Source organism: Mixophyes fleayi, chromosome 1, assembly GCF_038048845.1.
Source record: "Mixophyes fleayi isolate aMixFle1 chromosome 1, aMixFle1.hap1, whole genome shotgun sequence".
NCBI lineage: Eukaryota > Metazoa > Chordata > Amphibia > Anura > Limnodynastidae > Mixophyes > Mixophyes fleayi.
The window spans coordinates 47,873,959-48,018,137 of NC_134402.1; the positions used below are offsets into that span (position 1 = coordinate 47,873,959).

Consider the following 144,179-nt stretch of genomic DNA (forward strand, 5'->3'; position numbering starts at 1 on the left):
GGTTCGAAAAAGTGCAGATGTTGCCTATAGCAACCAATAAGATTCTAGTTGTCAATTTGTAGAATGTACTAAATAAATGATAACTGGAATCTGATTGGTTGCTATAGGCAACATCTACACTTTTTCAAACCCACAGTTTGATAAATTTACCCCTTTATATGATATTATTAGCAATGAAAATTTCAATAAAGAAAAAAGATTTTCTGCACCAAAGATTTTCAATTGTTGTGTTACCTCTTACTGTGGATGACTTGCTGAATCATATCAATCCTGTCAGCAAGATACGTCAGAAAATATTCATCTTGCTATGACAGCCATAAACAATTTAAGAATATTTGTCTTGAAATACCGTACTCATCACAGCTACAAGTCCTTAATTCAAACCTCCAAACAACTTTGTGAAGATCTTGATGTAGAGCCTGAATTCAAATCAATAACTAGAATTTGTAGAAGGAAAAAGTCATCACAGTTCCTGTATGAGCACAAAGATGAATCCCCTAAAACAACTGAAGATACATTTAGGGCAAATTTTTTCTACACTATTTTGGACAACAAGTTATCTCTTGATGAACATTTTGAGCTGTTACAATAACATAACAGTAAAATTGCATTTGTGTATGATATCATCATCATTTATTTACATAGCACCACTAATTCAGCAGCATTGTGCAGATAACTCACTCACATCAGTCCCTGCCCCAATAGAGCTTACAGTCTAAATTCCCTAATATACACACAGACTAAGATCAATGTAACAGCAGCCAATTGACCTACCAGTATGTTTTTGGAGATTGGGAAGGAATCTGCGCAAACACGGGGAGAACATACAAACGCCACACAGATAAGGCCATGGTCGGGAATTGAACTCAAGACCCTAGTGCTGTGAGGCAGAAACGTGAACCACTGAGCCACCATGCTGCCCATATCAATAAATTTGATGAGTCAGACCAGTGGAACTTGATACAGCAATGCAATAATTTGCAAGTCCATTTATCTGACAGTGATTACAGAGACATAAAGGGGTCAGAATTATATGATGAACTATGTTCTTTCAGAGATCTGGTTCGATCAGAATTTTCAAAATTAAGTAATCCCTATGAAATGCTGAAATTTATTCAAAACAAAGATTAGTCATTCCCAAATATTAGCATTGTCCTAAGACTGTTACTGACACTTCCGTGTGTTTAGTAAGTGGCGGAAGATTTTTTTCGAGTTTAAAATTGATAAAAATGTATTTACGATTCAGCATCTCCCAAGTAAGGATTGTAGACCTAGTGATGGCTGCTATTGAGAGCATTGTATGTGCCCAGTTGAAGATTTGATTTCTAGTTTCGCAAGTATGAAGGCACACAAGGTAAATGGTTGTAACAAATAAAGTTTTTCAATAAAAAGAAAAAAAAAATATTTATTTTTTAAATGTCACTCATTCCAGCAGCATGATCTGCAGATGCAAATCTCCCTCATCAGAATGATTCAATGACTGATGTGTTAGAGTGGAAGATTCAACTCACTGCTGTGCACAGAGAGTTATTTGCTGATTGCATGTTAGTATTGTTCTCATATTTTTCTCTTCTATACTTCTTACCAAACTAATTTGTCAAAAATGTAACATTTTATTACAAAGAATACATATTCTTCATTTATATTTTTCATATATGAATTAATGTTTGGAGTGTTAATGTATTTATTTGTATTACTCTCTTAATTAAAACTTATATGATCTGTATTAAAAGAATCACAGCATTATTGATTGAACAAAGCATTTAGCACCAGTCCTGTATGTACCACTGATGATGAAACTGCTTTTTGTCTGTTAGGAAAGGACTGCTAATTGCTAAATCAGCCAGGAGTAGCGATATTCTGGATTGCTTGCATGGAGCATTTCTCCAGCAATTAGGGAACCAACACATAAGAACAACAATCAAAGATTTAGGGGTATATTTACTAAACTGTGGATCTGAAAAAGTGGAGATGTTGCCTGTCGGCAACCAATCACATTCTAGCTGTCATTTTGTAGAATGTACTAAATAAATGACTACTAGAATCTGATTGGTTGCTATAGGCAACGTCTCCACTTTTTCAAACCCACAGCTTAGTATATATACCCCTTAGTTTTCACAAGTGGAAATAGAACGTCAAATGTCACTGTGGGAGGGAACTTTGGCGTTTATTGACCATCGGTTAGTATGGTTTAATTAAGGATGAGCGGGCTCGGATTTCGGCCCACCCGAACAGTGCGGATCCGACGGGATCCGAGCACTGTTCGGGTACTTCCGGCCGCCAAAGGAATCCAAAATGAGGCTATGACATCCAAGTCTCGCGTCGGATCACGCGAGACTCGGATGTCATAAATGCCCCGCTCGCGGCCGCCATCTTCATTCTCCCTGTGGTTACAGAAGAGGGAGGTTGTTGAGATCCTGTGCTCTGTCCTGCTGATTAGTTTAGTAGTCAAGTGGTGCTTTGTCCTGCTGAGTCCAGTAGTACTTTGTCCAGTGCTCTGTCCTGCTGATTCCAGTGGTGCTTTGGCCAGTGTCTGTCCTGCTGAGTCCAGTGGTGCTTTGGCCAGTGTCTGTCCTGCTGAGTCCAGTGGTGCTTTTGTCCTGTATTTTTTTCTGCTAAGTCCATAGTAATTTGATAATTATCCATAAATCTTAAAAAACTAAAAAAAAATAATAAAAAAAAATACCCAAAAAATAATTTAAAAAGTATTAAAAAAATTATAGAGCAATATATTCTTGCAGTCCCAAAAAATAGGAACTGCAATCAATATTACTACGTTCACTGTTTCTGCAGTCCAAAAAATAGGAACTGCAATCTATATTACTACCTTCACTGTTTCTGCAGTCCCAAAAAATAGGAACTGCAATTTATATTACTACCTTCACTGTTTCTGCAGTCCCAAAAAATAGGAACTGCAATCTATATTACTACGTTCACTGTTCCTGCAGTGCATAAATATTAGTATCAGATATTAAACTACGTTCACTGTTCCTGCTACATCAAAAAAGCATGAACCTGCCCTGCCATCAACTAAAACAAGAGGTAGTGACGCGCTTGAACTCCACCCTCTATATGCTGCAGAGGATGGAGGAGCAGCAAAAAAGCCATTCAAGCCTACACAGCCACCTACGATGGGCCACGTGTTTGTGCCGCCCACTTGTGTCGCTTTGCTTAGACATCCAGCTACCTCGGTGCAACCTTTTGGACTAAAAACAATATTGTGAGGTGTGAGGTGTTCACAATAGACTGGAAATTAGTGGAAATGAATGTTATTGAGGTTAATAATAGTGTAGGAGTGGAAAAAAAAACCGAAATATGGATTTTAGCACTTTTTATGCTTTTTGAAAAAAAAATCAGAACCCAAAACCCAAAATCAGAACCAAAACCTTTCGTGGGGTGTTTTGGCAAAACAAATCAGAACCCAAAACCTCAAGCTAATCAGAACCCAAAACACCAAAAGTGGCTGGCGCATACCCTTAGGTTTAATATATAGGCAGCAGTCAAGTAGAACTGCACCAAAACAAAGATGTTATATTATATAAAGTCTGACTGTGCCAGGAATTTTAGTAAAAGCAAGGGAAAAACAATATCGTTCTTCAAGGAAGGGGCAGTTCTTATAAGTGCAAAGAAAACGGCATATAAGAAATATAGACAGTAGCCATCAGTCCCCCTCCCACACCCACACATAAGGGGCAGACTAGATGGACTTACAGGTTCTTTGCAGCTATTGACTTTTATGTTTCTAGGGTCAAGAACTGGTGTAAGAGATAGAGACAGGAGAGCAGGCTGTTGTAGAGCATTTGATCTGCATGCAATGGTCAGTATTTCTTTGTATTCTGTATGTAAATAAAACCTCACTGTTCTATCTCGTTCTGCAGATAGTTCTCAGTATTTGTTTCTGTAAAGAGAACTGCACAGGAGCACTTCTCTTTTCCTGCATAACAAGTATAAAATCTGTTCTTATTCTGTGTGCCTGCACAATAGCACAGTTCTGTGTAATTTATTCTGTGATCGGAATGCAATCTCAGGGTTTGTTTCTATACCCTAAGTATGAACAAATGAGTGTTACATTCTTGTTCTTTTTGTTGAGTGTAATCCTCAATATATTTATTATTTTGATATGGGTTCTTAACTTTTTGTCTTGGACACGGATTAAGTGTGGAAGTCAGCTTTAGAAACCAGGAATCATTTCAATTAATAAGGTATCTTCTTTTAATTAATTTACTGTTGGCAACAAGTTCAATATGTTTATTAATGAACTTGGATATTGACTACGCTTATTAATCAACTTGGCTTATTAATGAACTTGAGGATTTCATACGCTTATTGATCAATTTGGACCTTCATTATGCTTATTGATGATTGTATGTATACTCAATATATTAAAGGATGTAATATTATGGTAGATAAAATAAGAAGAAGTAACTATAGTGTTGGTCTCTCTAATTTGCATCTTTGCCTCTGTAGATACAGAGAACCCATCAATGTAATAAAGCATCCCTGAGCTCCATCCTTTGTAAGACCACTGGTCTATGAGGCCACAACCACTTCTTAATCTGGGCGCTAATCTCTTTCTTAGCAGGTTGCATTCGCTTCTTGTAGGAAATATACTGTATACATACAGAATCAATCTCAGGCTACAAACCTGAGCAAGGGTTGATCCTCTGATCTAAACAGAGACCACATCAAGGATACAGACTGTATATGTGTGGAATTACATATGGGAAATTGTAGTTATATAATTGAAAACAGCTTTGTATAGTAGCTTTACAAAGAGCCTACTATACGTACTCACTCCAATTCTTGTGTTAACATTTTTCCTACAAGTTTGTGAAATCCCTTGATCTTTCTTGAATGTTGATTCATGTGTACACACTAAACTCATTTTACCGTCAGATCTGTGCTCTTCATCTGTCATAACCATCGGCTGAAAAGATTGTGACTCTGCACACTCCATAGAGATCTATGGGCACTGCTGGTCGTCAGTACATACACACTGCAGAATTGGAACAGCATCGTTCCATTGTTGAACGAGATTTTTAGTTCAGTTTAAAAATCAAATGAAACGATACAATGTGCTTTGGAACAAAATCGTTCATTGTTGGAGCGTACACTGTAATGCGATATTGAGTCGAACAGTCGTTTATCGTGTGATTGGCCCGATAATTGGCCGAAAATCCTGTAGTGTGTACCCAGCCTTTACCTGACGCATATTGACATTGAGCACCGATGTTAAACATTGTATAAACAAATACAGCTACTCATCTTTAATCCATTGCAGTCATTTTTGTGCCCAGAATCCCAGTAGTTGAGTGGACAGGTAAAAGTGTATTTATACTATGTGATTGCTTTTAAAAAAATCCTTTTTCTGGAACTCTCAATTAGTGTCTTCAATAACACTCATTAATGTTTTTCCCACTATCAAGTTTAAAAGAGAATTATATTAATTGTATATGGACTATATCATGTTGTTGTTTATTGTATTTTTTAAAATTGTTATTTACTTTTATCTATTACCTAGTCCTCTTTTCAAGGTCATGCTTCATACATTATCTTGCATTATTCAATTTATTGCTCAAGTGTTATATGAATCCTCTGTCCCTCTGTCTTTTTGCTGATACAAATGACAATGTTTATGTTACTATACCCTTCATTGGTTTAATGTGTTAGCTATTTGTGCAGACTTTTAATTCCCCTTGGAAATGGAGCATGGGTTATGTTGACTGCAAGAAACACAATAACAGCATTAAATACATGAAGTAGGCGCCTTTCTACATTAGCCATTTACCCAACAATTTCAGTAAAGCGTTTTACCAATCGTCCCTTTCCAGGAAACTTGCAGGGGTAGTTCATTTTCTGCACCTTAGGATTGATGTTTTCGGAATACATCACAGGCAGTCAGTGAATATTTGTTTTAATCATACTGTGTTCTCTCCTTGATTTAATTGCTTGTACTGGTAACTCCAATGCTTCTTCCTTGATTTATATAACACAGTCCATCCTGTCAGCACATAGTAATGAACAATTATTATGATAGACCTCATCAGCAAATGGCAAGGCACAATTTAAATGTCTTTAAAACAAACTTGTATACTCACAATTGTTTGATACTTGAAGTAACTAAATATTAAACTTTTTCATTCACTATTTTCACATCCTGCTATGCTAGCCCGACTCTTAAATTGTTTCATATTTTTTCTAAAGAACAGTTTTAAATTGTCACAAATGACTAAAAAAGTTTCTGTTACATTGTCTACATGATTTAAGTCAGGCCTCATGCATATAAGTCAGGCCTCATGAATATAAGTCAGGCCTCATGAATATTTGCCAGGCAGTGGCAAAGTGATGTCACTGGTTCCTATAAAATTGATAGGCTATGGGACAGCTAAGCAGAGGAGGTGAACAGATCATCATCCTCATCATCATCATCATCATTTATTTATTTATATAGCGCCACTGATTCTGCAGCGCTGCACAGAGAACTCACTCACATCAGTCCCTGCCCCATTGGAGCATACAGTCTAAATTCCCTAATATACCCTAATATACACACACAGACAGACAGAGAGAGAAGGAGAGAGAGAGAGAGACGGGTCAATTTTGAACAGATGTGATGTTTCTGAGCTCCTTGGTTCCCTTATACTTAAAGTGCACTGCTTCCCAAGGTAAAATCAGCATCAAAAAGGGAGAAAAGCAAGCAGAGAGCAACTCAGATGCTGTAAAAACAAGATGGTCCCCGGCCAAATGGAGACACCCATTGCCTCTCATACACAATGGAACAATACTCTGAGTTATTGGAGGACATGATGATTGCCTATTGGCTGATATCACTGGCTATGAAGTGCTTCTTACCACTAATATTTATAAGGTCTGTATAAATATGTCATGGGTAATTCAGGATTTACTGAAACAGAAGGAGATTGCAACAGTGGTGGAAAATAGTGCTATTAATTAGAAAATTCATCCCACTGCAGGCAGAGGTTTGGAGGTTAAGACAGTCACTTCTGTCACAGTACAAGAAACTTGACGAGCTCGAGACTCACTTTGCAGGAGTAGCGTGTATTATTAATGACTAACATTTATTAATATAGTGCTGAAGCTCTTTACAATGCCTGGAACCGCAAATGACATAAATTTGAGGCACCTGTTCTTGAAATTGTCAATATCAAATGATAACTATGGCACCAGGGCAGTGGGTTCCCTTTATATATGCAAGACCTTTGATTCTATATGTAATCTCCTCAATAGCGTAAGAGAGTGTGGTGATTTATGTGGAAAGAGTTTGACAGTTCTGCATTCAATGGGAATATGTGAAGTGGGGAGTCTGTGTTCCTAATTCCATAAGAAAGTTAAATTTAGTGTTATGTGTAGAGATCAACAGAACGGATCAGTGAAAGAGAGACAGGAATGATGTTCCCAAGTCTCAGATACAGATCCAGAGAGAGATAAAACCGAGCAGGAAGGCGGAGCAAGTGACAAATACGGGATGAGGATAGCGCAGTGTACCACTGAGAGCTTGAGGAGAACTTAAAGATTTAGAGACCGTAACTACCTGTCCGATAATTTCAGTGCAGTAACCCAAAAGCGTGGAAGTACGGTAATGTGAGTATTATGTGCCAGCAAGTAAAGAATCCATGATGTCTGAACCAACAGGATCAACCAGGAACCTAGTTAAAACCATAGCAAAAATTATTTGCCTTAAATATTTCACAAATAACAAGTGAATGGAAAAAATGGTGAGAGCTTAACCTTTCGGGGTCCACTTTATTCCCCTGCTATTGTTTAAAATATACAGTACATACATCAGATTACAGTATAAGTGTAATAATGCAGCATTGTCCAGTTATCAATCAATAGACCTAATAAATCTGTACGTGTCCAAACTCTGAGGCATTCTCATTCTTTCCTACTCATGAAAAACATGATTTATTTTCTTGATTTGGAACGTGTCCCAGTAATATTAAAGTTCATTAACTTGTCATCAAACTGATTATATTGCATGTGCTCTCAAGGTCCCATTTTCTTACAGAGCAGAGGTTGTACGATATATATTTAACTTAATGTCTTTTTTCACACTGCCAACATTGTAAAAGACAATAAAAATATGTATGTGCTCCAGGTTACGCTTAAGGTCTATGGATCTGTGTTTCAATTCATTAATATGTGACCTATAGTTATGTCCTATGTTAATAAACTATTTAAATTAATTTATATGGTTTTACAAATTTCCAACATCAGCCTACGGTCATGTACTTTCTGCATTGAGGCGGATCCAATGTTTCATATCAAACTTGAGATAACATAGTTATGGTCACTTCTACTGGTTAAGGGCTCACGCAACCAGGTGTGTTCCAGAGCATGGTAAACGCAGCATCACTGCACCTCAGAAAAAGGAGGACTGATCCCTAAGAATGCCCCCCAGAGTACACACAAATATTCGTGTGATGGCTGGATGGACCGTGTGCAGGATGGGCATTCTTCTTACATCCTTGGGCCATTCAGTCTTCACATGTATTTTATGCGGGTGCATTGTACATAGGGAGCAAGCAATGATCACCCACTGTGGGTCAGTAAAAAGCCTTAGGGGTATATTTACTAATCTGCAGCTTTGACAAAGTGGAGATGTTGCCTATAGTAACCAATCAGATTCCAGCTATCATGTATACTGCCTATATATTAAATTATACTGACCAATGGTCAATAGACGCAGAGTTCTCTCCCACAGTCACATTTGATGTTATATTTCCATTTGTGAAAACTAAGGGGTGTATATACTAAGCTGTGGGTTTGAAAAAGTGGAGATGTTGCCTATAGCAACCAATCAGATTCTAGTTATCATTTATTTAGTACATTCTACAAATTGACAACTAGAATCTGATTGGTTGCTATAGGCAACATCTACACTCTTTCAAACCTGCAGTTTAGTAAATATACCCTGCCTAATCTGCTCCTTTTGCCTGATAGGCAAACAACTGCAGTGAGCAATTTGGCTATACACCTTCCAGGGTCAAGTTGCTGAAATCTTGTAGTTGTGATGATGGCCTTTGGTTATCCTGTGCATCTGTCCACATGTGGCCAACTTCAGTCCACTTGTCTGTATAAGGTTGTCTCTCTTGGAATATCAAATATATTCTTCTGCATCTAGATAGCCGTACAGATGGCCTGAAATAAACAATCTCTGTCAAATAGGTGAATGAATATATTCATAGAATATCAGAATATTGGTGTGAAACTGTTGCCCATAACCTGTATAATATGAATATTAGTCAGAAGTTTTGTTATGATGAAACTAAATTAAAAGGTGTTTGAATCCCAGGTGAATTAAATGATTACAATTACACAGCTAAGGGCAGAGCCGGATTTATACCTCATGGTGCCCTAGGCAAGATATTGGTTTGGGGGGGGGGGGGGGGGCCCAGCCCCCCCCCCCCCCCCCAGCCCTCCACGCCCGCCCCCCCAGCCCCCCCACCTCCCTGAAACAATCCATAGCATTATATTTTTATCACATCTCACTAGACTAAGAGCTCCACAGCTCATGCAATGCAATGAGAGACAACGGAACAGCAAATCAGAATACAGCTGTCACATTCTGATTTACTGCCAGACTGCCTGTCTTTGAATGCATTCTGCTGGCATGGGCAAACAAAAGATTCCTAGAGAAGGGTTTCAAAATACTGGATTCTGGGGCAAAGCCGCAATAGGCCAGAAACGGACACTACTTTGAAGTAAAAATATTTTACTGTAAATTACAAGTACAGTAGAGTCAAAAAGTGGTGCTTATTCACATAGCGTAAGATGTAATAAAAAAATTGAAATTAACAGTATATTTTATTTTTAAAGAACAATTTACATTATGGTGCTTTACACATTCAAACACATACTAACCTCAAGGCTGTTGGTTGCTCGTCTTCCAGCGCTGCGCTTGGTCTGCATCTCTGCTTCCATCCTAATAATCTCTCCACCAGCACACCTGATCTGTCACCTCTAATGGAAGCACTTTTCTCCATCAATGGTCTCTACTCCAGCCCCCCTCCCCCAACCAAACACCAATTACTGTCCTCATTTTTCTCCCCAGCTCTATCCATTGTCCCTTGTGCTCTTACATTCATCATTTAGATCTCTCTCTCTCTCTCTCTCTCTCTCTCTCTCTCTCTCTGTGTAGTTCCCCTTCTCCAGCTCTTTATTCTCTCCCAGCTCTCCCTCTTTTCCCCCTATTGTATCTTTCTCTTCTTCCCCCAGCTAATTCTCCCCTTTCTTCTTTGATCCCTAAGAAAGTGACAAGGGCGACACAGGCCAATCAGAGCAGCTCCAGGACAGGAAGCCAATCATTATTTCCTGCACATATGCACCGGTCAATAAGATCGAGTTCACAATGTAGACTGATCTCATTGGCCGCTACAAATCTGCAAGCTCCAAACGATTGGTCCCATCGCCGTGTCAGAGTCTTACTGTGGCTGCTGTAGTGTGTGAACGCTTGACTGCGGCCACCTCCGATGAGTCCAGGCTGCGCTGCCCAGCAACCCTGTTCCCCCTGTCCCCCTGTCGCGGGGGGGGGGGGATGCCGCGAATCGGGGGAGGGGCCGATTTTTTTTCTTATTTTTTTTCCTCCCTTGTCCCCCCCACCTGGGCCCCCAGAGAGCCGCTAGGCCCTAGGCAGGTGCCTAGGTTGCCTAGCGGTAAATCCGGCCCTGGCTAAGGGTATAACATTAGACTTTCATGACATTTACCATTCTTGTGCGTACAATCAGAAAGCTGAAAGGAGGAAAAAGAAACTATTGGTGTATTTCAACAACTTTGGGAGAAGCATAAAAAATGAGGATAACAAAGGAACGCCTATAGTCTGTTGTGCTGGTATTCAATAAAGATTGCATAAAAAAACCACGATCACAATGCAGATTAATAATGTGCTGCTGTTGCAACATCCTTTAGGCCAGAGCTGGATTAAGGCTTTGGGGGGCCCGAGGCACTTAAGACAGGGGGGCCCCTAAAATCTAAAATTAAGGGCATAGTGACACATCCTGCATTACATCACCTACAGCCCACAGTATGACACTTACAGCTCTCCCAGAGGGCTCGCCTAGGTTGTCTGCATAAGAAAAATCATTGATTCCACAAACTAAAATACTGTACATTAAAACAATCATCAAGACACCACATTAAAATGGGTGTTGACACCACACATTAAAACTAGCAATGATACCACACCTTAAAACTATCATTGATACCGCACATTAAACATACGATTGATAACGTACACTAAAACTAACAATGATACCGCACGCTAAAACTAGCAATGATACCGCACGCTAAAACTAGCAATGATACCGCACGCTAAAACTAGCAATGATACCGCACATTAAAAATACCATTGATAATGCACATTAAAACTAGCAATGATACCGCACATTAAAACTAACATAAAAAATAGACATTGATAACATAATTTTGACAATATATGTCATATATATATATATATATATATATATATATATATATATACTACAATTTTATTACATTTTTATTCAAAATTGCTAATGGGTGTGTTGATGCAATTGGGGGTGTGTCTATGCATCATTGGGTGTGGCCAGGCCACCCTCCTACAGACAAAACAAACCTGCATTGTTGTGTACACCATTGAATGGTCACCAAAAATTAGGATTGTTCCACTAGAATCACAACATTTCACAGACTCTGCTGCTCTCTTCTACCTGTTCTTCTCACTTTCACCACCTGTGCTGCAGGTTTCTTTAGTTGCGGCTTGTCTGGATCCTGGAATGTTGGGGGCCCTATTTGCAAAAAAATATGGGTACATTTAGAAAATTACAGCCACCCCCAGCGTTAAATCAGTACCACCCACGATTAATAATTAGGCCTTCCTATAGCCCCAACATTAAAATAATAGTATTCACATTTAATAAATAAACCTATTTCCCTCCCTACAAACAGCCCCAGCAATAAATTAATAGTATTTACATTTCAGAAACATACCTATTCCCTGAACCCGTCACTGCCATTAAATAATGCATAGGCACATTTAATAAAGAGACCTCATTCTCCCCAAACTCACCCCCACATTCAGTAGCGGCCAAACCACCTCATCTTAAACTAATAGTCCCCACTATTGTGCCTCTCTCCCCCCCTTTTTCCCTTATACTGTGCCTCTCTCCCCCCATTTTCCTCAATCGGTGCCTCTCTCCCCCCTTTTTTATCATGCTGTGCCTCTCTCCCCCCTTTTTTCTCATACTGTGCATCTCTCCCCCCCTTTTTCCTTACTGTGCCTCTCTCCTTCCCTTTTTCCTACTGTGCCTCTCTCCTTCCCTTTTTCCTTACTGTGCCTCTATCCCCCCTTTTCCCTTACTGTGCCTCTCTCCTCCCCTTTTCCTTTTCTGTGCCTCTCTCCTACCCTTTTCCCTTACTGTGCCTCTCTCCTTCCCATTTTCCTTACTGTGCCTCTCTCCTTCCCATTTTCCTTACTGTGCCTCTCTCCTCCCCTTTTTCCTTACTGTGCCTCTCTTCTTTCCTTTTTCTTCATAGTGTGCTTTTCTGCTTTATTCCCTTTTTTTACTTACCTTTCTATTAGTTTCTTTCTTTTCTTCTCTTCTGTCTTCTTGCTTCCTCTCTGCGCTGCTCATCACTGAATGACAGGCGTGACTTGATGACGTCACGCCTGTCATTCAGTGTTAACAGAGCAGAGAGGAAGGACGCCGGCGCCGCGAACAGGTGAGTAATTCTCTATTATTTTTTTTTTGCTACCCTGCTCCCCCCACCAACGAACAGGAGCATCCCCGACACTGCCCGCACCCCCCCCCCTCCCCCCACAAAAAAATAAAAATCACGGGCAGTGCTGCGACGGGGGGGTCCGCGGAGTAAGGGGGGCCCGGAGCGGATGCTGTCAGTTGCTGTCAGACAGCAACTGACAGCTGGCGAGCTAATGCAAGTGGCGGGGGGCCCTCGGAGAGAGGGGGGCCCGGGGCACGTGCCCCCTGTGCCCCCGCCCTTAATCCGGCTATGCTTTAGGCCACAACCTTCAATCATTTATTGCTGTAAATGGAGCAAAGGTGCCAGTGGCAGCGACTTTGGTAGGGTCCTAAGCAGAACAGCAAGAAAGGAAAGGATATTGGAAGTTACCCCAGAGATCTATGACATGTATATACAGCTAGTTCCCGAAATATTTGAACAGCGACATAATTTTCATAATTCTTGCTCTGTACACCACTCCGATGGATTTGAAATTAAACAATGGTGATGCTTTTGAAGTGCAGACTTTCAGATTTAATTCAAGGGGTCCAACAAAAATATTGTATGAAATGTTTAGGAACTGCAGCCATTTTTATACACAGTCCCCTATTTTCAGTGGCTCAAATGTATTTGGACAAATTAACATAATCATAAATAAAATGTTAATTTTGAATAACTTGGCGAATCCTTTACATGCACTGACTGCCTGAAGTCTGGAACCCATGGACATCACCCAATGCTGGGCTTCCTCCTTTGTTATGCTTTGCCGGGCCTTTACTGCAACTATATTCAGTTGTTTGTTCATGGATCTTTCTGCCTTTAGTTTTGTCTTCAGCAAGTGAGATCCATACTCAGGTTGAGATCAGGCGATTGACTATTCCTCTTCTTTGCCTTAAAAAACTCCTTGGTTGCTTTCACAGTATGTTTTGGATCATTGTCCATCTGAACTGTGAAGCGCCGTCCAATCAACGTTGCTGAATCTAAGCAGACAGTATATCCCTACACACTTCAGCTGCTTCTGTCTTCTGTCACATCATCAATAAATACTAGGGACCCAGAGCCATTGGAAGCCATGCATGCCTATGCCATGACACTACCTCTACTGTGTTTTACAGATGATGTGATATGCAAAGAATCATGAGCCATACTTTTTCTTCCCATCATTCTGGTACAGGTTGATCTTAGTTTCATCTGTACAAAGATTGCTGTTCCAGAACTGGGCTGGGTTTTATAGATTTTTTTTGGTAACATCTAACTTGGCCTTTCTATTCTTGGTGCTTATGAATGGTTTGCACCTTGTGGTGAACCCTCTGTATTTGCTCTCGTGTAGTGTTCTCTTTACTCTTTATGGTAGACTTAAGCTGGGTACACACTACACAGTTTTCATCCAATAATCGGCTCAATCAGCCGACATACGACCGCTCGTTCAAAAGTCGGGTCAGTGTGTACAGTGACACGATGATCGAAAGTCTGCCCAAATGGACGATTGTCGCCTCATTTGGTTGGTCGTACCGTTTAATATTTTCGTTCCAATCTCGTTTCCGCTGTGTAGTGTGTATAAACTTCCGACCGATCCACAACAGTGAGTACGAAATTACAGTCATTGCTCACAACAACATGGCTGTAAAAAGTCGCTAAAGGGACGTCCGCTCTTCCCTTTATCGTCCTAAACAAGGCTAGTGTGTATGCAGTCCATGGACCGAGCGATCGGACCATCGATCGCATGTAAAAATTGCACGACATAAAAAGTTGGTCGAAATTTCTGTAGTGTGTACCCAGCTTTAGATAATGATATGTCTACCTCCTGGAGAGTGTTCTTTATTTGGCTGGTTGCTGTGAATAGGTTTATCTTTGTCATTGAAAGGACTCTGCGATATTCCAAAACTGTTTTCTTCTGGGGACGTCCAGGCCTTTTTGTGTTGCCGAGCTCACCAGTGTCTTCTCCTTTTCTAAGAATGTACCAAACTGTTGATTTGGCCACTCCTAAGGTTCCCGCTATCTCTCTGATGGATTTTGCTTTTGCAACTTAACGATGGCCTGTTTGACTAGCATTGAGAGCTCTTTTGACTGCATGTTATGGGTACACAGTAAATGTCACACTTGGATTCAACTCCATTTGCCTGCTTAATTGATAAAGAAATAACGAAGGAATAGCTCACACCTGTCCATGAAACTGCTTTTGAATCGATTGCCCAGTTACTTTTGTACCCTCCAAAAAAGAGGGGGCTACATATTAAACAGCTGTAAATCCTAAACCCTTCCTCCAATTTTAATGTGAATACCCTCAAATTAAAGCTCATAGTCTGCACCTTAGGTCCATATTCATTATATAACTGTAACTTGAATATGTTTTGGTAAACAGCTAAAATAACAAAAATTGTGTCAGAATCAAAATATATATGGACCTAACTATATAAATGATCAATATTTATTTGTTCAGCACCAGCAAACTTACGTAGCACTTTGCATTTGGGGAAAAAAGAACATTAATAAAACAATACTGGTGTCACTCACCGGACGGTTAGTGCCTCTGGTCTGGTACGTGGCTCTCTCTCATTCCTACAGGCTACCTCTACTCCGCTGCATGCCTACACCTGGACAAGCCTTATCTGCTCTTCTGTGGTAAATGTACCCGCTATAGACTGCTTGCCATTCCGCTGCATACCTGCACCTGGACAAGCCTGCTCTGCTCATCAGTGGTAACGTACCCACCACAGACTATTCGCTATTCAGCTGCTTGCCTGCATTTGGACAAGTCTTCCTTGCTCATCAGTGGTATACTTGCCGCTACAGACTACCCGCTATTCTGCCACCTACCTGCACCTGGACAAGTCTTCCCATTACCGCAGTGGTACAACTTGCTATCCGCAGCCGACTGACGCTCCCGCTACCTACCTGCACCTGGACAAGTCTTCCCATCACCGCAGTGGTACAACTTGCTATCCGCAGACCACTGACGCTCCCGCTAACTACCTGCACCTGGACAAGTCTTCCCATACCGCAGTGGTACAACTTGCTATCCGCAGACCACTGACGCTCCCGCTCCTATCTGCACCTGGACAACTCTTCCCATCACAGCAGTGGTACAACTTGCTATCCGCAGACCACTGACTCTCCCCGCTACCCTCCTGTACTGACACGAGTCTTCACTGTACATCAGTTGCTATACCTACCTCCGCATTATAGTTGCTAGTCGCTGACTCTCCTGCTGCATAGCTGCAAGTCGCTGACTCTCCTGCTGCATAGCTGCAAGTCGCTGACTCTCCTGCTGCATAGCTGCAAGTCGCTGACTCTCCATTGACATTTCTTATCCTAAGTTGTTGTACTGTTCCAACCATTCACCATACTGCCCAGAGGATCGCTGTGATAAACTCCGCCCCTCTGGTAAGCATTATCACACCTGGTGAATCCTGGGTAGAAACTCCTAGTGCCCGTGACAACTGGGTAATACAGACAGACAGAGAGTTAAGAAGATCCTGCTTAAAAGCAGACAATCTGAGACAATAGGAGCTTGATATATGAGTTTAAGTGCTACATATTGCATATTGGTCCAGTCAGATTGCAAAAGTAAAAAGTGCTTAGTGGGCTGTTTGATCCAGTCTTACAGCAATGTTGGTTAAAGGGTTGTTGTCTTGTGTTAGTTGTGTAAAGGGTGGTAACATAGGGAGATTAAGAGGGTGGTTGAGGAATTTTATAAGCTTCCTTGAAGAGGTGGGTTTCAGAGAATACTTGAAGGTTTGAAAAAAAGAGGAGTCATATTGTGCAAGGGAGGGAAGTTGGTGTAGCCCGAAAATAGCCCTATGTCCGGAAGTGAGAGCAGGTAATGAGTGTGGATGAGAGATGCAGATCTTGTGCAGAACAGAGGTGTCGAGTTGGGATATATTTTGAGACAAGTGAGGAGATGTATGTTGGTGAGGTTTTGTTGATGGTCTTTGATGTTAGTAGAAGTATTTTACATTGGATTCAGTAATAAGCAGGCAACCAATGTAGAGACTGACAAAGTGGATCAGCAGTGGACAAATGATCTGCAAGGAAAATCAATCTAGCCGCTGCATGCAAACTAGTTTGTAGGGACAAGAGTCTGATTCGGGGGAAGACCAGTAAGAAGGGAAACGCAATTCTCAATGCGGGAGATGTTGAGTACATGAATTTAAGTTTTTGCAGTCTCTTGTGTGAGATATGTACATATTCGGGAAATGTTTTTTATTTGTATGTTACATGGTTTAGAAATAGGGTTGATTTTGGAAACAAAGGATTGTTCTGAGTCAAGGATTACACCTAGGCAGCGACCTTACGATAGGGGATTCATAGTCATGTTGTCAACAGAAATGGAAATGTTAGGTAGGTACCTTCAGTTGACAGGTGGGAATATTATTAACTTGGATTTTGAAAGTTTGAGTTGGTGAGAGGACATCCAAGATGAAATGGCAGAAAGACATTTGGGCCAAGACAGATGGTGAGAGATCAGGAGAGGATAGATAAATGTAGGTATCATCCACATAGAGATGATACTGAAGTACAAAATTAGCTTATTAGTTTTCCAAGAGAAGCGGTATAGATAGAGAATAGCAGAGGACCTAGTACTGAGTCTTGTGGTACTCCAACTGATAAAGGGAGCGGAGCAGAGGTGGATCCAGAGAAACTGAAAGAGCGATTAGATAGGTAGGATGAGAACCAGGATAAGACCGTGTCATGACCACTCTTCTCATACAAACACTACAATCCCTAGGTGTTCAACAGTATCAAATGCAGCAGAGAGATTCAGTAGAATAAGAAGAGAGTAAAGGCCTTTAGATTTAGTAGAGATGAAACCATTTGACAACTTTAGTAGTCAGTCTCTGTGCAGTGTTGAGACCAAAACCCTGACTGAAGAGGATTCAAAAGGTTGTGTGAGGAGTGCAGGCAAATCTCTCGAGAAGCTTGGAGGGGCATGGGAGCTGGGGCAGTAATTTGAGAGCGCTTGGGTCAGAAATTTGTTTTACCAGAGTAGGAGTAATTATAGAAATATAGAATCTGACAGCAGATTAGAACCGCTTGGCCCATCTAGTCTGCCTATTTTTAACCTATGGCAACCTCAAAACCTATTCGTTCCTTAATTCTTTGTAAGGATATCCTTATGTCTATCCCAAGCATGTTTAAATTACTCTACTGTATTAGCGTCTGCCACCTCTAATGAGAGGCTATTCCACTTATCCACTACTCTTTCTGTGAAGTAATTATTCCTCAAACCTCCTCTGAACCTACTTCCCTCCAGTGTCAGTGCATGTCCTCGTGGTCTAATACTTCTCTTCCTTTGAAGAATGTTTCCCTCCTGTACCTTGTTAAAACCCTTAATATATTTGAACGTTTCTATCATGTCCCCCCTTTCCCTTCTCTGCTCCAAACTATACATATTAAGTTTCTTTAGTCTTTCCGGGTAGGTTTTGTGTTGTAGGCCATGCATCATTTTAGCTGCCCTTCTTTGTACAGTCTCTAATGTATTTATATCCTTCTGGAGATATGGCCTCCAGAATTGAACACAGTATTCTAGATTAGGCCGTAGCAATGACCTATACAGTGGAATTATTACTTCCTAGTTTCTGCTACATATTCCTCTCCCTATACAACCAAGCATCTGACTTGCCTTCCTCATTGCTTTGTTACATTTCTTACCTTTAAGGCACCTGAAATAGTGACTCCTCCTCCTCCTCCTCAGTAGTTTCCATTATAGTGCTGTTAATACTATATTTAGCCTTTGGGTTTTTGAGATCCAAGCGCATGAATTTGCATTTTTTGGCATTAAACTGTAGTTGTCACACTCTTGACCATTCCTCTAGTCTATCTAGACCATCAATCATTTGTTTTAGCCGTCCTGGTGTGTCTACCCTGTTGCATATCTTTGTGTCATCTGCAAAAAGGCATACTTTCTCTTCAATACCATTTGCAATGTCACCTATAAAAATATTAAAAGCAGTGGTCCAAGTACAGATCCTTGGGGTACACCGCTGGTAACCACTCTCCTGTGATTGCACTCCATTTACTACAACTCTCTGATTTCTATTCTGTAACCAAGATCTTATCCATTCAACATATTTGAATCCAATCCCAAGCTTTCAAGTTTATTTAACAGTCTGCGTTGTGGGACAGTGTAAAAAATCTTACTTTAGTCACCCAGTCAAAAAAGTCAATCGGTTTTGTCTTCATTATTCTGAATCTGCTTTTATTTCCTAAAGGCAGTCTTTTTGTTTGAATAATGACAGAAAGATATCAGTAGACGGAGAGAGATTACAGATTTTAATTAGGGGTAGGATGAGCATAGGAGACAGGGATCTACTAATTTGTGAGGGTATAGACTGAAGAGGACAGGTGGTAGAGTAGGAAGTGAAGAGAGTTGAAACTTCCTCTTCATTTGTGGGATCAAATGAAAAGAGGGTGTCAGAGAATGCTGAGAAGGAATTAAGCTGATTTCTAGTCGAGGAAGATTATACCATTTCAAGTCGTATCTCAGATCTTGGGCACTGATAGTTGTAGGAGGTTTTGGGGTGGGAGGATTGAAAAGAGGCTTAAATGTGTTTAAAAGGCATTTGAGGTTAGAAGCCTGAGCATAGACAAGAGATTGGAAGTATGATTAGCAATGTACAGAGCATTTAGTTAGGAGTTCTAGATAGCAGTACGTTCTGCTTTACGAGAAAGTTTTTGAATATGTCGTATTACTTTAGTGTGCCACGGCTGACATCGAAGTTGACAAGGATTATGAATTGACCCTGGAGTCACCTGATCAAAGGCTGTTGTCAGGGATTCAAACATTATTTTAATATAAGGTATGGGTCAAACTTAATATTTTTTCGAGTGCTGAAAAATTACCAATATGCTCATTGACATTGAGAATTTTTCCTCTCTGACCCATCGAACCCAAATGGGGTTTCAATTTGGAGGCCAGTCTTGTGCCTATTTAAAACGGCGATCAGTTTTTTTCATCGCTCCTCCTATTTCTGTAGCAGGTGCTGCCCTACAGCCTTGGTCTGTGTGACTGAGCTGAGCAATAGGAAGACGCAAGCATAGAGCTCGTAGCTATGTCCCTCCCCCCAGCCTACATCTGTTTTCAAAGTACATTTTCTGGGTATTATACTACAAAAATGGAGAAGCCTTGGGGAGAATGCAGCATGCAGTTGCCAGGGATTCATTCAAAGGAAAATGTCAGTGACAAAGTAACCAGTAACTGGGATTGTGGGTTTCAGTCCAATTTGGTGGACCAAACACAATAGTGGCTAATCTAAAGCTCAGATCATTTACCACCGACTGGTAAGAATACTAAAAAGTTGGATGCATGGACTTTAGCTGAGCCAAGACATGTGTATAGAGATGTGCGACATCACATGAAACCTGGCCCTCACTAATATAATTAGGATGAATGCCTTTGTTTTATATACAAGCAGATTACGTAGAAGTTACTTTTAACTCTACATAAGGACGGGCATGTATATTGTATGTGACTACTCCTGAACAATCACCTACGGCACACAACACACCCACAAAGCTGGAAGCCAAATACAGACAATGGCTAGAGTCCGAGTGGGAGGAGTTAACCCCTACAAAGGAACAGAGTGCGAGAGATGGGGCGATGGAGGACACACAGAAACACAACTGGAAATCTGTAGGTATATTCTTTAAAATAGATAATAAAACTAAAGGATTCAAATGTATCAAAATGCGACTGTGAAAAACGCCATTTATTACATGTTTAAATACAAATCCTTTAGTAAACAAGGCATTCAGTATATGTCAAAAAAATACATAAAAAGTTTTTTTGTTTTGGTTTTCTTAAAAAAATAGTTAAAAAATAATAAAAATCACGCGTAATTAAAACATTGTCTTTTTCAAATAAAGTCACTAGAAGTTAGATCAGGTTTCCTCCTTCATAGTTAATGCTTTCCCAAAAAAAGTACAGGTAATAAAAAAAAGTCTGTAAACAATTGTAACCGACAAGTCTTTGCAGGAATGCGTTCATCCCGTACATGTGAAACCAGCATGGACGTACTACACAGTAGTTTCATGTTTCCATAGGCCGGTCCTAACATTTCCATTGTTATCTGCATTTACAGGTGGGTCCTCATCCACTTCATCTTTAGCTGGTTCGTTTTCTACAGCCAAATTTAGACCATATGATTTTTGCTGACTTTCAAGTTCCACAGCAATGGGTTCTTTCAAAATGTCCTTTTTGTGGTTACTGGAGGCTGCCTTCTCTATATTTCTGCTATACCTGGGCAGAGTGCTTCCAGCATCGCTACTGTCCTGGTGGCACTGGTTAAAGTGGCGTTCTCGGTATGCCAGATAAGCTCTCCGACTGCGAGAATGACCTTCAGAATAACTTTGCCGACTTTTTGGCAATGGGTTTGGGGCGCTCCCATCAACACTTGTGGGAACATCGTAGGCATATTCCCTAAGGACCGTGAGTCTACTTGAACGATGGCCTTTACTCCTGTTTTTGTGATGCCTGGACGGATGACCATTAGGACGATACTGAACCTCCACTGGGGCGACATGCATTTTTATGTCATTGTCCAAAGAATGTTCTGTCAAGCTATTGTCGAGCTGGGGCGCTGTGTTGATTGGCAAAGGGTTTGTGTTGCATTGTGCGGCGGCTGCTTGCAAATTAGTCAGCTTGCAGCCCTGTGAAGAATTCTTGACACTGGGTGCACTTTTATTCGTGCATGAAGACTCGGCACTGCTATTTGTACACTTGGCGGCATCACCGTTTGTTCCAGTAGAGTTGGACGGTGGAACATTGACTTGCACAGAATATGTACTTCTACCTGGGCAGAAAGTATTTATTAAAGCCCGTCTCATATCTTCCCTGTTCATACAGTGGTGTACAACTAAAAAGGCACCAAGGCTTAGACATGTCACCCCAAAAAAACAGCTGAAGACCAGGTCCATTGGATAATACAAAGAAACTGCCAATGCACCAAATATCCAAAGGGAAACATATAGGAATAAAGTAAGGCTGGCACCGAGGAGCTGCGCTTGGAACGTCTGCTCGTTCTCCAAAGCCGATGTAGATACCAAGGACACTGAAAGCGAATCTTGCTGGTTCCCCTCCCCGCTCTCGCTGGCCGCTAGTCGCTGCTGTTCCTCGGTTTGCTCTTTCAGTTCAAACACTCGGTCAGGATGACGCTTCAGTTGAATGAATATACTGAGGAAGTACATACAATTTATAAAGACGATGAAACTCGCTGGTCCATAGAAGGCTCCGAGGCTTGGTTCCCAAGCCATCCAACAACTGAAAAGAATAAAGTACCAGCGTTAGAATTGTGCAGAACGAGCACTGAAAGAAACACCTTTCGTCCGGTTATTTCACACTTACTATGGTGCATTCGGCTGGCTTCCGTAGTTTTTAATGTTTGCAGCTGCTGTTATTCCACATACAATGACAGGAATGCCACCTCCAATAAGGTAAAATCTTGAGAGAAGACAAGAATTTAGTGATAATTAACACAATAAATATTAAACTAAATGTAGTGTATCTTAAAACTCTATTTACAGAACAGTTTCCTCAATGGTTTCCTATTTCTGTTGAATTGCTGACTTATTTGGCTTCATTGAAACTTCCTTTACGCAAACATGACCATTTCATTCATCACATTCACACACATACAATGAGCAAAGTATTTTTACTGGATAGCGGCCAAGTGTCAAACTTTCAAGTAAAATGTAAAGAGAGTATTATACGGTCTGCTGCCCCCTTGTGGACAAGTGAGATTTCTCTCAGTCACCACTAGCTTATTAAAGTCACTTGGAAAAAGACAAAAGGCAAAACAAAAAGACGCAGAGATAAACTCAGTAGAGTGTGGGATCTTTGGGTTAAATCTTCCCTACTCTTGGCCAGGGGAGGGCTGGCATACTTTAGCCCGGGGGGGGGGGGGGGGGGGCAGAACTCGACTCAGCAGCCTATTTTAAATGACAAAAAAATGCTATGCTGGTGGCCCAGTGATCCACCCCAAGCTAGCCCACTATGGGACTGGCAGATGCCCCCTTGGCTCCCAGCCCAGCCTGCCCCTGCTCTTGGCGGTGATTGCTTCGTCCAAAGTGTGTTTAGATTAGTCACGCTGTGGTGGGCTGGGATTACGCTATTATTGCTAATGCAAATATACACATTGATAGTGTATTGGGTATTATATGATTATGTGTGGACACATTCTATGCATTTATCTCTTTATGTTTGTTTTTATATTAAAAGCCATAGTAATAAAAAATACATAACTGGTTTATATGAGTTTGTAGCACAAACCTTAGCATTGGTCTCGGTGGGGGAGGCAGCTCATCTGGATCCTGGCATCGTTTGCCCTTTTTAGTTATTTGCTTGTATATGTTGCGAGCTGTGACTCCCACCCAGAGCACTGTCGCCAATGTGGAGTAATGGAGAAGAATCCCAATCTGCAAAATAAAGTTTGATATTAAAACGGATCCACTTTGTATGTGACCAGAAACACCAACATATTCAGCCAGCCTGGATTCCTGAACTCCTCACAGTGTTACTGGAAGTCATAATACCCACATGTCTTAAACTGCAAATACCGCAATGTAACAATGTAATGGATATGCCTCCCAGAGAACGTATTGTATTGCAGGAGTAAAAAAAAAATATATAAGAGCAGAACCACACCTGGGAGAAAATGTATCAAAGTCCGATTGCCTTTACAAGCCATCACCCCTTTAAATTTTAGCTGCAAAGACGCCGATCTCCCGCGAGGTGAAAAAACCGGACTTTGATACATTTACCCCCTGGTGTGATTAACCCTTGCATAGGTAAGTTTACTAACTTTTAGGGGAACATGCCACCTGGGCCATCTCATTGTGTTAGGATGACTAGGCTGTAGCCTGGGGCAGTAATTGACCACATAGATAGAGGACTGGGTCTTGCATGCAGAATACAGCTGTACTCTTGTTGTAGATTTTGATAAATTAATGTTCCCACGTATTAGGAATAATAAACAAGTGGAATGTGTTCACAGCCATTAGACGTGCAAATTGTAAATGGCCAGGTTTCTTTCCTCTGTGAAGGAAGGGTTTAACATTAGATATACGGGAGAAAATAACTGGCATTTACAAGACGCTATTAAAACTATATGCACACAAGAATTTTTATAACCTCTCTCTCCTCTGTTATTGTCAGACAGATGTTCATATAGGGTGTTAAACTCTATGGAGAGAAATTTGTACTGTGCACATGACCAACTGACCAAATCGGATAATAGAACAGGAATAGGGACAGACTCTACTTTCTCCCCTTCCGTGTTCCATCATCCACATTGGTAAGTTGTCTGTGTGATGTGTTTCAATTACCTATATAAAATAATTTCTATCTCCCCATTTCACCTGTTGTTTTATTGTTTATTTTATTATTATCCTATTTAATCCTGTGTGCGTGCGAGTAGTGTTTTATTCTTAGGTATCAATGATCCTGAATGAGCCAGAGTCACCCCCTCATCTTTCCTTTAGGAAAAACAGAAGACAGCGCTTAATTATTAGCCGCTCACATGCTCAAAATGTCATACTCACAGCCTGACAAACACTGGCATTCCTTGTCTGAGTTATGCCTGCAACATACACCGCACAAGTCAAGAAGAGGTGAAGGGTGAGATTAACCAACATGTGCCAGCTTTTAAGGCTAACCCGTATCACGCTGAAAGAGAAAAGACAAAGTATTTTCGGAGGTTTAGATTTACAAAGCTAACAAAACATTAGACACAGGGCAAGCAACGCATCAACTCCAACAATAACCAACAGACCTTACAAAAAAATTATAGCTATAGGTCACAACACATTTTATTCTATGAGATAATGAACAAAAACATACTAAAATTTAAGAGTGACTAAAACATAGTAAAACATATTGGGCATATGGCCTCTTATACGGAAACCTGTTTTCTAGCGAGTTGAGAAACCAGGAAGGAAAATAATTGTTCCTGTTTAGTGAAAGTCTCACACATACAGAATCGATCATGAAGTGCCTTCACCTACAGGAACTATCTGTATCAAGCAACTTAATGATTAGAAAAGCATCGGCTGCTTGGGCTGCCCTCTAAATGTAACATAGTATGTTTTCGGCATTGTGCTCCCGGATTACAGAAAACCCCATAAATTAGCCACACATGGACCAATATACAGAGTGGTCATATATGTAGACGACCAAACTGAACAAGGTCCAGCAAGGCTGAAGGCTTCCTGGGGCCTGCCACGGAGGTCAAAAGATGACCGCACACACAACCGGTGTATAGTCTGGGCATTTAGTAATTAATTTCAAAACAATGTAAGATGTCACTAGTTTAAATTGCACTTTCCAAAACTTAAAATGAGCCCATTATGAAGAGGGAAACTGACCTGTGATAGTACAAATAACCCACAATGAGCATCAGTAAGCACAGGAGTAACATCACAGCAGAAGCGTAGACAACTGGATGCAAGAGAGTCACAGGATGGGTGTACAACTCCGTTCCAGTCAGGTCCTTCAAAGCAACAAGAACATGATTAAGTACCGATAGAAAACACTCTCTGCAAAATAATGAGGCTGATCAGCAGAATAACCACTGCCTGTGTATTTCACCCGGCAATATAGGAAAGTAAAATATTTATCCCCTTCAAGGCTGATTTCACCCAAGATTTTTTTTTAAAAAAAAATACATTACAATAATTGGCCAGCACAGAATTCTGAGAATACTAAAAAACACACTGTGTGCGCGGACTATAGGATTTTCTAGCAAAGCCTGACTTGTAAGCAAGTTGTCCATTTATGGACACCACCCCCTTCTCCTTCTGACCTGCACCCCAAGTAACAAGTTCTCTGTTGAACAAAACCGGATGAACTTTAGAGTCCTCATATGCAGTTTGTTACAGTACAATATGGCTTGCGGCTTCAGATAATGGGTGAAGAATTAGGCACCCCTGTTTTTTTATGGAAGTTAGGGTGAGAGAAGGGAGTAGAAAGACTAGATAAAAAATTGCTACAAAATGTACAATTCGCTTTTTAATTCCATGATTGTCCCCCATTAAGAATTGACTATTACAAATTTGTAAAAGTGTACGGCAGTGTGAATTGGCCACTATGACTCTATACAAACCCTGCATCATACCATTAATAAGGCGTAGTTGCTGAGAGTGTAGCACTGAATGGTAGTTATGTTTTCATCTGACGCGATAATAGTGCAGCCTTCTGATTTCCATCCCCCTTGTCCGTTAAGAAGGTCAAAATCCCACTGGGCTGCCACAGGGTCCTTCCCATGAGCGATGCGACGGAGCGTGATATTAATAGGGACGTGGGGAATGTTTTTATTTGGACCATCTAAAATAATACAGACAGATTAACAAATGGTTATTTGTATGCTAAAAAAAAAACACAGCAATAACATATATACACAATATGAGCTCAAATTAGACAGATAAAGCCGAATGGTGCTTGCGGCTAAAGGCTGGATCCCCTTGGGTTGGACAATGGCAGCACACACGGTGAGAGAGAAGAGTCCTTGTCCAAGTGCATTTTCTCCCTTTTCCAATCGGCCTAGGAACATTCCTGATGATGATTGGAATCAGTAGTTGTTGTTTCTCCACACATACTGATATTTGTGGCCAATTAAACCTAACGTCACCTGCCCTCTTTCTATCTCTGCTCCCTGCACAGCAGTCTCCTTTTCTCTACCCACCCCTTGGATAGACACAGTGGGCCTGATTCATTAAGGTAAGTAAAGCAAAAAAAATAAGTAACTTTGAACCTGTTGCAACCGGGCACAGAGACACCCCAGACACTAAATAAGTAGATTTCAAAATCGCTTCACACTTTTAGTCAGTACTGTCTTTAAGCGACGCTGTATTTGGCAACGGAAAAACGGTAGACTTTGCCAAGTGTGCAATAGGAACATCAACACTGGGATAAGTCTCCCATGATCCTACCTCCGAATCTGGAGGTAAAAAAGTTTGTATTGTCTGGGAATCTGAAATTTATTATCAGGCTTAAGTCTGGCCTCGTCCCAAATTTCGAACTGTTGAGTAGAAGGAGGCCCTTATAAACATGGAAGTCTGTGATAAAGGTTGTTCCCCATCAGATATGTTAAGGACCTGTCACACTGCCAGGATAAGGTCCTCAATGCCCTGTCTATTGGACATATCCTCCTCACCTGTGGGCAAGACAAGTTTTTTAGTGCTATTACTCCCACCGCGTCCTCTATACCCCAAGGTGAGCAGTGTCCCCCAATTAGCGTGAAAGAGAAATACTGGCTGTTTTCTCATGTAGGACGCAAATACTTGACAGCTTTATTTTTACGCTGACATTAAAAGTTGATCTAGGAAATGCCCTAACCTAACTATAAATCGGTCTTCACATTTTAAATTTACCTCCCCCTCCAAAACAACATGGTTTTGCCAAGGTTTGAAGTTACTCATTTTTTTTGCTTTCCTTTCCTTAATGAATCAAGCCCAGTATTCCTTTGTAAAACTTCCCCTCTTTCTCTCCACCTCTCTATACAGTCTAATTGCTATTCTCTTTCTTTGTGTTTATGATAGATATATGCACTGTAACAGGAGTTTCCATTAATACATAGACGCTAGTTCCGAAGATTTGTTTTCAATAACTAGTATTAACAAGTTCACCAGTAAATAGAAGCCTTATTCTAGTGTTCAGCTGTAAATAAAATAATCAATATCCAATTTATCTGTGATAAGTACAGCACAGATGCCTTTGAATGTTTATATTAACTCAATGTGCTATAAGACCGCTCTGTACAAACCTAGTTTGGCAACGATGACCGGTGTTACCACCGAGAGTCTCTTCCCATCTCCAAGATTTGTGGAGTTTCCGGTGGCTGGAAAAAGCTTCCCATTCCTAAATGCAATGAGCTGAAGCTTGTACACAGACTCATCGACTGCTCGCCTCTCGCGTTTTTCTTTGGGCACAAACAGTGTAGATGGCAGCTGGATTGAAGCCTCCACAACGGTGTTCTGACAATACACAGGGAAAAAAAAGCATATTCTAGTAAACGAGAAACATTGTATATAGGACATAAATGTCACACAATTCAGTCAAGTCAAACAAAACAGAGCGAGACAAATTACATGTAACATTACCTGCAAAATGTTTAAAAGAACAAAGTAAAGTATTAAAAAAAGAACAAAAAAAAAAAACACACACACAAACAGTAAACAATATCTATATAATCTGAATGTGTGCATTTGTTTACAACACACTGATTATTTGCAGGATGGAAAACTTGTCTGATAGTATACACTAATCTGACATAACATTTTTAGGACAGATTAAGAATAGCATGACAGGGTGTAAACGTTACCTTTAATGCCATCATGCTTAAGGTACTAGACACATTGCACTTAAAGCTTAGTTGTTTATCCAGGTTCCCATCCGGGTCTCTTCTCCCAAAGTCGGCTAATACCACGCGATCGGATGCAGCCAGTTTCTGAAACACCGTACAGATCATTCCAGTGAAGACAGTGGCTTTTATCACATAGGCTTCCAGAGCAATGTTTGGGGAAAACTAGAAAAACAAAACATATTACATTTACATTAAGAACTGAACCAAAAAATGATTTGTAATTCTACACAAGACATATTACTGAACTACAGTACTTGTAGTATGACCACTGGAGAGCTCTTCAACATTACTATACCAGAACTACTCGTCATTAAACACAATTATCACTTTGTTGTGATTACTGTTGCTACCTGCAAGTGAGTTGTGCTTAGGAGATTAAGATAAGTAAAGCGCTACGGAATCTACTGGCGCTATATAAATAAAGGACGATAATGATGTTGATGACAAGTATCCTTTCCATTATCAATGGTAATTTTCCATCAATGGTGGTTTTTAATGTTACACAATTGGATGATCTGATTTGGCGACTCTACACTCTATAGTAGAGGGGACATGTGTTGTGGTACCACCGCTGTGAGTACACTGTATAGTAGAGGGGACATATGTTGTGGTACCACCCCTGTGAGTACACTCTATAGTAGAGGGGACATGTGTTGTGGTACCACCCCTGTGAGTACAGTGTATAGTAGAGGGGACATGTGTTGTGGTACCACCCCTGTGAGTACAGTGTATAGTAGAGGGGACATGTGTTGTGGTACCACCCCTGTGAGTACACTGTATAGTAGAGGGGACATGTGTTGTGGTACCACCCCTGTGAGTACACTGTATAGTAGAGGGGACATGTGCTGTGGTACCACCCCTGTGAGTACACTGTATAGTAGAGGGGACATGTGTTGTGGTACCACCGCTGTGAGTACACTGTATAGTAGAGGGGACATGTGTTGTGGTACCACCCCTGTGAGTACACTGTATAGTAGAGGGGACATGTGTTGTGGTACCACCCCTGTGAGTACACTGTATAGTAGAGGGGACATGTGTTGTGGTACCACCGCTGTGAGTACACTGTATAGTAGAGGGGACATGTGTTGTGGTACCACCCCTGTGAGTACACTGTATAGTAGAGGGGACATGTGTTGTGGTACCACCCCTGTGAGTACACTGTATAGTAGAGGGGACATGTGTTGTGGTACCACCCCTGTGAGTACACTGTATAGTAGAGGGGACATGTGTTGTGGTACCACCGCTGTGAGTACACTGTATAGTAGAGGGGACATGTGTTGTGGTACCACCCCTGTGAGTACACTGTATAGTAGAGGGGACATGTGTTGTGGTACCACCCCTGTGAGTACACTGTATAGTAGAGGGGACATGTGTTGTGGTACCACCCCTGTGAGTACACTGTATAGTAGAGGGGACATGTGTTGTGGTACCACCGCTGTGAGTACACTGTATAGTAGAGGGGACATGTGTTGTGGTACCACCCCTGTGAGTACACTGTATAGTAGAGGGGACATGTGTTGTGGTACCACCCCTGTGAGTACACTGTATAGTAGAGGGGACATGTGTTGTGGTACCACCCCTGTGAGTACACTGTATAGTAGAGGGGACATGTGTTGTGGTACCACCCCTGTGAGTACAGTGTATAGTAGAGGAGACATGTGTTGTGGTACCACCCCTGTGAGTAGACTGTATAGTAGAGGGGACATGTGTTGAGGTACCACCCCTGTGAGTACAGTGTATAGTAGAGGAGACATGTGTTGTGGTACCACCCCTGTGAGTACAGTGTATAGTAGAGGGGACATGTGTTGTGGTACCACCTCTGTGAGTACAGTGTATAGTGGAGGGGACATGTGTTGTGGTACCACCCCTGTGAGTAGACTGTATAGTAGAGGGGACATGTGTTGTGGTACCACCCCTGTGAGTACAGTGTATAGTAGAGGGGACATGTGTTGTGGTACCACCCCTGTGGCGGGCACGCTGACTGTAGACTGAACATGTGGGCAGAAGATAAAACATCTCACATGTAATGTAATGTAAACCTTTTAAAGTCACTAGTCTGTATGTCTCAGCCATTCTATTAAATTATGTTTTCTTTTTATGAAATCCAGTATCAGCGTGTTTACACCAGTACCTCAGTGTTACAGACACATTATAAATAACCATGGAAAGCTAATTTAATGCATTGAAATTCTATGATTACTTTACACTTTACAGGTGTTTTTGCAGCGGTCTTACTGTGGAGTATACTTGTGCTCCGTTGGCCAGTCGATAGGTAGCAATACGTTGTAAACATTGCACTATACGTGTGCAAGCCTTAGACTCTTTTTGTGCCATCCACAAGACACGCTCATCAGCCAGCATGATGTTACTGGCTATGTCAACCATGACGTCACCAAGCTGCAATACAGTAAAAGATATAACGAGAATATATACAAACACACTATGCTGCGCCGTTGCCCAGCTACAGAACGCTATGCTGCGCCGTTGCCCAGCTACAGAACACTACGCTGCGCCATTGCCCAGCTACAGAACGCTACGCTGCGCCGTTGCTCAGCTACAGAACGCTACGCTGCGCCGTTGCCCAGCTACAGAACGCTACGCCGTTTCTCAACTACAGAACGCTACGCTGCGCCGTTGCCCAGCTACAGAACGCTACTATGCGCCATTGCTCAGCTACAGAACGCTACGCTGCGCCGTTGCCCAGCTACAGAACGCTACGCCGTTGCTCAGCTACAGAACAGCACGCTGCGCCGTTGCCCAGCTACAGAACGCTACGCCGTTTCTCAACTACAGAACGCTACGCTGCGCCGTTGCTCAGCTACAGAACGCTACGCTGCGCCGTTGCCCAGCTACAGAATGCTACGCCGTTTCTCAACTACAGAACGCTACGCTGCGCCGTTGCCCAACTACAGAACGCTACGATGCGCCATTGCTCAGCTACAGAACGCTACGATGCGCCATTGCTCAGCTACAGAACGCTACGCTGCGCCGTTGCCCAGCTACAGAACGCTACGCCGTTTCTCAACTACAGAACGCTACGCTGCGCCGTTGCTCAGCTACAGAACGCTATGCTGCGCCGTTGCCCAGCTACAGAACGCTACGCTGCGCCGTTGCCCAGCTACAGAATATGAAATGTATAATTACTGTAGTTACCTCTTTGTATTTTTCAGTAAAACGCCCAAATTTTTCAATCATCTCAGCGACAAAGATGACATCCATCTTGTCAGAGAAATTTGCAGCTTCCACCGTGTAGGCCAGCAGCTGCTTCGCTGTTGCCACTGCATTTGTGAGGTTAAGGGGCATCTAAGAAAATGACAAAGAAGATTAAAAGTTACAAACACATGATGCAACATTCAATGTACTACTGCTGCCCGGTGACACAGCTATAGTACTTGTTAGTAACTGTAAGGGCAACTGCTAGTCTATGGCTTCCTGTGGCAGCTAGGGAAAAACCTTGGCTGACATTGCCAGATACCTTGCCCTTTATTATCAACCAGCAGAATCTATGGGATTGCAGTACAACCGTGATTGTGCTTTAATGGCTACACTGCATAGGGTTATATTATTTTTCCATGCCAATGGAAAAAAAACAGTAATGTTCACTATTCAAAATAAAAAAACCAAAAACATTAAAAATACTATAAAATATATAACTCTAAGATGTTGATAAAGTAACATTTTATATCTTATTTCAACATCTTTTAACTGCAAGCTGCAAACACGGGAGTTAGATTAAATACACATCATGGTGGGCAAAACACAAAAAAGACATTTTGATATTTTTCAGTTTTGAATTCTAGGTTGATGAACAGCACCAGCTCAATTACATTTAAAGTTGGCACAAATAGTTTGAGCATCTCTAGAGGTTACCAACATATGTACATGATTACAATCTATATACAGTCCGAGGATGGGAAGGAAAGGATTATGCAATCGGTAATGCTAAAAGACAATAACATAACAAACATGAAGCTGGATCCTCTGGTGAGAATACCGATATGTTGAGCACCATGTGTAAGATTACAGAGCTAGAAGTGTACCTTCTCTACTCATGGGTACTGCTTTTATACCATACAATGGAATACCTGATTAAACATGTATAGGACTCGTGTAACATCATTAGCATACTGGCAACGAGAATAGTCTTCCTCTGCCCAGAAGCCCCCTCGGTCACACCGTCGCCAAGCCCTTATGTCATCTTGTTGGGTGCCAGGATAGATGCCACCTCCAGCAGAATAACGTGTACACAGCAGATACGCGGTGATTCCTGCCAATGTTCTCGGCCACCTATAGGGTTTTATAATTACATCTCGCTATTAGAACGCCACACAACCCACATTGCACAATCATCTGACCAAGGATCTTAATATTAATGTAAACAAAAAACAACAGTTATAGAAAACATTATATAATGTAACTCTATAGATTGTAACATGTAATAAGTGGGGAGTTACAGCCAGTTAGGAGACAGCTCAGGGCCAGGTAAGAAACGTTGCATATTGCACACCACAGGGAAGAACACACAGACTGCTATTCAAAAGGACAAAATCGGTTCTATATAAATGATTTAGCAACAAAGCCTAGAAAGAAGATTCTCTCACGTTACTCCTTCACTCTTCTAATATACCAGGTGGAAAGCTGCATTAACCCACAAGAACATCATCTGCTCAAGAGAATGTGCAAGTTTATCCTCTATATCTCCTGAGATTTTATATGGCAGCCCAAGTTCTTATCTAGCCCACCCAGGTCACTTCCTCAGCAGAGAGGACAACAGGCAATGGAATCAAGAGTAAAACAATTTTATTAATGCGCTCCTACACCACCTATGGCTCTTTTATGAAAGGCTCGCTAGCCCCATAATACCTATGTGTAACCCGTAGCGAGAGTACTCATTAGACAAAGGTGGTGTACACAGTACTGGCAGTGAGAGCTGAGGTGGTTATAATGTGCGGAAATTGTTTTTACTTAAAATGCTCAGATGATCAAGTTAGGAATTTAAAGTTTATATACCCCTTATGGTACAATTGTCATCATCACATACTACAGTATGATCGCTGGGGAGTAAGGTCTGTATCATGTTTCCCGATAACGTGAATGAGTGTCTCAGTCATGTCAGACATATATATATATATCTATCAAAGGAGATAAAGGCCAATAGCCCAACCAATCTGTCCAGTTACTTCGCCTGTCTTAGAGGGACAACAGACAGTTACAAGTGGCTGTCTGCATTATGCTATAGTGTTACTTACAGAACGTCTCTACATACTTGCGTTTATCTCAGATATCTTGAGTTCTAATAAACTCCTCAAGCTTTTACGTGCATAACTGTGAATGTTTGAGTGGCCCCTTTATAAATATCAATCTTTATTTTAGATTTAGAGGCCCTTTGAAAGGATCACTTACAAGATGACTTTCCATTTTGTTGACATTCCCAAATATATATGTAAACTTACAGTTATGAAGTTTGAAATAAACACTTCTTGCCTACCTTATAGTAACTGGCGTTATCAACAAGCACGGGATAAAAGCATACCCTCTTATCAAACCGTTATAGTACATGTGAATGTCCGTAGTAGCTCCCCTATATCCTACATTAGTAGGTGTGACAGTACTTAGTAACACTGGTATATCTTGCATTAGTAGGTGTGACTGTACTTAGTAACACTGGTAGATCTTACATTGGTATGTGCGACTGTTCTTAGCAGCTCTTCCATATTAAGGAACTTGCATTCAGGCTTGGCAGAGACTTAAGAACGTCCTATAGAAAAAATATTTTCCATATTTCCGAGGCTCTGATCACACGGACATAGTTCTTGTAAAATGATACACTGCTGGGTATTTTGACAGCGCTCGCTCAATTAGATTGTGAAACTATGTCTTGGCAGCTCTTCACAGCATTAGTAACTAATCGTGCTCTCGCCCTGACCTTCTAATACACATTTATAGGAATATGAACAGCAAACACTGTGATGCGTAAAATTCCACGCTGTGGAAATATAGTTTGATGTACTGTTAAACTGTTATAAAACACTATGGAAATATCTGCAACCTTAATAGTGGACAGCAACTGATTAAAAACATATTTTTGCTTTATCCACAAGCATACCGTATATAGTAAGACTATAATCATTAGTACACGGACATTTATGAAACACTGTAATAGGCCAGAAAAGTAATCCTTCAGTAATAGTATTCTCCAAGGATATTGCACATTAATTCAAAAGAACTTGTAATATGACTTTCTGCAAGATTCCTATTTTTACCTGGATACCAAATTACATGTTACCAAGTCAATTATTTGAGGCACAAAGGACAATTTTGTCCATTATGTTCCAGTAAATGCAGGTTCCATATGCTCACTGGTAAAGTACTGCAGCAGTTAACATAAAAACCATATTATTAAATATATTAGAGAGTAAGTTAAGCCTTTATTTGACATTAAAATAAGTCAAAGGCTGTGTTACCGAGCTGACAAAAATACATGAAATAACCACTTATATTTAAAGCAGCATTGCCAGTTACCCTGTCACTGACCCACTGCTTCTCTTAGTGAGGTACCGGGAACTACATGTTGAAACAGTTTTTCCGGTCTTCTCTGTGTCTGTAATATAGGACCTCACAAGCTAACCAATGTTACATGACTGTGGTCTCCATGACAGCTGCATATTCTTGGTCCGCGAGGCCCCACCATTCCACGCTGCTTCACACAGCCCTCGCCTTTCAGCACGGCTGACAGTCGAATGATAGAGCACCAAAAACATGGAGGCTGTGATAAGGGTGCTGCTAGGTAGGGCAATTTATTTTTTTCACCCTACATGGAAGTGCAGCTTTAAATAAACAAGTCCACCAGGCTCTGTTTCACTTCTCTACAGCAGGCTGCCATGATAGGAAGGAGGGGCTAACACAGCAGACACAGCTTGACTGACATCCAGGTAGACTTGCTTTGCAAAAATGAACTGTGTGGATTTTTGGATTCATGCACGGGGGGGGGGGGGGGTGATGTGTCACAGTAACTCAAATGACTGCATTATACACTTCTGACCTGTGTTTATAGACACTGCCCTAAAGAAGTGGAGGAGCTTCAGTTGTCCATAACAAGTGCATGGGGTGAGGGGGCATACTTTACTAATAGAGCTGCAGTGGAAAATAGGGATTAGGGTTTAGTGGTCCTTTGTAACTTTACGAAAAATTGCTGTATTATTTTTAAAGATCAGCATGAAGGAATCATGATCAGCTTAGGGACAATTTTGATCAGAATTCACCGGCATCTTCTGGATTGGTTTACATGACTTGATCAAATGATAATAAGAATCTCACATTATCCACACATAAGCAGTTTATAGTGTGTACTTTATACAGCCAGACTCTGCAGTGTACAAACACATATGAGAAACTGGGTTGGACAGATGTTTGTTTTGCCCATTAACAGCTAAAGCAGAAAGGCGAATAAGCAGAAAAGAGGAAAGGCCATCTAACCCCATCTCCCTTTATATTTGTCCAACGTAAATAGTAAAGGGATGAATGTATAAATATATAGGATTTGTCCTAATTTATATGATTGTGGCAAAGCTCACCATCCAGCAGAGATGCCATTGTTTCCCTTCAATTCCTCCCAATTCCTACATGCCCTATCTGAACTCTCCTGTCAACCTTATTTAGATGCGAGAGACCTTTCACAAAACAAAAGCTTGGAGACATGGCCTAGTGAAAAAGGATGGGCATCATCATAGAGGATATGGTATGACCAGAAAGGATCGAAAATATGACACAGATCACACAAAAGGTGAATAAAAAAAAACCCAAAACAAACAAAAAAAAATTGTTCCTAACCCACACAGAGGTAAAGCATAAAATGACATCTGACATACATATTACCCTGAAACTGGCACAGTTACGCAAATAAGTTTAAGGTTACACTGTATTTAATCTATTGATTGCCCTACCCATTTCTATATATTTAATAATTAATATGGGTTAAAAAAAGATCTTAGCTATAAACAGTCCACCTACCTGAAGTCCCCTTTGTTGTTTATAACCCTGTCCATAGGGCAGTACTGAGCCGAGCTCTCTAGTACCACAATATCCACGGTCCTGGTGTTATTACCGCGCCTGCTCTGAACCTGGCAGCCCCAGTTCCCCGTCGATCCAGCCTGTATATTGGAAATGGTCAGAGCACTAAGGAAAAGATCGAATAAGATGTCAAAGCCCAGTGCAGAGATTATTGTAACATTAAATATAAAACAACAGCAGCCGTTCAGTAGAGTCATATTAAACGAGGGTCTGAGTGTATCTGCCAGGATGGAAGCATATGATAATGTGACTAGATTGGCTACATTGCAACACTGAACAATTGACTGACTGAGGCTTCTGTGTCAAGTAATTCTAAGCAATAGAGACCCTGTATAGTTTATCCAAAATTTCTATTTATTTAGATTGAATCTCCGGCAACTCTCTGTGAACCTTCTAATGCTAACGGAGTACGTTACAAGTAGAGGAGGCTGGGTCCATCTGAGCCGGCCAGCACGAGTGACAGAGATGTCAGAGTACTATTATCTACATTTATCTTACCCATTACAATAAGGCGGGGGGTACTTTACAATTCAAATGAGAGATCATGTATCTGGCTGGATTTCTACTTGGAACTCTGTCATCCTACTGTAAATAATTAATAACATGATCAGAAATGAAGGCAGCCGGAATTATCCCGTTTCTTATTTTGTTACCAGTTATTTCACCCCAGGGGTTTTAATCCAAGTCTGTCCGGTTCCTAAAGTAGTGAACTATTCAAGAAAAGATTTATCGACATCCCTGATCCTAATATAACAACATCTGGGAAAGTAACAGTACCTAGCAATCAATGAGCAGTTGTGGATCATGTTCTTCTCGACAAAGATGCCCTGCGACTCATCCGTTTCCACAATCTTCCCATCTTGATACCATAACACCTGCATGTCCTGGTCAATGTAGGAAGCCATGCACTGGAAAGGGAGACTGTCCCCTTCAAACACCACTTGGCGGTGTGAGGGCGTCATGTAAAATGATGGCAGCTCGAGAGGCGATTCTGGTGAAACATGAACAACAATAAATAAAAACAAATCTAAAAGAAAGAGGGAAGGAAACTGTTAGACAATGCTGAAAAGCTATTTATAAAAACACGGTAAAGGTCAACTCCGGCCAAACAAACTTTAAATTCCCAGGACTGTGCAGATGCCTGGGGCACATCACATTACCACTGTTTAACATTAGCTTATAAAAGGGTCATTCACTGTAAGGTTGACCAAGCTGTGGTCCACACTTACCACTTATTTGCATATAAGAATGTACTTGCAATATTCTTCAGAGAGCATACTAGTCCGTAACTTTGAAAATTTAAACCAGATAACTTGTGCCCTATATGTTATGCTGCTACTTGGATGTTTAACCTAATGTGGAGCTGCCTTTAAATTGCAAGGGTTCTGTCAACAGATCTTAAAAGTCCTAAATTTTAACTCCTATACCATACAACCCTAGAGTTGTTTGCTCTGCATGACTGCTAATCTGAACTGTGCCAGCCACACGCAAACATTTTTAAAAATCTAATTCAATGGGGGGGGGGGGGGGGGATTAAATTTGCGCGGCATTAAAACTATTACCCTTATTACGGTAGTTTTATTCTGCTCACAGGCCAGTAATAATGAGCAGGCTGCGTTACTCTTACCCATAATGAGGCCAATTGAATTCCCCCAAATGTCCATTAACCCGTGACAGTAGGTGGATATATCCTTGAGCCCTGACTGTGAGTGAGTGGGTGGCCTCACTGAACTCCTCCTTCTCCAATGACAAAAATGGATATACCTATGTGACTGGACCGGGCCATACCACCAAGATAACATCTCCCACCAGCCCGTCAATTCGCAGGGTTACATGGACTGTCATCCCAGGACTAGTTTTTAAATTTCGTCCGGCACATATGGGGTGGGGGGCTTATTGCGGACACATGGGGAGAGTAAGAAGGAAAGGACAGAAAGTGAGGGATAGCTAGAAGCCTTGACACGTACCAAAAGTGGGGAAGAGGTTAATTTCAGGAGGGACTGGGTGCTAACAAAGATCTTGAGGTGGGGAAAGCCATGGATTGCCCTTTGTCTTCCACAGGACTGGTCCAGTCATCGTGGCAGGGACACAGCAGGGGAGCCACTGTGCAAGGGCGACTCCTCTCCACTCCAACTCCCTGGCCTAGCACCCACCAATTAAACATTGGAGAGACCAAGGGGTTTGGCCAGGGGGAGGGAAAAACAATAAGGTAATTTGACCATGGTTATATGGAGCCACTCAAGGGGAGGTGTGTGTGTGTATTTTCTGAGGACTGATTTCCTGGAAGGTGCAGGGCTGACTGGTGTCCTGTGCTCTAGCAGCAGACCTGGTGATCATCGCTCTCCTGTATCTTGTGAAAGAGGCTATTGCTCCATCTGGGGACATTTCATCACCACACTCCATCGGGAGATACTCGCCAGGTTCTGGGTAAATTGGTGTGCCCATAGTAGTGGGGAGGCAGATACCTGGAGCCCTGCCACACTGGTGGAGAGCTGCCCAAGCGGCTGGGAAAAGCAAGACTCCCTGTACATCCTGTTGACAGACTCTTGCCTTAGTCATGACTAGGGTGGACATAATTCATTTCTCCCTACATGAAAGCTAGCCCTAGTACAATGCCTTCCTTGCTATGTTATAATGACTGCTTCCATGTTCTTTCGTAACAAGACACAGCCCCCTTATCCACAAGCGCTGCATCCAAACATGCTCTTTTGATACATACAGTATGTTTTACAGTACAATATGCAATTTTTGGCAATAAACAATTCTAATTGAATAAAAATTACGGTTTTCTTAAATGAAAGGAAATAGTATATATACTTATTTATAATTAGTAAAGGATTTGATTGACCTCTTGAGCCAGAAAGGAATTATTTTTCCCACTTGAAGTTAAATATTCTACTACCACACTTAGTGGTTTTGTCTGGACGTTGAACATTATGGACTCAATTTACTATAAAACAATTTCTTTTTTAAATACACCCCCTTTCCCCACCTAGGAAAGACACATATCCAGAATCCCTTTGGTTGGGGACATACTCATCCAAGCTGATCCTTGCATGCAACACTAAGGGAGAGATTCAATTTATCTTGGCATGTCTCCGAAACAGTCCAATAGGCACCTCCATAGAGGTGCGAGGAAAAATGAGCAGAGATTCCTTACTGTAATGGCTGGCAACGTGTGCATCCGGACATCGCGGTGATAATAAACATTTTTCAAATTAAGACCTAAATTAACAATCTTATTTTTTCACACATGGATCCTTCATTCATTTTTGTTGAATGAATAATGACAAAGTAATATCAGTTATGGGTTATCACATGAGAGTCGGTTTATCTTGGCAAAGACCAGATGACAGTTAATTAGGTCTTAATATGTATAAATACCGATTGAAAGACAATGGACTTTATTTATCACAATACTGTATCCATAGTTTCTCCTAAATATGGAAATCCTTTTAAAGAGTGACAATACTTAACTAGCAATAATAAAATATATCAGTCATCAAAGACAACACAATTTGATGTCTTGTCTCAACACATAACAGAAAAAGATATGTAGGATCTCACTACAGAGATTAACCTGAGAAATAAGAATATACACGTTCTGCAATTATTCAATGCCCAGTGAAAAACACACAGCAATTGTAAAGAAAACTATTTACTTTCATCCAAGTATAAAACAAAGACATGAATCGAAAATTTAACACAGTAAAGGTTGAACTGCAAGTAAATATCAAAAACTGTGATGGATTAGAGGAAAGGGAAATCATTTGAAAAATGTAAAGGTTTAGGTAACCAAGGTGAGAAAGAGTTTCTTTTCAATAAAGCCAGGAATAGTCATTTGTCAAAAAAAGTGTATGTAAGTTGGAGCTCAACAGGGCAGTTGAATAGCATTTATTAACAATCCTGAGCTTCAGATTTGTAATTATATACAAGGAGTAACTGTGAAAGAAAATACGACAACAGCTGGAAACCACCGAGGTTGGTGTTTACACTAGAGATGAGCGGGTTCAGATTCCGCTAATCCGAGCCCACCCGAACAGTGCGGATCCGAACGGGATCCGAGCACTGTTCGGATATTTCCGGGGGGCAAAAAATTGAAAACGAGGCTCTGTCGTCCAAGTCTCGCGTCGAATCTCGCGAGGGGTGGGAGGGAGGGCCCAGAACAATTCCATCTTGTACCTCTTTTTATGGCATTATGTGCTCAAGCTACCTCGGTGCAACCTTTTGGCCCAAAAACAATATTGTGAGGGTGTTCAGAATAGACTGGAAATTAGTGGAAATGATTGTTATTGAATGTTATTGAGGTTAATAATAGCGTAGAAGTGGAAAAAAAACCACAAAACTGTTTTTTAGCACTTTTTATGTTTTTTTCAAAATAAATCCGAATCCAAAACCTTAAATCCGAACCAAAACCTTTCGTCAGGTGTTTTGCGAAACAAATCCGAACCCAAAACCTCAAGCAGATTGCAAATTCGAATCCAAAACACGAGACACCAAAAGTGGCCGGTGCACATGCCTAGTTTACACAAGGTGATCTCAATCAATTTTCATAGAATTATGACTGGGGTAGATTTATCAACCTTCTAAAATGGAAGAGTGGAGGTGTTTCCCATAGCAGCCAATCAGATTCTAGCTATCATTTATCTAGCACATGCTAGAAAATGATAGATATAATCTAATTGGTTGTTGCTATGGGCAACACCTCCACTGTTCCATTTTAGAAGTTGATAAATCTACCCCTTGGAGCTTACACAGCAGATTATAAAAACCAAATCTACAACAAAGATACAAGCTTTTACGAAAGACCAGTTTAGAACATTCACCAATACCTTTATAGATGTCTCTGTAGATAGCATGGATGGGAATTTTTAGGTGCTTTTTTTAAAATCTTTTTTTTTAGATTTTAAATAGAAATGAAAGTGGTTTACCTCTATGACCAGACATATGTTCATCAATTTATCAGGGGTTACTTTTTAATGTTTTAATTAATCAGACCAAATTTATCTATTTTCAAGACATAGCGATTTCGTTATTAGGTAACATACTAAAATCAGTATTTTTATTTATTTATAAATAATTTTCCAGAATTTTTCCCATGTTTTTATTTTTGTAACTTATTTCTCTTATTTTTTTGTTGGGGGGGGTGTCAATAGAGACTAAAATAGATGTTGTGTAAACTGGGTGCATAACTACAATAGAATAAGCTATCCAGCCCATGTCAGCATAGATCTAATAGTAATGCCTTGCACTGGAAAAAATCCCTAGAGATGTGACATGTGACGATGCTGGCACCTCCTGTGGCAGAAACGCGCCAGTACAGTCTAATTGCACAGTTATTGCTTTGTGTCAGGGAACAGGAACCAGGAGCTCAATCCTCTCATCTCAACTGCGTTGTTTTAAAACCTCAATTTACAACAATGGCACCACCGGAAAAGTCATTTCTAAACATTATTAATGTGAAGAAGATAAAGAAAGATTCAGCTCAAAATATTTTTATCGTCATCCTCTGTGGCCAACCAGCAGAATGGCGATGTCCGGGACCTGTGCCATTTGGAAAGATACCCAATTAAGGGCTGGATTACTGAATCTGGATAATGATGATGGTAGATTGTTGTACAGATATGAAGGGCACAAGTCATGTGTATGGGAGACTTTGAATTAGTTATAGATAGGTTGTTCTACAACACAAAAGAAATCAGAAGCAACATTTAGAAACTAGCCGGAGAGCCCTATCTTAAATTACCTGTACCATTACAGAATACCGTTCCTATCTTAATTGCTGGAATTATAGTGGCAATCTGAAGTCACAAGAATGACACTAAAACAGACATTATAATAACAAAAAATGTATCTCACCACATGTCAGCTGTTCCACCTTTACTGCCGTTATTGGCTGGCCCTGGAGAGCCTTGGGGTAGGAGCATTTAGTCTCACGGACCGTTATGTTTTTTGCTTTTATCCACCGCACCATCCACAGAAGGTTACAATCGCAAAGAAGATATTCCGTCTGAAACTCTCTGTACATGCCAAAGAAAGATGGAACGTAAAACTACAGGAACTTTTACTTGGGGGCTGAAGCTTTCCCCCTTAAACCTTAAATATACAACTTACTCATATTTACGTTTGTTTTACAAAACAAAAATGGACTCTAAGCAACTAAGAAGGCATTTCCAAGCACAAGGGAAATAGCTTATTTATCAGAGTGACATTACAGAATAGGAAAGCCGCCCTTCTGTCTCCTTACACATGTGTAACACAGAACACAGTCTTCATTTTGTAAGAGGCCAGACTCGCCCCTAGCAGTTACAGAATACTTACAATGACTTTAAGGCAACCAGATTAGCAAATGTTCCTTGTGCCAATGAAGAAAATAAATTCCCAGACAGATTTCTAGAAGAAAAAGTGAAAACGATTTTCATGAGATAAATGCCAAATTCTCAATCCCATTAGAGTTTAATAATTTACTAAAGTGCAGGTGACGGCCAGTAACAAATGCTCTATTAAACTGTAGTTTAAGGACAGTTTACGGGTGAATGATTGCTTGATCATTATTACACTTGGCAGAGAATTACTGAACCGAATTACCAGGCTGTAGTTGTACATAACACGGCTCCACTGAGTTTTAGCGATTGATAGATATATAGATAGATAGATAGATAGATACATACATACAGATGAAAAATGTCCAATATATCCCAAAAACATGGAAAAGCTAGAACTCAATATAAATTATGGCCTAAATCAGTGGATTCCAAACTTATTTCAGCTGATGACAGCCTCCCGGTACTTATTCAGCGGGTCTGAAAAAAACATTAATGAACCCAATTCTTAGGGTTCATATGAAGCTGCTCAATAATTGAAAAGGAACACAGTCCTGTCTAATTGAAAATAAAAGATATTCGAGAATAACATTCGCTCCATGTACATATCTCGGTAGACCTGTGATCTGTATAATTTAGGCAAACAGGTAATAGCAGAAGCACTATTGCAATAACTTTTTGCTATCAAAATTTGCATACTTTAATCAGGATGTAAGTGCAATGCCTTAGGGGTGATCACAGAGGGAATCATTCACTGCTGATGAAGAGGGTGTCTGTTTCCTTACCTCATATAAATATGTGGTCTCGTTAAGTTCTGTTACAAGTCTGCACTATGATCAGTGTTTGTTGTTGCTCCATGTCACATATCGAAGGACAGAGATTCTCCCCTTTTTGATTAAGAAGAATATCACAGAGACCCCATACTCCTATTGTTTTAACGGAAGCATACAGAACTTGGATGTCTTTTCGTGGAAGAGGTTTTATTTCCTCCTATTGATTTTCACATGGATTATTTTTGAGATACGTTGTACTATTCAAAGACTAATCAATTGGATCATTAGCGCCAAACCTATGTTTACTATTTGTATTTTTGTAGAAAGACGATCTAATCACTATACAAATTACTTCACTGAATACATTTTTGGAAACCGCATAGTTTGTCTATTCTTTCACGATTTTACCACATTTGGTAAACATTTGTTCTACTCTATTTTAAACCATTCTATCCAAAAAAAATGATCTCACATTGTAAAAATCACAAATAAATTTTTTAGAGTGGCTTGGGGGAACAAACTGGCACTGTGTCTTTTACAAAGCAAAGTCAAATCCTGCTCAGCTCTTTACTGTAACAGAAGTCATAGTTATTGAAAACAACGCTAAACAAATTCAGTAAACCAGTAAAGTTTAAAGTAGTAGCGACATCTAAGCCACTGTATTGCGGCAGCAATTGCACCCATAGAAAAACAATTATTAGTTAACCGCTAAAAAGAGACTGATTCGCAATTTGCATCAGCATCAAGATACAAAGGTTTGTCATTGTATTAAACCTTTTGGTTTAATACAGTCATGAATCAGGTGATGATTTGCATATTTTACTTATAAACCTATATTCTAATGAGACTCTTTCCTTTTGAGTATATAGTAACTATCTTATTATAGAACTTTACGGTTTTTCTATGATGTTGTTGGCTTGTACAGCTCACTTTTCAGTACAGCTGACACTCACAGACTACAGTCTGCCTCTCGGCAGGGAAAAACTTTATCTTCCTTACATCAATGCTTCTTTCTCAGCCACCCATAGCACAACTACTGGCAAATACAATTACATTACGTATAACTCCAAACTAAGGGAGCCTTAGAGCCTCAAACAGCATAATAGAGTTTACACTACACAGACGCTGTGTAGGGGACAAAGTCAGCGACAAAAGCTAATTATAGTGAGCAACATTCCAATATATTACTCCCTCCTGTGAAATAAAGTGTTGGTTCTGCTTATTATTCTGCTGTGTGTGCTACATTTAGTGGTCTACAAACGGTTCCCATTGTCTGGGTTTCCTCCATACTTTGCAGACTTCTGATGAGGGGCAGTGCAGCTTGTGGAAAATACTTGGGATGAAATGAAAATGTCCTTGGTGTTGTCCTCTTTGACACGGTCCTAGTTCTGATTGGATGTGCTTGAGTAAAGAGTACTGTTCTCTTGGGGTAATGCATGTTTGCCTTCATGTGTTTCCTTGGTGTACTCGCTGTGTCGCTCAGTCCGACACAGTAATACAGCAGCGTTTCCGCTTTGTGCTAGCCAATAATGCTCACAATGCTCTGCAAAATACTTCTTACCCCGGGTGAAATGCTGACAATGGTCCGGCAGTTTTACAGAAATCTTTTCTCAATGTCTGTCTCTATGTATATATTTAAGATGGACTCATCCCATTTCTTTCCACCCTGGAGAATGTTCATGGCCATGCTGAAATATCATTCAACCAGAGGTTTGACTGTGGGAATTATGGTTGTGTGCTGGATATGAAGTCATAGAAGTCTCTATATTCAGGGTCACTGTCTGTAACCTCTCCCACGACAATAGCTTGGGAATATGGCCTGGCGACAAGGGATGTGTGTGGCATCATTGGATTAATGGACTGTATAACGCATTGTGTACTGTATGTTAAAAATAGGGGGGGAGGGATTAATATGAAAAATAAAGTTAACAAAAAATGTACTTACAATCTAACCAGGTTGGCGAGGCCCTTAAATATATCTGCATTGAGGCATCCAATTTTGTTGTTGGCAAGGTCTCTAAAAAACACAAAACTCTCACATTATAAAATAAGGATGTATATTAAACATAAATAAAAATAATTAAAAAAATCCACTGAGCGGAAAAACCTCCAAACATAACAACATGCCCCCATTGCACACTATAGTCCAGCCCCGCCTGTCAGACTACAAGAAATGTATTACATGATATCCGTACTCTACCTTACAGCACTTTATCTATGGACGTACTTAGTCCAAACCCAACTATCTTATGTACTGAGAAGTCATGTTTTTTTTTTTTTAAAGAAAGAGTTGTCCATAAGTATACAACCCTTTCAAAATTAAATACTGGATGGAGTTCATTATCTGAACATTAGATCATCTGTCTTATTTAACTCTGAAGCACAGATCGCCTAATTCGCCAGACTACTGAAGCCTCCAATGTCCTGCACTAATCTCCTGTATATTAGTACAGACCCCTGATATAAGGAGATAGTGATGCTCTCAACAGTACCAGATCTCTGAATCAGGTGAGGGCAACTATACAAGGTACTAGAGTGGGACTGTTGGAGATTTCAGGTACCTAGTGAATAAGACAACACAGTGTCAGAGGAAGGTAAGAGACAGGATTTCAGGATAACAATTTTTTTTTTAATCCAAGAGCGAGTGGAGAATTGTTTAAATTAACTCTCAGAACTGAAAGTGTTATTCACAAATGGTAAAATTCTCGATTAGCTTTAATTTCCTATGTGCAATCCTACACCCATAGAATACCATGTACATGATTTCTGAATGATTAAGTGTGCAAGTAGTATCAGTCTTTTTTATATACAGGGAGCTCACTATCTAAGAACATTAAGTCCTAGTGAACTTATTGGGACGGTTTCCCTTCATAATGGCGGAGAACAGATTCACTGTTTACTCTATCCTTTTAATTTCTATTATTTTTTATGTTTATTTTTCTCTTTTATTGACTATGCATATTTTATAAGTCATTTAACTACCTTTCCTCTGACCTTCCCTCCATCATACTTGGCAACTTTAACATCCCTATTGACAACTGCTCTGACCCTGCCACCATCAAACTTCTTGCCCTTTCCACCTCCATAGGCCTCACTCAGTGGACCTCATCCCCCACCCACTGTCTTGGTCACTCCCTTGACCTTGTCTTCGCTGCGATCTCTCCGACTTCTCCTACTCTCCCTTCCCACTCTCTGACCACAATCTCCTCCCCTTCACTCTGTCCTCCTCCCCTGCTTCCACCTCGCCTAAAGCTACCCTTACTAGGCGCAACCTTGATGCTATTGACCCTACCTCTTTCTCCTTCTCTCTTGAAACTGTATCACCTCTGCCATCCCTTGCCTGCCCAGACCAGGCGTCCTCTCTCTACAACCACTCCCTCACTACTGCCCTGGATGCTGTCGCTCCGGCTTCTTCTATCCGCCGGCACGCCTCATTCCCCAACCCCGGCACTCCAAACACACCCGCTTTCCACCAAAAGTGCTCTTGCACTGCTGAACGCCTCTGGAGGAAATCTCGTTCCCTGGCCGACTTCCTTCACTTTAAATTTATCCTCTCCTCATTCTGCTCTCCCCTCTCCCTTGCTAAACAATCCTTCTTTATGTCCCTTATTTCTTCATCACCACCTTTTTCTCCTACAAAATTGAGGCCATCAGACTGAACATCTCCTCCTCCCATCACCCTCATCTCTTCACCTCCCTCCAACAAACAACTCTGGTGCTCCTTCTGCCCCAAATCGGATGAAGAAGTTCGCTTCCTTATTCTTCCTCTCCACCCTCCACCCTCTACCTGTCTTCTCGATCCCATCCCCTCTCACCTCCTTCGCTCTCTCTCTCCCACTGCCTGCTCTTACCTTGCACACCATTTCAACCCATCACTCTCCTCTGGCGTAGCCCCCTCCTATTTTAAACACGCTCTTATCTCTCCTATCCTCAAAAAAAACAATCTTGACCCCACCTCTCTTGCTAATTATCGCCCTCTCTCACTTCTCCCCTATGCCTCCAAATTACTTGAGCGGATTCTCCGCAGCCGCCTCACCAGACACCTCTCGGACAATTCCCTCCTCGACCCTCTCCAATCTGGTTTCTGCCCTTTCTACTCGACCGAAACTGCCCAGGCCAAATTTACTAATGATATCCTATAAGCCAAATCCAGGGGTCACGTCTCCCTACTCATCCTCCTCAACCTCTCCGCGGCCTTCGACCCCGTGGACCACCCCCTCCTGCTGCAAACTCTTCTCTCTCTGCCTCTCTGGATCTGTCCAAGCCTGATACGCCTCATACCTTGCTAACCGCTCCTTCTCTGTGTCCACGTCTGGTTCTTTCTCCACCCCCTCCCCTCTCCCTGTAGGAGTCCCTCAGGGCTCTGTTCTCGGCCCTCTACTCTTTTCGCTCTATACTTCCTCCCTTGGTGCTCAGTGCTCTCATCTCCTCCTTTGGTCTTCAGTATCACCTTTATGCTGACGACATTCAACTCTACATCTCTTCTCCTGATATTTTCTCCACCCTCCTTTGCCGTGTAACTGACTGCCTCTCGGCCATCTCCTCCTGGATGTCCTCACGCATTCTCAAATTTAACATCTCTAAAACTGAACTCCTTGTCTTTCTTCCCCCTAGACTCCCCTCCCACCATGACCTCTCTATCATTGCTAACAACAACACCATCTTCTCTGTCACCAAACTCTGCTGCCTGGATTGTCACCCTCCACTCCTCTCTCTCTTCTGCCCCCCACATTCAATCGCTTGCCAAAGTCTGTCGCTTCCAACTACGCAACATTGCCTGTATCCGGTCCTTCCTCTCTCAGGATGCCACCAAAGCTATCATCCATGCACTCATAATCTCCTGCCTCGATTATTGCAACCTTCCCCACTCCCATCTCATCCCCCTCCGCTCTATATTCAATGTGGTTGCTAGACTCATCTTCCTTTCACGCTGCTCCTCCCCTGCCTCCCCTCTCTGCCTTGCCCTACACTGGCTCCCCTTCCCCTACAGAATCCTTTTCAAACTCCTTACCATCACTTACAAGGCTCTCTTCCAGTCCACTGCCCCCTATATCTCTAACCTCCTCTCCATTCACACTCCTGTCCGCTCCCTGCGCTTGGCCAATGACCGTCGCCTCTCCACCACTCTGATCACTTCTTCCCACTCCAAAATCCAAGACTTCTCCCGTGCGGCCCCCCCTCACTGGAACGACCTCCCTCGCTCCATCCGTCTCTCTCCTAATTTGTGCTCCTTCAAACGGGCACTTAAAACTCACCTGTTCCTCAAAGCCTACCAACCATCCACTTAATCCCCTCATCTCCTCCGCTGGTTCTCCCCTCTCAGCCCCCCTTTTCTCTCCCCCATGCTTCAACTGGCTCCCCTTTGTGCCTGATTTTTCTTTACCCTCGCTTAGGATGTAAGCTCGTATGAGCAGGGCCCTCTTCCCTCTTGTTTCCATATCTGTTCTTCTGCTCCGCCTTTACTGCATTAGCCTGTCTGGAGTTTGTGAAGTATTGCTATTATTTGTTTAATGTTCAGTACTGTTTCACCCTTTATAGTCTACTGTTTGTACCGTGTACGGCGCTGCGTAAATCTTGTGGCGCCTAACAAATAAAGGGTAATAATAATAATAATTTAAGAGTGTTTTACTCCATGTTTAACTTATAATCAAAATAAATGTATTAGTTTTTAGAATGATTTTATTTTAATTAATTTGGCTTCACATTGTGAGTTTGTTATGGTGTGCACTATTGGTTCATATTTATAGCAATAAAAATCATTGTACCAAATGAGAAAGTGCATATTTGCATTTTTACGAGTTATTTACATGCCTGGTGTGCAGCAGAGTGCATTGGTTAAATGCTTCTCGTTTCCTTACAGTACATAGGAATAGCATCAAGGCAGTTGCAAACTTACATTAATCTCAATGTGAGGACATTGTAAACGCAATTAGATGCGGTTAAGAAGCATTAACACAGGTTCAGAAACATTTGGCTTGAAAAAAATTAACATCCTATTTTGTCACAGATTGAACAGATTCAGAAATACATCCAAGCACAGAAAAAAGTATTTTCAACACTTATATGAAAGAAAACCAGAATATATATTTTGTCCCTTTCAATAAAATAACGTACGTAGCCTAAAGTTACTAGCTTTGTAGATTATTTACACTGGCGTTTGCAATCCGCATTTTATTGTATGTAAAAACACATATAAACCACATTGCATTTATGTATGCATTTAGGATGAGTTTACAAATACGTTCAGCCTTTATTTCTAAACATGTCTGGAAGCAGCCAAAACACACATGTGGAAAATGTTTTCAAAATGCTTTGAAATTTGAACATAATTATGAAAAATAAAGCTTATTTTTAAAACAACATTCCTTAGAACAATGCAATTACTTACAGTCTTTTAAGAGACACAAGTCCAGCAAAGGCACCAGGTTCAATTGTACTGATCAAGTTATTTCGAAGATCCCTACAAATAAAAGGGTATTAAGGATGTCATTTCAACCAAACCATTGTATCCTCATCACCAAGCAGAAAATGTACAAAAAGAGACAACTGGTACAATGTATTAAGAACAAACAAAACCTTATTTTGCCTAGTGGGATTACATGACACATCACCAGTGGCATCACCTTATACCTACAGGGCATGGATCATGCATATTCACCATGGATCTTTAGCCCACCTGGTAAAGGTGTTATGGACTACAAAGAAACACACTGTATGAGTGCATTTAAAATCAAGTGTTGCCATTTAAGCATCTCTTTCAAAGTTCTCACAGCAAAAATGTTAATTGACCCGGGCTTTGTATTTTGCACTAAATGCTCACACTAGGGGGTTACAGCTAACAGGCTGAATGGAAATAGGCTGGGATAACCCACAGACCAGAAGGTCCCAGTCTCTTCCTGAGTCACCTGGCTGTTTGGGGACCAAAGAGATGTGTTTATGAAATGGCAAATCTGCAGACACAACAAGTAATGTAATTACCTGCTTTCAATACACCACTTTAAAGTTATGTTTTTGTGGAGTAAAACAGGATCTCTGTCAAAATACCTGTAGGGCAATGCCAAGCATACATTGTATGATAATCAGGCTACTAGATGTACTGCTCCACTAAGGGTTTATAGATGTAAGAGGGCCATTGTGCTGCAGCTCAGAGTACAAAGTAGACATTTGATCGCAATGAGTAATTCCTACTACAATGACCAAAGTGATTGTTGCCGTGGGATGCTGCACAGTTGTACTTTGCTTAAATAGCTACCTATGGGTAATATTTAATTTGGTCTTGGCTGAACATTTACAGAAAAACTTTGTGGATTTTATGTTTTGTAGGGGTCATAGATCAAAAGATCGGTTAGATGCACTCTTTAGTAAAGTTGTGGCCAAGAGTTTTGAGCATGACACAAGTATTGGTTTTGACAAAGTTTGCTGCTTCAGTGTTTTTAGATCTTTTTGTCAGATGTTGCTATGGTATACTGAAGTAAAATTACAAGCATTTCATAAGTGTCAAAGGCTTTTATTGACAATTACATTAAGTTTATGCAAAGAGTCAATATTTGCAGTGTTGACCCTTCTTTTTGAAGACCTCTGCAACTCGCCCTGGCATGCTGTCAATCAACTTCTAGGCCACATGCTGACTGATGGCCGCCCATTCTTGCCTAATCAATGCTGGGAGTTTGTCAGAATTTGTGGGTTTTTGTTTGTCCACCCGTCTCTTAAGGATTGACCACAAGTTCTCAATGGTATTAAGGTCTGGGGGGTTTCCTGGCCATGGACCCAAAATTTCAATGTTCTGATCCCTGATCTACTTAGTTATCATTTTTGCCTTATGGCAAAGTGCGCCATCATGTGGAAAAGCATTGTTCGTCACCAAACTGTTCTTGGATGGTTGGCAGAAATTGCTCTTGGAGGATGTTTTGTTACCATTCTTTATTCATGACTGTTCTTAGGCAAAATTGTGAATGAGCCCACTCTTTTGGCTGAGAAGCAACCTCACACATGAACGGTCTCAGGATGCTTTACTGTTGGCATGACACAGGACTGATGGTAGCGCTCAACTTTCCTTTTCCAGACAAGCGTTTTCCCAGATGCCCCAAACAATCTGAAAGGGGATTCAGAGAAAATAACTTTACCCCAGTCCTCAGCGGTCCAATCACTGTACCTTTTGCAGAATCAGTCTGTCCCTAATGTTTTTCCTGGAGAAAAGTGGCTTCTTTGCTGGCCTTCTTGACACCAGACCATCCCCTCCAAAAGTTTTGCCTCATTGTGCATGCAGATGCACTCATACCCGCCTGCTGCCTTTCCTGAGCAAGCTCTGCACTGGTGGCGCCCCGATCCCGCAGCTTAATCAACTTTAGGAGGCGATCCTGGCGCTTGCTGGATGTTCTTTGGAGCCCTGAAGCCTTCTTCACAACTATTGAACCTCTCTCATGAAATTCTTGATGATCTGATAAATGGTTGATATAGATGTAATCTTACTAGTAGCAATATCCTTGCCTGTGAAGCTCTTTTTATGCAAAGCAATGATGATTGCACGTGTTTCCTTGCAGATAACCATGGTTAACAGAGGAAGAACAATGATTTCAAGCACCACCCTCCTTTTAAAGCTTCCAGTATGTTATTCTAACTCAATCAGCATGACAGAGTGATCTCCAGCCTTGTCTTAGTCAGCACTCTCACCTGTGTTAACGAGAGGAATCACTGACCTGATGTCAGCTGGTCCTTTTGCGGCAGGGCTGAAATGCAGTGTAAATGTTGTTTTTGTTCATTGTCATGGCAAAGAGTGACTTTGAAATTAATTGCAATTCATCTGATCACTCTTCATGACATTCTGGAGTATATGCAAATTAACATCATAAAAACTGAGACAGCAGACTTTGTGAAAAATAATATTTGTGTCATTCTCAAAACTTTTGGCCATGACTGTAGAGTGTATCACAGACTTCAGCAGTTTGAACGGAGTAGCCTGAAAACCTATTTGTGCTACTCTGTTTGTAATCCAGGAGTAGGGGCCCAGTACAGACGCCCTGCACCTTTGACAATGAAAAGATTCAGGAAAAGTTACATCCTGGATACAATCTACTAAAGAGTGTATCTAACCAGCAGTTAGCGCTAGAAGTAAAATTTGCACAATATTAATATTAAACACAATTAGCATAACTGACTACAAAATAAAATTTAAAAAAAATCACTTAAGTATTAACAACTTGTAGTTTTCAGCATAATTTTTAGTTTACACATTAACAATGAAAAAGTTATGCAAGTTAAAAAAAAAATTAAAGAGATTTGGCTTTTCATATAAAAACAGAAATGACGCATGCATTTCAAATAAAGGGAAGACCACATAACTATAGATAAAATATCTAAAGATGAAAATAATACATTTAAATATTGCAAATAGAAAAAAGTAATATACAGATGCAACACACAGTTGAGTCAAAATGAATTTAATGTGAGCATTTACTCTATAACTAGGCTACAAAGGCAAAGCAATCACTGCAGTGCAAGTGTTTTCCCTTGCAAAACCCTGATAGCTCATTAATACAGCTCTATCAGCCTGTTATAGTACAAAGCAATTTCAAACATCCATCAATAAAAAAGCTTTTTACATGCCCATGTGTTTGTCAGTCAATTTTGTAAATGCCGAATGTAAATTGCAGAAACTAGTTACAATATTCATTACAGGATAATAGCAGCAAATCATCAGCAGAAATAAATAGAAGCCGTCTCCCTCTGAAGTGTTCTCATCATTCCTGAGTCCTGACAGCTAGAAATAGCAACTGCTGTATTGGGATGCTAGCTAAATATAGCCACTACATTATTCGGATGCCGGTAAGGTCTTTCAATGAATGCTTTGGAGACAGTGGGTCGCGGCAGCACATGCATGGGATTCTAATGAGAGGAATGTGCAAAACACTCACACAAACATTCATTGCTCAATGAATAGATTAATACCAGTTAAATTGCTATTTTGGCTGCTCCATTTATGAAATACAACGGCTTGTTCACACACATGTGCTGGCACAATAAATAAAAATACATCAAAACTAATGCGCGCTTTAGACGTGATTTAATTATGAGTTTTGCAGATACTTTTACCAAACAATCCTTGGTACTAATAGCACACAGTAATGCATGGGAAATGGGGGCGTGATGTGATCTAAAGTTTTATACACAGGGCTAATGGGAACGGCACCAAAGACTAATTTGTTCTTTCGTTATAAAGGAGATTTGCATGCTTTTATTACCATGTGAAAAGTGTTTTAAAATCCTACTTCCCTACTCTCCTGAAATGTCCAGGATACCCCCGAATTTCGGGGAGTTCCCAGATCCCACTTCCCCTTCTGCAGTGGAAAGGGCCTTGAGGATGCTATTCAATGTAACGGTCAAATTGTGTATCTGCGCATTGGGGGGGTGATGATCCAAATTGCGTTGTCACGCTGATCCCTTGTAACTCACCCTCCGGGAGAGTAGGCAAGTGTGATTAGCGGGGGAACAGTGTGAACGAGGCCCAAATGTCAGTCACCTGTGTGCTGTTAGCTGATCTTGTGACTTAGAGAATAAAAGAAAGTATGTACGAAGGACTAGTGCTGGCCAGATGAGGCCTGAGCCTGCCTAGGAGGACAGCACAGTGGCCAAGTGGTTCAATTCCCGAGCATGGCCTTATCTGTGTGGAGTTTGTATGCTCTCCCCGTGTTTGCGTGGGTTTCCTCCCACACTCCAAAAACATACCAGTGGGTTAATTGGCTGCCATCAAATTGACCCTAGTCTCTCTTTCTCTCTCTGTGTATGTTAGGGAATTTAGACTGTAAGCACTATTGGGGCAGGGACTGATGTGAGAGTTCTCTGTACAGCGCTGCGGAATTAGTGACGCCATATACATAAATGATGATGATACTGGTAGGTTAATTGACTGCTATCAAAATTGACCCTAGTGTCTGTGTGTGGTTGTGTGTGTGTGTGTGTGTGTGTGTGTGTGTGTGTGTGTGTGTGTGTGTGTGTGTGTGTGTGTGTGTGTGTGTGTGTGTGTGTGTGTATGTTAGGGAATTTAGACTGTAAGCTCCAATGGGGCAGGGACTGATGTGAATGAGTTCTCTGTACAGCGCTGCGGAATTCGTGGCGCTATATAAATATAAATGATGATGATGATGAGGACCCTATCAGGAAGCATTCAAGCTGCTCTAAAAAGCAGGGCTTCGCAACGCTGCGGAGGGAGGATGCAGGGGACGAGCCATTGGAAAGTGACAATCTAAACAGATTTGTTGATTCTGTAAGTAATGCTCTGTGCAACCGTTGAAGGAGAATAAAACGTATTGAGTAGGTCACAGCATAACTTTACATTTTGGTCCAGTGCAAGATCACCCCGAACTTGAAAAGAAAACATTTTTAAGCTACTTTATAGTGTAAAACTCAGGATAGATGTGAGTGTTTTGAAATGGCGTCCAAAAGCCAATTCACCATTTTACAGCTGTGAGCCAGGACTAACACTTATGTGTATCTATTAAAATACTAACACAACAAATCCAGAAGTCAAACAAGCACAAAAGACTCCGGGTGCTACAATGGCATCCAGTTCATTGAAGTGCTTTGTGAATGCAGGAAGTCTTGTAAAATGTATTGAGAGTGTACTTGGGCTTGTCCCCTAGAGAGTCAATTTCCTGTACAGCACACAAAGCAAACACATCAAAAACCACAACCCCCTTCGTGATTCAGGGATCTACTGAAGCTAACACACCAGTAACGCCAGTACTATTCCCAAGCAGACCTAATATAAAACACATTCTAAAACAAAGACAAAGAGGAAAGAAAAAGAATATCTAGCGTGTCCATGTGTCCGCGTTGGTTGTTATGTTTACATGGCGTAATTGCTGCCTAGTAGATTGTCAACTACGTATAAAACTCCCGTTATTGTGTATTAGGTGACATGACAGGGATTCGTAATGAATCAATAATAATAATATACATTTAATGAATGGAATTCTCTTGAATATCCTTTAAACCTGCCTCTTAAATATTACAATTGTAGCCAGAAAACAGGCATGTTAAAAGATAACTCCAGTTACATACTGATAAACACTACAGTGACCGCAGAAACACGAAAACAAAAAACGTACTAAGAAACAGCAAAGGCTCATGGAAGAAAATAAGAGTAATAAGAGAGTTTCACAAAATATTAAATAAAATGAGATTCACAACAAAAAGGGCACACTAAATATTTGGGATGATTGGCACATGGCAGTTATTCAAGTGCAAACCAATTTATGGAATTTTCAGAGTATCAAAAACAATGTAATGTAACTATATATTTAAAATATCTTGCCAATTTGGGTCATGTTAGCTTTTAAAAAGAAGAGATCAATGACAGAGTAAAAGCATTTTTAAGGCTCACTCTGCTCTATTTTTCTTTGTTTTGACTGCTGTAAATACTTTAGTTTCCATTAAAACATTTTTAAAGGGTTCCTGCAGTTATTTATGTTCCCTCACTGCCATCTCAGCCACTTCCTTTACTAAAACCCTGTCCATATTTAACTTCTAAGCTACAGCCCAGCAAGGACAACAGACAGTTCTGCTCAGTTCCAGGGTTCCTGGATGCAAGATATTATACATACAGCATTTCCCAGAATTGGCAGATTCAGGATTCCTCAATCTCTTATGCCAGTTATAATATATTATATCATAATAGTGTAATACTACAGTGAGCTATTGGAGCAGAACACTAAATAGATTGCGCTTTAGGCTATTTAAAACATTATTGCAGAAAGAATGTTGGTGTTAATCAGCACTGGATTTGCCTATACATATTTTTCACCAGTCCGTCCTACATTTTTACACTGCTAAACAAGAGATTATAATAAAATACTTACAGCCTCTCTAGGAAACTTAGTCCCTCGAAGGAAGCATTATTCAGTTCCGTGATCTTATTGCTATTCAGAATTCTAGAAGAACAAATAAAAAGAAAGTTTTAAAGGAGATACAATTGAAATGCAGATATTAAGCAGAATCTCAAAACGATTATATTAGGCATGGGATAAACACACAAAATGGGATCAACTCAAATAAGCTAAGACACATCCACTTCAATAGGCAACTATGTTTCAGACTAAAGATGGCTAAAATTAATGCGTGTGTGGGTACAAGAGCAATACATTTTTACCATACCGATTGTAAATGACAAAATAATATAACATATGAAAAATCTTCAAGAAGAGCATTAATGTATCTATAGTGTTTTCTCCTTTTCATCCTACATATATAATCACTGTTCGAAAGAGCACATAGCTTAAAAGGGGTGGGGGAGAGTAGTTTGGTTTATTGTGTGTGGATATAATTTTTGACCACACACATTGTACAATATATATATATATATATATATATATATATATATATATATATACACATATATATACACACACACACACACACACACAAGTAAACCCGTGCATGATACTCATGCATTCTAGTCAAATCAAGCTACTTAAGGTGTTAAAAAGGTTCTTGTCATGCATTTGGGCCATAGCCCAGGCCTCCTCAGGGGAAGAGCGTTACTTCCCGACGTAAGCGCCCTTTTTGTAACGTGGTTTTGTCCACATGTCACCACCTCATCATTCTTCTCCATCACCTCATCCTTCATTTTCATCGCCACATCTATCCAGATGTCTATCCAGACACAGGGATCTCTGTCAGCGGTCCTGAGTATCACACTCCTCTCACTCTGTCACCCCCGGCAACCACCAACCACTCCCCACTGTCACCCCCGGCAACCACCAACCACTCCCAACTGTCACTTCTCCTTCAAGAAATAGATATATATTTTTTTAAAATCTTTATAAACACTTTTAACAATTAACAAATTAAATTAACAAATTAAAAACATCTTAGTATACCAAATTTCAGCCCTTTCTGATATATTTTTTCCACACACACTAAGAATTTAGTAGGTCAATGTATAACTCCGCCCAGCAGGTGGCGCTGCAGCTTGGTTTTATTTTTTCCCACACACACACACACAGTCTAACACACGCCACTAAGCATTTTTTATTTTATATAGATAGATATATATATATATATATATATATATATACATACATACACACATACACACTACGCAAACAATCATTATAGTTCACAGTTTGTTTTTATGGTTATAAATATTGCAAAGATGAGCAAGTTATTCTCTATCAACAAGCAGCAACAGTGTATTTTTGAGTTACTAACAGTTAATTTCGGGCACAAATCTCAAGTATCAGGATTTATTACAATAAGCTTTAATACCCAGCAAAATCACATTCATTAGGCAAAATCATTTTTGAGTGTGGTTACAATTTAAATGGGGAATTCTATTCTATTTTTAAGTGCGGTATAATGACGTATAGACTGCACTGCTCAGGCCAAACTTAAAAATTCAACCTTATATTGAAACAGATCGGTGCTCTCACTGGTGACATTATCATGAACATTTGTAGATACCCCATTAAGTACTGCAAACACATCATTTTTGAAGATTTCCAAAATCCAATATGAAATAATCTCTTTCACATGGTTAGTAACTAGAGGTTAAAAATTAAAAGAAAAAAACAAAAACTTAGATTTGTGTGGAATTATGAGATGAATGGGAAAGCTCATGATGAAGGGTCCTTGACAACAGAGGTTGACATTGACAAAAAGCAGATATAGTGATACCAGCAGTAGGTTGGGGAAGCACAAATGACAATTTCTTTTATTTATGGCATGTAACTGGAGTTATCTTTAACATGCCTGTTTGCTTAACTTCATACAATATGAACAGAGAACCTCTCCACAAAGCCTGACATGTTATCTAGAGACCATGGGGTATATTTACTAAACTGCGGGTTTGAAAAAGGTGGAGATGTTGCCTATGGCAACCAATCAGATTCCAGCTGTCATTTTGTAGAATGCACTAAATAAATGACAGCTAGAATCTGATTGGTTGCTATAGGCAACATCTCCACTTTTTCAAACCCGCAGTTTAGTAAATCTAGCCCCTAGCATTGCTGGAGTAGAACAGCTACATTTCTTTCCTCTGAGAACATTTTGTTTTAATCAATATAAATCACTGAGGCAGGCTAAAAGAAGTTGTTGGTATTTACCATTTTGCATTGTTTTATTTTTCTTCAGGCTGCCATTAATGATTTATCATTCTGGGCAACCATAGCAACCACAGTGACATGACTGTAATAGTGTTAGTTTGCAGTAGTAGGTGCTTTGGTTTGAGTTATATACTTATCAGTGGTAGAAGTGGGGTGTATAAGACTGTAAGCCATACCACTACTTCTCCTACTGCCTCTATTGTACAACTATCAAATTCCATTCACTTACATTCTCATTACATCTTCCATACCGCCACTTCTAAATTTCCACTGGTCTTTAAGATTCTCCCTCACCCCTTCTGCCGTCACATGACATGCTGAGATCTGTGTCTGTGTAGCAGACTGACTGTGTCTGGCAGCCATTTTTGTTTGCCAACCAGAGAGCTTTTGAAAAGACGATCATGCTTAGAAAAGTACTCAACTTGCCATTTAAAGAGAAAGAAATCAAATAAACCTATGCAGGATTGCGGCTTTAACTTTTTGCAATTACAAGAGTATGCAAATTATGTACAAAAGGGTAAAACAAACCTGAGATAGTGTTTTTCACTCAGAAGGTATCAAAGGCACCTGTGGATGACTTTCTACCAAATGGTGTCATGGAGGGTGACTACTGCCCAGACCCAAAAACCAGGCACTGGTATGTTGAGAGCGGCTGCTAACTTCCATGAAAATACTTGAGTGGGCAGAAGGGCAGCTCCAGTGAGAGATAAGCACAGTCTGATCTACTAGCCAGAGAACTGAGCAGTTACGACATGGGAGCTCAAACATAGGTACAGTACAGTGGTGCTCGAAAGTTTGTAAACCCTTTAGAATGTTGTGAACTTCTGCCTATATGTGACCTTAATTGTGTTCAGATCTTCATCTAAGTCACACAAATAGATGCAGGGAAACTAGTAAATCAAAATCACTGACAAAATGATATGTTTTCATTCATGTATTGATCAAAATGATCCAACATTAAATTTCTTTGTCAGAACAAGTATGTGAACCACTAGGATTAACAGTTAAGGCGATAATTAAGAGTCAGGAGTGTCACTCAATTGGATGATAATCTAATGTGTGTCGGAGTAGCCGTGCCACATTTTAACATAAACCTTATTTAAAGAGAAGGCCTAAGGTTTGTTAACACACACCATGACTCGAACAAAGCAGATTTTCTGAGGAACACAGCAAAATGCTACATTTCTTCTGCTTCAACAGTTTTCCTAGCACCACTGTACATGTATTTTAGAACTATGGTGTATTTATCACCACAGAACCACTGCACTGGTCTGCTAGTGGCAATTCTCAGCGTTTGCTCTGACTGTATGGGGAATTTCACAATACCACTCTTGTTCTGTGTGCAAGATGTAATTATCATTGTAACAAACAAAAGAGAATATTCCACAAGGATGTCTGATTGATCCTAAATAAGCTTCTGAATTATTATTATAGATTTGCGTTTACTGGAATAAAATGGCAACACATGTTATTTAAAAACCATCTCTAAATTAGTATATGTCGCTAATAAACCAACTTGGCATTTAGTACCCTGTACTGGTTGTTATCTACCAACAATAAAGGCCAACAGTGCAAATGTACAGTAACCTTTAGCAGTCAATAAAACAATGATCTTTGAATAATCTAGTGCAAACTAGAAAATGAAAGCAAATGTATGATTGGTTGCTGCAGTTTTTGCACATTCGTCAATAAAGGGTGAAGCACTAGCTGGTCTATGTAAAGCAATAATATTTAAATGTCGCATTTCACTGAAAGAAGTACTGTGTTTGTATTATTTAGCAAAACACTCTACACACATACATGGCTGCACTGTACTGCCCCTTTATATCCACAAGAAACATTACGCCACCAGCCTGATGCTAAAGAAACACAGGCTGGAGAATGGATAGGAATGAGTGGACCTGTATTGCAACAAAGAAATGTAAATATCATAATACAAACATGTGGAACAAAAGTAGCCATAAAAAAAAGTTATGCGTTAACTATTTGGACTCTTAAAGCCGACTAGCTGTTCATTTGGCAATGTAAAGGCTGTTAATGGACTTTTAAACAGCATTTACAGTGTTTAAATTTAATTAGCGTATTCTCTGTGAAACTTAAAGCCTTAATAACAGTTTAAAAAAATAACCTCAAGCACAAACACACGTATGCACAAACTGAACTGACACCTGGCGGGATAGAAAGACAGTAGCAATTACTATCTAGCTTACAAAAGCACAATATATAACTGTGTTGGCTAACATGTGACACTCCAGGTGTTGTGAAACTACAAGTCCCAGCATGCTTTGCCAATATATAGCAGCTTATTGCTGGAAGGGTATGATGGGACTTGTAGTTTCACAACACCTGGAGTGTCACAGGTTAGCCAACACTGATATATAACAATCCCACCCAACAGTAACCGACATGTTCAGCATAAGGCAATTAAGAAATATTGTCTGGTAACTACTAATCATGTCTAATTACAGAAAGAACTTACATTTCTGGTCAAGCATAGAAACAGTTTGAGTACACTTGTGAATAATCCTAAATCTTATAAAGTAGCATACAGACAGTGGAGGCCTAAACATGAATATTCAGTTATGTCTATAAAAACAACACTCATGAAATGATTCAGTGATGTCATTAGCTGCAAGCGACTGGACAAGCTGAGCCTTCATGAAGTCTGGTTGGGCCCATTAAAATGGCTGCCTCCAAGGTGTAGGGGAAAGGTAATTTTTACATTATTTTTTGGAGAAAGATATGGCTTTCTTTTGGTTGTATAATGGAATAAATAGCCGTTTATATGTAATATCATTTCTACCCATAACAATGGTTTCTTTAGACATATGCACCAAAACATATTGCCAAAGATATTACTAAGTTACATGAATAAGGAGGTGTATTTTTGTTTTTTTGCATAATAAGATTTCATCACATGAGACTGAAATGGAGAAGACTGTACCGGAACAGCAGAAATGAGCCTAAAAGCGCAACACAAACAAATATCCATGACTGGGTAGTTTGAATGTATGAAAGAAAAATGAGCCAATCAGAGGAGTGCAAGAACCTCAAACATTTGAACACCAATAGACTGCCACAATAATCATAAAATGTCAAATCTTTAATAGATAGAAAATATATTATAAGGCAACACACATCAAAACTGGACCTGCTGGTGAAGATGATCAGTTTGCCTTATTGCCTAAAAGAATGAGCAATTCAACATAAGACTATATCATCACCACCAACATTTATTTATATAGCGCCACTAATTCCGCAGCGCTGTACAGAGAACTCACTCACATCAGTCCAAGCCCTATTGGGGGTTGTAGACTATATTCCCTATTAATCTTAAATAGCGACGTTAAGTTCTTAGGGACAGCCCCTAAAGAAAATAAATTCAGAGCCACACAGGTTCCTCTTATGGGGTCTACTGTCCCAAACAAGTCCTTAAGAATGAATCACAGGCTGGGGGTATCCCTCCTTGTGGGTTAACTATCTTTACAAATTACACTTCAGCTTCACAAGAGTAGCAATCCGTGGCTTCCATAGAAGTCCAGGACCAGCAGGAGATCCACATTAGTAGTCAGCTAACGCATTTCTCTGCCTGATTATGTGGCAGTGTCTTCAGAGGAAGTTCAAACCTATCGATCTCGTTCTATTTACACCTATATTGTCATTATCATCCGCTTATTATAAAAAATTAACTTAACTAAATCAATACATATAAATTTCATAAAGAGGACATTTTTTTTACCAATTTCCCCTCATGATCAGCTTATTCGAATAGCAGAATGAGAAAAAATGCAATCCCACCTCCTATCAAAAACCATTCATCTAATCAATTGACATAAATTAAAAGATATTATGGCAAAAAGTAATAAAGAAATACAAAATATCCTTATGTAAAAAATATACCAACGTCAAAATATATGTTGAATGAATGGGGTACCCTTCTAGGCTGCAACAACACATAATAATCTGGCTTCTAGCAGCTTGTTGGCGTAATTTATGCCACCAGTTACTCAATAAAGCTGCAGAACTAAAGGTTCAGACTTTGCCTATAGCAGCCCCAGAGCTATATATGGTCACCAGTACTTTGTTGTCCCCAGGCCATTGTGCAATAAACTGGTTCATACAAAGGATATACGGAACACTAGTACCCTGAAACAACAGAGTACATACCATATGACAAATGGTAACTAAAATACAAAATAGCAGCAAGCAGCAAATAGAATAGTAGAGGGTCACACACACCGTGTTCAGGGCGGGCGACAGATAATCAATAAACAGGCTAAGGTCAAGTGTAGGCAGCAAACAAAAATGATCAATAAACAATAAACAAGTAGGGTCCAAAATCTAACAGACAACAAAACAGATACAAAGTGTAGTGCCTAAGCAAGCTAACGCTATAACAGGCAATGGGTGTGTACTGCTGGCGGCCTTATAAAGCCACCTGGAGTCAATGCCAATAATCAATCAGCCCAGCCCACACGGTGCGGATCAGTAATGCCAAGCCCTGTATCAGGGACGTTAAGTGATGTCAAGACAACTAGTTCAAACCGTGGACATAGGCTTAGATGTACTGGAATGCCTCAATCTGCCTCTGTTTCTTCCCCAACCACTTTTAATAACCCTGACATTTGTGAAGCAAATAATTTATCCTTTATGGTGTTTGTTTCAAAATGACCAGGTGTGTGTCTGATTTTATTAATGTAAATTGGTAGTTGAAGGTGCTACTCAAACACCGACAGAGAAATACAAATAGGCAGTCTAAAGCTAGATACACACTACACGGTTTTCGTCCAATAATCGGCTCAATCAGCCGACATACGACCGCTCGTTCAAAAGTCAGGTCAGTGCGTGTAGTGACACGATGGTCGAAAGTCTGCCCAAATGGACGATTGTCGCCTCATTTGGTTAGTCGTACAGTTTAATATTTTCGTTCCAATCTCGTTTCCGCTGTGTAGTGTGTATAAACTTACGACCAATCCACAACAGTGAGTACAAAATTACAGTCATTGCTCACGACAACATGGCTGTAACAAGTCGCTAACTGGACAGCTGCTCTTCCCTTTATCGTCTAAAACAAGGCAAGTGTGTATGTAGTCCATGGACCGAGCGATCGGACCATCGATCGCATGTAAAATCGATCGGCATAAAAAGTTGGTGAAAAATTCTGTAGTGTGTACCCAGCTTAAGACAGTGAATGCTTCTTCTTAAAAAAATAGAACCATGCCATAAGGAATAGCCAGTGGGAGCATATAAGAAAACGGGTGCACAGGAAAGGATGTGAACCTGCAGACAGCATCCACACTTTTAATCATGTTCTGCTATGGGTAACACTACCCCATTTCCTCTGCACAAGTTTTCATAGGTGACTGAATAAATGAATAGAAATGACCGAGTGTTAAATGCCGGCTATCGTGGATTTTTCCGGCTATTCAGTTAATTCACCTAAAAGAGCCACCAAAACAAGGCTCAAGGTTACATTACAGTTTTTTTCATTGGCTTTATTCTCAAAGCCTGTAAAGCAACTTAAATTAACATGTGGCAATTGTTTAAATAGCATTTAAACACATAAAACATTTTTCAAACCATTTACGTCTTTCATCTCATTCATCAATGCAGGACCCAACTGGGAGAGGAGAAACAGTTTATGCTCCATTATGAGATTTTAAGCAAAGCCTTTCAACTAGTAATTTACAAAAATTGCTATGGGAAAATTAAAATGGTTATTTTAACATTACTTCTAACTCTAATCATATAAAAACAAGTCACATCACTGACTTTTATGATTTACAAGAACGTGTTTCATAATAGTCATTCCTTTTCCTACCAAATCTATTTATATCTGATGGAACATTGATTATTTGATTTATGGCAATAAAAGGCTGCTGCTATATAATGGATGTGTTGCTTCTAATCACTACATAGCCCTACTTTGCATTATTAACACACAAAAAAAAAAAAAGTTGCCTTCTGTAGCTATACACCACATGCACAGAGCCATATCATCATCATCTATTTATTTATATATATATAGCGCCACTAATTCCGCAGCGCTGTACAGAGAACTCATTCACATCAGTCCCTGCCTCATTGGAGCTTCCCCACAGCAATATTCTGCTGCCGCTGTTTCATGGTAGAGATAGTAATCAAGAATCACGCAAACTATTTGGCTTGCGGGGGCAGCATGGTGGCTTAGTGTTAAGCACTTCTGCCTCACAGCACTGGGGTCATGAGTTTGATTGCCGACCATGGCCTTATCTGTGAGGAGTTTGTATGTTGTCCCCGTGTTTGCGTGGGTTTCCTCCGGGTGCTCTGTTTTTTCCCACACTCCTAAAAACATACTAGTAGGTTAATTAGCTGCTATTAAATTGACCTTAGTTTGTGTGTGTGTTAGGGAATTTAGACTGTAAGCTCCAATGGGGCAGGGACTGATGTGAGCGAGTTCTCTGTACAGCGCTGCACAATTGGTGGCGCTATATAAATAAATAAATGATGATGCTTGTGCCAAATGTAGCACCTAGCATTGAGAGTAAAAAGTGCAATCTTAGCCTCAGTGAAGTTGGCATGTGGGTCTCACACATGCTTACAAGCAAAGTCTAGGCACAATGTAATGTAAGTTCTCTTCTTTTTACCACTCTGCTACAAAATGCAGATTTGTTAAGAGCCAGGATAATTGTTGTCCTGTAGACAGCTTTTCTCCTCTCTGTCATAGAGGACTGTAGCTCTGTCAGAGTTACCATAGACCCCTTTAACAAGTGGGATTCTCAGTTATAGAGCACTTCCTTTTCTAGACAAACTTATGCCACATTCTATCCAATTCTTTGACAGTTCTCTGGGGGATATTTCAAGCCCTTTGAAATCTTATTATATCCTTACCAGATTGGTGCTTTTGAATAACATTTTTTGTGGATTTGCTCTAAATGTTCTTTGATCTTTATGATAAAAGTCTTGTTTGGAAATGCACTAACCAAATGTGGGTCCAATCACTGATTGGTTTATTTTTTTTTTTTTAAATCAAATGAAACACTACTTGTACACAAATAGACTACAATCAATTCATTTTGCAACCTCTCAAGACGTATCATTGCACCAGGCTTATTTAGGAGTAAAAAGGAAAAGATGAATAATTATGTAATAAATTATTGTCTGGTTTTTATTTTTTTTATTTGTAAATAACTAAGAACAATCTTTAGATTTTTTCTTTTTACTTGACATCCCAGAGTATGGTGAATTGACCAGTGGGAAGCATTCACGGATAAATCAGTTTTGATTCCATCATGTAAGAAAATAAAAGGTGAAAAAACTCATAGGTGGCATAAACTTTCAATACTAACTGTAGATAGATTCTTATTGCCCAATACGACACTTGGTAAAACAAAATATGTAAGAAACTACGATCTTTGTCCGCATCAATTACAACAAGGTAAACACAGAGTGATAAACATACATAAAAGCTATCTGATGGTGTCTGCGTTTTTACTATAGTTTCCAAAGATCTCTGATTGAAAACAATTATAGTGGCTCCCTATAATGACAAGTTAGGTTTTTGTCTATATAATTTATTTATTTTCCCATTTAAAAGACATATGAAGTCCCCTACTCTAATTAAACACACTACCTAAGAAAACATGACATAAAAAAAAGAACTAGTATGTACATGCAATTTTAGACTAAGGGGCACCAGACCCACCAGGTGATACTTAGGTTTCCAGTGGCAATCCTTTAACGCCATGTCTAAGAAACAAAAGCTAAAGAGTTGCCACAAAGCTGAAAGGGTCTTTCATGTGGTTTCCCAAAAATATTTCCACTTTTAAAATTCCTCTCTGAGCTTTGAGAATGAAAGATGACGCATGAACACTGTGGTTTGCTCCACTGATAGTTAGAGACCAAAATTGTGTTGTTCTTCTTTAAAAGAAAGCACTTAGGTTCTACTAAGCCTTGGAGTCATAAAACAAAAAAGGAATCCTCCCAAAATGAAGCACAACATTTACAAAGTCAATGATTAATCACCAACTATAAATTGGGTACTTAAGACAGCTGTTTTTCCTATATAAGAAAAAACCTATCAAATCATCCACTTTGAAAAGCGTGAGTAATATATATTAGTCTTTTAGCCATTAAAACAATTGTAACACTGTTGTTTTTGTAGCTATTACATTGGATATTATGCTAACACAGTACAAAGTGTTACAATTGTGGCACCTTATATGGTTTTTAAAAGTTAACACGTTTGGTTTTCTTACTTTAAGTATTCATGGCAACGAGCGGAGAGGATTCACTGCACACTATTTGAACGTGGGGGTTTGCATTCACATGAAGTTTGTGTTTGGATGGCCTGTTTGCCCTGAAGAAAATCTCTATGTACACCTGAAATATCAACATGCAATAAAAGCCAAAACGTCTATTTAACTAGCGGTAAAGAGCCAAAACGCAGGCATAAAATTCAGCAAAAGGCTCTCTCACCGCTCTTTGTTATTTAACGAAGGGTCAGCGTGGGAGAAAACAGAGATTTATCCGTCTTTGACCTAATTACCGCTGTCCCCGTAGACCTCTATGGAAACAGCAGCATTAGTCAATTTATTAAGATGCAGAAAGTTTTGCTTTTAGCAGCAAAGTAACGCCATCTCAGGATGGAATTTAGGGCCTGATTCATTAAGGATCTTAACTTGAGAAACTTCTTATTTCAGTCTCCTGGACAAAACCATGTTACAATGCAAGGGGTGCAAATTAGTATTCTGTTTTGCACATAAGTTAAATACTGCCTGTTTTTTCATGTAGCACACAAATACTTGATAGCTTATTTGTACACTGAAATTTAGTTGATATTGAAAGTTGAAAGTTGATATTTGTGTTCTACGTGAAAAACAGACAGTATTTAACTTATGTGCAAAACAGAATACTAATTTGCACCCCTTGCATTGTAACATGGTTTTGTCCAGGAGACTGAAATAAGAAGTTTCTCAAGTTAAGATCCTTAATGAATCAGGGCCTTAGTCTTTTTCTAAAGGGATCTAGCTGAAGCCTCTCCGCCTTTGCTGGATTCCTCATGGGGTGAAATCGCTATGCACATGTGCATGATAGCACTTTCTCCTTTCGCCGGCAGCAGTGAAGAGTGTAAATGTTTAGTTCAGGATGTGGTCTACGCTGGGGCTCCAGTGGTAAATTGCAGCGGTCGTTCATTTGCAGAGATGGTTACCGCTCTAGGGTCAAAAATAGCCGCTCAAGTTTTACATTTTTAAAGAAATTAAAAACAAAACCACAGAGCTCAAAGTAATGACTTCCCTCTACATTGCATACATGATAAATGAATGTGTGCAAAACAGATCCTGATTAAGTATATTGATATAGAGAAAACATTGGACCAACACTTGCCTATAATGTGAACAAAACACCATCAGTGCTTAAAAAGAACACAACACAAATGGTATAAACCTATATACAAACAAAACGAGTTCTGTAGAAGGCATAATTTATGTATATATAATATAAATGTATAATGTTGCATATGGTAGACCAAAAAAATTATATAAAATATTGCCTGGAAATAAATATTTACACCAATTTATTTAAAAACGGAAAATAAAACTAAACACGGTAATCACAATAATGTACTTCTACATATGTATTCATACAGAATAGAGTTCCAGCTTTGAATCAGAAAATCACTTTATCTATTTATTACAAAGATCAAATACCGGTGACACAAAAGTATAAAACTAGTCCACCATACAGCTCAGTGCTTACTCAGAACGTTCAGAGGTGAATTCATTTGTATTAAACACCCATGTGTTTATATGACATCTTGTTAAACGGAGTATCCTTGTATAGTGCAATGAATAATTCAACAGATAACAATAAAGTGACATCACGGCAGATGCTATTAATATTATGGCAACACGCTATAGATAGCAATTGCCAGCACAAGATATCTAGTATTAGAAAGATCAAACGCCAATAGTAAACTCCCAAACCAGTTTAAAAACAAAAAAGTGCAGCAGGAAGAACTCATTTAGAGAGACATAAAACCAAAATGTAGCGTAATCTATGTTTCAATAAACATAGAATGGTCTATGCTCTGAAATTGTCATGAAAACATCAACAAGTATGGCCACCTTAGGCCCCACTAATACAGAGCTTAGGATCAAACAAATAACACTAAGAAGAAAAGTAACTTTTTCATATAAAAAACACTGATCCAACATTTACAGTATTTGTTAGAAGTATATGAACTTTTACTAGTATTATCTGGTTTCAACTCCTTTAGTAGCAATAACTTCAGCAAACAGTATTGTTTTATCAATGTTTGTTCCCAATTGTCAAGCGCTACGGAATTTGCTGGCACTATATAAATAAATGATGATGATGACATATCCAGTTCTGCACATCACTCTTATTTTGACAACAGCTTCAACTAAACTTTATTATGTGTTTACTTGTGTATTTAGGGACACTTGTGCTGCCTAATGTTTTTTTGTATATATTTATTTAAAATCTGTGCTGCCACCTATGGAAAATATTTTAATAATGCATCCTGTCCCCCTAAAGCTAGGACCTCAGAGGTCAACACATACACCCCAAACCATGGGTTGGGACCAATCAAGCAACTGCAGCTTCTGATTGTTCCTCCTGCTCACACGCCACCTCCCTCGCTTCACCATTTTAAAGTGGTGAGCTGCACTGATTTGCAGGTTAGATATTACAGATGAGAATGCCTGTTTTACAAAGTGTACACATATAGAGATAAATCAAGCAGTAGATGTTTCATGAATTTAACAAAAGAACCTTAAAACCAATCATATAAAAGTACATATGGAGACTACATCATTGCTATAAAAGAGAAGTACTTCATTGGCGGTGGTACTCACTTTTACGATGCTGGAAATCACGACACTACTTACCCCGGCAGGATTACATCGAAGACCTCATCACCGACTCGCTGGAAACACTGGCAGCTTGAAAGGCAGACTTTACTAAATTGCAGCAGCTGAAGAACCCGGCAGCGTCCGATGACGTCAGATTGAAGGGACACGGACGACAGTGCAACCCTTCAATCTGACGTCATCAGACGCTGCCGGGTAGCGTCGTGATTTTCAGCATCGTTTTATAGTACCCAACCCCTTCATTGGGCCTTATTTGGCTTGCGAGCCACCAGTTGGACCACTATGATGCAAAGGAGTTATTTTGCTTGCAGCTAATAACATTTTCTGGTTTGCCAAAACAACTGTTTAAAATAACCAAGAATGCAATTATATCTACAGACAAAACATATTTTCTGAATGTTGATCTATGCAAGTTTGAAATACAAATGAAAAATGTAAATTGTTCACTGCATAACATTTAGAAAGGACATAGTAAACACTATTTGCATATGCGCATTCCAGACTAAGGGGTAGATTTACTAAACTGCGGGTTTGATCAGATTCTAGCTATCATTTATTTAGTGCACTCTGCAAAATGACAGCTAGAATCTTATTGGTTGCTATAGACAACATCTCCACTTTTTCAAGCCCGCAGTTTAGTAAATATATCCCTTAAACTCGTTATTCTGATAATCTGAGTGCGTTTTCAGTGCAAGTGGCAGCTATATTTTAGAACATAATTGAAGTGCTCAGTTTGTGCTAAACTCCAATCAAAGCGCTAAGGAATTTGATGGTGCTATATAAATAAATGTTGATGATGATGATGATGATGAGGTTGCTGTTCAGTTGAGTGAAAAGATTTATTTCCTTAACTAAAAAAAAGCATTTAAAACTCACAGTGAAAGAGCAGTACTGTGAATTTGCCATGGTGAATATATTACAAGTGTAAATAAAAAGCAAAATATTGTTGTTTATTTGAATATAAAATAAGTATTTTGTTTGTTTGTGTTTAATTGGCATGTTTTACAATCATAGCTGTAAACAAGCCATGTTGGACAGATTGACATAGTGTAGTTTAGAAGAGTACACTTTTGTTTACCCTGAGGGTAATCTTCAAGAACAGATGTGCACTCACCAAAACTGTGAATAATGTCCTTACTGTACAAGTGTGCCTCACAAAGCCTGCCCAACTAAACAGCAGTAAGTTAGTCAGCTGCCATGTCCAATATAGCCTTGCACTGAGGGTGCCCTATAATACAACTGCTTCCATAAAATACCAAAGTACGCAGTAGGAGAGGAGTACAAAGTGTAAGGACATTAGGTGCCAATGAACACAAAAAAAATTAAATGCCTGTAGTGATAAGCTCTGATCATAACATATTACAGATCGAAGGTCACTAGGTATCATATATGCAACTTGTACCCACTGAAATAGCCGCAGAACCTACAAACAACACAGATATTGTCCATGTGCTAAGCTGGAGACTTGGTACCAGATCAGGTGGGTAAGGGGTGCTCAGCTCCACAATGAAACACACACTAGGTCTTATAATTCCATATAATACATTGGCAAAAATAACAACAAACTTTAGTGTGCAGAGGAGGCAACATGTAGTTTTGCAGCTGTTGTGGAGCTACAAGGACTAAAAGACATGCTGGGACTTATAGTTCCATATAATAGTAATAATAACTAACTGCACTGGGCAGAGGAGATGTAGTTCTGCAGCTGTTGTGGTACTACAGGGACTAAAAGGCATGCTGGGACTTCTAGTTCCACAAGAGTAAGGTGACATGTCAGTACTCACACAGTGGTGGTCCGGTTGGGCAGGGCTCCCAGGGGCAGGCTTCTCCCGCTGTCCATGCTGTTACACACCACCTTCCCAGCCTCCGCCACGGATCCCGCCGCCTTCCCCGTACCCCGGGGCCTTCCGTCCTGCTTACACCCAGGAGGCAGAGCCCAGGCCGCGCCTCCACCTCTCCCGGACAGCAGGGCGAGCAGAGCGGCCAGCAGCGACAGGCCCCAGGCCTCCATTGTGATCACCAGCCCGGACTGGAGCTGGCCGTGACCCGGTGTAGCTGGCTGGGCCTCTTAGTGCTCCAGGCTCGGGGGTCTCCCAGGTTGGTAGGGGTGGTCTGCACGTAATGGGGGGTGGTCTCTGCTGAGCTCCAGACTGCAGTCTCGGGTGATTGAGGGGTGGGCTGGGGTCTGTCTGGTGAGTGGGGGGGGAGAGGTCTCCGGTTACTGCAGCCTCTGGTCTGGGGTCTTTGTGGACTGGGGTGGTCTCTGTGGCTTCAGCTTGGGAGGTCCCTGGTTGTTGCCCCCGGGCAGTACTGGAGCGGCCTTCCTGCCCCCTCTCACACACGGGCTGCCTATCGGTATTAGCTTTAGACCGTCATCCTTGTCCCCCGAGATCCTCTCCCTCCTCCTCCCCGATCTCCTCCTCTCCAAGCACAGACATGTCAGCGGGGAGGGGGCGGCAGGCCCAGGACACAGGATCCCACAACTTGTACACAGTGAGACTGCAGCAGTATGCTCTGAGCCCATAGGGGCACATGGGAGAGACAGTATCTGTGGCATCACTTATTATATAATATTAATGTATAGTATACCGTTACAACAGTAATAACTGATGGAGAGAAGACGAAAACTACTAAAATAACTTGTTGATAATAATGTTTATGGAGTGAGTGCTGTCCTGGTTCTATAGTATGTTACAGATCAGGTGAGTCTAGAGGTCAGAATGCTGTTTTCTTCATATCCTCTATTAAAACCTTTGAACTCTACATTTCTTATACTTCTACCTTCCCATTTCTTTTATAGATTTCAGTTGTTTTCCATTTTGGGTAAGCCATGGGTTTCGCCAGGAATAACAATGTTATCTTAGATTCCGAAAGCAAATTTTTCAAATGTTTTTTTGAGTTTTACAAGACTTTCCTCTTATATTTTATTAGAATAAATATATTTTTAGTTTAAATCCGTTGTATAAATATTAACTAAGACGCAACAAGCAGTCTTGACAAGGTGTTACTTTTACATAATTAGCAATCTTAATCTTAAATATAAAGATACCATATATGTGTATTTTATTGTAGGTCTGAAGGTGGAACAGGACCCTAGAATAAAGTTTGTAAATTACATTAGTGGTGTTTGTCTGGGTTAATAGTTTGATTGACTGAATCTATTAGTGTTAGCACTAATCGATTCAGTGTAAACTGGATCTAGTACAGACTAAGGGGTATATTTATTAATTAACAGGGTTTTGCCCAGTGAATTATCATCTGTCATCACAACGATAACGCATGGTTTTTTTGGGTCCATTTAACAAAAAATCATCCTGTGACAGTGCGTCCGATAGGAGGCTGTCCCGGTGATGACTTTACTTACCTTAAAACTCCGGTTACTATCGCAAAGGTGGCTTTGCGCATGCGTGACCTAAGGTAATACATGCACAAAGCCACCTTTGTGACAGTATCTGTAGGGGGGGAGCAGGTAAGAGGTGAGGGATCCAAAGATCCCTCTACCGCATAGCTCTCCTCATACGCTTCAATGGCTAAAGCCATCTTCTTCGGGGCAAGTTCCGAAAATCAACGATTTTCAGAACTTTGTTAGTTGCGCAAAATAGCAGTCTCCATAGAAACTGCTTTTGCGTACGAAGACAGAAGATATTTCGAAAACTGCTGTTTTGGAGGGATTGTTAGCTCTTAGGAGCTTTTTAAATAGGCCCCTAAAAGTGCTTATTCTGGTTCATCTGCAGTGGAGAACATTTGTCTCTCTGCTACAAGGAGACTGTACATTAACTTTACTTTCCTGCTTTGAATTTTCCTGTCAAAATGGCAGCATCTGCATAAGGTGCAAACTTTTGATGGGAGTAGCTAAGCCGATTATGGCGTTCCTGGGTAAATGCAGACTGAGTGACTAAATGTAACATCTGACCCTTAATGCAAAAATCTGACGTTCACAACATCTTTATTGAAGACATTGATGGATGGTTTTTCTATTGTGTCATCATACCCCTACCACTGGGAATGTACTGAGGTAGGCAGGTCTTCATAGTAAGACTGCACTATCCACAAGAAGTGTGTAAATAAGCTCCGCCCACATAATTTTTCCCTACCTAGTAAGGTTGGAAAATAGCCAAGTAAGTTCTTAGGGGCATATTCAATTGTCCGTGTTACTCGCAAAAGTAACACGGCGTTAGGAGTATTACGGTAAGTCTAAGCCGGATTTCAGCTCGCAGCACCCTGAAAGCTGGCGTTAAAGGTACCGTAATAATTGTAATTACGCAATCCTTATCTTTGCGATAACAATTGAAATAGATTGTGTTGCAAATGCAATTAATAATAAATGTGCCTCTTGGCACCAGAACTTTCAGTTCTGTCCGACAGTGATCTGGATGGCAAAAGTGGCTTGCAACAGATGCCCCAATTTTTTCGCACATAGAGCTCCCAGTGGGATATTTAGGTTTTAAATAAAAACATTAATGAAGCACACATAAAATGACGTTGGATTTTGTAATGTTTCTGTCTGTAGTGAAATACTATTTTTCCTATACTTAAGATATTAGTGCAGCTTCCATCTCTCCAGAAATTGGATGGATATAGGTGTAATGTTGTTGCCAATTTCTGTAATGTTTTTCCATATGATGCTATTGAAATGCTGCAATGCTGCCATCTAGTGTGTACTTGTGAATAACATGTCAATTTTGGGCTTTGTTGTCAGTTTTTGGAGTTTGAGTATTTAGCATTTTTTTTAGCATGTTTAATTGAAAAGTTATGACATATGGATAAGGGGGAAGGAACAGAATAAAATAAGGGAATATCAGGAGGGGGGATTGTACAACAATCGCCAAGTATTGAATACTATGCCTTCTATGTTTTTTATGTATTTGAACTAACAGCACAATCTCAATCATATCTATTGTCGGAGATCAGTTTTGTTGTTGCACAAATTAGTTACAGTGACTAAAAATGTCTATGTGAAAATACAGTCCTTAACTGTAATGATGTTTCTTTTACAGATTGAAGCTAAAGTTGAACATCTGTGTAGCATAAACTGTCACACAGGGATAGACAGTATATTATAATATCATTTCATATGTTGCACAGTTCCTGTGGATACAACTGAAAAGATGGATAGTGGGAAGTTTCCTGAATCATTTGCATGGGGAGCAGCAACAGCGGCCTATCAGATTGAAGGTAAAACTGAAAACTGTGGTCAACTATCTTCTGAGAGCCGTTTACTGTATTCAGTTAGTCGCAGTATTTTTGTGCATCCTTTGGCGTATACAGACTAAACCAAAACATGTTTTTTTTTTTGTTACACAGTTTTTCTTTTTTTAATAATTTATGTGCACAAAACAGTGTACTGTAAAATGAATAAACTTACAGTTTTCCATGCACCTTTTATACCACTAAGGGCTAGATTTACAAGACTGCAGGTTTGAAAAAGTGGAGATGTTGCCTATAGCAGCCAATCCGATTCTAGCTGTCATTTATTTAGTGCATTCTAGAAAATGACAGCTAGTCTGATTATATAGCAACCAATCAGACTCTAGTTCCAATTATTCAAACCAGCAGTTTAGTAAATAGACCCCTAAAGCTCAAATACAAATGTGCAAACCTGCATTGTAAATGATCTTTTGTGTCCTCTCTGTAATAAAAACTTTTGAATACCCCAAATGTAATAAAGACAGTTCCAATGTCCTCCTCCACTTTAAATTAAGCAAGGGTTGTCCTAATGTTCTAGTAGGGAGGATGTAATGTTTCACCCATATTACAATGTGCAATCTCAGTTGGATCCACAAACCCACAAAGATCACACCTTGATTTTACGGGGTATTGTCAAGGAAGTAATGTGCAGTTTGATATGTACCAGACAGACAAGTAGGGGCACTTATATAAATAAGGAAGTAGTACCAGTCTGCAATTTTTGCATTTGGTAAATTTCTGTTTTAAGTTTTAACGGGGTCCATGGCCGCAAAGAGAACTTTTGGGCCCCAGCACAGCAACTTTATGGGGCCCACTCCATAGATACTTAGAACCACAGTTTGTGGAGACAAGTTTCCTAAGTATCATGAAACGACATAAATCCATTGAGGCCAATTCTGAGTTGGTTAATCTGCCAGAATGTCCGGGCGACTCTCAAATGACTGAAATGCCCCCTGGACTCCCAAGAAAGCAGTTAGACAGATTGGGTGTGTCCCATTCAGAGTACAGATTAGGTGCATGAGTGTGACATATATTGCACCCCCCCCCCCCATGTAAAAACAAGATTATGTTTTGTAGGACATGATTATTTTAGGTTGTTGAGTGATCACCTTTATAGGACTTACCCTGCTTTGTGGGAGGGAGGCACTTACTAACATACTGAAGTGTTGGTACCAGAGGTCCTGTTCTTCTTTGTTCTCCAAGGTGGTGTGCTGGGCACAGATTGATATTTCAGAGTGTTACCATTTTATGTATTTTCTTATTTATCATTGGTACTTTTTTTAATTGTCCACATAATAAAAATCTTTGGACTGTTTGGGGCTTTTGCTGCTGCTCCTGATCAGGGACACTGAGGAGTAACTTAGTCCCTGGTAGTGGTGGCTTCTTGGGCTGCCCCAGGAAGCGCCCGCATCCTCAGCTGGTGATGCATGCACAGCCTGATGGGGTATGACAGCATGGATCCCTCCACTAGGCTGCGTTGATCTGCCCATAGGTGTTTTACAGTTCACATCTACTGTGCTTTTAAAAATGCACAGCAGATGCATTTGAGCCCCTTCATGTGTTGTATGTTACTGAAACTTTTCTAACTACAGTGTCTAATCCTCGTCGGGCTGCAAAATCAAAGGATAATTATTAAGAGTTATGAATGTATTTGCCACCTATAGGACAATCGACCATCCCCTTCTCATCCAAACCTTGTTCTGGTTCTCAGCCGTCCACGGCAACCTTGTGGTTCTCAGCCTTCCACGGCAACCTTGTGGTTCTCAGACTTTCACGGCAACCTTGTGGTTCTCAGACTTTCACGGCAACCTTGTGGTTCCAGCCTTTCATGCCAACCTTGTGCTTCTCAGCCTTTCATGCCAACCTTGTGCTTCTCAGCCTTCCACGGCAACCTTGTGGTTCTCAGCCTTCCATGGCAACCATGGGGTTCTCAGCCTTCCACAGCAACCTTGTGGTTCTCAGCCTTCCACGGAAACCATGGGGTTCTCAGCCTTTCATGCCAACCTTGTGGTACTCAGCCTTCCACGGAAACCTTGTGGTTCTCAGCCTTTCACGCCAACCTTGTGGTTCTCAGCCTTTCACGCCAACCTTGTGGTTCTCAGCCTTTCACGGCAACCTTGTGGTTCTCATCCTTTCACGGCAACCTTGTGGTTCTCAGCCTTCCACGGCAACCTTGTGGTTCTCAGCCTTCCATGGCAACCATGGGGTTCTCAGTGTTTCATGCCAACCATGGGGTTCTCAGCCTTCCACGGAAACCATGGGGTTCTCAGCCTTTCATGCCAACCTTGTGGTTCTCAGCCTTCCAGTACTATTTCTATTTTTCTTTTTTTCTTCCTATCCCTTAACTAAATAAAATACTCTTGTCTTAGTTCCCGATGAACAGTAGGTAAGCCGAACCCTCTATCTCTTACCACAAATTTTGTAACACATTTCTACCCCTTGTCTTCAGTATTCAACATTACTCATTCACTCTCTGTTCGAGTTATATTTTATTTTATTATGCCTTTCCAACCCGGGAGTTTTCTTTATATATAAGCTATACCACCTCTACTTGTCTATGCCCTTTATGTCAGTAACCTCAATATCATACTGACACTTCATAGAACCTCCAATCGAGGACGTTCCATATCGGAGATCTCAGACATGCTCTAATCACACAGTACCTCCTACCCTTACATCACAGGGTATCGCTTCTCCTTCCAAAACTCAGGAAGGGGTAGGGGGTGCCACAATGTGAGAATGATAGCTCTGATATAGCTCTACCTCTATTGGCAGGTCAGTGCAGTGTCAGTATGCTAGTTAGTCACTGACTAGTAGAATTTGAAAGGGAGGGTAAGTTGAGATTTCTGAAAAACAGAGGGGAATTGGTGAATAGTATAATCACACAATCCTATAGTGATAACAAGGTGCATTAATATGCAATCATTTGGCTCATATACCACAATAAGTTTCACTTTTTAAGGATACAAATTCTTTAAATAACTTATAATAATTAATAATTTTTTTTTTTTTCTGTGATAAAATATAATATACTAACTAAAACCAATTCTTTTTGCTGGAGTAGGACTTTTTTTTTTTTTTTTTTAAATAGGAACCATATTGACAATAATCATCCAGAACCAGTCTAAAGTTTAGCATATGTGGATGTGGCGTCTAATTCTTCTCTGGCACACATTTATTCATTTATTTGTTGGCAGAGACGTTTTTATGAATGCCAACAGTGTGTAGCGTTCCTACGCCCTGGCACACTAATGCAGTTCATCAATTTACTCCGGTTTATCGATTATCTCCAAGTAATGTAGTAGGATGTATCTGCATAAGAGATTTACGTGTCTGTTTTGCTTCTGTGCTTCTGAAAAGTATTGGATCCATTTTGAGCCATGTTTTTTTTCCTTGCTGTTTAAGTTTTTATGTATGTAACACACACACACACACACACACACTCTCACACACACTCTCTCCCTCCCTCTCTCTCTCTCTCTCACACACACTCTCACTCTCACATTCTCTCTCTCACGCACGCACGCACGCACTCTCACTCACGCACGCACTCTCCCTATCTCTCTCTCTCTCTCTCGCGCGCCCACACACACACACACACACACACACACACACACACTCTTACTCACACACACACACACTCTTACTCACACACACACACACACTCTTACACACACACACACACACACACACACACACACTCTCTAACTCACACACACACACACTCTCTCACTCTCCCTCTCTCTCTCTCACACACACACACACACACACTCACACTCACACACACTCTCTCCCTCTCTCCCTCTCTCTCTCTCTCTCTCTGTCTCTCTCTCTCTCTCTCTCTCACACACACTCTCTCACTCTCACACTCTCTCACTCACTGCCGCACGCACTCTCCCTCACGCACGCACTCTCCCTATCTCTCTCTCTCTCGCGTGCGCACTCGCGCGCCCACACACACACACACTCTTACTCACACACACACACTCTCACTATCTCTCTTGCTCGCACACACACACACACACACACTACAATCTATCTATAAGTGGTGGCACTTGAGGATTTTCTTACACAGTACCTTGGTGTCCCGCCAACGATTCACTCTGAGACACCCCCAGCACACACGGAGCACAGGTCATGCCCGGCTGTATGCATTCAGCCAATCAAGAAGAGGATGAATCCTGATGTCATCAGACTGAAAGTCTATGTCGGGTAGCGCTGTTTGCATAACCTCTATCAACAACACTGAAATGTAAACAAACGACGATGAGTGTGATCAAGAGATATGGCTGTCACTAATTAAATATAGCTGTGTTGTATTTGATTATATTTTGTTTATACCTCTAAAATGACGACAATAAATTTTGTACATTTGATTGGTAAAGCCACACCCACACTAGGCAAACTACACCCACTTTTTTGACAACTCCCATTTTAAAAAAACTTTCTTATTTTCCTCAACCAAGTCTGGTAATGTATTTGAAAACTGTCCGAACAGAGTCCTGATCATTCCCCTTCAAATGTAAGAATGGAAATGTGAACAAATAATGTAGGCGTCTCTCACACACGTGTGGGCAGCACGGTGGCTTATTGGTTAGCACTTATGCCTCACAGCACTGGGGTCATGAGTTCGAATCCCAACCATGGTCTTATCTGTGAGGAGTTTGTATGTTCTCCCCTTGTTTCCGTGGGTTTCCTCTGGGTGCTCCCGTTTCCTCCCACACTCCAAAAACATACCAGTAGGTTAATTGGCTGCTACTAAATTGCCCTTAGTCTCTCACAGTCTGTGTGTGTGTAAGGAGATTTAGATTGTAAGCTCCAATGGGATCTGTACAGTGCTGCGGAATTAGTAGCGTTATATAAATAAATAGATGATGATCATAATGTGTAACATCGAAAGAAAGAAGCTATATATATTATAGATCTGATATGCTTTACATTTGGGATACAGAGAGAGAGAGAGAGAGTAAGGTAGAAATTGTGTAAAGAGGAGTGATGTATTTGTGTATCACCAACACAGAGGTGACACTGAAGCCCATAGGAGCTCCTCATATTGATGTAAAGATTTAAGGGTGTTCAGATGTCATAGTAGAAAAGGAGAATTTTATGCTGTGAAACAAAACACTGGAAGTGTGGGTAGGCAAGAAGTGGGCCAAGAGGGATGTGCGGCTTCCTAAAAAATGAAATGTTTGGAGGTAGAACAGGCAGAAACCAGGTATAAACAATATTGAAGACTTTTATCAGGGGAAAGAGACCCTTTGACTTCATTAGGAACTTCTGTGAGCACAGGCTTAGTAACATAGAGTGAGCAGAAACAGATGGTAATGGCTCCAGCAGGTCATTTGTAGACGAGTGCCTCCAAAATTTTATAGGAGCAGGATGACAAAAAATGATGATTCTGCGGTTGGACAGAGATGTAGAGTTGAGATTTCTTTATTTTGCATTGGTTTGTTAACCGCACGTAGAGGAGTACGAATCAGCAGTAAAATGGGAAATGGATCAGCAGTAAGGCAGATGTTAAATTAGCAGAAGGCTTTGATTAGTGAGAAAGAATAAATAAAATGCATCAATTAAAAATCTGACCAGGATGTTAAATTCAGGCACTTCATGTGTGGGGAAGGTGAGTGGGTTCATGTAGAATATCAGTGTAAAATATTGTGTCAGAATAGTAGAAAGCAGAGGAGCTAGATGGGTTTAATGATGGTCCATAATAAACACTGATTTGTTGGAAACTGAGTTTTTAGAAAATGTGAGGTAACTATTTATACCAAGTTGTAAGAGAAGAGCGAAGATTTGTAAAGCAGTAGCAACAACTCTAATTGGTTATGGTGGCAAATGAATCTTGTGTTTTCTGTGTTACACTTTTAAATGCAGTGTCCATTTTAAAGTATAACAGTTGACAGCGTACGATGGGGCAGCCATTTTGTGGACTGAGCCATTATTCTTGAAAATTCAGCCTATCGGCTAACAAGGAACTAATGACATCACTAAGGCACTATGAAGCACTATGTGTAGGTGACCGACATACCTTGTTTGTAGATGGTGGCAAGTTAATAAATGAATAAAAAGAAATATAGTGGCTTTAATGCATGTCTCTTGTGTGTACTTTGAAGAGGAGTATTCCTACCAACACCAAAACATTTTACTAGAAAATTGCATGCCTCAGAGGGTGTTAGATGTGCATTTTACTGAAGGTTAATATATTGAAACCAAGACGAAAATCGAAAAAAAAGAGCATAAAAGAAGAAGACATTGTATTAATTTAAGAAACAATCAATGCTGGAACATTCATTTTCATGCATTTTATACTGAGAAATCAATAGCATGAATTCTGTCACACCAATACTTGTTACGCACAAAATGTTTTATAGATTATTATGTGTATTTTTTATAACCTATTGCAAAACTAATGAAAACAGATATATTTCCATAAAAGAGCTGCAAAGTATCAATTGTTTGATTTAATTTGGGTTTAAATCTTTGTCACCCTTTATCACGAGCTCATGGCTGTAGGTTATATACAAGGCTCAGGTGGGATGGTTTTCTTTATGTACATTTTTTATCTTCCTTGTCAATGTCTTTTGCCCACAAGAGGGAGACAGTATCCAATAAAAGTAGAGTAGAAATAATTAGGATAATTATATGTCGCAATTGATGCATTAGAACTTGGTTGTTCTTGGCGAACACCTGATTCAGTGCTTTATTTAGAACTAATAAATTATAGTTTAAAAGCTTAGTAAGTGAAAGATCTGACTTATTTGTTTGACAGGGAGTCTACAAATGCATCAGCTGCTTTGAAAGCTTTCATGTGCAACACAATGAGTATATTTAGATACCAAGCTTAACACATGCTTAATATGCTCTCTAAGTCAAGTCTGTATTCTTACACCGCAGAGTCGCTGTATCCTCTTTATTTAGGTAATAATGAGAACCCTTATCAGGATCTGTGGGTGTGATATTCCGATCAGCAGGGAAAGGCTTTGAAACTTGAAATAAAATGGAACATGTTCGTGTTCTTTTCCGTTGATCTTCAGGATTCTATCTGCTCACAGATAATAGCTAACAATAGGAGTTACTACTAGCAGGCCCTGTGGCTGGGTGAGAGTACTACTCCTGCTTAGGACATGTATGAGACATGAAGGAGAGACAGACATGGGGAAAGAGAGACCAGCATAAGGGGAACAGATATGAGACAACAGACAAGACTGGGGACAAACAAGAGTCCAGTGACAGACATAAGAGCAGTAAGATTTCAGAGCAGTCTTTTAGATTTTTGATGTTCAATGTTCAGTTGTCATTCCCAAAAGCAGCATTTTAAATGGCTTTTGACAAGGGTCTGAGCATCTCACTGTAGTCATTCCTCTTCTTTGGATGTCCTTAGTTATAAATTGGGCAGGGATAGAAAACCCTGCAGCATATGAGAATATTCACAGCAGCAGGAGAGGTGTGTGCTGGTCTTAATGGAGGCGGTGACCTGTTCTTTCCTTTGATTGTATGACTAAGGACAGGGCTGCATATGAGCAGTGTCATGATGTGAGGAGGGGAATGGAGACAAGCAGGAAGAACCCAGAGATGCATAATGAAACCCGCTGTAATTTGCCATGCCATGGCTGCTGGGGGAGCCTAGACAAAATCTTCCTCCTCCTAACGGAGGAAGTGTTCCACGGGTGAGCGATCCTGCGAAGCCGTAGAGGCTACAGCTGGATCCTATTGAAAATAAAAGATAGCACCATCCTGAATAAATTCATAAATTATGTTACGCCCACTTTACGGAAAAAAAATGCAGTTTTCTCTGTTTTTATGGCTGATCGCACCTTAGTAAATAGAAGCCAGACTGAGAGTTAGATGGTGGAAGGAGCAGGTTCCCCAGCAGCACAGAGTAGTGTTTGAGGGTCCTATCAGATTAGTGCAGGAACATTGGTGTAAAATGCACCTCTATATGAAGTTCATATAGAACTTGTTAATGCTAATGTGTGAAAACAATAACTTTTTTGTGTCAACATTTCTGCCTGCATTGTTGTTCAGCAGAATTGGATATTTTTTTTGTTCCAGTGCTTTAAAACATGTTTATAGCTAGTTATAGATTGCAGAGTAAGCAGCAATGTTAGAAAGTTAATTGACAAGGACTGTGAGTCATTTACATCTGCATGAACAATTGAAAAAGAGTAATAGGGCTTCCTAACATATCAAGAAAAGCTTCTCCTTCCATTCACTGGCAGATTGAGTCACTCTAGTTACACAGCTGTTCACAGCATTGACCAGGAAATACGATGGCGTGTAAAGTCACACGTAATGTCTATTGATGTCTGTCTCCATGTATCCGCAACCCTGTACTTGATGATGACCCTTCAAGTAGAATGTATCATAAACTTCTGTGATATCATAGTTTGGTTGCATCTCTTTATTGTCTTCATTTGTTTTCAGCTTTGGCATGTTCGTCTGACTGTGCATCACAGCCACAAGCAATTACTTTGAGAAAAGGAAATCTTGAGTCATGAACCTGTGATGTCCGTACATTACCTTGTTTTCAGCTCATTCAGTTTATCTATGTGCAGGTAGATTGGTGTTGACCAACTAGTGAATGGTACCTATGAAACCATTACCCCATGAGCCACCAGGATATTTTATTTGCCTGTGTGTTCTTCAGAGGAACCTAAGGAGATGCCAAACAATTTATTAGAGATAAATTAATTATAGCAAGGGGTATAATACATTTTGGCAGAATTGGTTTTAGTTTGTCTTTAGGGAAAATAAACAAGCAGGGATCTGCAAGCTTTTGCCTTGGAAGGGCATGGAGACTGCTTCTCCCTAGTAATACTTAAATAAATCACTGATATTTCAGATTTTTACAGATATCTCAGAGGTCTTCAGACTAATCTGAACAAGATAATGTGCAAATAGATCACATTATGCTGTTTCTGGATTTTTTTAATTAACTTAAAAGCTGTATTTATGACATTGGACAGTACAGTGGTTTAGTGGTTAGCACTTCTGACTCACAGCACTGGGTTCATGTGTTCGATTCCTGACCATGGCCCTATCTGTGTGGAGTTTGTATGTTCTCCCTGTGTTTGCGTGGGTTTCCTTTCACACTCCAAAAACATACTAGTAGGTTAATTGGCAGTTACTAAATTAACCTTAGTCTCTCTTGGGCTGTGTGTCTATATTATGGAATTTAGACTAAACTCCAATGGGGCAGAGACTGATGTGAGTGTGTTCTCTGTACAGCGCTGCGGAATTAGTGTCCCTATATCAATAGCTGATGAAGATTGTACAAAGGTCATTTCAATTCAATGCATTTTCTACAGTATATATACATGTAATGTCATTTCACCAATAATTGGATGAGTCCACCTTTATTACCTTCAAAAAGTCTCTTATTCTTCAAATGATCCCTCAAAATCTGTCAAGCTAGACATCAAAATGTGTTAATTATACCTTTAAGATCCCTACATTTACCTCCATACCCTGACTGTTTACCCCTGTCTCGGCCAATGCAAACAATGTATCTCATGCGAGAAACTATTACGCATATTAGAAGTCATCCCATCTTCTATAAGTTCACTTGCTTGTTCTCTTGCTTTTTGATTTGCTTCCAGCGTCAATTTTCTAAATTCCATTAACACACCATTGTATCCAAATTCATATACTTTAATATGGGGTTGGTCCCCCTTTTGCAGTGAAAACAGCTTTCCACAAGATGTTGGAGTGTTTCTGTGGGAATTTGTGCCCATTCATTCCGGTCAGTCACTGATGTTGGATGAGAAGGTCTGGCTCGCAACCTCTGTTTCAGTTCATCCCAAAGGTTTTCAATGGGGTTGAGGTCAGGACTCTGTGCTGGCCAGTAAAGTTCTTCCAGACTGAACTCATCAAACCATGTCTTTGTAGTTCTTGATTTGTGCACTGGGGCACAGTCATGTTGGAATAGAAAAGGGCCTTCCCCAAACAGTTGCCACAAAGTTGGAAGCATTGCATTGTCCACAATGACGTGGTATGCTGAAGTATTAAGATTGCTGTTCACTGGAGATAAACCCTGAAAAACAGTCCCATACCATTATCCCTCCTCCACCAAACTTCACAGTTGGCATAATGCAGGCAGGTAATGTTCTCCTGGCATCTGCCAAACCCAGACTTGCCCATCTGACTGCCAAACAGAGAAGTGTGATTCGTCACTCCACAGAATATGTTTCCACTGCTCCACATTCCAGTGTCTGTGTGCTTTACACCTGTCAGGCGCTGTCCCGCATTCCTTCCTGGTGCTGGGACGGACGCCTTCTCTGCCCCCGTCCCGTTGCCTAGCAACGGAACGTCACTTCCGCCCAGCAGACAGGATGTTCGGGGGCATTGCTAGGCAACGGAGACGCTCAGGGCCGCTTCCTGTCGGCGGTCAGACCAGCTGACCACCGACCTCCACTCCCACCAATGAATTAGGATCTCTCCCTATTTAAACCTGACTCTGGCACCATTAGGGTGCCAGAGTATCTAGTCCTCTAGTCCCTCTCTAGGCTCCCTTGTGTTCCATATATTATATATATATTACTATTGTCTCTCCGGATTCTGACCCTTGCCTGCCTGACCACCTCTCTCGGATTACCCCTGGTTCCTGTATTGACCTCTCGGCTTGACCCCTGGCTTCCTGACTCCTCTCCTGCTTATCCCCTTGGTACCTCCTTTTGACCTCGGATTGACGACTATGCTTCATCTACCTCGCTGGTGGCTACCTGGGAGGGCCGCGACCGACACGTCTCAGCGGCTAAGTCCAAAGCTCCTTGCGGGGTTCCCTGGTGAAGACCTGGGGCGTGGTTAGACTCCGCGCCTCCTGGCATAGCAGCGCTAATACCAGCAGGTAAGGCCTTCCGATACTTTGTTTGTGACAACACCACTGCATCCGATGCTAGGCATTGGTCTTGGTGATGTGAGGCTTGTATGCAGCTGCTTGGCCATGGAAACCCATTCCATTGAGCTCCTGCTGAGTTGCTGTTGTTCCTAAACACTTCCACTTTCTAATAATATCACTTACAGTTGACCGTGGAATATCCAGCAGGGATGAAATTTCATTGAACACCTTTGGGATGATCTGGAACAGAGGTTGTGAGCCAGGTCTTCTCGTCCAACAGCAGTGCCTGACCTCATAAATGTTCTACAGACTGAATGGGCACAAAATCTCACAGAAACACTCTAGCATCTTGTGGAAAGACTTCCAAGAAGAGTGGAAGCTGTTATCAGAGCAAAAGGGGGACCAACTCCATTTTAAAGTATATGTATTCGAATACAATGTCATTACAGTTCCTGCTGGTGTAATGGTCAAGCGTCTGAATACTTTCGTCCATTTAGTGTATCTTAGGGCTCAAGAGGGGGGACATCAACTCTAGGGGGTAAATGCATTATCTTCCGGTTTTGTTAACTCGCGGGAGTTCGCCGAGTTGACAGCTTAAATTTAAAGCGGCGCTGCCTTGTAAAGGGAAGTTTCCCGCGAGTTGACAAAACCGGACGATAATACATTTACCCCTATTTCTCCAAATTCAATCCCACACAGCTACCCAAAATGTATACACTATGCAGAATGTACAGGTTTATTTTTTAAATTTCAAGATGTAGCATCTTTAGAACCTCCCAGTATAAGGTTCCACCCCTCTTCCTAGTCATGCCCTCTTCCTTCCTCTTCCTCCCATTTCAGTCTCAGAACTGCAAGGCCATCCAGCAATACAAGTGCCAAGAGATCTGTGAACAACATTGAAATCGCTTTGCTGGAGCCTATATGATAAAGGGGTATTGCTAACTGGTGGGGACCTCTTCCAAACTGGGGTCCCTACGTAATTATAGATATTCGTAACACAGAATATTTGGAGTTGCAGACTCTGATTTTAATTGCTCAGAATATTTTAAAGATATAACTGGAAATGACTGTGGCAGTGTGTGGAAAGATGGAGGTCCTAAATGCCAGAAAAACACCCGAAAAAGTCATAAGCATTCCAGACCATAGATCCCATACATGTGTATAAATTCATTTTCAAGTATAATTGTTCTTTCTTCCGTGATTGCAATGAAAAGGTTACATAAGCAGTGTACACCCGTAACTATGTTGCCAACATGTTATGTAGTATTGATGGTTGCCAAAAGGTTACAACAGAAATTGTTTGTAAAGGGCCTGTTTTTAGATTTATATTATTTCAGTAATTAAGTCAAAATGTAAAATAAAACAAAACCTTTTTTTGTGACCCCCATATTAATGAAGCCCTGCTCAGTGATAGGGAAAGCTTTAACCAGCCATTAATGCCAAGACTCAGAAAGTGGGAGCCTGAGGGGAAGACGACTGCAATCACAGCAAGAGCGAGAAAGATTATATAAGTAGCTGTATTTTATAGGAATATATGTGCTGCTTCCGATGAAGGTCATTGACGGCCTTTTAATGGGAATATCCCCTAGCAACTCATTTCATGTCCAGCCTATCAGACCCAAAAATATCCCTTTCTAATCAACCACTGCACACACAATTAGTTTTCTGACATATGTAAATCTGCTCTCCACCTTGAAATGAATGATTAAAAAAAATGATGGTGGATCTCCTTGGTATTTAAGTGTTACAATTATAAAATTAATTTAAGAAAAATGGGTCTTGTCAGATATTGCATAGCTCCCTTTCATCTAAAAAAGGAATAAACACATTTGAAAGTAAATAGCAGCTTTGACGTCTTTCTGTTCCCATTAACAATGTATGTTAACGTATGCAGCTACCTGCAATATAGTGTATATTGCATTAAGGTCCGTTGTGTATTTTTATCGTACTGGCAGACACATGAACCATTTGCCTGTTTGCCTTTCTACAGGAGGATGGGATGCAGATGGAAAAGGCCTCAGTATTTGGGATTCGTTTACCCATCAGGGAGGTGATCGAGTTTTTAAGAACCAGACTGGAGACGTAGCTTGTGGCAGCTACACTCTGTGGGAGGAAGATTTGAAATGCATCAAACAGCTTGGATTGACTCATTACCGCTTCTCTCTTTCCTGGTCACGTCTGTTACCTGATGGGACGACAGGTTTTATCAACCAGAAAGGTAATTGTTTCTTACGGATACAAGGTTGAAGCTTTAATCAAGGTTATTGCTATTGTCTGGCATAATTAATTCTGGGTGTTCACTAGCATCAATCTACGTACGGCTACATTTGGAAGATCAAATAAATGCTCTACAGTATATATCCTGTCTATTAATAACATGTCCTAATTAGTATAATATGTTCAGTGTTGATTTAGTTCAGCCGTTGTCTTAAAAACTGTCTTGATACCTGAATATATAAACATATGTTACGGCTTCCAATATATTAATTGAAATCAGTGGTAATAAAGAGCACATTATTCAGGTGGTAGTAGCCAAGTTCTATAAAATATGATACAAGATATAAAAGTACACAATAGTAAGAAATAGGTAGTAAGACATAAAAAATAGTACACTAAAGAATCAGTGTACATCGTGTAGGGTGTACGTATATACCAGTCAAGTAGTATCTTCTACAAACACTTAAAAGGAAATAAAATTGAAAATTCCAAATCATGAGTGGAGCCCTGTAGTAAGTTGGCACATTATGTGCTGTACACCAACATATTGTAATCTTGATTAGAAGCATAGGGCAAGTATTGCTAGTTATCATCACTAATTACGCAGGATTTTAGTGTATACTTGTCACACAAACAGTGTAATAGGACATAATTAATATATACTTAATTTCCCATGCAAATAATTGTATGCTACATGTAGCATTATTTAAGTGCAATATATCAGTTTTATTATTATTTTTATTCTTATGCTAATTTTTAATACATTGTACAAACTTCATTTTAGATAGAGGTGCCTTTGACACCTAATGGGGAGCACATATTTGCCCATCCTTAGGGCCACCATCAGAAATCATTGGGCAAAGACAAATGGTCAAAACCTATCCCCCCCCTGTGTGTAACTAGACGGTATCCTCACTCCTGCAGTTTGCACCAATCTAGTACCATAATCCTGCCCTAACTTCCATCTTAAACTCCAACCCAAATTACATAGGAATATAATAGGCAAATCTATACATTTATTTGGATATTTAAGAACATTCCAGACATATGATGGCACATTTTTAAATCCGATCTGATTTGCTCTACTCGCTGTCTGACATTCTCTGAGGTCTTGCAGGTTTTTTGGTGTGTGGGTTCTTCCTCTCACCTTACTTAGCGCAGAGCCTCCACCCAAGTGGTCTTTGTAGCTAGTGGGGAATGTGGATAGCATGCTCTTCTGTCAGGTGATGACTCCATAGACCCCTTGTACCTAATACAAGCAACCTGTCCGGCATTTACACACTGACTCTTACATATGTGTAAACACCAGAATGGTATATTTATGGAGGGACAGAATGGAAAAGGGTGGGAAGAATAAATTAACTGTTGGATATCGGCCATAATATTGTCAGTATAACAATTTTAAACAGTGCAATTAGATGATAACATCAAAGGAGAAAGGAGTATAAAACAATAGCAACAGTTTCAGTAGAACAATGACAACGGAATAAATTCAGTTGGTAAACTGGGTAATCAGTAGTGTAATAGAAGTCAGTATGATCAGCTATCTTTATAGAGCAGTAGAATGGACACATATTCTTACAGTCCTACCGCACTGACAATCACAACCAGCCCACATCAGGCGCTCACGTCTGACTGGTGATTATGGCACAATGCAGAAGGTCAATCACTCACGGTAAACTGAACTCTGTGACCACATGGACCACTCTGCGAGGGAATTATCTATCACTTTAGTTAACAAACGTTAAACAATATAATTATCAATTATATAAATGTTGGGTACTGTTGGTGCCCATTGAGTTGGTGATCTGGGTTACTTGTGATGTGTAGATGTGACAATGTAAAGTCTCTAAGCTCTCCCAATTGGCCAGTACTCAAATGATGACCCATGTGGAATTGTAATATGAAATAGTAATGGGTATGTAGTGGACGGCTCCTGGACTCCTAATAATCGTGTATTTCTTTATGTCGTTCACTGACACTTCTGTTTCTGACGTATACTGGACTCTGCATGGACTGCCCTTGACCTCTTACTTGTAGTCCTCCCTGTTCACACGCATTTCACAGAGGCCAGGAATCTCTGGTGCACAGTACCTATAGTTAGCAACTTATTCCTCTGCTCTGGCTTAACAGTAACATCAGCAGCGTTTCTCTGATCACTCTGCTGCTGACACTGCATCTTAGGAGCCGCTTCCTGTCTGAAGCAGGATCAGCCTCTCTCAGAAGACTCAGCCTTTCTCTCTCGACCAAAATAACTTTTGCACCTCTCTCTTGGTCTCTCCTATGTCACCTTTGCTGCCTCTCTGCTCCCATTGCCCCCCCCCCCCACCCCTGCTGCTCAGACAGATCCTGTTTGCAGGCTATCACAATCATCGCGCTTAGTCGTTATTAGAACATATTAAGAAGGAAACCTTAAATAAAAATGTGCAGATATGTGTTTATAAAGAAACCTTTACAAATGAGGGGCTACATGAAGGCAGTAATCTCTGCTTGAGGGAGTTAGTTAGTGGTAGTGTGCTGGTCAAAAGGGAAACAGTGCGGGGATATCATTCACCACTAGGAAGATGCCTACACCCTTCCCACTATGACATGACTGACACACACAGTGACAAGTCCACACAGACACCCTGATAAATGACAGATACACAGAGACTGAGACAGTAACACACAGTTAACACAACACAACACAACTGAAACCTGATAGAAGACTGCTGTCAGAGTTTCTGTCTTCACTCCAAGCAAAGCACAGCAGTGGAAAACCAATTGCAGGCCCACACACGTGGAGAACATTACTATACTTCTCAGTTGGTTTTATTATTTTCCTTGTTCTGCTTCACCCCCACCTCCACCTTTGGCTGAGAGCCCCTTAAGTAGGGCCCTGTCACTGTGTAAAAGTTCTATATAAATTTGTTTACTACTAGATTCTCTCCTCAATCTCCAGGCATGGCCCATCCTAATAACAGGGTCGTGGTTAGCTGTCCATGTTATTAGGACACCCTTATTATCCCTCCCTGCTAGTGACCATGCTAACCCTCATGCCCACCTCTTCACAGGTAATATTAGTCTCTCTGCTAGAGAATGTTTGTAACAAATGAAGAAACGTTAGGCCTGGGTCTGATTAGCTTCTGGCTCAGTTGCATGCATTAGAATTTATAAAAAATAATTAAAAAAAAGTCCACAAGAGCGAACAAATTCTTTGTAAGATGATTGAGATTATATGCAGTCTTGTTTTCTGCAATGTATTGTTCTCCATTAACAGCCAATTTGGCTTAAACTAGTGTTTTTGATTTTTAGGGGTCAATTATTATAACAAGTTGATTGACAGCCTTTTGGAGATGAAAGTCACTCCGCTGGTGACACTGTATCACTTTGATACACCACAAGCCATAGAAGATCAAGGGGGTTGGAATTCCGAGAACACTGTGGCAATCTTTGAGCAATATGCAAAGTTTTGCTATTCCACGTTTGGCGACCGAGTTAAACTTTGGATTACTATCAATGAGCCACATGTTGTTTCCAAATTCAGCTACGAAGAAGGCCTGTTTGCACCAGGAAACAAGGAACTGGGTTTTGGCGCTTACCGGTCTGCTCACAACATGCTAAAAGCCCATGCTAAGGCTTGGCATGCCTACAACAACTTTTTTAGAGACAAGCAAAAGGGATTTGTTTCTATAGCTTTAAATTCTGATTGGGCGGAACCTTTGGATCCAAACTCTTTGGCTGATAAAGAAGCAACTGAGCGATACTTAACCTTTAACCTCCAATGGTTTGCAAAACCAATCTTCATTGATGGCGATTACCCTACAGTGATGAAGTCAGAGATTTCAAGAAAAAGCAAGGAAGAAGGACTGACAACATCTAGACTCCCAGAGTTCACAAATGAAGAGAAAACTATGATAAAAGGCACAGCTGATTTTTTCTGTCTAAACTATTATACCACCCGAAAAATCAGACCTCTCACTAGCACAGTTTCCGAACCAAGTTTTAATTCTGATATGGGAGCAGAAGGCATAAAAGATCCGGAATGGCCGGAATCTGGAGTCGAATGGCTGTGCGTTGTTCCATGGGGCTTACGTAAGCTCCTGGCATATATAAAGGTATGGATCTTTTCCCATCAGTTATATGTGAAATAAAAATAATTAAACCATATTATATGAAACCTTACAAATGTCATTACCTGCCCTCCTGTAATCAAAGCATATCATTGGTGAAGAACAGCATGCACTTTAGCAATACACCGTGTAACAATATAATTTCAGGTTGTGTACATTAACTTTATGATCATGTAATCAAGGATGAGGTTTACTGTGACACAATTATTTAAGCAAGATGGTTTTGAAGTATTGGTGCATACTGCTAAAATGAAGAGGAAATAATATAACATAGGTCTATCTGGATCTGGTACCCTCAAAGCTCTATGTTGGATTTGCTTTTAGTCTTCGCTGTTTATGTGACAGTCTATGTTGATGGCCTGTCGTAAATGCTATAGGAAGATTCTTGCATCCACCATATTGATTATATTATGTAGGCAGTGAGAATAAAGTCCCTTCGATAGCTCCATTTAGTATTTTGTTAATACACATCTGCTAAATTGGAATTAGAAAGCACCTGTGGAATACTTTTATCAGATTAATGAAAGGTGATGAATAAGGTCTATCCCTAGTCGTATATACTTTTGCTAGCAATGAATGAACCAATTCAGATGTCTGCCTTTCTTATGGACATATTTGTTCCAACAAATCTGAGTGAAAGTTCGTCCCCAGTTTCATTTGACCAACAACAATTCAGGGAAAGTCACATGTCCCCTCATAGCACTATAAATTATAGTGTAACATGGTGCCATTTGCTATTTTTTTTTATTGTAGAAAGCCGCTAGAGAGGGGTGTTGTCAAATTGTTACGGGAATACTTCATCCACTTTTTGCTTTGGTGCAGGGCTCGGACCAGTGCATGAAGGAGGTGGTAACTGGCGGTAGGGTAACAACGAGACTTGGGATTTTTTATTTTCTGTTGATAAATTTTTATTTTTTTCCCACTTTCTAAGGGTGAGCAAGCAGTACAGTGACAACAGAGAAGGGTGCTCTTCAGAATTGTTACTGCTGCTCTTTCAGCCTGTGTTAATGATCATTATTCATAATGACTAAAGATTATTTTTAGAAGACGAGTGTGCCCAAAACCAGTGCAGTATTTAATGAGTGGCCCTAAGAGTCTCCAGAAAATGACTGGTTTATAAGCGGACTATAAATAACACCTGCTATTTGCAGCTCTATTAAGAAATAATATTCAGCAATGCCTCTTGTAAAATAGCATATTACCAATAATAATCATGGGTTTATGAGTCATATCTAAAAATGTACAGTTCTCATCAGCAGCTTAGAGGCTTCTATTGATCGGACCTAATAGACTAACGTTATATATACTAACATGTGACTAGATAAGTATCTTATGTAGGAAGTTGTAGGTTAGTGCAAGAAAAAAACAGAACTTATTTAAAGTAAAATGGAATATCTAGTTCTATATCTGTCTAAATATAGTAGTACACAGCTTAATTCAATCGGACATCTGTATTTCTTTTGTGTTTGTTTAACTATTAAGAGTTGAAAGGGCGTTACCTAGATACCGTTCAGGAGAGGTGCCATTGTTTGTTTTCTTTTCTCCTATTATTTTCTTTTAGAGCTCTCCTGTAAATCTTATCTAGATTTTAATCATGAATATTCCACTGCACGTGTGGCCTAGTGCGTACTTTTTAGACTTCCACCCCAGGAGATCCCGGCGGAGATGTCCAAAGAACAAGGGGGTGGCGGTGGGGGGCTGACGATGTGAAGGGCATCAATGGTACCCACTTGGCAAGGACCAATGATATGATTCGCATCACCAATGCCCCGTCCTCTTTACAAGAAAGAGAGAGAGGTGGGATCAGCAGGGTGGCTTATGGGTCATTTCCTTTTCTCCCCACTGGTGTGGACTCTCCTGTACCTGATACCCATGTTTATTCGCACAATAAGCCATTCTTCACATGACCCCAGGTTTGTCACATTAGGCACCAGCTAACAAACAAGAAGCAGAAATAAAGGGACAAGGCACAAACTTAGATGTCAAGGCATGGAACACAAACTCAATGACAGGAAATGAGCCAAAGGTCAGGAGCACAAGTGGACACGAAACGGTTAAGCAAAGCAACTGTACAGACTAGTATACAACAGCTAAAAATAGCCTATCGCCCTGCACAGGGCAAACTGTTGACCCTATAGCCTGCTGAAACGGGGCAAAAAAGAACAGAGTACGCCTAAGCACAATAGGAGCGCACCTGCTACCAGAAACCGAGCACCCCTTGTCTAATTTCAGAGGGCACTGTTGAGCATGGTGGTATGTAACAAGTCGCCAGTGATGTCCGAGCGGAATGAATCGGACACCACTGTCAAATATTCTCCTGGATTTAACATGAGGAACAGAGCATTTATAACTCTTTACAATTACAGAAAATCACCTTTTTTTTATCTCGATCAAAAAAAAAATTAAAGAGCGTGCACATATTCTCAGGTACCTTTATTTGTTACTATACATGTAATCACTAATTAATTTGTTGACATTATAATTAGACAGTAATGATAGTTGGAACAGGTTGTAGATAGACTAATTATTGTTGGCAAAAGGTTCAGAAGATCACATTACGATATAAGGTGCTAGAGCCTGACTGCTAGCCAATTAGAAGTAGCTTGTCATGCCCTCTCAGCTTCCCCTAGTCATGAAGTCCAGATTTGTTATTTGTTCACAATGCATTACATTATATAACATTATGGTTATTTGGCCATTACATGACATTGTATGATGTGTATTATTGATATTTTACCCAATAATGCATTTGACACTCTTAATAAAAATGCATGAGAATATGGAATACTTTTGGTAAATAAAAATAACAAGAATAATATAAAGGTTATACATTTTAATAGCTATAACTATAGTGGAAATGATGAACAGCTTTCAAGGCTCTAGAGCAGGGGAGGACTGGCAAATTTTAGCCCGGGGGACAAGATTCGACTCGGCAAACTATTAGGAACATTTTCAAGGAAAAAAATGCAGGTGGCCCAGCCGAAAGTAGTCCACTATGGGAACAGACTGGGGGTGCAGATGCCCCCCAGCCCAGCCTGCTCCTGCTCTCGAGCCCTTTTGTTTGGCACATGAAGCTAAGATGATATGATATGTGCAAAGCACATGCAAATAGTGTGGACACACATGGATTGGTTAAAATATAAAGAACTGTGGAATAAGCATGTATAGAAGAAAGCAAATTAGACTGAGTGCTAAGCGTCAAGCTGACTGTTCAGTTTCTCCTATATACAGACATATTGTTTGCATTTTATTGAGGATACCTAGTTGGCAGATTCAATGTTATTTAATGCTGCATTAGCACCTAAAGTGGTGAACATTTTTTTTTGCACTTTAGAATGGCTGCAAAACAGGGGTGTGAGCAAGAAGACCAATGAGAAGTCACGGTGCTCATAATTGCATCTTCCCATTGGTCACCCCCCTGCTCACAGCGCCATTGACAACATCTCACGACCCCAGTTTTCAGGCGGAGCTGTGTGACTAATCATGGAACCCGGGGAAAACCGGACGCTACCGAGGGGGTGGACCTATAATGTTCCACTCCCTCCCTAGGTGGTAATGCAGCTTTACGCCAGAAATGCTATATTCCTCTGGTGAACTGACTATTTGTATTTTGTCTGAGCAGAGGATGTGTGGATAGGTCTTTCATCATTTGCGCCCACACACCAACATGTTCCATTTGCATCATGTTGAGCAATGGAACTCGTCACCAGAAAACTCCTCAGATTTGCCGGCATCAGGAAACGGTGGTTCGGAAAATATTTCCTTTAGTCTGTCATCTTTTCAAGCTATTTTCTTTTGTAGCTCTATCTGTGGGTTGCATGTGAAAACTATTGGTAAAGCTATACTTAAGGTTGTTCGGATGGCGATCTCTTTCTGAGATGACAGAACGGATCCGGTCGTAATGTAAGGCGTGACTAAAAACAATGGAGTGTTTAATGGAATCTGTCATAAATTAGATCTGATGATCTGTCTGTAGGTTAGTGGTTTAGGGATGTGTGTAGTTTGTTGCCTCTGATGTTTGAATCCAAAAAATAAATGTGGGAGATTACATTTTTCATTTTCAGGTGGTTGGATGAAATTCATTGAGCTGATTGTGGAACTGGATTAGGGCCTGTTCACTACCAGTCTAAATGATTAGGATGCTGGAGACTGGTGGTTACAGGTTTACTCACAACCCTCTGCCAGCCTTGCCACACACTGTGGCGCAAAAATACATTCTAGTAATGTCCCCATCTGCTGGACATATATATCCTGGCCAAATGAAAAGTAGTTGTGGGTTAATACATAGTGCTACACCGTCTATATATGGAATGGTTGTTTCTAATCATTCCATGTTCCATTGTTACCGTATGGTACCCATCGGTGGCTCCTGATTATTTCTATCTTTTTTTTTTCTAGCACACGTTTGGTAACCCAGATATTTACATCACTGAAAATGGATTTGCTCAGAGTGACCCACCTATACTCCAGGACACACACAGATGGGGATATTTTCAAGAAACACTAAAGGAAGTACTAAAAGGTAATATTATTTTTTTCTGATTTATTTTGCAATATATTTTTGTTGTTATCATAGTTCAACATTATTACCCTCATCTAAGAAGCCCGATACAAAGATCTCCTTAGTTGAGCTTGGATGATCCGCCCAGCACACGTCAAGGTGCACGGCTTCTCTTTGCTGATGTGAGATCCGTCCATAAAACCAGGAGTACTCCTAAATATGCAGAGGTGAAAACATCTTAAGAGGATCACAGTACTGTCGGAGTACCGAGGCTTGGTGACCCTATTATCGATCTCTGATAACCTGATTTCCTATTAGCATAAATCTGTCGACAGGAGAGGAGGAAGTGAAACACAAACAAGTTGTTGCAGTTTCAAAATAAGCTCTGAGGGTCTTCTCAGACTGCTCCTTTATTTATACCTAAGCTCGAGCATTAACTGGTTAACAACAAGTACATATTAGGACAAATCCTTTTTTGCAACAGTAAGTACATATAAGGAAATCTCTTTAGCAATAAATACATATAAGGCAATATCCTTTGTCCAGTACTACGTAAATGTCTTCCAGGCCGTTTGTTTTCAGTCTTGCATCCTGTTATTGTCTGTTCCATTGGCGTAGTTCTCATATCTGTAGTTATAGTTTTTTAAGGTATTTCACACATATATTTGTACCTTTAATAGCTGTTCATTGGTTTATACTCTCACAGTACAAACGTGTAAACAGCAAATTCCAACCGGGTACCACCTTGCAAACGTCTGTCCTTTGTTCTGCAAACCTATGCGTTTTGCCGAAAGCCTTGTCCCATTTCGGCCCTGGAAATGGGGGTATGGTGGGTGTGAGGGTATGGCTTACATAAACAGGTCCAAAAGCAAAACATTCCTAGATATCCATGGATCAACTTGTTAATTACACCCATTGTTGTTATGCTTTACTCTCAAAGGAAATGTTGTTGACACAACTATTCGCAAATGGTTTAACTAAGTGTGTTGAAGATGATTGCTTTGTGTATTTCAGTGATCCACCTCATCTCAAGTTTTTATATGGTTTAAAGAGCATTAATAACATTAGGTTCTATGAACAACATTGGGTGTACACCACTATATTCAATGAAACATCTGTCAGATTATATAGAGGGGAAAAAAAAATACCCTATACACTGATATTTTCAAACAATTGGTTGTTGATCTTCAAAACAGTTTTGATTTTAATAAGTGATAATGATGTTCGGTGGTGGGCTGCCAAATTTTAGCCTGGGGAGGGGGGGGCGGCGGCAAGACTAGACTCAGCAGCCTATTAGGAACATTTGGGGCAGTGACCCAGCCCCAAGTAGCCCACCATGGGACTGGCCTGGGGGGCAGGTGCCTCCCCTGTCCCCCCAGCTCAGCCTGCCCCTGATTATGTTTACATTTTTGGCAACAATGCTTATTATGAGGCAACAATTGGTTTTGTGTGCAGTAAAATGTATGGCATATGCTAATTTCCCTCCCCAAAATTGTAATTTCTTGGTTGATCTAACAATGATAAAAGTTAATATATTATCTAGCATATAATATAGTCTACACTACATTAATAGAAGTGGTTATAGTAGTTTGAGCAGTTGCTGCCGCATGCAGTGCAACGTCTTGGCCAGCCGCTGAGTATCGTGTAATTCTTTTTAAATGTAATCTAAAGCATAATTATACCCAGATGTTATATGAGTAAAGGAAATGAAATGCATTAAGTATATTAAGAAATCCAAAAGCTTTTGCCGATATGACTGACATTTAGTTATTTTTTTTTAATTGGCCTGATCACTGAGTGTGGAAAGGAAAAGTAAAATATTTTGGTACGTTATACAAGAATGCAAATTGCACTGAGCTGCTTTCTGAATGCGAGAAAAGCTCTGTTGACTTAGAAAATAATTCAGAAGTTGTTAACTGCACACTGCCATATGTATACTACATCGTTAACCATTGACTTTCGTTGACAAATACATGACACTACAATGATTTCAACAGTAAATATTTTTACCAACTTTTTGTTTACATTTAATACTTAAAAGAATAGAAACGTGGAAGCACAACATTTCTATTATCGCTGAGCTGTTCTATTGACTCATCTCAGTATATACCGCACAGTACCACCTATTTTCATACACATAATCATGACAGTCCATAGTCAGCAAATGGTTCACTCTGTTTCGGCAGCACTGTACTATACAGCAGCCGCGGCGCTGTCAAAGGAGCGTCGCGGACACTTCTTTGACAGCGCCGCGGCTGCTGTATAGTACAGTGCCGTATGTAGGGGCACTTCGTTAGCGGAGGGGAGGGTTTCTGGAGACCCAGAAACCCCCCCTGCGTGCACCCATGGTTGCATTTTTGTATATAACTCAAACAGTGATTTGTGCGATGGAAAGTTTCTTATTCAAAAAGGAAAAAAACTCCACTTTATAGACCAATCTGTACAATTCATGTTACTAGGATCTTTGAACATCTTTTTATTTGAAATGTATCCTATCTAGCATATAGATTCACTGATGCTGTGAAACTACAAGTACTAGCATGCTTCCCTAAACCTCACAGCACTACAGGTTGCCTACCTGTTCTCATGAGATTATCTGCATTTTTTTTTTGGTAGTTAAATTGTTATTATCATTATCTTTTAATCGTACCGTGATCTGAACAGCCAATTTAATGATTGTAAATAAATAGTGTTATAATGATCTCCCAGTAGCGTTGTGTACTCATGGCCTGTAGAGGGCAGTCTTCTGCCATGTCTCACTTACTTTATTTAAATTGCAAAATGAAACATTTTTGAGTTTCCGACAAAATTCCCCGAACTTCAAGATGCTAAGCATGTACACCTGTTCAAAAGTTGTTATAGGAAACAGAGATTAAGTTGATCTGAAAAATGTCTTCACTTAAATAAAAAGCTTTTCCAGAACTTTACGTTCATTAACATATCCAATGTATATAAATGACTGTAATAAATGCAGGGATAAAAGCTCTTCTTCGTGCAACAAAGCCAGCTTTGTTCTAACCTAAAGCTCATCTCTCATACAATCCATTTAAAGCTGCAAGATGCATGGAATGTACAGCGGGAGCTCCCTGCAATCTTACACAAACACACACTCTTACTTTCTGTGGATGGGGATATAGAGCATCTAGCGGAGAGGCTAAAATGAGCCATTTGAAGCTGTATGAATGTGCTGAGTCACAGGAAGCTCAGCTACTCGCTGCCGAGTTAAAATGTAATAACTTCAAAATTTGGGGAATTTGAATTGCTGCCAGGGGATGATTTAGATATTGGCATAATGCACTGGAGTGGCACGCTAAGATGTAACTACTGTACTTCAGTTCAAAGCTTTAAGGAACTTCTTAGCTACCCATTGGGCCTTAGTGAGCAGGATCATATAGTTCTCAGTGTCTCACTGTGAGCTGAGTTTGTCTTACACTGAAGTGTAACATGTAATAATAATGACTTTTAGTATGCAGCACATTAAAAGGAATTCTATCTAATTCAGTCAACCCCAGCTTCCCTTTAACAGGTCCGCCATTTACATTTTGCCGGCAAGTAACACTTTGTTTTCCTATAGTCCCATCATGATTTAATATTTTTCACCATTTCCTGCATTTTTATCCACATATGCCAAAATCTCCGACCTTCAGGGGGTTCTGTCCCCATTGGGGCAGATGATGTTTTATTGATGGTAATAGAAATCTAATGGAGAAAATTCCCCTTTAATTTGTGCAATAGAGCATCTGGCAGGGAGAGCAGCTTACATGCTAATCACATGCTAGTGGCTTACATGCTATTCACATGCTAGTGGCTTACATGCTAATCACATGCTAGTGGCTTACATGCTAATCACATGCTAGTGGCTTACATGCTGATCACATGCTAGTGACTTACATGCTAATCGCATGCTAGTGGCTTACATGGTAATCACATGCTAGTGGCTTATATGCTAATCGCATGCTAGTGGCTTACATGCTGATCACATGCTAGTGACTTACATGCTAATCGCATGCTAGTGGCTTACATGCTAATCACATGCTAGTGGCTTAAATGCTAATTACATGCTAGTGGCTTACATGTTGATCACATGCTAGTGGCTTACATGGTAATCACATGCTAGTGGCTTACATGCTAATCACGTGCTACTCGCTCAGTCTCTCCTGCTTTCTCTGGTTGAGGTGTGGATATATAGACATAGTGTTGACCAGACAGGCAGAAGCTCTCATGGGTGAACCAAAGGATTAGGGAAAATGTTGAGTGAGTGGGCCCCTAAATCACTGACAGTCTGTTCCTGTCAATAAAATTTTATTCCCCCCCCCCATCCCCCACCCACCACCACCTCCCGACAACATAGAACCGTCCATGGCTACTGTTAATCTACTCAAGTGATGACTGTCTTTTTATTGTAGAATTTATAGGGCTGGTCACAAGATAACAGGGAACTCGCGGAAAAGAAATGAGGAGAAAACCCCATGAGGGTCCTCACCACACCCCTAGGCAGGTGGTGGGTGTTATGGTAATTATGGTTGTAATAGTTGAAAAATAATGTCTCAGAAAGCATGAGACAGCCGCTCCGTACCCGCTAGTTAGTGAGGAGCCTCCAGACGTATCATTCTAAATGGGGCTCCGCAAGCAGAAGTTCTGCGGTAAAAAGCTGGAAGAAAGAAGTGGATTCCTGTGGAACTAGATGAATAATAAATTGGTAAAAGGGCATTGGGGAGAGTCTTTCTTCCTTTCCTATCTAGGTCCCACCAAGTCCCTGGATGCCCAGGCATATTGGTGCTTGTTGTTTCACAAGCGCCAGCATGCCCTGGCAGCATATCCATGCAGTTAATGGCTGCCAGTTCTTGCTGGGACCAGTAGTGCCACATACAAAAATGCTTTTTCTAACTATTAAACATTAACTATTCATCAGCCTGCAGTTGTGGCAACCAGCTATGTACACTGCTGACTGGCATATCTTTGGCTTTGTCCTCCTCTGATTCAGTCTCGACTACATGAACATACCCCTTCCCTCCCCCATACATAATGAATCATAAGAGTTTAGAGTCTGAATCTGCATAGAAATGTATGGTTACACATTCATGCAAATCTATATAGGGCCCTATACCCTAATGTATATTTTTGAGTTGGGGTCTTGCAACTTGTTTAAATGTTATAAGTGATGTGTAACTAGTGAGACACATTGAGAATAGTGTGATACATCTTGACTGTTCGATCCTGCTTCTTAATACAGTTTTCAGGTAAGAGTGACTGTTCTTGAAACTTGAGAAGAGCTTATCACATTTGTTCCAGTTTTCTTGGATCCACAGTCATTCCATTCTGTCTGTTATCTTAAAATTCCACTCAGTTTTAAGGAGAAGTTGAACACACAAAGGTTGCTTTTTACTTTACTTTCCCTGCTTCAGTGCTTCATAAATCATATTGGCATATCACGCTATTACATTTCTTTGCCTTTCTTTCTTTCTTTTTTTTTGGGGGGGGGGGATGGATTATAAAAGTTCTTCTTGGATGTGTGCTTTTCTACAGTACTTGAAAATGGATTGTGTTTGTATTTTTATTTTGTCTTTTGCATAAACATTTTTACTTTAGAATAATGCATGGTTAGGTTTCAGCCCCAACAAGAAACACACCATTTATGTTCAAATAATTGATGCTGGTTCAGTGTTTTAATCCTTTGTATTCAAATCACTTGTAGCAGGTACAATTGTTTATTACTTTGTGATTTTATCTTATTAGTGCTAAATATAAAATATTTTGTTCCTATATGGGGGGTACTAGGATACAATTAGTACCATTTACATTGGAATTTGTCATTTTACAATACAAAAGTGACGCTAATACATACATAAACTCCTGTAACTAATATATGCATAGACAGTGATTTGCTCATAGTGCTTCAATAAAATCTTGTATAATATAAAGAATAATGCACCCCCATCTGTAAATTATTATATAGATTAGAAGTCATCTTTTAGACCGGTGACCTGTATAAGAGCATTGAATTTATAGTTTTCTACTATTCTTAAATTGGCCAAACACATACTGATATCAGTTCAGGTAACTACAAGAATCACTCATTCACAACTAATCAAATCATTTCAGGACTAAGGGCCTGATTCATTAAGGATCTTAACTTAAGAAACTTCTTATTTCAGTCTCCTGGACAAAAACCATGTTACAATGCAAGGGGTGCAAATTAGTATTCTGTTTTGCACATAGCACACAAATGTCAACTTTAAATTTCAGTGTACAAATAAGCTATCAAGTATGTGTGTGCTACATGAAAAAACAGTCAGTATTTAACTTATGTGCAAAACAGAATACTAATTTGCACCCCTTGCATTGTAACATGGTTTTGTCCAGGAGACTTAAATAAGAAGTTTCTTAAGTTAAGGTCCTTAATGAATCAGGCCCTAAGTCCGCTTGGCAAATAAACACTTTTCAGATGCTTGCACACATTAGTGTGGTCAAATGAGAAACTGATTCTTTTGTTCAGCATAAGGTCCAATTGTTTACCAGTAATGTATAGTGACTTGCAATAGTATTCAACCTCCTAAAAATTCAACAGATTTGTCTATATTACAAAGGACACTTACACATATTGTACCAGACAGCATTTTTATAGTGAACCAGTAGGCTCTTAAAGTAAATTTTCAAACTCATAATTCATTATTTATTGCAGATTTTTTGTAAAAAAAAAAAAAATACAAACTGAAAAATGCAGCTCACATAAGTATTCAACCCCTGTGCTGTGGAAGCTCCACGTTTACACTGATGAAAGATATTGCCCAAACAATTGGCTTCAATTAGCCTCTACCTGTGAATCATTACAAAAGGTTGACTTTTATGGATAAAATACCCCCTAATTCAAATAGCATAGTGTGAATCTGAAAGAAAGCTGTAAAAATGAAGAGCAAAGAGAGCATGCTAAGAAAACTAAAGATAATGTTAGACATGCATATGTTAGGACAAGGCTACAAAATAATATCCAAGTGCTTGGACATCCCAGTGAGCACTGTTAGATCAGATGTGAGGAAATGGAAGCTACAACATACCACACGTGCACTGCCTCAAAACTCAGCGTCCCAGCAAGAAGGAGACCTGTGCGGGAAGCCACAGAGATGACAACTGTCTCTATGAAGGAGCTGCAGAGTTCAGTGGCTGAGACTGGAGTGAAGGTACACCAGTCATCCATATCAAGATCTCTGCATACATCTGGCCTGTATGGAAGGGTGCCTAGAAAAGGTATTAATGAAGAAAGAAAAACTGCCTGGAGTTTGCAAAAAAAAAAACATCACGGTGACCCAGCTAAATTGTGGGATAAGGTTTTGTGGTCAGATTAGAAACATGGAGCTTTTGGCCCAAATTCAAAACACTATGTGTGGCGCAAGCCTAACACTACCCATTCCTCAGCAAACACTATCCCATCGGTGATGTATGGGGGCGGAAGCATCATGTTGTGGGGATGCTTTTCGTCTGCAGGTACTGGGTGTCTTGTTAAAATTGAAGGACGGATGTTGCAAAATACAGGGAGATGCTGCGAGACAGCCAGCTTCAGTCCTCCAAATTCACCTTTAAGCAGGACAATGATCCCAAGCACAAGGCCAAAGCAACACTGGCGTGGTTGAACGACACAAAGGTGAATGTTCTCCAATGGCCAAGTCAAAGTTCAGATCGCAATCCAATTGAGAGTCCATGGCACTGTTTGAAAATTGCAGTCCACAAGTGTCATCTGAACAGCCTGGGGTAAATCTGCAGGAAAAAATCACTTTACAATTGATAATTGATTAACTGTTGACCATTTCCTATACTGCCTACATGCTTTTTTATTAATATCCCATTCAAGCAAAATTAGTTTAAAGGAATCACAGCACCAATATATTCTCCCGGAGTCCAGGAACAGTAAGCCACCATTGTGGACCCTGCCTCCCCTTGTAATGAGGGTACAATTTGGCTCATCATAGCCCCACCTCCGCTGGACGATAATACGATCACAGTGGGTAGAGGGGCTGTGATGATGCATATTGTGTCATCATACCACCTCACCAGCCCTTTGGTCCTCCTCCGAAATCTTCAGGTGCATAAAGTAGGAAATTATGCAATATATTAATAAATTAACGGGGAAAACGATTTTATGTGTCTCTGTAACAAACGGCTGTATATAGATAAGGTGTCAGTTTTAGTATATTAGTGTTATACTACTTGTTTTATTGCTGAAATAGATCTGTGTATTATGCAATGAAAAATCATTCCCTCTTTGTTATATCTAATACACTGTATCTGTGTTTTTGGCAGCTATCAGACAGGATGGGGCGAATGTTAAAGGTTATTTTGCCTGGTCACTGCTTGACAACTTTGAGTGGACTTCTGGCTACAATGTCCGGTTTGGCTTGTTCCATGTGGATTTTGACCAGCCGAGTCTTCCAAGAACACCGTACTTTTCAGCAAATGAGTTTGCCAAAGTCGTAAAAGGAAATAAATTGATTTGTAATTAGAAAGCATGCCAACTACAACTAACTGCTAATTTGATTTAATTTGTAGCTTAACACAGATGAATCAAGATAGTAATGTGTTATCCAAAAATTGATTTATAATAAAAAAATGGAAAATGCTGTTACTCTATGTTAACTATGTACAGGGTAACCCATCTAGGGCACATTCAGACCAGTGTTTTCATGTTGTGTTTGGGATGGAGGAGTTAGGGGCAGCACGGTGGCTAAGTGGTTAGCAGTTCTAGCACTGGGGTCATGAGTTCAATTCCCGACCATGGCCTTATCTGTGAGGAGTTTGTAAGTTCCCCCCCTGTGTTTTTGCGTGGGTTTCCTCCGGGTGCTCCGATTACCTACCACACTCCAAAAACATACTGGTAGGTTAATTGGCTGCTAACAAAATTGACCCCAGTCTGTCTGTCTGTGCGTGTGTGTGTTAGACTGTGTGTGTGTTAGAATTTAGACTGTAAGCCCCAAGGGGGCAGGGACTGATGTGAGTGAGTTCTCTGTACAGTGCTGCGCAATTAGTGGTGCTATATAAATAAATGGTGATGATTTAGGATGGAATGTAATATGAAAAAAAATAAATCTGAAATTCATTGTTCTTGGTGGCTGTGTGCGTCTGCCATTCATAAGAGCACCAGTGTGATCTGTGGGTAAGGGCACGATTAAGGTCTTGATGCTTTCAGAATTTTCAATCTTCATAAGTTCCTGATGAGCTTACTATGCTAACGACCACTTAATAGATCAGGAAGGAGGTAAAGACCTGTTCTGCTCCTGAATAGATCAGGGTGTCCTTGCGTTTTCAGGAGGCTTCAGTCATCAGCCTCCAGCTGAGAGTAGGCTCCTAAATACCTAAAGATCCCCTGTAGCCTACACACACAGTGGCGGAAATTTATGAAGCCCAACACAAAATGCCTTGGTTTTATCGCCGTACACATTTCACGGTGCACACCTATTCTACACAACCTAAAAGTGTTTAGAGAAGTGTAAAAATCTCCAGAGGGCACCTGTGCAAAGGTGTAAATGTCACATAAAAATCCATCCTCTTACCACTTTAGTACCAGACCTTTCTAGGAAAGAAAAGAAAGTTTTCTCCTAAAATACTGGTTGGTTATACCTCATTTATACTTTATGTTAATCATAAGAGTGAGGGGACATTGGGACTGTGTTTATAACGTGCTTATAAATGCACATTTTGGCCAACTGGACATTGAATCACAAAACAAGTAATACTAAGCCTAGAGGATGAGACACAAAGACCGCCAGCTCTGAGCTGGTGCAAAGCCGCAGTCCTTTTGGGGAGTGGAATAGCCATGAGCCCCTAAAAAAATCACCCTCTCCACCCCTTTTATGTCATTTCAATAATTTTGCTTCACAGAATGAAATCTAATTTTTGCCCTCCTCTGTAATCCGAAGGCACACTAGTGCCCCTTCTCCGTACTTGTCTTGGAATCCCTGCACTCCACACAGCTCCTCTCCTTTGCATGGCCAAAAGCAGCAACTTTTTTTGGGTTGAAGTAATATTTTTGAGGATGCAGCCTATAATTTCACTAGGAACTGGTGTCTCATGAATATTGGTTAAGCCTCATGAATATTCATGATGCAGCGCTCTTCAATTCAGCCCTCAAAACGGCTGTTTGCACTATGTAGTTGACAGGTGCTCATTAACAGACAATGGCCCTGACAGTTTACCTTTGTATAGAACAGGTAAGGCTCTGACAGTCCCTCGCCCGGGCATACGGCAAGATTCCCAATTCAATAGTTAGTACTTCTATAATATAGCTCAGGGGCAAAAGCAGGATTTGTAGAGGGGGGTTTCCACACCACGTCGCCAGTGGGTGTGACCAGCTTTCATGAGGGCGTGGCTATAATATTAGGCCGTGATTGGCTGCTCTCCAACTCTTCCTATCCCCATAATATACATGGGCAATGCTGCGTCGACTACTGTTAGGTGCACACAGCTCTCTCTTTTCGAGCAGAGCACTGTGAAGAGGGAGCAGGGTCCAGACACCTCAATTATACAGTGCCCCAGGCTTGAAGGGGGGTTTCCAGGCACTAGAAAACCCCCCTTTTTTGCCTATGTAGCTCTTATCCACTCCTCACATACGTCACCCATTACTTGTCAATGTAAGGGAGCAGGTTAATAGCTAAAACTATTACAAACACATGCCTCACAACTGTACTGATTTAGGTGGGACAGTCCCGATTTGAGGACAAATGTTCCGCCATCCCGATCGAGACAGCTTTGTCCCACGGGTGAGAGATTTTGGGAGGTATTTCTCATTCACTGCTGCAGTGCATGGAGCAGTGGTGAATGGGTGCCACTTACACTGATGCGAACGGCAAAGGGGCATATTCAATTACGATTCATGGCCGCGATTACGCGCAACCGCATGGGTCCCGCAACATCGTGGAGAAATCCGCTATACTGCGCTACCGTATTGACGCTTTATATGCGCAGCCACGCGGAATTGCGGCCGCCAATCGGAATTGAATATGCCCCAAAGAGTTGAGAGGGGGGAGGAGGAGAGTACGGACACTTCCTGTCCTGATATGAACAAGAGACAAGGTTGTGAGGTATTTAAATACGTTTCATAAATGACCACAATGGCATTGTAATGTTTTTCAATGCATATCTACTTGTATTGCATTGCAGACTGCTAGCAAATGTATATGTATCAGATATATATAATATGTCCTCTATATTTTTTATTCTCACATAAAACTAATTAAGGCTTACTTAATAAAATGGAGCTATGTGCTTACATTTGCTGTAACTCATAGCAACCAATCAAATATTTGCTTTCCTTTTCTAAACAGCACTAGAAAAATAACAGATGAAAGCCCCAATGTCTCCTTAAAATGATCCCTACTTATGTACCAGTCTGTTGTAATACAGGCATGCTGACTTACTGAAGGAAAATGACCATCTGCATCACAGTTTGTGTAAAGCCAGATTTTCCTGCCAAAGATTTATAATACAAAGGACATTCTAATAATTAGTGCCATAAATTAGTGTTGCCATGAGGTTAAAATAATACAAGCAACAGCCCCTGCAGTATTTCAATTAATTTTAATTTTAATTACGCATATTACCATTTGAGAACAAACTAGATCATGTTTGAGGGTTAACACAATAGGATTTGATGTCTTTGAGATGAAAATGTAAATTGTTCATTGTAGATAAACCTACTTATATGGAAGCACACGTGAATCTGGAAGGTCATCTTCGTACTACAGGAGGTTTTTCTTTTATTGCAGAAAAGATTAAAAAAGCTATTAAAGAATAATATAACATTAAATAAACATACAGTTAAATGAATGTCCTATTGCGTTAAATTCAAACTGAAGAACAATTTATTCTTATGAGGGATGGATTCTTTACAAGAATCCCCCACCCCGAGTCTGGTCAATACCGATTTGTTTTTCCAGACCAGTAAAATGTTATGGATGTTATTTTACTATGCCATATGCTAATAAATAGTCATTTTAAAACAGCAATCACACATAGATTTTTTTTTCTTCAAATAGCAAGTTAAGTACCTTTTTAAGCATGCAGTCATTTTTCTTAACTATCCTCCTCCAAATTATTATCTTCTTTTCAATAGCTCTCTATGTCTGGCAGCCATTGTTCTTTGCCAAAGAGACATAGTCAATCTGATACACAGACACAGGCTCATGTCATGTGATGGCAGAGGGGGGAGGAGGAGGAGACTGTCACAGTAGAGACAGAGTTCAGAGGGGTGTTCCAAAGCCTCTCTGCTCACTACATCATATGTCATGTCACTGGTTGCAATGGCAGTTCAGAATCATAAATCATTACTTCAGGTTTAATTGTAACAAAAAGTCAGGCACATATTGAGGACAGTAGGTGTTGTCAGCACAGGACAAGTACGGCAAAACAATAATCTGCAAATTCGCGAACATGTAGCAGTCTGGATAAAATTTAACGGGGATCAAAGAATAAATTAAATCCCTCTATAGTGAGCCACAGTGGTCTGGCAAATAGTGCTTGGACACAAAATTTTAAATATAACAAAAGATAACGAGCAACAGCTTTATATTTTAGATAATTATCTCCTTCTTGTATCCATCTAAGAAGTGTTGTCATGGCTAACGGCTATTGTCATAAGCTTGTAGAACAGGTGGTAGAGGTCTTCACCTATAGCAGCCGCCTTTCCCGTAGAGCTTGTTGCGTTCATAGGTACTCAGATGCTCCCAGGTCTTATGCTCTGTGTAGTATAAGCTTATAGATATAACCGTAGCGTGGGCAAGGGTATAACGGCAGGAGTTAAGCAAAGTTAGAGACAGGCTAAGGTCATAGGGCACAAGCAGGCTGCAAGGTGAGGTCCAGACAAAGGGTCAGGTCAGGCAGAAAGACAGGATATCCGAGTCACAGGCAGAAGTCAGGGTCACCAGCAATAAATCACGGTCCAATAAACAAGCCAAGAGTCATACACTGAAGGGTCTATCCAGAAGTACAGGAGCATGTCAGCAGCCAGGAAACTGAACACTATACCGGCAGGGAGGCTAAGCCCTCCATGCCTTTAAATACCTAGACTGCCCAATCAGATCTAAGGAGGTGCTGAATGATTTTAATCAATAACCTGAGTGTAGAAACATAATTAATTTATACTGCACCTGCACCCGGCTGCCTCTAATGCCGGGACGCAGACATGTCAACGAGAGTGTCCCGGCCGTTGCCACGGTGATAGCCAGAACCTAGAAACTGGAAGTGACATCCCAGCTGTTGCTATGACAGCCAGTCTGTTGTTATCCATTGATACAGCAATGTTGGTCAAAGGGTTGTTGTCTCATGTTAGCTGTGTAAAGGGTGGTAATAGGGTAACCTAGGGTGGTTAAGAGGGTGGTTGAGGAATATTATAAGTTGACCCGAAGAGGGGTTTTCAGAGAACGCTTGAAGGTTTGAAGACCAGAGGAAAGTCTTACTGTGCGAGGGAGGGAATTCCACAAAGTGGCTGCAGTCCAAAAAAAGCCCTTTAACCGGGAGTGGGAGTGTGTAATGAGAGTGTAAGAGAGACGCAGATCTTGTGTAGAATGGAGGTTTCAAGTTGGGAGATATTTTGAGGCCAGTGAGGAGATGTATGTTGGTGCAGTTTTGTTCATGGCCTTGTAGGTTAGTAGAAGAATTTTTATTGTATTCGGTAAAAAAAACAGTTGATGTGGGGAACAAAGGATATATCTAAGTCAAGGCTTACACTAAAGCGGCGAACTTATGGGTGGGATTTATGGTCATGTTGTCAACAGAAATAGAACTGTCAGGTAGGTAACTTCTGTTGGCGTGTGGGAATATTATTAACTCTGTTATTGAAAGATTGAATTTGAGTTGGCGAGAGGTGAGTAACGCGGGACATCACAGATGGGGAGAGATCAGGAGAGGATAGATACATTTGAGTATCATCTGCATAGAGATGATACTGAGATCCAAAGGGGCTTAATAGTTTTCCAAGAGAAGTGGTATAGATTGTGAACAGCAGAGGTTCTAGTATGGAGTCTTGTGGTACTCCAACTGATATAGGAAGTGTAGCAGAGATTAATCCAGAGAAATTTACACTGAAAGAGCGATTAGAAAGGTAGGATGAGAACCAGGATAGGACAGTCTCTTGAAGACCTAGGGATTATACAGTTTATATAAGAAGAGAATGGTCAACAGTGTCAAATGCAGCAGAGATATTCAGGAGAATTAGAAACGAGTAATAACCTTTAGTTTTAGCAGTGATCAAATCATTGACAACCTTAGGCAATTTTCTCTTGAACCTTGGAGGGGCATAGGAGCTGGGAGATGGGACAGTAATTTGAGAGGGCGTTTGGGTCTGAATTTTATATTTTCATTGTAGGAGTAATCACCGCATGTTTGAATAATGAAGGAAAGTTACCAGTAGAGAGAGAGCGATTACAGATTTTAGTTAGAGGTGGAATTAGCACAGGAGACAGAGATCTATCAATTTGTGAGGGAATAGGATCAAGAGAACAGATTAGAGTAGGTAGATACTTCATCTTCGTTTGTGAGATCAAATGAAGAGAGGGTGTCAGAGGCTGCTGGCAAGGAATTGAGCTGAGGATACCATTTGTAGTCTGATCTTATCATCATCACCAACATTTACTTATAAAGCTTTGGCAGATTCCGTAGCGCTTTACAATTGGGAACAAACACTAATAAAACAATACTGGGTAATATACATACGTAGAGGTAAGAAGGTCCTGCTCGCAAGCCTACAATCTTTGGGATCTTATCAACCTTGTCCTTTAAGTAGGAAGAAACAAATACAGAGAAAAATCCCCAACACACTGCTAGAACCAGCAAAGGAATTGCTATTTCTATTTGTATATAAAAATGCAGAAATCTCAGTTCCACACATTTGTAAATGTATGAAAAGCCACCCACCACTTCACGGCGCTTCTACTAATAGGTTGGTCCTAACTCTAAACAATGAGTCCCTATTTTTGGGCCATACATATATGTGTTTTTAAATTGAGAGCTAATTTACCAAGAGTTACCCCAAACTCCTCCAAATGGCAATATGGCACATCACTCCCTATCGGCTACTGACACCATAGCATACCTCTCAGACAAACAATACTGGTGCCATATTCCCTGTGTATGAAAGCAGTCTAGCTCTCAGCTTTCAAATAGGCTAAGCTGCATTGCAGGTGTGTTACCTGCATTATACCAATTGATTTGCCTGTAGAATTTAAGGCCTGTCCAGACACTCCATCTTTGACATTGAACGCGTTTTACTTCTAGCGGTAGTGTCCTGGTTTCTGTGCTTTATTAGCCTGTGTCTGCTTACTGGTTCTGATCTCCAATTATGTCTGACCTACGGTTCTGGTTCTGATCCTTGTCTCTGACCGTTCATGTTCCTGTTACCTGCCAGCGCTTCATTCCTGGCTGAGGTGGTGGCGCCCCGAGAAGGCCACGACAGCAGTACCATTGCCATTTATTCAACCCATTCTGTTTGCTGACGTCTGGTGGTACATCTCTCTGGTGTTTAGCTGCTCCACCTCTATTCCTGCCTGCATCCTGATCATCACTTAGGCAGCTCCACACAATCTAATTGAAGTGGTAAGAATTTGCATTGACTTTTGTACTGCGTTAAGTGCTATTGTGGCCGGCTGTTCTGAGGGACTCTGGGTCTGTCTCAGAATACTTTGGATTCTCTGCACTTTATTATATACTGCTGATAAGTATATTGTGACTGTCACGGTCGTCTGTAATTCTTGATCCGATTCGGGACCCTTGGGACTAGCTGGAGCAGGGCTGAAACAGAACTTTGCAGCCTGGATGATCTTCCTGCTCATGTTCTTGCTGATTGTAGAATATAGCAGGGGAATGAGCAGTCTGGAAATGTTGACAGGAACAGTGCACTAGTAATGCAGACAGGAACACTGCACTTTGTAATTCTGACAGGAACACTGCACTTGTAATGCAGTCAGGAACACTGCACTTGTAATGCAGTCAGGAACACTTGCACTTGTAATGCAGTCAGGAACACTTGCACTTGTAATGCAGTCAGGAACACTGCACTTGTAATGCAGTCAGGAACACTGCACTTGTAATGCAGTCAAGAACACTGGAGCCAAGAACTATCCTCTGGAGAGAAGTGTGTTTGTTTACAAACGGAGGTGTGGAGAATGGGAATGTTGCAGACGACCAGTAGGGACCCAGGTAGCCGTGATATGACAGCGACGGATGGGGTAAGTGCGGCTAAGATCCCGATTTGTGACAGTACCCCCTCCCTTACGAGTGGCCACTGGACACTTAGATTGGGGTTTAGTTGGAAACTAGCGGTGAAATTTTTTGATGAGAGATGGAGCGTGAACATCAGAAGCTTTGATCCAGGCTCTCTCTTCTGGACCATAGCCCTTCCAGTCTACTAGATATTGTAAGGTCTTATGTCGAAACCGAGAGTCCAAGATCTCTTTAATTTCATATTCATCACCATGTTCAGTCTGCACTTCAGGAGAAACCAGTTTGGGTGTATAAAACCGATTTAGCACCAGTGGTTTTAAGAGAGAAATATGGAAGGAGTTGGGTACCTTAAGGTAAGATGGTAAGTGTAATTTGTAGGACACTGGATTGATGACCCGGGAGATGTTAAACGGTCCAATAAAGCGAGGAGCAAATTTCATAGATGGAACTCTGAGGCATAGATTGCGAGTAGACAGTCAGACTCTGTCTCCAGGTTTCAAGCTTGGAATGGCTCGTCGCTTTTTGTCGGCCTGAATTTTGTAGCGTTGGGACGTTTTAAGTAGAGATTCCCGTACCTGGCGCCAGTGGCCTGCAAATTTTTTTAGGAAAACTTCAGAGGCAGGTACTAAGGCTGTAGGAAGTGGAGTAAACAAGGGTACCCTGGGGTGTAGGCAATAGACCGTATGAAATGGAGTGGAAGCAGAGGATTCGTGATAATGATTATTATGAGCAAATTCTGCCCAAGGAGGCAGATCTACCCAGTCGTCTTGAGAAGAGGATATGTACAAACGGAGAAATGTTTCTAAGTCCTGATTGACTCTTTCCGTTTGCCCGTTGGATTGTGGATGATAGGCCGAAGAGAAGTTTAGTTTGATCTGTAGTGCTTGGCAATTCTCCAGAATTTCGCCACAAACTGAACTCCTCTATCTGAGACGATTTCTTCAGGACACCCATGCAAACGGAAGATCTCCTTTATAAATTGCTGAGCCAGTATAGGTGCTGATGGGAGACCACGGAGAGGAACAAAATGCGCCATTTTAGAGAATCGGTCAACGATGACCCAGATGGTATTGAAATTATTAGAATTGGGCAAATCGGAAATAAAATCCATAGAAATATGGGTCCAGGGTTTGGTGGGAATAGGCAGAGGCAAAAGTTGACCAGCTGAAGATTGTCTTGAACTTTTATGTTGGGCACAGCTGCCACATGCGGAAACAAATTGCTGAACATCCTGATGAAGAGTAGGCCACCAGTAGCTTCTCGATATAAAAGAGAGAGTTTTGCGGATGCCCGCATGACTGGCAAATCTGGAACAATGTGCCCATTGGAGCAATTTTTTACGCAGATTCTCAGGAACAAAAGTTTTCCCCTGGGGAGGTGTATTGTTGGGTCTACTGACTGCGATGCTGAGTGGGCTGATAATAGGCTGCGGATCCACAGTGATGGAATCTTCCTCTTTCACCATAGAACGTGACAGAGCATCGGCCTTGCGATTTTTGGAACCGGGACGGAAGGTGACATGGATATCAAATCGAGAAAAGAATAGTGCCCATCGGGCCTGACGTGGATTCATGCACTGTGCAGTTTTAAGGTAGAGCAGATTCTTGTGATCCGTGTATATTGTGACAGGATAATGAGCTCCCTCAAGTAAATGTCTCAACTTTTCAAGCGCCAATTTGATGGCAAGCAGTTCTTTGTCCCCTATGGCATAATTTCGTTCAGCTGGTAAAAAATTTCGGGAGAAGAACCCGCAGGGATGCCATTGCTGATCAGCTGGTTTTTGGGAAAGAACTGCCCCTACTCCGACAGATGAGGCATCAACTTCCAAGTAGAATGGACAGGTTAAATCTGGTTGCCTGAGTATGGGAGCAGAAATAAAGGCTTGTTTCAGAAGTTGAAAAGCAGATTGGGTTTCTTCAGACCACTTGGCAGGATTAGCTCCTTTCCTGGTGAGGGCGGTGAGTGGTGCTACCACAGTAGAGTAGCCCCGAATAAATTTTCGATAGTAGTTAGAGAATCCCAGAAATCGCTGTACTGCCTTTAGTGTAGATGGTTGAGACCAGTTAAGAATAGCTTGCACCTTCTCTGGGTCCATACGTAGACCAGTCCCCGAGATGATATACCCCAAGAATGGAATGGATTCAACTTCGAAGGTGCATTTTTCAAGCTTGCAATACAGTTTATTCCTTCTGAGACGGCTGAGGACCTCTTTAACATGTCTGCGATGGGACTGAATATCAGAGGAGAAAACGAGGATATCGTCCAAATAAACCACAATAGTATGGTACAGTAAGTCCCGAAAGATTTTGTTTATGAAATTCTGAAAAACTGCTGGGGCATTGCTCAGACCGAATGGCATGACAAGATAGTAGTAGTGCCCATCCCTGGTGTTAAAGGCGGTTTTCCATTCGTCGCCACGCCTGATGCGGATCAAATTGTAGGCCCCGCGGAGATCCAACTTTGTAAATATTTTGGCACCTTTGACTCTGTCAAATAACTCTGTGATGAGGGGCAGAGGTTACCGGTTCTTGATGGTAATGTCGTTGAGACCTCGGTAATCGATGCAGGGACGTAATCCACCATCCTTTTTCTTTACAAAAAAGAACCCGGCTCCTGCCGGTGAAGAGGATGGGCGAAGCAAGCCCCTTTCCAAGTTCTCCTTTACATATTCAGACATAGATTTTGTCTCAGGGATAGAAAGAGGGTAGACTCTGCCACGCGGTGGGGTTTTACCCGGAACAAGATCAATGGGACAGTCCCAATCCCTATGAGGTGGTAGAGTTTAGGCGGCCTGCTTACTGAAAACGTCGGTGAACTCTTGGTAGGCAGGAGGAACTGCCAAAATTTCTTTATCAGAGGTGGAGCAATGTGGAAGAACACGTTGTAAACAGGACCTGAAACAAGTTGGAGCCCACACCAAGATTTGTGGAGTCGACCAGTCGATATGGCGGTTATGCTTTTGAAGCCATGGAAACCCGAGAACAACAAGGCTAGTGGCTTCTGGGATGACCAAAAAGGTAAGAGATTCAGAATGCAGAACTCCTATTTGGAGCGTCACTGGAGAAGTCTGATGCGTAATGGTACCCCCTGGAATACGGCTACCATCAACTGCAGAGAGAAAGATGGTCACTGGAATTTTCACTAGTGGAATGGCTGGTTCAGCAGCTAATTTGGCAGACATGAAATTCCCAGCTGCTCCAGAATCCAGCAGGGCTGAAATGTATTGGGAGCCTTGAGCGTGTTTCAGGGTGACTGGGATAATACAGTCCTTGCCTTGTGGGGAGCGAAGGGCCACACCTAGGCTCATCTCCTCATCGTCAGCTAGGAGGGTGCGTTTACCCGGTTTGCGAGGACAATAATGTAGCAGATGTCCGGAACTGGCACAGTATAAGCAAAGTTTCTCTCTAACTCGCCGTTCTCGCTCAGTGGGTAAAAGACCTGCTTTGCCTAGTTGCATGGGTCCATCAGGGAAAGGCGACAGTGTCCGGGCCCGTTGAATAGGGAGGAACTTGGGCTTTTCTAGAGCTCTCTCTCTGAACTGAAGATCAACCTGATTGCAGATGGTAATCAATTGGTCTAGCGTTGTAGGTAAGTCCCGAGACACTAATACATTCTTAATGTGGTCAGACAGGCCCTGCCAGAAGACCGCAACAAGAGCATCGTTATTCCAAGACAGCTCAGAGGAAAGAGTTTGAAATTGAATGGCATATTGGCCCACGAACTGCTGCCCTTGCCGAAGCCGTAGAATATCTAAATCGGCTGACGTTGTTCTTCCAGGCTCGTCGAATATTCTGCGGAAGGTAGACAGGAAGCTATCAATATCAGATAAAATTGGGTCAGATTTTTCCCAGAGCGGTGATGCCCATGCCAGAGCTTGCCCTGATAGTAGCGAAACAATATAAGCAGTTTTGGTACGTGCAGTAGGGAAATTCCCGGGTTGTAATTCAAAGTGTATACTACACTGGTTGAGAAACCCGCTGCAATTCTTCGGATCGCCATCGTATTTAGCTGGCGTGGGAAGATGGAGTCCGGATGAAGTAGGTAGTGAAGCAGGTATTACTGGCTCAGGCGGAGTATGGGATGGTTGACTGCGGAATAACTGCATGGTATCCATACGAGTAGAAACATCCTGCAGCAATCTCAAAATTTGCCCCTTGTTAGTTTCTTGTCTCTCAATGCGTTCAGCTAATATTTGGACAGAGTCCTCCCTCGGGGTATGTTCCCCTAGCGGATCCATTTGGCCAGAATAAACTGTCACGGTCGTCTGTATTTCTTGATCCGATTCGGGACCCTTGGGACTAGCTGGAGCAGGACTGAAACAGAACTTAGCAGCCTGGATGATCTTCCTGCTCATGTTCTTGCTGATTGTAGAATATAGCAGGGGAATGAGCAGTCTGGAAATGTTGACAGGAACAGTGCACTAGTAATGCAGACAGGAACACTGCACTTTGTAATTCTGACAGGAACACTGCACTTTGTAATTCTGACAGGAACACTGCACTTGTAATGCAGTCAGGAACACTGCACTTGTAATGCAGTCAGGAACACTGCACTTGTAATGCAGTCAGGAACACTGCACTTGTAATGCAGTCAGGAACACTGGAGCCAAGAACTATCCTCTGGAGAGAAGTGTGTTTGTTTACAAACGGAGGTGTGGAGAATGGGAATGTTGCAGACGACCAGTAGGGACCCAGGTAGCCGTGATATGACAGCGACGGATGGAGTAAGTGCAGCTAAGATCCTGATTTGTGACAGTGACATTCCGCTGTACCATATCTGCTGATTTGGGTTAAACTCCTGCTCTGATATTGGGACTTTCTGTATCCTACATTTCTGCCTGTTGATAGCAGAGTCATCTGCATATTACTCTGAACCTGATAAATCTGTATATGATTCTGAACCTGATATTCTGCAAACACTGTTTAGTTACGCACTTTGTAATTTCTGCTGCTCACCTAACTCTCCCAACCCCCAAAAAAGTGTTTTATTCAAGTAGGAGAACATGACATGTTGAAGTAGCAGCAGGCTGTTGAATCCATATCCCACCATGTCATCTTGCCTTTTGGCTTAGCTGATATCATTACTTTTTAAGGTTCCCTGTGTCAGCAAAATGATATGGCTGGATTATGGGATGGGGAGGAGACTTGACCTCTGCTGCTGCCCTCTTTGTATTCAAAGTCCTTCTATGTAGAGGACCACTTTCTTCCACAGTCTAACTGATTCAACAGAGACACCCCAATAATACAGGATGTTGCATTGCAAGTTTAAGAAAACATGTCCAAGTGTGCATTTATCAGTACATTAGAACTGTATTTGTAATATAGGCCTGTATTATGTTATGTTGTAGCTCAAACACTTTATGTATCCACACAATTTTCAATTATGCACTGCATTTATTGTTAATTAATGTTTTGACAGTTCAACTGCTCTCTGTAATCTGTGCTTATGTTTCAAAGGTTAAATTGTAAATTTCATTTCATACTGAATGACAACACGGTTGTGGCAGCAAATATAATTACCAGTTTTTTCCTCTACATCCCCTTACTTTTTATCATCTGTAGAATATTTTTTTTAAAAAAACACCCATTGTATTACAATGTTGCCCTCAACTATCACTTTCTAACTTTGACATAAAATCATTTTTAATAGAACTCACCAGGCTCAAGCAAAACATCAGTGAGAATCAGATTTCCATACAGGAGTACAGGAGTTGCTGACATTGTTCACTGACAGCATGCAAAGTAACGCCCTTCCTAAGTGCAGAACAATTATCTATTCAAGCATGCACTTCTGAAAGGCCAAGGATGGATATGTTTGTCAAACCTTATTAAGTTAGTCAATTAGATTTAAGATGAATGGCATAAAAACAGTAGGTCGCCTTTGGATTTTGTACTCTTAAGCGATCACAACTTGCTAGAAATACACAAAAAGGATTATTTAAATGCCTATTATGCCTCTCTCAATGATGGAGCCTGTTTAGACTGCTAAGTCCATAAAACACCAAGGGTCTGTAGTGTTGGGTTACGTCTGTTTTTTTATGCAAACAAATATGCATTTCCATACTGAGCATGTGCACAGAATAATTTTATATATTTAATCTAATCCGCTCTTGGATGTCACTGATGGGGGTTGATTGTAGTCTGTACATTTTATAATGGATAATACTAGCTGATAGATGCTGTGTCCCTCTGTAGTTTAGCCCCTTTGGGAGCATTTGCACCCTGAACTTAAGCAGGAAAGGACACACATAAAAATAGCACATTTGCAGGCATAGGATCAGTCAGACAATCTCAAGATGCATCCAGCTGTTCATTGCCAGGTAACAAGTGAGTATATTTACGCCCCATGTTAGCATAGGGATAGTGTAGATATGTGGATGGACAGTATTCATAGTTAATGTTAAAGTTGCATTAACCTATTTGTAAACAATATAATAATGGAAAGAAGCGTCATATACAGAGAGAATATTGTGTTGACTAAATGAGAAGGTTGCATTTACAATATAAAATATAATTAAATACAAGAACAAATACAAAATAAAAATACAAATTCATCTGAATTAAATAGGAACATGTGTTGTTTTCCCCTTTAAAACTCAAATCTTCTTTCCTGCTGCTGTTCAAATGGAAATATCAACTAAGTAATGCAAATAGATGGGCATGACTTCATATAACATAACGGCCCCGCTAATGATTTAAGTAGTATTAGCTAGAGGGGTCAATCTGCAATCAACCAATAAGAAGCAGCTATGTAGTGCTGCTGGTCGTCGTCATCATCACCATCAATGTCAACTAGCCCTTACTCTACTAAGACTTACGTTTGTCCACCTCTTCCCTATCCCGTTGTAAGGAGTCGTAAGTGTAAGATGTGTCAAAAACTGCATATGGATGATGATGATGATGATGAGCAGCACTAGCTAGATGATCATCAGGAGGGTGATAAAATGCTCTGCTGATACGTGCTTTCAAAGCCAGAGCATATCTCCATGAGTTTGCTGTGTATCAGATTATCGTGTGCAAGGCTTTAGTTGTCGCAATTATCAGTGGGTCTGCAGAGGAACTGCTGCAAGTATGTTAGTTGAATTAGTTAGCTATGTTATCTAAATAAAGTTTAAAAAATATACAAGCTAGACTGCAGCTTTACAATATATGAAAGTATTTACAAAAACACACTAATTTTAAATACTACATAATGCAATGAGCATTACACATACCATTATATAACACACTTTTCGTTCTAAGTAAACACATTTTGTTATATAAGCATAACCAAAGAAAATATATACTTGCATGAAAAACATACATATAGTACACATTCTTTAAAAATGTATGTATTTGTACTTATGCATGTTTTACGAGCCGCCGCGGCTCGCTTCCTGGGTCTGCTAGCGTCCCGGCCGTCACCTTGACGACCGGGAAGTCATTTCCAGTTCCTGGTCGGCCGTTGCCAAGGCAACGGTCCGACGCTTATACTTTAGCGATGCGTCCCGGCGGTACTAGTGGCCGGGCGCATGCGCGCAATTTAACACAGCCTGTGGGCTGATTAATGTCATTTATATGGGGGCTGTGTGAGAATCAGAGCTAGGCTCTGACTGGTGGCTTGTGGTATTTAGGGCAGTGAGGTCTGCAGCCTCACTGCCGGTTATAGCGTTCTGTCCTCAGTCCTGCTGCCTGCTTGTGCTATCCATTTTGGTTCCTGCTACCTTGGATTTGACTACCCGTGTTTTGACCCCTGCTTGTTTTCGGACCTGTGACCCTTCTCTTCTGACCTTGACCTTTTGCCTGGAATTCGGATTTTGCTTCTCTGCCTGTGAGTTTGACCCTTTGCTTGCCCTTGGATTTTGCATCTGTGCCTGTGACCTTTTGACCTAGGATTCTTCTTATACTACAGTCCACAAATCACTCCACTTCTGGGAACTCCTTTAAGTCAGTATACGTTACTCGACCCTCGGTCGGCCCGCAGCCCAGTCTGTCCCCACCACTAGGGGCTCCAGCGAACGCCTGGCCTTCAGAGTAGTTCCCGAGTTTCACTGTACTGACTTGGGAGTTCCTAACATTATAATCGGCCAAGGAAGATTGGTATCATACGGCCATGGACGGAGAGGAGTCGAATCTGTCCCCAGCCCAGATTCTGGCCAACCAGATACAGGTGGTTTCCCACGTGGTGCAGACTTTATCCCAGCGTCTGGCAGTCCAAGAAGGGGCTTCCAGAGACCGGCAGCTCCAGCAAGTTCCCGCTGGTGACACACCGGAGCCTAAGATGAATTTGCCTGACCGATTCTCTGGAAGCAGGCCAGCCTTCCGTAATTTCAAAGAGAGCTGCAAGTTGTACTTTCGTCTGAAACCACGTTCCTCTGGTTCCGAACAACAGAGGGTAGGGATCATCATCTCATTACTCCAGGGCGACCCTCAGTCTTGGGCCTTCTCCTTGCCTTCCACAAGTCCAGCCTTAGAGTCAGTGAATGCCTTTTTCCAAGCTCTGGGGTTATTGTACGATGACCCGGACAGGGTAGCCTCAGCTGAGTCTCATCTCCGTACGCTAAGGCAAGGACGTCGCTCAGCGGAAGAGTATTGTGCAGAATTTCGGTGATGGTCCACTGATAGCGCCTGGAATGATCCAGCATTGCGAAGTCAATTTCCGAGCAGATTAAGGATTCCTTAGTTCAGTATCTGATATCTGACACGCTGGAGAACTTGATGCAACTTGTCATAAAAATTGATCGTCGGATCAGAGAGAGAAAGGCTGAACGGGAGTCCGCTGCTCTGATGGACGTTTTCACTAGCTCCGATAACACTTTGCCCGATTCCTCTGAACCTATGCAATTGGGCGCTTATCGCTTGCCTCCGGAGGAACGCTCCAGAAGACGCTCACTAGGCTTGTGTATGTATTGTGGTCAACCAGGCCACTTAGTCCGTTCATGTCCCAGCAAGCCGGGAAACTCCAAAGCCTAAGTGCAGGTGAAGAGGTGCGCTTGGGTCTTCAGATTACCTCTTCAGACAATTCTTTATTAGTCCCTGGACGTCTAACTTTCCGTGAGAGATCCATGGACTTGAAAGCTTTTCTTGACAGTGGTGCGGCTGGTAATTTTCTGGATATACATTTGGCTCAGACACTTGATATTCCACATATCAGGTTAGGATCAAGCATCACCACATGTGGTTTGGATGGTAACCCCTTGCCTGGGGGAAAAATTCTCGCCAGGACTCCAATGGTTCGGTTGTCTGTAGGAGTCCTCCATACGGAGGAGCTCTCCTTTTATCTTATCTCTTGTCCCTCTGCTCCTTTGATATTGGGGTATCCATGGCTTCGCAGTCATAACCCCCTTATTGATTGGAAAACAGGGGAGATTGTCCGTTGGAGTCCCGGGTGCTCTACGTCCTGCTTGACCTTGCCTCTTAGAATTATACAGCCTAGTCCAGAATTGTTGCCAGTACCTTACCAGGACTTCAGTGATGTCTTTTGCAAGAAGAAAGCTGATTCACTTCCACCACACCGGGAATACGAATGCGCCATTGAATTGGTACCCGGTTCTAAGTTGCCCAAAGGGCGTTTATATTCACTATCCCTTCCTGAAACACAGGCCATGGAATTATACGTAAAAGAAAACCTGGAGAAAGGGTTCATCCGCCCTTCTAAGTCTCCGGCTGGCGCAGGTTGTTTTTTCGTTTCTAAAAAAGATGGCAGCCTGAGGCCTTGCATCGATTTCCGTGGACTAAATAGCATCACGATTAAGAACATGTATCCGTTACCCTTGATCTCTGTTCTGTTCGAACAATTAAAAACAGCTACTGTATTCTCTAAAATTGACCTCCGAGGGGCCTATAATCTTATCCGGATAAAGAAGGGGGATGAGTGGAAGACTGCCTTTAATACCCACTCGGGACATTACGAATATCTCATAATGCCATTCAGGTTGTGCAACGCTCCGGCAGTCTTTCAGGATCTGATTAACGATGTATTACGTGAGTTCTTGGGAAAAACAGTGGTTGTTTATTTGGATGACATCTTAATTTATTCTGAATCCCTATCTCAGCATCGTCAGCACGTCCGCCAGGTTTTATTGAGATTACGTGAACATCATCTGTACGCAAAACGGGAGAAATGCGAATTCGAGGTGTCCACAGTGGCATTCCTGGGTTATATAATCTCATCAGGATTCGCTATGGATCCCGCCAAGGTGCAGGCAATTCAGGATTGGGTCCTACCTACTAACTTGAAGGCGATCCAAAGATTCCTTGGCTTCGCCAATTATTACCGAAGGTTTATTGGCTCATTCTCCTCGTTAGTGGCTCCTATCACTGCCCTCACTCGAAAAGGAGCAAACCCAGCGGAGTGGTCCGCAGAAGCACTGGCGAGTTTTTCAGCTCTCAAAGCTGCATTCATTTCCGCCCCAGTCCTTAGACACCCTGACCCAGGACTTCCGTTTATTGTGGCGGTGGACGCTTCGGATGTCGGTGCTGGTGCCATTCTCTCTCAGAAAGACTCACAGAGTAAAAAGCTACATCCTTGTGCATTTTTCTCGAGAAAATTTCTGCCAGCGGAATGTAATTATGACGTCGGAAACCGTGAACTATTGGCCATTAAGTTGGCATTGGAGGAATGGCGACATTGGTTGGAGGGAGCTGCACACACCATTACCATCTTCACAGACCATAAAAACCTCCAATATATTCAGACTGCAAAAACTCTGAATCCCAGGCAGGCTCGCTGGGCCATATTCTTCACCAGATTTAGGTTCTTCATCATCACATTTCGTCCAGGTGCAAAAAATATTAAGGCTGATTCTTTGTCCCGAAGTTTTTTGGCTCAGCATCCTCAGACTCCTGACTCGCAGTTTATTATTCCTTCCACTTCAATTCATCTCGGACTCACCCAGGATCTGGGAGCCACTATCCAACACTTCCAGAAAATTGCTCCCGTTCAGACACCTCTCAACAAGTTATTTGTCCCGGTTCATCTAAGGAAACCTGTCCTCATAGAGGGTCACAACAACCGCTCTGCTGGTCATCCGGGAATTCGTAGGACTATCGAAATCCTTTCTCACTGGCTTTGGTGGCCCACCTTATCGGATGATGTGGAGACTTACGTCCGTGCCTGTCCTGAGTGTGCTAGAAAGAAATCTGCTAGAAACCGTCCTGCTGGTCTACTGATACCCTTGCCTGCTCCAAGCAGACCTTGGTCCCATCTTTCGATGAATTTTATTGTTGACCTTCCAGTATCTGCAGGCCATAACACCATTTGGGTAGTCGTGGACCGATTCAGTAAGATGGCACATTTTATATCCTTACCCAAACTACCGGATGCCAGGACTTTGGCTACCTTGTTCCTGACCCATATCTTTCGTCTCCATGGTCTTCCTGAAGACATCGTCTCGGACAGAGGATCTCCGTTTATTGCACGATTTTGGAGATCTTTTTGTAAGTCCATTGGGATCACTATCAGTCTGTCCTCAGCTTATCACCCGCAGTCGAATGGACAGACAGAAAGAACCAACCAGTCCTTGGAACAGTTTTTACGCATCTATGTTTCAAAATTTCATGATAACTGGTCCTCTCTCTTGCCCTGGGCGGAATTCGCTTACAACAATTCCTGCCATTCCACAATACACACATCTCCGTTCTTCTGCAACCTTGGATTTCACCCGAAGTCTAACTCTTTCTCTACTGCTGTTCCCAGTGGGGATTCTGGAACACCTGCTTTTACGGCCAGGTTGAGATCTATCTGGAAAAAGGTGCACTCTGCACTGGGTCAAGCCTCGCAAAAATCCAAGGCTTTCGCTGATCGTCATCTTGTGCCATGTTCTCTGAAGGTGGGAGATCAGGTTTGATTGTCCACACGGAACATCAAGTTGAGGCAACCTTGCAAGAAACTGGGGCCCCGATACATTGGACCATTTTCAATTGAGAAAAAGATAAATCCAGTGGCTTTCAGGTTGAAACTCCCACCGTCTTTTAAAATACCATCTACTTTCCATTGTTCGCTTCTGAAGAAAGTCGCTGCTCCCAGCAGATTCAGTCAGCCTTCCTCTAGCAGGCCTCAGCCGTTGGATGTGAATGGAGACCAGGAATATGTCATTGAAAGAAGCCTTGACTCAAGGAGGGTCCAAGGCCAAGTTCAGTTTCTGGTACACTGGAAGGGTTATGGCCCTGAGGAGCGATGCTGGATACCGCGGAGGCGTCTCCATGCTGGGAGACTCATTAAAGAATTTTTCAGGAAATTTCCCACTAAACCTGGGTGTCGGGGTTCCTTAACCCCTCCTCAAGGGGGGGGGGGGTACTGTTACGAGCCGCCGCTGCTCGCTTCCTGGGTCTGCTAGCGTCCCGGCCGTCACCTTGACGACCGGGATGTCATTTCCAGTTCCTGGTCGGCCGTTGCCAAGGCAACTGTCCGGCACTTATACTTTAGCGATGCGTCCCGGCGGTACTAGTGGCCGGGCGCATGCGCGCATTTTAACACAGCCTGTGGGCTGATTAATGTAATTTATATGGGGGCTGTGTGAGACTCAGAGCTAGGCTCTGATTGGTGGCTTGTGGTATTTAGGGCAGTGAGGTCTGCAGCCTCACTGCCGGTTATAGCGTTCTGTCCTCAGTCCTGCTGCCTGCTTGTGCTATCCATTTTGGTTCCTGCTACCTTGGATTTGACTACCCGTGTTTTGACCCCTGCTTGTTTTCGGACCTGTGACCCTTCTCTTCTGACCTTGACCTTTTGCCTGGAATTCGGATTTTGCTTCTCTGCCTGTGAGTTTGACCCTTTGCTTGCCCTTGGATTTTGCATCTGTGCCTGTGACCTTTTGACCTAGGATTCTTCTTATACTACAGTCCACCAATCACTCCACTTCTGGGAACTCCTTTAAGTCAGTATACGTTACTCGACCCTCGGTTGGCCCGCAGCCCAGTCTGTCCCCACCACTAGGGGCTCCAGCGAACACCTGGCCTTCAGAGTAGTTCCCGAGTTTCACTGTACTGACTTGGGAGTTCCTAACAATGCAGCAGCGGTTTCACGGGGAGGGGAAGTGCTTAGGCCCATCGGAGCACGTGGCCCCCCACCATTATATTCCGACACTCTGTTCCCTCCTTCTCAGAGAGGACCTGCCGCCAGAAGAGAAATCAGAAGGGAAGAAATCAGAAGAGAAGGAGATTATAGGAAGGTAAGCAAAGAATGGAGGAGAATGGTGTGATAAAGGGGGGAGCAGTGTGATGAAGGAGGGGAAACAGTGTGATGAAGAGGGGAGAAGTGTGATGAAGGAGGGGAAACAGTGTGATGAAGAGGGGAGCAGTGTGATGAAGGAGGGGAAACAGTGTGATGAAGGAGGGGAGCAGTGTGATGAAGGAGGGGGAGCAGTGTGATGAAAGAGGGGAAACAGTGTGATGAAGAGGGGAGCAGTGTGATGAAGGAAGGGAAACAGTGTGATGAAGAGGGGAGCAGTGTGATGAAGGAGGGGAAACAGTGTGATGAAGAGGGGAGCAGTGTGATGAAGGATGGGAAACAGTGTGATGAAGGAGGGGAGCAGTGTGATGAAGGAGGGGGAGCAGTGTGATGAAGGAGGGGAGCAGTGTGATGAAGGAGGGGGAGCAGTGTGATAAAGGAGGAAGAGCAGTGTGATGAAGGAGGGGGAGCAGTGTGATGAAGGAGGGGGAGCAGTGTGATGAAGGAGGGGAGCAGTGTGATGAAGGAGGGGAAACAGTGTGATGAAGGAGGGGAGCAGTGTGATGAAGGAGGGGGAGCAGTGTGATGAAGGAGGGGAGCAGTGTGATGAAGGAGGGGAAACAGTGTGATGAAGAGGGGAGCAGTGTGATGAAGAAGGGAAACAATGTGATGAAGTGGGCACAGTGTGATGATGAAGGGGGCACAGTGTGATGAAGGTGGAACAATGTGAAGAAGGGAACAGTATGATGAAGGGTGTGAGGAATATAGTGGGTCCTCAGAAATCACCTAGGCAGATTGTTGCAACCACAACACAACTGTATTGGGCGACGACAGTACAGGTTATGCAGATATAAAGTTAACCAGGTGGATACCAACATTTGCACTGATATAAGCACACAGTTGCAGGGTTTTCTGATGGCAAGGATCCCAGATGCTCAGCCTTATAGTTTTGCCTGTACTGTAAGGCAGAGCCAGCGCAATGGCTTTACGCTTTTGGCAGATATGCAAAGTCACAAAGCCACGGAGTCCTATCAAACCACTTCTTGGGGCAGAAGCACAGTTCCTAGTCAACAAGCCACACACACACTTCCAAATCTCAATCACAGGTTATATTCCCCTCAATATTCCCATGGTGGTGGGGCTAAAGGAGGGCGGACTGGGGGCAGTAGTCAGTATCGCTCCCTTATGATAGGGAGACAGGTGATAACCCTATTTCCTTGATGTTCTCTCCCACGGTGGTTGGGGACCGTATATTCCCTGTGGAGATGGTGTCTATAATCCTTGTTACTGGTGGGACAGTGACATTGTTGGCTAAGCATGATAAGCTTGATAACATTATACATGTGTACACTACCATTTAACCCAGATGTCTCTTCCTCTCCTATCTTTAAGTTACTAACAACCCGCCTGACGACATTTAAGACTAAAGGCAAGTTTGTCTTTAAAAGCTATCGCTGCTTTAATTTTCCCCTGCAAAGTTGCCGATTTCCAACGACTTGCAGAAACTGATCCTTCATTTACCTCCTGATGTGTGTTGATTGGTAAACTGTGTAGAAAACCCCTGGTTAGTAAATCTCCCCCTTATACCATTTTCATACTGCCGCCCCTGCAATTTCCCTGGTTTTTCAAGCCGAGTTTTTGCTGAGGCGCAGAGCGTCCCTGCTCAGAGACCCTGTTCACACTGCACCTTGGACCCGGGAATTTCCCGGGTGGACCCTATTCATACTGAACACGGGTCTGCCCTGGCAATAAGTGTGACTCATCACAAGAGGAGCTTTCATTGGCTGAAAAATACTGAAGTCCTTTAAAGGGGAATAGTTTTCTTGCACACAAAGATGAGGTCACAGTGGGTGGTGGCTGTTCACAGCATTGCTTTAATCATGGCCGACGAGTCACTATTGGGTAGCCCGGAGTTCCTGTTTTATTGCGTTTATTTGCTGTTTTATACAGCAAATGAGATCTTGATGCAGCTGCAGTGTCATTTCAGGAGGAGAAAGGAGCAAACTCTGGCACAGATGGAGAATACTCGGCGTATGTATATGCACAGGAGGAGGAGAGTATTTCTCAGGGCTAGCGTCCCAGACACCCAATCAGCTGCATTATGTGAGACCCGGGTTGAAAAACCCGGGTCTCACCATTCATACTGCAGACTAACCAGTGCCGACACGAGAATTACCACCAAAAGTCCCGGGTCTAAATCTTGGGTTTTCAGACTATTCCAGACCATTGGATTTTTAGCACCATTCATACTGCACCTAAACCCAGGTCATCTGGGCTTGCACCGGCAAAAAGCCAGGTTTTTCAGGCAGTATGAATGGGGTATTTTCCCTACAAGCTATGATGGTAGTCCTCCTTTATTTTCCTTATTGTGCCATGTTACATTGAGGCCTCTAAAGAATGTACAGTATGCCTTCCGGTAAAGACATTGATGTTAGGTATATTTAATATTGTATTGTATTAAGGCTTACTCTTTCAATTAAAGCTCTTTCTCCAGTTTTGGAAAAGAACACGGTTTATTATCTTTCAGTAAATCTTTTGTGCTTTTTGGCTTGAAAAATTCAGTGTAAAAAGAAGTGAGAGAGAAGGTTGACATTTGTACATTACTAATTAGAGGCCCGGACAGTGCCTTCTTATTAGATATATTAATTATGCAGGAAATATTCTGGAGCAGTCAGATCAAGCATGTAGGAAACTCTGGTTTAATAATGAATTAGAAGGTGTGCTGAACCTCTGACTGATATCTCGGTACTACTGAAAGTTTAAGCACCAGGATTCCCTGTAAAGCTGATATTTTATTTCAGCAATGAATGCCACTGTCAGTGGACTTCATTTATTTTTATAAAGATACCAGTAAGGTAATCTTCATTTTTCTTGAACTTAAGCTGAAAATAATATCTGTTATATAGACAAAACACAAACAGAGAAAAATAGCCCTACCAGTTATAGTATTGTGTATTCAGAGGTGAATAATAAGGAAAAACAGATAATGGAATAAAATGGGGGCTTTTGTGTATGTTTTGAGTTGCACCTATATTCATCATCATCTTCATCGTCTATTTATTTATATAGTGCCAGAATTTCCGCAGCACTGCACAGAGAACTCCTTCACATCAGTCCCTGCCCTATTGGAGCTTACAATCTAAATCCCCTAACATACACACACACACACACACACACACACACACAGACCGAGAGAGACTAAGGGCAATTTAATAGCAGCCAATTAACCTACTAGTAATTTTTTGCAGTGTGGGAGGAAACCAGAGTACCTGGAGGAAACCCACGCAAACACGGGGAGAACATAAAAATTCCACACAGATAAGGCCACGGCTGGGAATCAAACTCATGACCCTGGTGCTGTGAGGCAGAAGTGCTAACCACTAAGCCACCGTGATGCCCTATATTAAGTATATTAAGAAACATAAAACTCCAAATACGGCATAAATATGCAGCCTCATCAGGTATGTTCTCAGTTTATCTAGTGTTGGATGCATTTGTGCACCAAACACATCTAGGAAAAGAAGCGCACAAAAAAGGAGTCCTAACGTGTATATGTTAAGTCAGATGCATCCAGCTCAATACAGAAGTATTCTCACCAGATGTACGTCAGGTGTACAAGCGTGAATACTTATGATAGAGTGGGGAACTGGATTTACAGCGTTAGTAGTAAATGGTAAAAATACATTGCCTTATTTGTACACAATATAATAATGTAATGCAGTGACTTCACATTTGTTAGTAAAGACGAAATTCACGCAATTAAATACAAATACCTCCACAAAATCTGTTTTCCCCTTTAAAAAATTAAATGGGAATCTTCTTTCTGCAGTTGTCCAAATGGAAAAGTCATTTTGGTAATACGAATAGAGCCGTGACTTGATATAATATAGGTGTGGCTCTAATGCTTTAAGTACTATCATCTGGAGGGGTTAATGTTCTTGTCTGTGATAGGCTGAAAACATTTTCTAATTTGACTTCCAATTTAACACTGCTCTCCAAAACTTACCAAAACTAAGCAACACATTGAAATCCATATCCTGAGACACTTTCATTAAGTTAATGATTCCCTTCACAGAGATGTCTGCTAGGGGACAAAACGAGACATTTTTGAAAAATAAGCTACGTACCAAATGACCAAGGACCCTCTGGAGGCTGGTAGATTCAGGGCAGGTGCAAGATTTCTTGGTTCCCTAGGCAAAGTTTCAAACTACACCCCCTCCCCCCCTCACACACACACACACACACACACACACACACCAAATACCCACTTCCCAGACCCTCACACACTATTGTTAAATAGAAATATTAAGCCTTACCCCCTCCAGCAGTCCATAGGCAGTGATGTTTGATGTAGAACGCTGTTCAGACTCCACTGCTGTCCAGGGACAAACACAGGATATCTAGTGGGGAGGAGTCCAAGTGTTAGATTTAGGAACAAAAAACTTGACAAAATAAGCTGATAATAGACATTTTTTTCTTATGGTTTGAGTCCTTGTCTATGTATTATGCACTTGTTAGAAGTAATGGGCATCTTCTTTCCTTTATTGGTCCAAATGGAAGTGACAAGTAATCCGAATAGACGGCCCTAACATGTCCCTTCACCATGTCATGTCTTCTTCACACTGCTTCCCCCCACGCATCACACTGTACGCCTCCATCACACATTTCCCCTTGCATCACACTGCCTATCCTACATCACACTGTCCCCCTGCATCACACTGCTCCCTCCTGCATCACACTGCTCCCCCTGCATCACACTGCTCCCCCTGCATCACACTGTCCCCCTGCATCACACTGCTCCCTCCTGCATCACACTGTCCCCCTGCATCACACTGCTCCCTCCTGCATCACACTGCTCCCTCCTGCATCACACTGCTCCCTCCTGCATCATACTGCTCCCCCTGCATCATACTGCTCCCCCTGCATCACACTGCTACCCCTGCATCACACTGTCCCCCTGCATCACACTGCTCCCTCCTGCATCACACTGCTCCCCCTGCATCACACTGCTCCCCCTGCATCACACTGCTCCCCCTGCATCACACTGCTACCCCTGCATCACACTGTCCCCCTGCATCACACTGCTCCCTCCTGCATCACACTGCTCCCTTCTGCATCACACTGCTCCCCCTGCATCACACTGCTACCCCTGCATCACACTGTCCCCCTGCATCACACTGCTCCCTCCTGCATCACACTGCTCCCCCTGCATCACACTGCTACCCCTGCATCACACTGACTCCTCTACATCACACTGTCTCCCTGCATCACACTGTCCCCCCTTCATTACCCTGCCCCCCTGCATCACACTGGCCCCCCTTACACCATGCTGGATCCCTCCATCACGCTACCCCCCCTGAATCACGCTACCCTACCTCCATCACAATGTCCCCCCTTCTCATAATTTCCTTGTTCTTCACACTGCACCCCCCCCCCCTGCTTCACACTTTTCCCCTTCAGGCACACCACTCTTTAATTACCTGATGTCTTTTCTACAGACAGCTGCTCCTCTCTGCTGGGCTCCTCACTGACACTGTCACGGCGTGATGATGATGTCACAACTGACAGACAGTGAGGGGGGATAGGAAGGAGGGAGAATGGAGGTGAGAGGAGGGAGAGTGCGTCACATCGGCAGTGTGCCATGGGGGGGAAGCGTGATCACTCGTCCTACCCCCAATAGATCTGAAACTCTGCGACAGCCAGGGGCTGTTGAAGATAAGCTCAGTGGGTGCTGTACAGCTTTACACAATAATGCCAGTCACCAGTAGTGCCCCCCAGAGCCCGGCGCCCTAGGCAGCTGCCTAATGGTAGTGCGGGGCCAAGGTAAATTCATGATAGAGTTCATTGAGATGTGAATCTAGTGCTTGGGATGGGATAGGAATGGGCAATAAATATCATGCAGGATGGTATGAGATTCTAGTTTGTCCACACTCAGGACAGACAGATATGTATTCAGAGTCATTACAATAAAAGACTGAGGAAGAACAGTTGTTTTACATTTTAGATCCAGGATGGAAAGTCAAAAAGAGTGCAGATTGGAGGTTCTGCTAATTCTTATCTCTATACAGTAATAGCAAGGACTACCCCCTAGAGTAGATGTCTCTTCCAATGCCAGGAGTTCCTTATTTCCTATTAAAAAATTATTTTGTGCAAGAAGACATTTTTTAAATAAGAATCCATGATGATTCTTACTTTATTGTGCCATGACTCCAAGAGAATTGACCAAGAAGAATTAAGGTGTACATAGATAAAGGAAAAAACCTTTGTTAGGACAGAAAATACAGAAATTGCTCTAGAATGCCATGTTGAGGGTTAGCTCCCAATCTGATGAGACCAGTTATTAGAGCTATCACTGTATAACACTCCTTAATGAATTGGTTATACCAACTGATAAAGCCATGAAACCTCCAATTGATTTTGAGAACTACAGCCTGAATTGAACCTCAGAAGAGCAAAGATCTTGTCTATGTCCATCTGAAGTTATTAAATGGAGACAATGTATCCCAAGAAAGGGGACAGTTTAAAAACATGCTCCTCCAAGAGTGGCATGCAGATTATTATTTTGTAGCTGCTGCAAGTCAAGATCAAGATCAAATCAAGCAAATTAAGTCAGATGAAGCTGGTTCTGTACACAGGGATTCAGACAGACTAAAAAGGAACTCTGACAACAGAGGTACAAAACCTTTTGCTCAGACATCAGTTAACGGGCTAAGCGGGTTTAAACAGAGGCCTGAATGAAATTGCATTATAATTCAGCTGCCTAACTAGGTATTAGTGATGCTCGGACTCGGTTTTCTGAAAACAGAACCCATCCGAACTTAGGGGATCTGGGTAGGCTCGCGAGCCGGCTCGGTACTTTCGCGCGTCCTCGGATCTGAATCGAGGCAAAACATCATCATTGTGTTGTCGGATCTCACGGGTTTTGGATTACATAATTACCTCCCTCCCCAGGAGATCCAGCGCCATTGCTCACACAGAAACAGGGGTAACAGTGTTCTTGTCACTCTCCAGTCTCCAGCGCCATTGCTTAGTGCCATTGCTCATACAGAAACAGGAGGGGTAGCAGTGTTCTTGTCACTTTACAAAAATTGACTGGAAATTAATGTTATTAGGGTAATAATAATGTAGGAATAAAAAAAGAGCCAAATTATGTGATTTTAGAAAAAAATAGGGATCTTAAAAAAAATATTGGGATCCAAAACCAAAACACGCATGGGCGGTTTTGCCAAAACTAAAACCAAAACACAAAGCTAATCCAGATCCAAAACCAAAACACAGGTGTCAGTGAACATCTCTACTAGGTATATGGGCCTGTCATGAGATGTATTATCTGCCTGGATAGCTGTGGGATCTCCTAGTAAGTAAGCTCTCAATTTACAAACATAACATTGATATATATGAAACAATGTTGGCGCTCTTCCATTAGAGTGCCAACATTTAAGATTAAGCATATTGTAAGTGTTAGGCGGCGTGAGTGCAAAAAGACTTTTGCTTTTATTATTCCTTTTGAGGCATGTTTTAAATTGGGTCTTTGTTGCTGGTTGACAGCTGAGTGCAGCGGGTTCCTCTTTATGTTTACTCAATTTTTGTTTTTCTTCCCTGGACACATGGGAAGGAAAGGAAAGTCAATAAAAAAACAAAAAAGAAACCCAAATTCACAGAAAAGTCTAAACTAATAATAATAAAATGAAGAATGACCTATTTAGACTTTACACCAATTAGCACAACAATTAGGACAAGGACAAATAGAATTAAAATAACAAGCATCTTGTTATTAAGCAAGGTTTGCATATAATGAAGCATCTATAAAACTAACCAAAAAGCGCCAAATGAAAGTATAAAACAAAATGTTCAAATAATTTAACATACATAGTACAACATTTTAATTTTAATTCATTGGAGAAAAAAAAACATTCTATTAAAAGCAGCATACATTCTAATAAGTCTCCAAAACAGAACACTTCCCTCTGGGCACATTTCCTCTGTATATCACCCTTCCCTTCTCCCAATAACTCTCTAATCACTACAATTCCTTTTAATTTTACAAAATTGATTGTGAAAATGGAACATTTTCTTTTCATTTATACAGATAGAGATGATCACTCAGTCTAGATAGATGTTTTTATTATAGCTTTTCCTGCTATATAGAAGTCAATTATCTTTATTTTCTGGCTTTCAGTCAGCTGCTTAGATGAGGTTTTTATGAGTAGAGAGAAGAACCCGAGAGGTTAGAAAGCTCAGAGTATTTATTCAACTCTGGTCTTCAACAGGCTTAATTTAAGGCTCAACACGAGTCAATCAAACCTTCAAAAGGTACTGTATTCATTTATCAACTGTGAGGGTGCCCAAACTTTCCACATGCTGCATTCACTGCTTTGTTTTTTCCTTTGTGTAAAATTTACTTTGTTCTATTAACCACACCAATTATGTATAACTCATCCAGAAATCAAACATGCTTTTATGTTTAAAACTGTCCCTTATTGGCATCATTCATTCGGTTTGCCTAGTCCCGACATTCTTCTACTAAACAAACGACATTTTATTGATGGGGTGATAAAGAGAGATTAACTGGCCAATATGATACAGGTTATCACAATTAGACTTGAAATATTACCCACACAGTAATTTTGAATTAAAAATATTGAGTTGACTGATAAAGACTTTTCCGCTTTTATGCCATCCATCACTTTTTGCTGTTGGACTTAATCCAAAATCTGACCAGAGATCACAATTCCCTCACATGTAAAGAGCCCAAGTGACATTAAGTAAACTGATAGTGAAAATAAAGGGCAATTACAAAGTACTTTATTATATCTTTGCTGCTTTTATGCCAAACTTGCTATTGCATCAGAATTAATAGCCTCTAATTGATTTTTACTACTTTTTAAAGAAATGTTAAAGAAATGCATGCTAGTGACCAATATACAATACAGAAAGCATGCAGTCAGACCCCAAGGGGTATATTTAGTAAACTGCGGGTTTGAAAAAGTGGAGATGTTGCCTATAGCAACCAATCAGATTCTAGCTGTCATTTTGTAGAATGCACTAAATAAATGAAAGCTAGAATCTGATTAGTTGCTATAGGCAACATCTCCACTTTTTCTAACCCGCAGTGTAGTTAATATACCCATAAATCTCTGATGGTTTTACAATGATTGTCCCAGATTTTTGGTAACTTTACAATATAGACCCCAAATCTCTGGTGAATTTACAATGTAAAAACCCCAAATCTCTGGTGGCAATGCAATACAGAACCCTGTCATACTCACTAGGCTCCTGGCACTCTGATTGGTTGGTCATCCATTCATGTTGGGAGTTCCAGGAACTCTAGTGAATGGACAATACTATTCACCAGCCATTATACTGGAAACTGTTTAGTGGGTGTGAAAGTCAACTAATTGAATGAAGTAAACTAAATTAATTAATATTGTTTTACCGTGTGATTGCGATTAGTATGCCACGTGTTATGATGCAATCGCACAGATTAATAACTAGAGATGGGAGATCCGAATTCAACCGAATTTAGGGTATCCGAGTACCGAGCCGAGTACGCTCGGTACTCTCCCGCCCATTCGGTTTCGAAATCAAGGCAAAACGTCATCGTGACGTATTCGTTTTTCTGAGCTTGGATCTCGCGAGATTTAAAAAGCATAAATACCCGTCTCCACAGCAATCCATCGCCATTTGACAGGGAGAGAGCGGGGTTAGGTCACACTGGCTATATCAGCGCAGGGACAGTGATTGATTGCATTAAACAGCATTGAAAGCTTAGTACCAGATTGTTACAGAGGAGAAGAGAGGAGGGATTTTTGTTCAGTTTCTGGCACTCCAAGTGCTATTGAGGTGTCCCCCATTATTTTGCAGAAATTTATCTGGCTGTGAAAAAAGAACTATATTGCAGCACTTTAATAATAAATATATTTATATATTTAGCACTTCCATTTGCTTTTGGGGTGTCCCCCAGTCTTCTGCTGAAATTTATCTGGCTGTGAAAAAAGAACTATATTGCAGCACTTTAATAATAAATATATTTATATATTTAGCACTTCCATTTGCTTTTGGGGTGTTCCCCATTCTTTTGCTGAAATTTATCTGGCTGTGAAAAAAGAACTATATTGCAGCAGTGTCAAAAACAATTTGTAGCACTGCAAGTGCTTTGGGCTCAGAATGGATTCAAAGCAGTCCACATATGAGCAAAATGAGCAACCAGGTTCTGTCACCAGTCCTGATGGTATTGTTCCCAGTACGTCATCTGGGAAAGGCGATGTCAAACTACACCGTCTTTTGAAATCATCCAAAAAAACACACACTAAAAATTTTTTTACGGTGTTGAAGTGAAAACAAAGTCTAACTGAGGTAAAGTTAGGTGCCGATAAAAAAAAAAATGCCAACATGCCATTCTACACACGCAGTGGCAAAGAGAGAATGAGGCCTTCACCTTTCTCTATTAGTGGCAGATCCAAAAATATTACCAAGCCTACAAGTGGTGCACAACTACTGTTACGCGTCAAAGCCGAGCTGCAAGATAACAGTAAGGCATTAGAGGATAATGTTTGCTCTGAATCAGAAATGACACCAATCCCTGTGGAGAGTCCACCCAACAGTGGTATGTCTAATCGTGAGCATTCTGTTAGTGTACCCATAAAGAGGGGCCCTTTCAGCAGTTCTGCTGATGTGTGCCTGAACAGCCTGAGTGTAGCCGGTGATACACCAATTGAGGATGCCACTGTGTGTCACGAGCCGCGGCGGTACTCGCAGCCGCCGCGGCTCGCTTCCCGTGCGCCCTGACGTCCCGGCCGTCACCATGACGACCGGGACGTTACTTCCTCCCAACTCCCGACCGTTGCCGAGGCAACGGTCAGACGTCCCGCAGTGTAGCGCCGCGTCCCGGCAACATGGGACAGCCGGGTGCGTGCGCAGAAATACATAATCACTTGGTGGCTATCTGGCCCTGATTTATTAAATAGTCAGCCCCTGGGTCTGTTTTCAGAGCTAGGCTCTGATTGGTCCTCTTGTATATTTAAGGCAGTGAGTTCTGCAAACTCACTGCCGGTTATAGCGTTCTGTCCTCAGTCCTGCTGCCTGCTTGTGCTATCTGTTTTGGTTCCTGCTACCTTGGATTTGACTACCCGTGTTTTGACCCCTGCTTGTTATTAGACCTGTGACCCTTCTCTTCTGACCTCGACCTTTTGCCTGGAATTCGGATATTGCATCTGTGCCTGTGACCCTTTGACCTAGGATTCTTCTTAACTACAGTCCGCCAATCACTCCACTTCTGGGAACTCCTTTAAGTCAGTATACGTTACTCGACCCTCGGTCGGCCCGCAGCCCAGTCTGTCCCCACCACTAGGGGCTCCAGCGAACACCTGGCCTTCAGAGTAGTTCCCGAGTTTCACTGTACTGACTTGGGAGTTCCTAACACTGTAGAATTAGAGGAGGATGAGGGGGAGATTTGTGTAGGCAACGAGGGCGCTAATGAGGATGTTGATGAGGATGAGGTTGTTTGTGTAAGTCCTGCACCAGTGGCAGCAGTTCTGGCACGTGACAAGAAAAAGGCCATTATCATGCCTGGGCATAAAACCAAAAAATCCACTTCTTATGTGTGGAATTATTTCTTCCCAAATCCAGACAACAATTGTCTAGCCATTTGTAGTGTATGTCAAGCCACAGTCAGTCAAGGGAGGGACCTTAACCATCTTGGAACCTCGTCTATGTTACGCCATTTAACTGTTCATGGCAAAAGCTGAAACTTCTTCCCAAAAAAACCCCAGCACTCCATCATCAGCTAAGACCCTTCGGTCACCGACATCCCGACGGCTACAAAATACACCCACCACACCATCCGCATCAATATCCTCAGTAGCGCTCGGAGTTAGCCCGGCATCCCACTTATTAAGGTTGGATGACTCCTGCACTCTAATTGATTCCTCTGAGGAAAGCGTTAGTCCCACTGCTGCTGCTGTTGCTGCTGCTGGGGGTGAATCGTCATCCCAGAGGCAGGTCAAGAAAATGAGCAGTCCTACATTTCAGCAATTAACTGTGAAACAATCATTTGCTAGGGGAAGCAAATATGACAGCAGTCACCCAGTCGCCAAGCGAATCACAGACGCCATGGCTGCCATGTTAGTGTTAGATCTGCGTCCAATCTCCACAATAAACGCAGCTGGTTTTTCACAGTTAATTGAGGTTTTGTCTCCGCGTTACAGAATTCCATCGCGACACCATTTCTCCCGTAAAGCTATTCCACAACTATACCAAAAATTGTGTATAAATGTAGAGATTGCGCTGAAAAATGCCATTCTGCCCACTGTACACTTAACCACAGATATGTGGACAAGTGGAAGTGGGCAAACCAAAGACTATATGACTGTGACAGCCCACTGGGTTGGTCATTCACCTTCACCAGCAGGAACAGCAGCAGCATGTACACCACTACGTAACATTTGTCACAGGCAGGCCACTCTTTGTATCACCAACTTCACTAACAGGCATACAGCTGACAATTTGTTACGCAAACTAAGAGATGTGATTGATACATGGCTTATACCACTTGGACTCTCCCCATGGTATGTCATTTCTGATAACGCCAACAATATAGTGCGAGCATTACAGCTGGGTGATTTCCAGCACATTCCCTGTTTTGCTCACACCATCATCTTGGTGGTGCAGAGCTCCCTACGAAATAGCCGTGAGGTGCAGGAGATGCTTTCAGTGGCCCGTAAAATTTCAGGCCATTTCAGGCATTCAGCCACAGCATGTAGGAGATTACAGCAGCTCCAAGAGCAGTTTAACTTGCCCTGCCACCAACTTAAGCAGGAGGTGGTAACTAGGTGGAATTCCACCCTGTACATGCTTCAGAGAATGGAGGAACAGCGCAAAGCCATCCAAGCATATTGCACAAGCCATGACATTGGGAAAGGAGGGGGGATGTATTTCAGTCTTGCACAGTGGGGAATCCTTTCAGTGCTGTGCAAGATGCTGAAACCATTTGAAGTTGTGACGTGTGAGGTGAGTGCAGACTCTGCTAGTTTGAGCCAAGTCATTCCTTTAATTAGACTATTGGAAAAGCACCTTGAGAAACTGAAGGAGGAGCTAAAAGCAAGCAATTCAGCAAAGTATGTTGGCCTTGTCGATAAAGTACTTCATTCGCTTCACAATAATCCTCGAGTTATTAAGATCTTGAACTTAGATCAATACGTTTTAGCCACTGTGCTTGATCCAAGGTTTAAGACCTACATTGAGTCTTTACTTGTAAATGAGCGAGACGTGAACTGTTGCAAGGAGCTATTGCTCAGCAAGTTGGCCGCTGAACTGGGCCTTGGCTTGACAACGTGTCCTCCTTCACTTTCTCAAGCTGCTGCTGGTCGTAAAAAATTAAATTTCCATAAAAGAAGCAGGGAAGACGCAGGGGGCAGACCAGAACAATTTAACATCTGGGCTGGTTTGAAGGATTTTTCTAAAAAATGTGTCACTTTGCCCATAACTCCATCCAATACGAGTACAAACATGCAAAGGATGGTGGAGGATTATTTTCAAGAGGTAATTGATATGGAAATGTCAGACAGTCCCTTTCCTTTACTGGGAGGAAAAGCAGGCTATTTGGAAACCCATGTAGAAACTTGCTTTGCAATACCTAAGCTGCGCATCCTCCAGTGTGTACTCTGAATGAGTATTCAGTACAGCGGGGAACTTAGTCAGTGATCGCCGTAGAAGGTTACTTCCAAAAAATGTGGAGAAAATGATGTATATAAAAATGAACTACATCTTCCACGAGGAAGGCCTTCACCATCAAAGACATCCAAGCACTGACTGTTCTCTAATGGCGGATTCAAGCGGCGATGAATTGATAGTCTGTGATGATGACGTACACACTGATAAGGGTGAGGATGAAGATCCAGATGATGACGATAACATCTTTTTAAAACTTTCAATTTAAGTCTAGGGTTCAATCTAGCCCCAAAGAGGAAATGGACTTGGGGCATTTCCATATCACGTACCATCTTGAAAGGTTGCTGTTTTGGCAATTTATCATTATGGATAGGGTGTCTTACACACACTGACCCCAAACTACCTTTGTCCATTTCAAATAATATTGTACAGTCTATAGTGGCTGATTTTTTTTGTGTTTTCTACAACTGGAGGGGGGCCTATAGAGACAGAAACCAAACTGCCTTTGTCCATTTATTTACATATTTAACTATAAGTGTAGGGTGTAATATACACCCAAAGACGATGGCTGCATTGCAAATATGCATAGAGGGAGAGGAAGACAATCTGGTTTGTGTGTAGAATTAATGAAGGCCTACCTACCAGGAATTAAACAGTTTTTTTGATAATTTATTAGCTTTACAATTACATTACTTATCCAAGAAACAGGTGGAGCACTAAATTTGGTTATTTTAGGCCCAAAAACATTGATTTTCCAACAAAATAGCAAAACAAAACCAAACAAAACCAAAACCAAAACACGCAATGGCGGTTTTGCAAAACCAAAACACAACGGTAATCCAGATGCAAAACCGAATACAAAACCAAAACACGGGGGTCAGTGACCATCTCTATTAATAACACACATATTTACATTCGCACTTACACTTGTAAATAATATACATTTATTAAGGTTCCAATCCACATTTATTTATTAGTAAAATGTATAAGACATTATTTATACATAGATAAAACTATAGTAAAGGTATTAATGGTTCAGGTCCCTTAAAAGGTAAAGAGTTTGGTCTCATATTAAAGCTTATTTCACCAGCATTAACTCGGTTTTGACAGAGTAGCCAGCGTATCTAGCGGTCGCAAGTTATGAACAATATGATATTAATACTCAAAAGTAATTTGTTTGTGGGTCAGTTTGAACTGGTTATTCGGCGGGAAGACATGTAGACAACAGTTGGGGGAAGTTGTCCCCATCCTTTGTTGAAGATCAAATGAACTGACCTATGATCAGCAGACAACTGGAACATCGTTAACCCTGGACCAGTGAAAACCTCTCGAAGTGTTATCTGTGTGCATAGTGACATCATCAGTGGGTTTTTTTGTAAACTGAAGCTGCATATAAGCAAGCTTCCCTGGGCCATTATTCTCTGTTTCTGACAACAGACAACTTGACTGTATCTGAACCTAGGCCCAGGGGAAGCATATACGTAATGTATTTGGGTTTTTATACTTTCCTGTTTTATTATAATATCTTTTAGACATAATAATGGCTTGCTGTAAATCCTGCTATATTTTGTAATGAAACATCTTTGTGCGTTGGAACCACAATAATCACATTGGACAAAGTTTATTGATAAGCGATAAAATGAACATAACATGGGTATAATCCTGACACAGCTGCAATGATGGTGGTGGGAGAAATTTGACCCTCTGTATCCTGGCTTGATGAACTATTGGAAATTGGGGAGTGCATTCCCAAGGCTGGAAGGCAGAGTGTCAAATGTGAGAGACTGCTGAAAAAAAATGGGAAACTTGACAGCTCTGTGTTAATATCATGTTGTTCTCACTACACTGATCTAAATGTGCAATTTGAAGAGATTAAATTGTTGGACATATATGAATAAATAAAATATGTGTATACTTCGGACAGTTTTGTATACAGTAGTGTATGATTTCATGACATTCACTGCATATAGAATAGGGTTTCAGTATATCTCAAATCAGGTCTTTAAGTGCTCCCAACAGGTCATGATCTTGAAGTTTCCTTAATGATGAACATTTGAACAAATCTATTTGTTTGTATCAGACGTCTTGCCATACTCTGTGCATGCACCTGTGTGTGCACAGGCCCATGCAAGTAGTCATAATAGCACATACAGGGTCTGATTCAAGGAATGCAAAATGCACGTATATCAGGCATACGTACGTCCATATTCAAGGATCCACCTGGATCTCATCCCCTCTCACCTTCTCCGATCCCTCTCCCCCACTGTCTGTGCCTATTTAGCTCACCTCTTCAACCTGTCTCTCATCCTCTGGCACTGTCCCCTCCTCCTTCAAACATGCCCTTATCACTCCTATTCTAAAAAAAAACAATCTTGATCCCACCTCACTTGCCAACTACCGCCCCATTTCACTTCTCCCCTACGCCTCTAAACTTCTCGAGCGAATTGTCTGCAACCGCCTCACCTGTCACCTCTCAGACAATTCCCTCCTTGACCCTCTCCAATCTGGTTTTCCCCCTCTCCTCTCCACCGAAACCGCACTCACCAACGTAACTAATGATCTCCTCTCTGCTAAATCCAGGGGTCAGTTCTCCCTCCTCATCCTCCTTGACCTATCTGCAGCCTTTGACACCGTTGACCACCCCCTCCTCTTGCAGACCCTTCACTCTCTCGGTCTCTCTGGCTCTGTCCTCACTTGGTTCACCTCTTACCTCGCCAAACGCTCCTTCTCTGTTTCCATCTCTGGATCTTCCTCCCCCCCCTCCGCCCTCCCTGTAGGAGTCCCTCAGGGCTCTGTTCTTGGCCCTCTACTTTTCTCACTCTACACTACCTCCCTCGGTGCTCTCATCACCTCATTCGGTCTTCAGTATCACCTATACGCCGATGATATTCAACTTTACATCTCCTCTCTGTTACGAGCCGCCGCGGCTCGCTTCCTAGTTCCTCTAGCGTCCCGGCCATCACCTTGACGACTGGGACGTCACTTCCGCCCAGCACCTGTACGGTCAGACGCTCCTTCAGCGCAGCGTCCCGGCGGCATAGAGAGCCGGGCGCGCACACGCATTTTGTAAATTATGATTGAATTCAGCCTGTGGGCTGAATTAGCAGGCATTAGCCTGCAAGTGGGTATACTTCAGGGGCAAGCCCTGATTGGTCCCTCTGTGTATTTAAGGCAGGGAGGTCTGCAGCCTCACTGCCGGTTATAGCGTTCTGTCCTCAGTCCTGCTGCCTGCTTGTGCTATCTGTTTTGGTTCCTGCTACCTTGGATTTGACTACCCGTGTTTTGACCCCTGCTTGTTATTGGACCTGTGACCCTTCTCTTCTGACCTCGACCTTTTGCCTGGACTTCAGATTTTGCTTCTCTGCCTGTGTGTTTGGCCCTTCGCTTGTCTTTGGATATTGCATCTGTGCCTGTGACCCTTTGACCTAAGATTCTACTTAACTACAGTCCGCCAATCACTCCACTTCTGGGAACTCCTTTAAGTCAGTTTACGTCACTCGACCCTCGGTCGGCCCGCAGCCCAGTCTGTCCCCACCACTAGGGGCTCCAGCGAACACCTGACCTTCAGAGTAGTTCCCGAGTTTCACTGTACTGACTTGGGAGTTCCTAACACTCTCCCGATCTTTCCCCCGCCCTCCTCTCTCTTGTATCTGACTGCCTCGCTGCCATCTCCTCTTGGATGTCCTCACACTTTCTCAAAATTAAGATTACTAAAACCGAACTCATTGTTTTCCCTCCGTCTCAGTCCCCATCCTACATGGATCTCTCCATCACTGTCAACAACTCCACTATCTCATCTGTCCCCCAACTCCGCTGCCTGGGAGTCACCCTCGACTCCTCACTCTCTTTTGCCCCCCACATTCAATCCCTTGCCCAATCCTGTCGCTTCCAACTTCACAACATTGCCCGCATCCGGCCCTTCCTATCTCATGATGCATCCAAAACTATTATCCACGCGCTTATCATTTCCCGGCTGGACTACTGTAACCTTCTCCTCACCGGCCTCCCCCGCTCTCACCTCGCTCCCCTTCGTTCTATACTCAATGCGGCTGCGAGGCTTATCTTCCTTTCTTGCCGCTCCTCTTCTGCCTCCCCTCTCTGCCTTGCCCTACACTGGCTCCCCTTCCCTTACAGAATCCTTTTTAAACTTCTTACCCTCACATACAAGGCTCTCTCCCACTCCACTGCCCCTTACATCTCCAATCTCCTCTCCATCCACACTCCCACCCGGCCCCTGCATTCAGCCAATGACCGTCGCCTCTCCTCCACTCTGATCACCTCATCCCACTCCAGAATTCAAGACTTCTCCCGAGCTGCCCCCCTGCACTGGAATGACCTCCCACGGTCCATCCGTTTGTCCCCTAACCTGTGCTCCTTCAAACGGGCACTCCAAACTCATCTCTTCCGCATTGCCTACCAGCCTTCCACCTAACCCTCTCTCCATGCTCACTCTCCTCACTCCACTCCTCAGTAGAGGGGAGTGCTTGCTCCCCTCCTCCGACATCCTATGTGCCTGTCGTCTGTCTACCCTCCCTATAGGATGTAAGCTCATATGAGCAGGGACCTCCTCCCTCCTGTCTCGCTACCTTCTATTCTGCTCCAACCTCCATACACTTGCCCTGCCTGGAGCCTCTGAAGTCTTGGTACTACTCGTTTATTGTATTGTACTGTTATTCCCTGTACTGTCCATTGTTTGTATTGTGTATGGCGCTGCGGAAACCTTGTGGCGCCTTATAAATAAACGATAATAATAATAATAATAAAGGAGTAGCATATGTAGGCAATGCATTCCTTAATGAATATGAGAGTAACTTACTCTTTTTAATATAACATCGAACGCATTTAGCAATGAGTTTTTATTTGATCCCACGTAGCCGCAGTTGGAGGATGGAGCACCTCCTGCCATACCTACGGTGTAGGCAAACCTTAGCAGCCATGTAGGCAACATCTGTCCCTTTTGCATTTCAGAGCACGGAGCTCAACCTTAGTGAACCTGCTCGCTTTCATGTGAGCAAGTGAATTAAACTTTTCAACATTCTCCTCACTGATTGGGTCTCAGACCATGTGTGGGCGTAG

At 41.4% G+C, this 144,179-nt stretch overlaps 2 protein-coding genes across 4 annotated transcripts; one reads left to right on the forward strand and one right to left on the reverse strand.

Annotated features, from left to right (window-relative positions):
- Nucleotides 1-20,429: 20,429 nt before the first annotated feature.
- ADGRA3 (adhesion G protein-coupled receptor A3) lies at nt 20,430-71,244 on the reverse strand. Its single transcript, XM_075194730.1, has 19 exons — nt 71,017-71,244; nt 56,115-56,186; nt 49,649-49,720; nt 45,206-45,277; nt 42,486-42,557; nt 42,024-42,184; nt 36,942-37,155; nt 36,105-36,269; nt 32,180-32,381; nt 31,248-31,397; nt 30,330-30,491; nt 28,053-28,256; nt 27,495-27,705; nt 25,848-26,056; nt 25,099-25,223; nt 24,277-24,400; nt 23,006-23,151; nt 22,082-22,177; nt 20,430-21,997 (listed from the first exon to the last, which is right to left on the reverse strand). The coding sequence occupies exons 1-19, from the start codon at nt 71,241-71,243 to the stop codon at nt 20,755-20,757; spliced, it is 3,927 nt and encodes a 1,308-aa protein (XP_075050831.1). The 5' UTR covers nt 71,244; the 3' UTR covers nt 20,430-20,754.
- Nucleotides 70,610-104,688, forward strand: LOC142137165 (cytosolic beta-glucosidase-like). Of its 3 annotated transcripts, none has more exons than XM_075194733.1 (6): nt 70,610-70,712; nt 74,230-74,407; nt 87,247-87,474; nt 90,768-91,570; nt 95,984-96,107; nt 104,382-104,688. In XM_075194733.1, exons 2-6 carry the CDS (start codon nt 74,341-74,343, stop codon nt 104,579-104,581), a joined length of 1,422 nt encoding a protein of 473 aa, XP_075050834.1. In that variant the 5' UTR covers nt 70,610-70,712; nt 74,230-74,340; the 3' UTR covers nt 104,582-104,688. The 3 variants fall into 3 exon arrangements, with proteins under 3 accessions (XP_075050834.1, XP_075050832.1, XP_075050833.1); XM_075194731.1 differs by lacking the exon at nt 70,610-70,712 and adding an exon at nt 71,240-71,329; XM_075194732.1 differs by lacking the exon at nt 70,610-70,712 and adding an exon at nt 71,722-71,934.
- Nucleotides 104,689-144,179: the final 39,491 nt, after the last annotated feature.

Coding starts and splice junctions, on each gene's coding strand:
- ADGRA3 (XM_075194730.1), bottom strand. CDS start 71,243: ATGGAGGCCTGGGGCCTGTCGCTGCTGGCCGCTCTGCTCGCCCTGCTG. Junction 45,278..49,648: donor CTTGTGTCTCTTAAAAGACT/GTAAGTAATTGC, acceptor TGTGTTTTTTAG/AGACCTTGCCAACAACAAAA. Junction 37,156..42,023: donor GGTGGAACAGCTGACATGTG/GTGAGATACATT, acceptor ATGTTTCACCAG/AATCGCCTCTCGAGCTGCCA.
- LOC142137165 (XM_075194733.1), top strand. CDS start 74,341: ATGGATAGTGGGAAGTTTCCTGAATCATTTGCATGGGGAGCAGCAACA. Junction 74,408..87,246: donor AGCGGCCTATCAGATTGAAG/GTAAAACTGAAA, acceptor GCCTTTCTACAG/GAGGATGGGATGCAGATGGA. Junction 91,571..95,983: donor AGCTCCTGGCATATATAAAG/GTATGGATCTTT, acceptor TTTTTTTTCTAG/CACACGTTTGGTAACCCAGA.